The following is a 130,873-nucleotide window of genomic DNA, read 5'->3' as shown; positions in this document are numbered from 1 at the left end:
AGAAGAGAGAGACAGAGAGGAGAGAGACAGAGAGGAGAGAGACAGGGAGGAGAGAGACAGGGAGGAGGAAGACAGGGAGGACGGAGACAGAGAGGACAGAGAGGAGAGAGACAGGGAGGAGGGAGACAGGGGGAGGGGAGACAGGGAGGAGGAAGACAGGGAGGACGGAGAACAGAGAGGACAGAGAGGAGAGAGACAGGGAGGGGAGAGACAGGGAGCAGGGAGACAGGGAGGAGAGAGACAGGGAGGAGAGAGACAGGGAGGAGAGAGACAGGGAGGAGAGAGACAGAGAGGAGAGAGACAGGGAGGAGAGAGACAGGGAGGTTGGAGACAGGGAGGATGGAGACAGAGAGACAGAGAGGAGAGAGACAGGAGGAGAGAGACAGGGAGGTTGGAGACAGGGAGGACGGAGACAGAGAGACAGAGAGGAGAGAGACAGGGAGGAGAGAGACAGGGAGGAGAGAGACAGGGAGGAGAGAGACAGGGAGGAGGGAGACATGGAGGAGAGAGACAGGTAGGACGGGAGACAGAGAGACAGGGAGGAGGGAGACATGGAGGAGAGAGACAGGGAGGTTGGAGACAGGGAGGACGGAGACAGAGAGACAGAGAGGAGAGAGACAGGTAGGACGGAGACAGAGAGACAGGGAGGAGGGAGACATGGAGGAGGGAGACATGGAGGAGAGAGACAGGAGGACGGAGACAGAGAGACAGGGAGGAGGGAGACATGGAGGAGGGAGACATGGAGGAGAGAGACAGGGAGGAGGAAGACAGGGAGGAGGGAGACATGGAGGAGAGAGACAGGGAGGAGGAAGACAGGGAGGAGGGAGACATGGAGGAGGGAGACATGGAGGAGAGAGACAGGGAGGAGGAAGACAGGGAGAGGGAGACATGGAGGAGAGAGACAGGGAGGGAGGGAGACACGGAGGAGGGAGACATGGAGGAGAGAGACAGGGAGGAGGAAGACAGGGAGGAGGGAAGACATGGAGGAGAGAGACAGGTAGGACGGAGACAGAGAGACAGGGAGGAGGGAGACATGGAGGAGAGAGGACAGGGAGGGAGAGAGACAGGGAGGAGAGAGACAGAGAGGAGAGAGACAGAGAGGAGAGAGACAGAGAGGAGAGAGACAGGGAGGAGAGAGACAGGGAGGAGGAGGAAGACAGGGAGGACGGAGACAGAGAGACAGAGAGGAGAGAGACAGGGAGGAGGGAGACAGGGAGGAGGGAGACAGGGAGGAGGAAGACAGGGAGGACGGAGACAGAGAGACAGAGAGGAGAGAGACAGGGAGGAGAGAGACAGGGAGCAGGGAGACAGGGAGGAGAGAGACAGGGAGGAGAGAGACAGGGAGGAGAGAGACAGGGAGGAGAGAGACAGAGAGGAGAGAGGCAGGGAGGAGAGAGACAGGGAGGTTGGAGACAGGGAGGACGGAGACAGAGAGACAGAGAGGAGAGAGACAGGGAGGAGAGAGACAGGGAGGTTGGAGACAGGGAGGACGGAGACAGAGAGACAGAGAGGAGAGAGACAGGGAGGAGAGAGACAGGGAGGAGAGAGAGACAGGGAGAGAGAGACAGGGAGGAGGGAGACATGGAGGAGAGAGACAGGTAGGACGGAGACAGAGAGACAGGGAGGAGGGAGACATGGAGGAGAGAGACAGGGAGGTTGGAGACAGGGAGGACGGAGACAGAGAGACAGAGAGGAGAGAGACAGGTAGGACGGAGACAGAGAGACAGGGAGGAGGGAGACATGGAGGAGGGAGACATGGAGGAGAGAGACAGGGAGGACGGAGACAGAGAGACAGGGAGGAGGGAGACATGGAGGAGGGAGACATGGAGGAGAGAGACAGGGAGGAGGAAGACAGGGAGGAGGGAGACATGGAGGAGAGAGACAGGGAGGAGGAAGACAGGGAGGAGGGAGACATGGAGGAGGGAGACATGGAGGAGAGAGACAGGGAGGAGGAAGACAGGGAGGAGGGAGACATGGAGGAGAGAGACAGGGAGGAGGGAGACACGGAGGAGGGAGACATGGAGGAGAGAGACAGGGAGGAGGAAGACAGGGAGGAGGAAGACATGGAGGAGAGAGACAGGTAGGACGGAGACAGAGAGACAGGGAGGAGGGAGACATGGAGGAGAGAGACAGGGAGGTTGGAGACAGGGAGGACGGAGACAGAGAGACAGAGAGGAGAGAGACAGGTAGGACAGAGACAGAGAGACAGGGAGGAGGGAGACATGGAGGAGAGAGACAGGGAGGAGGAAGACAGGGAGGAGGAAGACATGGAGGAGAGAGACAGGGAGGAGGGAGACGGAGAGGACAGAGAGGAGAGAGACAGGGAGGAGAGAGACAGGGAGGAGAGAGACATGGAGGAGAGAGACAGGAGGAGAGAGACAGGGAGGAGAGAGACAGTGAAAGGTAAACAAAGACAGATAGAAAGAGAGGTAGAACTATAGACAGCGAGAGAGTGAAATGTATTGGCTGACAAGCTTGTGAACCATGTCAAAATCCATTACAGCAATTTCAGTTTAGGTATATGAGAGATGAGAAAAAGGTAGATTTTGGTTTTATTGCAAAAGAAAATTGAAATGGCAGCTATTGAACTCCATGAATTATAGATTCCATCACGGCTTGTCAAGGTTGAGTTATCACTGTATAGACACACAAATCCACACCACACACAACTCATCCTTGTTACAACCACCTTTCCCCTTTCCCTCAATCCATTTATTCCCTCTCTTTGGGAAAAAGGTATTTGATGCTTACTGAATGGGATGTTTATATTATCAGCTGATGCCAGTAGGGTTATCATATCATCATCCTATTGAGAAATGCATGGATGTTTATATTATCAGCTGATGCCAGTAGGGTTATCATATCATCATCCTATTGAGAAATGAATGGATGTTTATATTATCAGCTGATGCCAGTAGGGTTATCATATCATCATCCTATTGAGAAATGAATGGATGTTTATATTATCAGCTGATGCCAGTAGGGTTATCATATCATCATCCTATTGAGAAATGAATGGATGTTTATATTATCAGCTGATGCCAGTAGGGTTATCATATCATCATCCTATTGAGAAATGAATGGATGTTTATATTATCAGCAAATGCCAGTTGGGTTATCATATCATCATCCTATTGAGAAATGCATGGATGTTTATATTATCAGCTGATGCCAGTAGGGTTATCATATCATCATCCTATTGAGAAATGAATGGATGTTTATATTATCAGCTGATGCCAGTAGGGTTATCATATCATCATCCTATTGAGAAATGAATGGATGTTTATATTATCAGCTGATGCCAGTAGGGTTATCATATCATCATCCTATTGAGAAATGAATGGATGTTTATATTATCAGCTGATGCCAGTAGGGTTATCATATCATCATCCTATTGAGAAATGAATGGATGTTTATATTATCAGCTGATGCCAGTAGGGTTATCATATCATCATCCTATTGAGAAATGAATGGATGTTTATATTATCAGCTGATGCCAGTAGGGTTATCATATCATCATCCTATTGAGAAATGAATGGATGTTTATATTATCAGCTGATGCCAGTAGGGTTATCATATCATCATCCTATTGAGAAATGTTCAGCCTTTGTATTTCTTTTGACTGGTATCGCCAACCTGGTCAACCCACCACCCTGTCTCTGTGAACTGACTCCTGGGGGAGTGTGCGCTGGTAATTCATGACTTTAACACACACACGTGTTCAAGTCCTTTTAGGATGCCCCTTCTCCTCATTCAGGAAGTGCTGTTGTAAGGTAAGTTTATCATTTGTTCAAGTGAACTATTTTTGTCTTCATTTTTCATTATCTGTACATTTGGTAAATCACCTCTGGATCCTGACTTCTCATCAGCTGCATTGTTAAATAAATAAGACCTACTGCTGCAGCTGATCCTCCCTCAGTCTCATCAGCTGCATTGTTAAATAAATAAGACCTACTGCTGCAGCTGATCCTCCCTCAGTCTCATCAGCTGCATTGTTAAATAAATAAGACCTACTGCTGCAGCTGATCCTCCCTCAGTCTCATCAGCTGCATTGTTAAATAAATAAGACCTACTACTGCAGCTGATCCTCCCTCAGTCTCATCAGCTGCAATGTTAAATAAATAAGACCTACTGCTGCAGCTGATCCTCCCTCAGTCTCATCAGCTGCATTGTTAAATAAATAAGACCTACTGCTGCAGCTGATCCTCCCTCAGTCTCAGCAGTTGATGCTCTACTCCATCTAACTAGGCTGCTGGGTCATCTAGCTCCACACTCTCTCAGATACTGCCTCATAACTGTGGAGAACGTTCAGGCCTATGTAAGTGTGTCTATGTGCGTCCTTGCAGAGCTTTGGTTGCAGCTCTAGTCTGGGTGTGTTTGTTTAAACGCCACTGGTCATACAGAGGTTTAATAGGTTTTAATCGCAGCGCATTAGCAGAGCTTGTAGCAGGTAACACTGCAGTGGGTCCACCGTTAACCGTCGATGAGAGATAATACATCTAGTATGTGTTTATGTACTGTGACACACAGAGAGACAGACCAGCGTATAGCCAACAGTTGGGAGAGGGAGAGGGCGTCAAAAGTCCCCATCCCAGCTATGGCAACTATTTGATTCAATCTTCTAGAGAGCTGAGCCATCTGTCAAATGGAGTACTCAGTTGTCCCCTTCCTCGGGCATGCCCACAGCCTTATCACAGAGCCCCGCTTAACACTAACGCAGCACCATCACGTACACCCACACATGCAAGCTTGCACACACATCCCTACACACACACAGAACATGTTAATAATATGGATGTGATGTAAGGTTAGATGGATATTACATTATTAGGACCTAGAGTTGTTCACATCCTAAAGGCAGCAGCACCAGATGTGCAGTATTATCTGCTAGTCATGTTTAGACATGCATGTTCAACATCACCTCATGTGTAATCCCAATTCATCAGTGATATTGCTGTGCTGTGTATAACTATGTGAAGGGTGTTATATCTCATAATGCTCATTTGTTATGATGTGACAGTAAACTTTAAAAGGACAGATAGGGGTGGAAGGGATGTGGGTGAGACGAGGGGGCCTCCTTGGAGAAGACAGAGACAGATAGAGAGAGAGGAAGACAGAGACACAGAGAAAGAGAGAGAGAGAGAGAGAGAGAAAACTGAAGAAAATTAACAACAATGACAAATGGTTTGATGAAGAATGCAAAAATCTAAGAAAGAAATTGAGAAACCTGTCCAACCAAAAACATAGAGACCCGGAAAACCTGAGTCTACGCCTTCACTATGGTGAATCACTAAAACAATACAGAAATACACTACGGAAAAAGAAGGAACAGCATGTCAGAAATCAGCTCAATGTAATTGAAGAATCCATAGACTCTAACCACTTCTGGGAAAATTGGAAAACACTAAACAAACAACAACACGAAGAATTATCTATCCAAAATGGAGATGTATGGGTAAACCACTTCTCCAATCTTTGTGGCTCTATAACAAAGAATAAAGAGCAAAAATATATACATGATCAAACACAGATCTTAGAATGAACTATTAAAGACTACCAGAACCCACTGGATTCTCCAATTACATTGAATGAGTTACAGGACTAAATAAAAACCCTCCAACCCAAAAAGGCCTGTGGTGTTGATGGTATCCTCAATGAAATGATCAAATATACAGACAACAAATTCCAATTGGCTATACTAAAACTCTTTAACATCATCCTTAGCTCTGGCATCTTCCCCAATATTTGGAACCAAGGACTGACCAGCCCAATCCACAAAAGTGGAGACAAATTTGACCCCAATAACTACCGTGGAATATGCGTCAACAGTAACCTTGAGAAAATCCTCTGCATTATCATTAACAGCAGACTCGTACACTTCCTCAATGCAAACAATGTACTGAGCAAATGTCAAATTGGCTTTTTACCAAATTACCGTACAACAGACCATGTATTCACCCTGCACACCCTAATTGACCACCAAACAAACCAAAACAAAGGAAAAAGTCTTCTCATGCTTTGTTCATTTCAAAAAAGCCTTCGACTCAATTTGGCATGAGGGTCTGCTATACAAACTGATGGAAAGTGGTGTTGGGGGTAAAACATACGACATTATAAAATCCATGAACACAAACAACAAGTGTGCGGTTAAAATTGGCAAAAAACACACACATTTCTTCACACAGGGTCGTGGGGTGAGACAGGGATGCAGCTTAAGCCCCACCCTCTTCAACATATATATTTAACGAATTGGCGCGGGCACTAGAAAAGTCTGCAGCACCCGGCCTCACCCTACTAGAATCCGAAGTCAAATGTCTGCTGTTTGCTGATGATCTGGTGCTTCTGTCACCAACCAAGGAGGGCCTACAGCAGCACCTAGATCTTATGCACAGATTCTGTCAGACCTTGGCCCTGACAGTAAATCTCAGTAAGACCAAAATAATGGTGTTCCAAAAAAGGTCCAGTCACCAGGACCACAAATACAAATTCCATCTAGACACTGTTGCCCTAGAGCACACAAAAAAACTATACATACCTTGGCCTAAACATCAGCGCCACAGGTAACTTCCACAAAGCTGTGAACGATCTGAGAGAGAAGGAAAGAAGGGTATTCTATGCCATCAAAAGGAACATACATTTCAACATACCAATTAGGATTTGGCTAAAAATACTTGAATCAGTCATAGAGCCCATTGCCCTTTATGGTTGTGAGGTCTGGGGTCCGCTCACCAACCAAGACTTCACAAAATGGGACAAACACCAAATTGAGACTCTGCACGCAGAATTCTGCAAAAATATCCTCCGTGCACAACGTAGAACACCAAATAATGCATGCAGAGCAGAATTAAGCCGATACCCACTAATTATCAAAATCCTGAAAAGAGCCGTTAAATTCTATAACCACCTAAAAGGAAGCGATTCCCAAACCTTCCATAACAAAGTCATCACGTACAGAGAGATGAACCTGGAGAAGAGTCCCCTAAGCAAGCTGGTCCTGGGGCTCTGTCCACCAACACAAACACACCCCACAGAGCCCCAGGACAGCAGCACAATTAGACCCAAGCAAATCATGAGAAAACAAAAAGATAATTACTTGACACATTGGAAAGAATTAACAAAATAACAGAGCAAACTAGAATGCTATTTGGCCCTAAACAGAGAGTACACAGTGGCAGAATACCTGACCACTGTGACTGACCCAAACTCAAGCAAAGCTTTGACTATGTACAGACTCAGTGAACATAGCCTTGCTATTGAGAAAGGCCGCCGAAGGCAGACCTGGCTCTCAAGAGAAGACAAGCTATGTGCACACTGCCCACAAAATGAGGTGGATACTGAGCTGCACTTCCTAACCTCCTGCCCAATGTATGACCATTTTAGAGAGACATATTTCCCTCAGATTACACAGATCCACAAAGAATTAGAAAACAAATCCAATTTTGATAAACTCCCATATCTATTGGGTGAAATTCCAGTAATTCCAGCCATCACAGCAGCCAGATTTGTGACCTGTTGCCATGAGAAAAGGGCAACCAGTGAAGAACAAACACCATTGTAAATACATCCCATATTTATGCTTATTTATTTTCCCTTGTACATTGTTGCAACACTGTATATACGTAATATGACATTTGAAATGTCTTTATTGTTTTGAAGCTTCTGTGTGTGTAATGTTTACTGTTCATTTTTATTGTTTATTTCACTTTTGTTTATTATCTACCTCACTTGCTTTGGCAATGTTAACACATGTTTCCCATGCCAATAAAGCCCCTTGAATTGAATTGAATTGACAGAGACAGAGACAGAGAGACAGAGAGAGAGACAGAGACAGAGACAGAGACAGAGAGACAGTGTGTGTGTGTGCACAGCAGCGGATTACTCATTATCAGGAGACCTGGGTGGCCTCCTCCAGGAGATGATGACTTCATTAACACCTGAAAGATAGATGAAAACATTAAAACCTCCCTCCTCTCATCCCTCCATCCGTAAAACAATCCTAATGTCAAGCCCAAATTTCTCGAGAGGCGGAGAAGAAAAAATAAATGAGTCCATTCAATAATACCAATCACAATACAACATTATTTGGCCTTCTCCCTAGCCTCTATAGCCTTCACCCCGTACTTTGTTTTGCTGTACCATTGATTTACTTTCATTATTCTGCTTCCCCTTGGCAGCAAGAGAGCATGAGGGATAACACAGAGACATATTTATAATCATAATTTAAAACAGCGCTATTGATTTCTGTATTCCCTGCTGCCTGGCTGCTACCACAACAGAAACACAGCCACAGACGTTATTTACTGTTGAGACCGCCATGTCATGCTGTGCCACATCTCCCTCTCTCTCTCCTTCCTTACCTCTCTCTCTCCTTCCTTACATCTCTCTCTCCTTCCTTACCTCTCTCTCTCCTTCCTTACCTCTCGCTCTCCTTCCTTACCTCTCTCTCCTTCCTTGCCTCTCTCTCTACTTCCTTACCTCTCGCTCTCCTTCCTTACCCCTCTCTCTCCTTCCTTGCCTCTCTCTCTCCTTCCTTACCTCTCTTTCCTTCCTTCCTTATCTCTCTCTCCTTCCTTACCTCTCTCTCTCCTTCCTTACTGCTCTCTCCTTCCTTACCTCTCTCTCTCCTTCCTTACCTCTCGCTCTCCTTCCTTACCTCTCTCTCTCCTTCCTTACCTCTCTCCTTCCTTGCCTCTCGCTCTCCTTCCTTACCTCTCTCTCCTTCCTTGCCTCTCTCTCTCCTTCCTTACCTCTCTCTCTCCTTCCTTACATCTCTCTCTCCTTCCTTACCTCTCTCTCTCCTTCCTTACCTCTCTCTCTCCTTCCTTACCTCTCTCTATCCTTCCTTACCTCTCTCTCCTTCCTTACCTCTCTCTCCTTCCTTCCTTACCTCTTTCTCTCCTTCCTTACCTCTCGCTCTCCTTCCTTACCTCTCTCTCTCCTTCCTTACCTCTCTCTCTCCTTCCTTACCTCTCTCTCCTTCCTTACCTCTCTCTCTCCTTCCTTACCTCTCTCTATCCTTCCTTACCTCTCGCTCTCCTTCCTTACCAATCTCTCTCCGTCCTTACCTCTCTCTCCTTCCTTCCTTACCTTTCTCTCCTTCCTTACCTCTCTCTCTCCTTCCTTACCTCTCTCTCTCCTTCCTTACCTATCTCTCTCCTTCCTTACCTCCTCTCTCTCCTTCCTTACCTCTCTCTCTCCTTCCTTACCTCTCGCTCTCCTTCCTTACCTATCTCTCTCCTTCCTTACCTCTCTCTCCTGCCTTCCTTACCTCTCTCTCTCCTTCCTTACCTCTCTCTCCTTCCTTACCTCTCTCTCTCCTTCCTTACCTCTCTCTCTCCTTCCTTACCTCTCTCTCTCCTTCCTTACCTCTCTCTCCTTCCTTCCTTACCCCTCTCTCCTTCCTTCCTTACCTCTCTCTCTCCTTCCTTAACTCTCTCTATCCTTCCTTACCTCTCTCTCCTTCCTTACCTCTCTCTCCTTCCTTCCTTACCTCTCTCTCTCCTTCCTTAACTCTCTCTATCCTTCCTTACCTCTCTCTCCTTCCTTACCTCTCTCTCCTTCCTTACCTCTCTCTCCTTCCTTACCTCTCTCTCCTTCCTTACCTCTCTCTCCTTCCTTACCTCTCTCTCTCCTTCCTTACCTCTCTCTCTCTCCTTCCTTACCTCTCTCTCTCCTTCCTTACCTCTCTCTCTCCTTCCTTACCTCTCTCTCTCCTTCCTTACCTCTCTCTCTCCTTCCTTACCTCTCTCTATCCTTCCTTACCTCTCTCTATCCTTCCTTCTACATCTCTCCCTCTCTCTCCCTCTTGTTCTCCAGTCATTTCCTCACCTGGTCCTGCTGTCCCTGTGTCTCTGTACAATAATTCAATCAAGGAGTCTCCCAGCTGGCGCTCTGAGTTTCTCCTCTACATGATAAAGGTTAACCACAGTAGGAGCTGAGAGAGATTTGATTTACAATCTGTACCTCTGACAGGGGAGTGCCAGCCATGTGCGTTTGTATGTGTGTGCGTGCATGTGTCCTAGTAATCCAAACAGACACACATACACACACACAAACCTTAAATGGCGACACATGTCACCGTATACTGAGACCATATCATACTTGCAGGTTAACATAACCACACTAATACATTCCATCCATATAGAAACCTGCATAAACACACACACACACACACACACACACAACACACACACAACACACACACACACACACACACACACACACACACACACACACACACACACAACACACACACACCCAGGGCCCAGAGTGGTGCTGTGCTAGAACAGGTAGGTCACAGAGAGAGCCGTGTTCAGCCCATGTTCTGTTCCACCCCTGGGCCATCAGGGATTCTGTTCCCCAGCCAGGAACCTGCTGAGAAAGACAGGAAGTGGAACCCTTCCACCTGATACACCACCTTGCAGAGCCCCAGGGGAATCATTTTGGTGTGACCCACGTGATGGATTAGCTGCTATTCCAGAACTGCTGTTTACCTTCACTCAATCAGAGGCAAATCAGGCAGGCAGGCAGACAGATGGTGTGGTGGGGACTCCGGTCCACACAATGGAACAGAACACATGGCAAACATGGAAATGCAGCCAAATAAGGCCACTCTTCAGGAAGACTGCATTGCCTCTAGAGAAAGTTGTGTGTTCTGCAGGAGGAACGTGAGGACATGAGCTAGAAAGTCATCGTTCATGTTGTTACAGGTGACATGACAAGGTTAACCCTTTCTTCTCCTCAACCAAGACCAATACAGAAAAAAGCCTCTTAATCTCTTAATGACATGATCTGACATGTGGTCAGACGGATTCATTTCAATCATTAATGCTTGTGTCTTTCATTCCAATCCATTCCATTCTGTGGGAGACTCTCAATTGCATTCTCCCCTCTCCTCTCTCTTCACCTACTTTTCAAAATCCCTTTGGAGGAGAAGGTCAGAGGGGAGGGGAGGACTATGCAATTGAGATTCTCCCTCTGTCTACATGACATCTCTTCCACTGCTCTCTCACACCATGTCTACTTAATTCAATTCAAGGGGGTTTAATGGCATGGGAAACATGTATACATTGCCCAAGCAAGTGAAATGGATTAAAAACTAAGGGGAAATAAACAATAAAAAATTTCAGTAAACATTATACTCACACAAGTTCCAAAAGAATAAAGACATTTCAAATGTCATATTATGTATATATACAGTGTTGTAATGATGTACAAATAGTTAAGGTAAAAAAAAGGAAAATAAACAAACATAAATATGGGTTCTATTTACAGTGGTGTTTGTTCTTCACTGGTTCCCTTTTCTTGTGGCAACAGGTCACACATCTTGCTGCTGTGATGGCACACAGTGGTATTTCACCCAATAGATACAGGAGTTTATCAAAATTGTATTTGTTTTCTAATTCTTTGTGGGTCTATGTGATCTGGGGGAAATTGTGTCTCTAATATGATCATACATTTGGCAGGAGGTTAGGAAGTGCAGGAGTTTCCTCCTCATTTTGTTGACAGTGAGCACATAGCCTGTCTTCTCTTGAGAGCTCTCCCTCTCTGTCTCCCTCACCCTCCCTCCCTGTCTCTCTCTCCCTCTCTGTCTGTCTCTCTGTCTCTCCTTCTCTGTCTGTGTCACCTTCTCTGTCTGTCTCACCCTCTCTGTCTGTCTGTCCTTCTCTGTCTCTCTCTCCCTTTCTATCTGTCTCTCTCTCCCTCTCTGTCTGTCTCTCCTTCTCTGTCTGTGTCACCTTCTCTGTCTGTCTCACCCTCTCTGTATGTCTGTCCCTCTCTGTTTCTCTCTCCCTTTCTATCTGTCTCTCTCTCCCTCCCCCTCTCTCTGTCTGACCCTCCCTCCCTCCCTCCCTCCCTCCCTCCCTCCCTCCCTCCCTCCCTCCCTCCCTCCCTCCCTCCCTCCCTCCCTCCCTCCCTCCCTCCCTCCCTCCCTCCCTGCCTGCCTGCCTGCCTGCCTGCCTGCCTGCCTGCCTGTCTGTCTGTCTGTCTGTCTGTCTGTCTCCCCCTCTCTGTCTGTCTGACTCACCCTCCATCCCTGTCTGTCTGTCTGTCTGTCTGTCTGTGTCCCCCTCTCTGTCTCTCTCTCTCTGTGTCTCTCTCTCCTTCTCTGTCTCCCTCTCTCTCCCTCCCTCTCTGTCTCTCTCTCCCTCTCTGTCTGTCTGTCCCTCTCTGTCTCTCTCTCCTTCTCTGTCTGTCTCTCCCTCTCTGTCTCTCTCTCCTTCTCTGTCTCCCTCTCTCTCCCTCTCTGTCTCTCTCTCCTCTGTCTGTCTCTCCCTCTCTGTCTCTCTCTCCTTCTCTGTCTCCCTCTCTCTCCCTCTCTGTCCCTCTCTGTCTCTCTCTCCTTCTCTGTCTGTCTCTCCCTCTCTGTCTCTCTCTCCTTCTCTGTCTCCCTCTCTCTCCCTCTCTGTCTCTCTCTCCTTCTCTGTCTGTCTCTCCCTCTCTGTCTCTCTCTCCTTCTCTGTCTCCCTCTCTCTCCCTCTCTGTCTCTCTCTCCTTCTCTGTCTCCCTCTCTCTCCCTCTCTGTCTCTCTCTCCTTCTTTGTCTGTCCCTCTTGGTCTCCCTCTCTCTCCCTCTCTGTCTCTCTCTCCCTCTCTGTCTCTCTCTCCCTCTCTGTCTCTCTCTCCTTCTCTGTCTGTCTCTCCCTCTCTGTCTCTCTCTCCTTCTCTGTCTCTCTCTCTCTCTCTGTCTCTCTCTCCTTCTCTGTCTCCCTCTCTCTCCCTCTCTGTCTCTCTCTCCCTCTCTGTCTGTCTGTCCCTCTCTGTCTCTCTCTCCTTCTCTGTCTGTCTCTCCCTCTCTGTCTCTCTCTCCTTCTCTGTCTCCCTCTCTCTCCCTCTCTGTCTCTCTCTCCTTCTCTGTCTGTCTCTCCCTCTCTGTCTCTCTCTCCTTCTCTGTCTCCCTCTCTCTCCCTCTCTCCCTCTCTGTCTCTCTCTCCTTCTCTGTCTCTCTCTCCCTCTCTGTTTGTGTCACCCTCTCTGAGCAAGGTGGCAGTAATAATCAAACTCAATTAGCTCAGCTCTGTCTCTCCGGGCTAAGACTCTGTACCTTAGAGCAGAGTGACACTCATAAATTCAGATAATTTTAGCTAATGAGCACTAACACCAACCCCAATAAATCATACACACACACGCATGCATGCATAGTACACACACACATACACACACACACACTTGCACACACTTGCACACACACACACACACACACACACACACACACACACACACACACACACACACACACACACACACACACACACACACACACACACACACACACACACACACACACACACACACTCGCACACATATGCATGGGCCACGTATTCACACAGACACACACACACTTGTCTAGTAGCCAGCTCTCGCAGGCTCCCTCATCTCAGGGTGTTTGTTTAAGTAAAAGCGTAATAAAGACTCACATCTGAGAAAACACAGCAGGGTTTGTTCTAGCCACTGACAGACAGGACACACAGAGTCTTTGACCCTCAATTAGCTGACCCTTAGCCTAACACACACTTTCCCGCCCAATCCTTCCCTGATGCCACCTTGAGCTTTGTGTCTATGAATATCACATTTCTTGATTTGGCAGACAGGTTTGTGTTTTCTACATCATGGTACCACTACATATCGTATGCAGATAACTATCTGTCCCTAATGAAAAATCCCTCAAGTAATATTGTCACAAGAAGTGTATTTATTTATTGTATTCTATCGAGATAAAAAGCGATTTTTCAAGAGAGGCCTGGAAAAAGACAGTAGCAACAAAACATCAGTTTCAGACTAACAGGCATATGATGTCAACAAGACACAAATACATCAATATATCAGTTTCAGACAAACAGGCACATGACGTCAACAAGACACAAATACATCAATATATCAGTTTCAGACAAACAGGCACATGACGTCAACAAGTCACAGTCTCACAAGAAGTGCCAGTGCTTCAAATATCACTCGGCCACGTAACCCAGATCAGCTATTCTCTGTCAAGCCCTTCTAACTATAGAACATTATCTTCTAACTATAGAACAACACCTTCTAACCATTGAACAGCACCTTATAACCATAGAACAGTACCTTCTAACTATAGAACAGTACCTTCTAACTATAGAACAGCACTTTCTAACTGTGGAACAGCACCTTCTAACTATAGAACAGTATATTCAAACTATAGAACAACACCTTCTATCTATTGAACAGTACCTTCTAATTATAGAACAGCACCTTCTAACTATAGAACAGTGCCTTCTGTCTATAGAACAGTACCTTCTATCTATTGAACAGTACCTTATAACCATAGAACAGTACCTTCTAACTATGGAACAGCACCTTCTAACTATAGAACAGCACTTTCTAACTGTGGAACAGCACCTTCTAACTGTAGAACAACACATTCTATCTATAGAACACCACCTTCTAACTATAGAACACCACCTTCTAACTATAGAACAGTATCTTCTAACTATAGAACAACACCTATCTATAGAACAACACCTTCTATCTATAGAACAGCACCTTCTAACTATACAACAGCACCTTCTAACTATAGAACAGTACCATATATATATAGAACAGTACCTTCTAACTATAGAACAGCACCTTCTAACTATAGAACAGTACATTCTAAGTATAGAAAAGTACCTTCTATCTATAGAACAGTACCTTCTAACTATAGAACAGTATCTTCTAACTATAGAACAGTACCTTCTAACCATTGAACAGCACCTAATAACCATAGAACAGTACCTTCGAACTATGGAAAAGCACATTCTAACTATAGAATAGCACCTTCTAACTGTAGAACAACATATTCTATCTATAGAACAGAACCTTCTAACTATAGAACAGTACATTCTAACTATAGAACAGCACCTTCTAACTATAGAACAGCACCTTCTAACTATAGAGCAGTATGTTCTAACTATAGAACAACACCTTCTATCTATAGAACAGTACCATCTAACTATAGAACAGTATCTTCTAACTATAGAACACCTGTCTATAGAACAGCACCTTCTAACAATACAACAGCACCTTCTAACAATAGAACAGTACCTTATATCTATAGAACAGTACCTTCAAAATATAGAACAGCACCTTCTATCTATTAAAGAGTACCTTCTAACTATAGAACAGTACCTTCTATCTATAGAACACCACCTTATAGCCATAGAACAGCACCTTATAACTATAGAACAGCACCGTCTTACTATAGAACAGCAACTTCTTACTATAGAAGAACATCTTCTAACCCTAGAACAGCAACTTCTAAACATAGAACATAACATTCTGACTACAGAACAGCACATTCGAACTATAGAACAGCACCTTCTAACTATAGGAACAGCACCTTCTATCTATAGAACAGTACCTTCTAACTATAGGAACAGCACCTTCTAACTATGGAACAACACCTTCTAACTACAGAACAGCACCTTCTAACTGTAGAACAGCACCTTCTAACTATAGAACACCTTATATCTATAGAACAGCACCTTCTAACCATTGAACAGCACCTTATAACCATAGAACACTACCTTCTAACTATAGAACACTACCTTCTAGCTAGAGAACAGCACCTTCTAACTATGGAACAGCACCTTCTAACTATAGAACAGTACCTTCTAACCATTGAATAGCACCTTATAACCATAGAACAGTACATTCTAACTATGGAACAGCAGCTTCTAACTAAAGAACAGCACCTTCTAGCTATAGAACAGTACCTTCTATGTATAGAACAGCACCTTCTAACCATTGAACAGCACCTTATAACCATAGAACAGTACCTTCTAACTATGGAACAGCACCTTCTAACTACGGAACAGCACCTTCTAACTATAGAACAGTACATTCTAACCATTGAACAGCACCTTATAACCATAGAACAGTACCTTCTAACTATGGAACAGCACCTTCTAACCATTGAACAGCACCTTATAACCATAGAACAGTACCTTCTAACTATGGAACAGCACCTTCTAACTATGGAACAGCACCTTCTAACTATAGAACAGTACCTTCTAACCATTGAACAGCACCTTATGACCATAGAACAGTACATTCTAACTATGGAACAGCACCTTCTAACTATAGAACAGCACCTTCTAACTGTAGAACAACACATTCTATATATAGAACAGCACATTCTAACCATTGAACAGCACCTTCTAACCATTGAACAGCACCTTATAACCATAGAACAGTACCTTCTAACTATAAAACACTACCTTCTAACTATAGAACAGCACCTTATAACTATGGAATAGCACCTTCTAACTATGGAACAGTACCTTCTAACTATAGAACAACACATTCTATCTATAGAACAGCACTTTCTAACCATTGAACAGCACCGTATAACCATAGAACAGTACATTCTAACTATGGAACAGCACCTTCTAACTATAGAACAGCACCTTCTAACTATAGAACAACACCTTCTAAACATTGAACAGCACCTTCTAAACATTGAACAGCACCTTATAACCATAGAACAGTACTTTCTAACTATGGAACAGCACCTTCTAACTATAGAACACTACCTTCTAACTATAGAACACTACCTTCTAACTTTAGAACAGCATCTTCTAACTATGGAAAAACACCTTCTATTTATAGAACACCACCTTAAAACCATATAACAGCACCTTATAACTATAGAACCGAACCTTATAACTATGGAACAGCACCTTCTAACTATAGGACAGTAACTATAGAACAACACCTTCTATCTATAGATCAACACCTTCTAACTGTAGAACAGCACCTTCTAACTATAGAACAACACCTATGTATAGAACACCACCTTCTATCCATTAAACAGCACCTTATAACCATAGAACAGTACCTTCTAACTATGGAACAGCACCTTCTAACTATAGAACAGTATCTTCTAACTATAAAACAACACCTTCTATCTTTAGAGCAACACCTTCTAACCATAGAACAGTACCTTATAACTATGGAACAGAACCTTCTAACTAAAGAACAGCACCTTCTAGCTATAGAACAGTACCTTCTATGTATAGAACAGCACCTTCTAACCATTGAACAGAACATTCTGACTACAGAACAGCACCTTCAAACTATAGAACAGCACCTTCTAACTATAGAACAGAACATTTTAAATATAGAACAGCACCTTTAAACTATAGAACAGCACCTTCTAGCTTTTGAATTAATCAATCAATGAAATGTATTTATGAAGCCCTTTTTACATCAGCAGCTGTCACAAAGTGCTATAGAGAAACTCAGCGTAAAACCCCAAACAGCAAGCAATGGAGATGTAGAAGCACAGTGGCTAGGAAAAACTCCCTAGAAAGGCAGGAACCTAGAAAGGAGGCGGAACCAGGCTCTGAGGGGTGGCCAATCCTTCATGGTCAAGATGTTCAAACGTTCATAGATGACCAGCAGGGTCAAAACATAATCACAGCGGTTGTAGAGGGTGCAACAGGTAAGCACCTCAGGAGTAAATGTCAGTTGGCTTTTCATGGCCGATCATTCAGAGTTAGAGACAGCAGGTGTGGTAGAGAGAGAGAGAGAGAGTCGAAAACAGCAGGTCCTGGACAAGATAGCACGTCCGGTGAAAAGGTCAGGTTTACAGAACAGTTGAAACTGGAGCAGCAGCACGACCAGGTGGACTGGGAACAGCAAGGAGTCATCAGGCCAGGTAGTCCTGAGGCATGGTCCTAGGGATCAGGTCCTCTTAGAGAAGAGAGAAAAAGAGAGAAGAGAGAGACAGAGAGACAGAGAATTAGAGGGAGTATACTTAAATTCACACAGGACACCAGATAAGACAGAATAAATATTCCAGATATAACAGACTGACCATAGCCCCCGACAAATAAACTATTGAAGCATAATTCCTGGAGGCTGAGACAGGAAGGGTGGGGAGGCAGCACCGTCTAACCATAAATGTGATATGAACCACTAACCCTTACCATCATCCTTACCCTGACTCTCACATCGGTGCTGATAATGTTCCTACTTTACTCTGTTCTAGCAGTGACTACCTCCAGACATTAGTCTGTTCTAGCAGTGACTACCTCCACACATTAGTCTGTTCTAGTAGTGATGACCTCTACACTTTAATCTGTTCTAATAGTAACTACCTCCACATTTTAGTATATTCTAGTAGTGATGACCTCCACACTTTAATCTGTTCTAATAGTGACTACCTCCACATTTTAGTATATTCTAGTAGTGACTACCTCCACACTTTAATCTGTTCTAATAGTAACTACCTCCACATTTTAGTCTGTTCTAGTAGTGACTACCTCCACACTTTAGTCTGTTCTAATAGTAACTACCTCCACATTTTAGTATATTCTAGTAGTGACTACCTCCACACTTTAGTCTGTTCTAATAGTAACTACCTGCACATTTTAGTCTGTTCTAGATGTGACTACCTCCACACTTTAGTCTGTTCCAGCAGTGACTAACTCCACACTTTACTCTGATCTACTAGTGACTTCCTCCACACTTTAGTCTGTTCCAACTGTGACTACCTCCACACTTTACACTTTAGTCTGTTCTTACAGTGACTACCTCCACACTTGAATCTCTTCCAGCAGTGACTACCTCCACACTTTAGTCTGTTCCAGCAGTGACTAACTCCACACTTTACTCTGATCTACTAGTGACTACCTCCACACTTTAGTCTGTTCTTACAGTGACTACCTCCACACTTGAATCTCTTCCAGCAGTGACTACCTCCACACTTTAGTCTGTTCTTACAGTGACTACCTCCACACTTGAATCTCTTCCAGCAGTGACTACCTCCACACTTTAGTCTGTTCTAGCAGTGACTACCTCCACACTTTACTCTCTTCTAGCAGTGACTACCTCCACACTTTAATCTCTTCCAGCAGTGACTACCTCCACACTTAAGTCTGTTCTAGCATTGACTACCTCAAGACTGTCTGATCTAGCAGTGACTACCTCCACACTTTAGTCTGTTCTAGCAGTGACTACCTCCACACTTTAATCTCTTCCAGCAGTGACTACCTCCACACTTAAGTCTGTTCTAGCATTGACTACCTCAAGACTGTCTGATCTAGCAGTGACTTCCTCCACACTTTAGTCTGTTCTAGCAGTGACTACCTCCACACTTTACTCTCTTCTAGCAGTGACTACCTCCACACTTTAATCTCTTCCAGCAGTGACTACCTCCACACTTAAGTCTGTTCTAGCATTGACTACCTCAAGACTGTCTGATCTAGCAGTGACTTCCTCCACACTACTCTGTTCTAACAATGACTACCTAGACACTTTTGTCTGATCCTCCATTCCTTAGACTGTTCTAGTGGTGACTACCTCCACACTTTAGTCTGTTCCAACTGTTCCAACTGTGACCTTTAGTCTGTTCTAGCAGTGACTACCTCCACACTTTACTCAGTTCTAGCAGTTCCTACATCAACACTTTAATCTGTTCTAGCAGTGACTACCTCCACACTTTACTCAGTTCTAGCAGTTCCTACATCAACACTTTAATCTGATCTAGCAGTGACTACCTCCACACTTTACTCAGTTCTAGCAGTTCCTACATCAACACTTTAATCTGATCTAGCAGTGACTACCTAAAGACTGTCTGATCTAGCAGTGACTACCTAAAGACTGTCTGATCTAGCAGTGACTACCTCAAGACTGTCTGATCTAGCAGTGACTACCTCAAGACTGTCTGATCTAGCAGTGATTACCTCAAGACTGTCTGATCTAGCAGTGACTACCTCAAGACTGTCTGATCTAGCAGTGACTACCTCAAGACTGTCTGATCTACCAGTGACTACCTAAAGACTGTCTGATCTAGCAGTGACTACCTAAAGACTGTCTGATCTAGCATGGACTTCCTCTACACCTTACTCTGTTTTAGCAGTGACTACCTCCACACTTTAGTCTCTTCTAGATGTGACTACCTCCACACTTTTGTCTGTTCAAGTAGTTACTACCTCCACACTGTACTCTGTTCTAACAATGACTACCTAGACACATTCGTTTTTTCTAAAAGTGACTACCTCCACATTTTAGTCTGTTCCAGCAGTGACTAACTCCACCCTTTAGTCTGTTCTAGCAGTGACTTCTTCCACACCTTACTCTGTTTTAGCAGTGACTACCTCCACACTTTTGTCTCTTCTAGCAGTGACAACCGAAGTTACTACCTCCTCGAAGTGACATCCTCCCCACTTAAGTCTGTTCTAATAGTGACTACCGCCTGGTCTAGCAGTGACAACCGAAGTGACATCCTCCCCACTTAAGTCTGTTCTAATAGTGACATCCTCCCCACTTAAGTCTGTTCTAATAGTGACTACCGCCTGGTCTAGCAGTGACAACCGAAGTGACTACCTCCCCACTTAAGTCTGTTCTAATAGTGACTACCGCCTGGTCTAGCAGTGACAACCGAAGTTACTACCTCCCCGAAGTGACTACCTCCCCACTTAAGTCTGTTCTAATAGTGACTACCTCCCCACTTAAGTCTGTTCTAATAGTGACATCCTACCCACTTAAGTCTGTTCTAATAGTGACATCCTCCCCACTTAAGTCTGTTCTAATAGTGACTACCGCCACACTTTAGTCTCTTCTAGTAGTGACTGCTTCCACACTTTAGTCTCTTCTAGTAGTGACTACCTCCACACATTAGTCTGTTCAAGTTGTTTCTACCTCCACACTGTACTCTGTTCTAACAATGACTACCTCCACACTTTAATCTGTTCTAGTAGTGACTACCTCTACACATTAGTTTGTCCTAGTAGAGAATACCTCTGCACTTTAGTCTGTTCTAGTAGTGACTACCTCCACATTTTAGTCTGTTCCAGCAGTGACTACCTCAACCCTTTAGTCTGTGCTAGCAGTGACTACTTCCACACCGTACTCTGTTTAAGCAGTGACTACCGACACACTTTAGTGTCTTCTAGATGTGAATTCTTCCCCACTTTACTCTGTCCTAGTAGTGATTATCTCCACACTTTAGTCTGTTCTAGCAGTGACAACCGAAACAATTTGGTCTGTTTAGCAGTGACTACCTCCACACTTAAATCTCTTCCAGCAGTGACTACCTCTACACTTGAGTCTGTTCTAGTAGTATTGACTATCTCCACCCTTTAGCCAGGTCTAGCAGTTCCTACATCAACACTTTAATCTGATCTAGCAGTGACTTCCTCCACACTGTACTCTGTTCTAACAATGACTACCTAGACACTTTAGTCTGTTCTAGTGGTGACGACGTCAACATTTTAGTCTGTTCTAACAGATACTACCACCACATTTATTCTGTTGTAGCAGTGACTACTTCCAGACTTTAGTAGAATTGACTACCTCCACACTTTAGACTGTTCTAGGAGTGACTACCTCCACACTGTACTCTGTTCTAACAATGACTACCTCCACACTTTACTCTGTTCTGGTATTGACTACCTCCACACTTTCCACCTCAGCTGGGGCTTTCTCTCAGCTCCACCATGCCAATAGACGTCTTCCTCTTTAAAACCTTCTACTTCTCTACAATATGTAATCAATCTATCTCTGTCTCCCTCCTTTTCTCTTCTGTTCCCACACCTGTGGCTTCATCTGTGGTTGGGAGAGTGGGTGGAGACAGCCTCATGTTTGCCATAACCACATCCCTCCCTCCCTCCCTTTCATTCCTTCTTTATTTCTTCCTTTCTTTTACTCAACACTCTTCTTTCCCTCTGTCTGCGGTGTCAATCACTCCCTCCCACCCTACATTACTCTCCCTCTATCTGGTTCCCATGTCAACAGAGTAGCCTCTCTATGTGTCCGATTGACTCAGGGTCACAAGCTTTGTTTGGGCATCTACATTCATGAGGTGTTGGCGTGGCTTAAAGAGTAAAGTAGTTATGGTGTGGGCTCCGACAAACAAGCCAAGTAGCTAACATGCGTTCAGACATGCGCGCGCACACACACACACACACACACACACACACACACACACACACAGAGAGAGGAGACTAGTCGTGGCAGTACAACACATTAAAGACTGATACCTGCTTGAGCTCTCAGGTTGTGGGAGGAAATTGCTCATCCGCCCTGATATACAGTATGACATCAGAGAGAGTGTATGGTAGTGTATGGGTGTCAGACAGACGCTGGAGGGTAGGGAGAAACAGGCAGGGTGAAAGGAAAACAGCCTGGTCAAGAGAGGAGAGGAGGGGTTCTATCAATAACAGTGATGTCAGTGCAGGACCAAGAGAAGAGGTGAACAAGACAGTATAGAAATTATATACTAGAGAAGCTGTTTGAAAAAATATAGCCCAATAATGGACTAAAGGAGCCTAACGTTAGTCCTTAGTCTAATGACCTTACATGTTCTGTTTAAAGGTGAATTGGCTCTGGAAGCCAACGTGAATCGATTGTTAATTATGGTATGGTTCTAGAAACATAAATCCCTCTACTTTCATATCACATCAAAATAACTGTACACTTTTTTAACTGGTTTTAACACAGTTGCACCTTACAGTATTTTTCAGTGACAACATGTTTGTGGCGTCCTTCTACGGTTTACAAACAGGTGTTCGGAGAAGCAGATATCTAATCCACCACAGGCAGTCCACTTCGGTTTGTTTTCAGTAAACACGTGCTGTAACATGGAGATATGGTAGTGTGGGAACCCTAACCCTATATAAGTGTGTATCAATTGAACCTTTTTAATCTTTTATTTCTCGCTGATACTAAAGATAAGATCCTTATGCTTCCAAAACCTCAAGAGATGCCTGTTAATGTTCAGACCCCCTACAGATGACGCCTTTCTCCAATGACGTATGTGTGATGCAATGGAATGGCTGTAAAAAAGATAGATAGTGAGTGTATCATGTTACTGCCCCGGCACTAAGGATGACAATTAGCTTCTATATCCAACTCCTACACTTTTATATTAATGAGAAAACTAAAATGTTGTTAGTATCGGTGTCAATACATTTCATAAATAGAACAAACACATTCATGATTCATACTACATCAGACAATATCTGGCTGTTTTAGAAGGGTAGGGGCAAAACGCATTCATTACATTCCATATTCCCCGCTTTGTCAAGAAACAACCTATGTTGATGTTGATGGCAACCCTGCCATGTTACTGCATTTTGCAGTCAATATTGTTATTTTTCTGCAAGTTCTGGAAGTGGATAATGGGACAGGTTTACGAGGGTACTTTAGAAAATGAGCCTGTGGAATTGATGTTTTGCCATCGTCAGGATGTTATTCATCGAGATGACACATTACTGGTCAAGGCCAGGGAGTAAACGCTTTAGTTTGTATACATATAGAAAATATATTGATTGTGCGTTAAGCCCTGTGGTACTCATGACAAACTATTCCTGTGATTCTGGTGGATGGGACACAGTCCAGGCAGCCATTAGTGAAGGTATACTGCCATCTAGTGCTAGAGATGTACATGACCATGAAAATTAGTCTAGACCAAGGGTGTCCAACTCTTACCCTGCGAGGTTCCGGAGCCTGCTGGTTTTCTGTTCTACCTGATATTTATTTGCATACACCTGGTGTCCCAGGTCTAAACTAGTCCCTGATTAAAAGGGAACAATGACAAAATGCAGTAGAACTGGCTTCGAGGTCCAGTTGAGTTTGAAGGGTCTAGGGAGGCCATAGACTTAGATAGACAACACATCTTTGTATCATTCCAATTATGGCATCTCTGAAAGCACAGGAAGCACCATCAAAATGTATGTCCATTTTGAAGTAGTAATTGTTCTTCTTCTACTACTTCTATGAGTTGGTAAACAAACTGAAAGGCGTTCATACTGCCACCTGGAGTGTGTTGTTGGAACAGGTAGGAAGCCAAGCGTGGCGATTTACTGCCACCTGCAGTTATGGAATGTTTACTCATAACAGAGTATTCATTGGCTGATCCCTATTGATGACCTGGAGGGAATGATGTGATCCTTCCTTAACCCTTAGGAAGTCCCACCCTTCTTCAAATTGACGCTGACCATGCTAAAGCAGGCTTGTGGGCAGTAGAGTTGTCTATCTAAGCCTATGGTCTAAACCAGGGGTATTCAACTCTTACCCTACGAGGTCTGGAGCCTGCAGGTTTTGTTATACCTGAAAATGAATTGCAAAGACCTGTGCCCAAGGTCTAAATCAGTCCCTGATTAGAGAGGAACAACTTACAAAAGTGTAAGTGGCTTGGAGGTCCAAGCGTTGAAGGGTCTAGACTCTGTTTCACAGAGGAATGATACTCCATCTCCACCTAATAATGTTAAAATGCAATGATAGCCAAGTATGGTGTTCTCTGTGTGGAAATAGTTGTTTGATATTTCAGGAGGTACAGGCAACTCTGTTGCACTACAGAAGAGCTTCTCAACTCAAGTTGTCAAACACTACGATAACTAATGGTTTCATCATGGCATTGTAATCTGCTAAATGACCAAGACTTGTGGAGACTGGACATCAATGACTGAAATTGAGCTGAATACGACTAGACACTGTGTAGACACTGGCTCTCAGGATCTTGAGTCCCAGTGGCTGTAGCAGCATCTACCTGACATAACTACTCACCACCAGGGGGCATACATTCCTTCTTATATGACAGTTGAGAGTCCAGGGATATCAATATTCAAAATCTATGTTGATTTCTACGTAGTGGCTATATAAAGTCTACATCCTCTTGAAATAATTTCACATTGTACTGCCTTCAAATGTAATCTAAAAAGGGATTCAATTATATTTTTTTGTCATACAGATCTACACAACCTATACATTTTCAAAGTAAAACAAAATTGGATAATTGGATAAGTCTACACCCCCTGAGTTAATACTTGGTAGAAGCACCTTTGGCAGCCAATACAGCTGTGAATCATTTTCATTAAGATTCTACCAACTTTGCATAACTCTTACAGGCTGAATACACCAATTTATTGCAAAATAAATGTAGAAATCTGTTATTCAATTATTGTACCCACACTGCTCACACGTGCCAAAGAGCATCTGCGTTGCCAAGGGCTAAAATAGAAATCAGTTCTATTTCTGACGCAGATCGTGCTGCAAGTCCTACCTCTCCCATCTCCTCATTGGTTTATAGAAGCAGGTACCCACGTGCCATCTCCTCATTGGTTATACCCACGTGGGTGACTGAAAGACGAATGAGGTCAGTGGCGGTGATGCACCTAATTTATGAAGTTGCCAATCGCAATATAAAGTCAAGAGAAGAAAAAGCCTGTAAGGAAGATGACTAGAAACGATTCGGTTGACCGTTTTATGTGTGGATTAATTGGCGGAGTAGAGGACCTTGTGCATTTCAGGTAAAAAAACAACTCAATGTTTATATCCCAGGACAAATTATCTAGCAACAGCAAGCTAGCTAAATAGGACAAATTAGCTAGCAAGTGCAAGCTAACTAGCTAAATTGACATAAATGTTTAATGCTTTTCGACCTGTCCCCAAATTAATATAATTGGTTCAGAGTTAGTTTTGATATTTTAACCTGCGTGTCATGATCGCGTTTGGTGTGGGGGGACAAAATAAATGAATGCACAATGGCGCACGATGGTGCACGGGCGCAGCCGGTTTGGGTTCCGTGTTAGGGCAACATTGTTTTTGTAAAAATTGCTCAAGCTCATTAAATTTGGTTGGAAATCATTGATGGACAGCAATATTCAAACCTCATCTGTGATTTTCAAGCAAGTTTAAGTCAGGACTGAGACTAGACCACACAGGAACACTCAACACCTCTTGGAAAGCCATCCTGGTGTCTTTGGCATTACAATTTGTGTAATTGTCTCGCTGAAAAATACAACTCCATCCCAGGGTCAGGTTTTCAGAAGACTGAGGTGGGTTTTACTTTTTACCTGGGCTTTGCTCCTTTCATAATGATTTTGATCCTGACAAACTCCCCAGTCCCTGCCAATGATAAGCATACCCATAACATGATGCTGCCACCACAATACTTGAAAATGTTATGAATTCCAATATGTTTGCTAATGCTAACGCTAGGGGTTAAGGTTAGGAGAAGGGTTAGCTAACATCCTAAATAGTAAAGTAGCTAAATAGCAAAGTTGCCCGTGATGAGATTCAAACACATAACCTTTGGTTTGCTGGACATTTGCATTATACGCCCAACTATCCACCTCTCGTTGTTGCCTAAGTAACCTTCTATCTTATGTTACCATACCAAACATAACATATCATACTAATTTGAGTGTCCTGGATTTACGTTTACTATGTTACGTCTAGTCTATGAGACTTGGGTAATTCAGAACATACGTTAGCTCATATGTTTTCACACAATACAGAGACAGTTGTGAGAAAACACGTTTTATTACTTCGTGGCCCACTGTGTAATGTGCTTTATGGTAAAAATTATAATTATTCAAACTGATGAGCATCATTCAAAAAAATGTCCACAGAAATTACAATTACTGATGACATATTTATTAACTGTCATTGCCATCTTACAGCAGCAGTGGGATCTACGTACCATAACAACTAGCCTTCTAGCCTTCACCAAGGTGCATTGGGTGTAAATTGTTGGATTGACTTCATTCTTAACATTTAAATTTACTTCAGCTTAAAGTATGTGGTTGAGTAAACTAAAATAAAGTAATTGTACAGCAAAACAGACCCTAATTCTATTGGTCTCCAGCACCATTTTAATCAAAATGTCAGACAATATCAAGACAAACTATAAATGGCAGTTTAGTGTTTCAAGTTTCAACGTTCCCCTTTCTATGCAGGAATTTGGGAAAAGCAGAATCTCAACATTCCCAGTTGGAATGCAGGAATGTGTGAATAAAGTGCCTGAGTCCTTCCACCTCTTTTCCTTACAAACATTTCCAAAACGAAGAAATTGTAGAAAGGTCAATGTTGAAATCTGTATAATTGCAGGTTAAGTATCCTGGTATGATTGTCAACACCACAAGGCTGTCAGTTTAGAAGTCAAACTTTATCGACAAAGACATCTGATCAAGAAGGCATGAAGAGTATGTATAAAGTATGTGAGCACGTGTGTTTGTGTATAGGAATTTGCTGGTGAAAATATGTATTTTTGCAGTGATATGTATGATCAGCATTTATGCTTTCTAGGAATGTTTGTGACTTTAGAAAATGTCAAAAGGACACTACCATCAAAGTGGGAAAAGAGCTATTAACAAATTCCCAAATCAGCTAAATTATAACTCCCTCTTTCTCTGACTCATTCTCTTCTCCTCCTCCTTCTCTCTCTCTATCCTTCCATCTGTCAGTCAGCCTGTCTGACGGTAGCAGGCGTTGTGGTAGGACGTGGCGTTGAGGACATTGAACATGTCTTTCTTGACGAACGACAGGAAGTTACCCAGGGGGCATAACGGCTGTGCGGCGTTGCGGTCATGTGAGCGACAGAAGGTGGTATGGAAAGTCACATCCTCTCCGTTGTACAGAACCCTCACAAACATGTCTCCCCAATTACCACCCTTTGACCTCTCCCCTTTCAACCAAGCAGCCTTATTCTGGCCCTGGCCTTGCCCCTTATATTGTCCCTGCGTTGCGGGCGGACTCTTCCACAACTCAAACACAACCCTCGCCGCAAACCTCGGGAAGAGTGCATCCTCCAAGCCCAGGGCGCTTAGTAGTGGTGCGACAGTGACGTCGTGAGCCGAGGACAGGGTGAACGCCTCCTCTCCTCCAGCGCGGGGTTTTCGTCCCCGAGCGTAGGCCTTGGCGACGCGCTCCATCCGATTGGCTGTGCGGTTGAGGTAGGGGTGCGTGGCGAGCACAGCGTAGCGGCGATACAGTCCCACCCGCCTCCTGTCCACCTCGTCCTCTAACTGCTGCCTCCGGATCACAGCGAACTGGGCCAGAGTCAGACAGCCCCCACTGCCGAGGGCACTCCCTGCTGACACACAGGGGAAGGACAGGCCGTGGCACAGGTGGCACAGCAGAGAGTCTATAGGGTTGGCAGCTCTGAGCTGGCGCGGGGGCAGACCTAGCGTACGGGCCATGTCTGCGTAGGTCCTCTCCAGTTCAGTGTCTGCCGCTCTGAGGCGGTACTGTCTCCTCTGCTCCTCCTCCAGATAGGGGTTCCTGGCAGGACAGTCACAGGCTGAACCACAGAACAATGTGCTCCACTGGTGGTGGACTGTCAGAAGGCTCCAGTCAAAGTCTGGCAGGAACCCATACAGAAGAGCCATCCCGCTCTGGAGGGTGCGGCTCCTGCCCGTAGTCTCCACCCACACCTGCTTGGTCGACAAATTGGGCAGGAGGAGTTTGTGACGCTTGTAGGCTAGGCGAAGGAGCTGGCCATTGCGTAAGTGCTGCACCACACCTGAAGATGGGGAAGACAGAGATTGGTTGAACATTTCAGATCTAAACCCAGTCCATCTGGAATATCACTGGTTGGTTCATTAGGCATCTTTAATGTGATTGATTGGTTGGTTACCTGTCTGAGTGAGCTCACCCATCTCACAGGCGCTGTGGTTAGGGAGGCGGGGCAACGAGCTGAGAGTCCCCTCCCAGCGGCCACGCCCCCCCTGGGCCATGTGACCAATGAAAGAATTCAGCTGGGGGTGGGAGGGTTTCCTGGAAGGGGGAGAGAGATGAACAAAGATGCAGAAGGCAGGGTAAGGAGGGAGAATAGTTTCCAGCTGGAGAAAGACAGACAGAGACAGTGGGTCGACTCTGCATGCTAGTGCCAACTCACACACACATGGACGCGCACACACACACACACAGACACACGCGCACACAAAGACACACACAGACACACGCTACATCTGCCCCCTAGGATCCTGCCTACATCCCATATGCTAGTGCAGAATAGATCCCCATAATTACACACTGATCAAAATAAAAACAGACCCAGATTGTAGACCTTTAGAAATAGTCTCTCTCTCTCTCTCTGTTTCTCTCTCTAAACCTCTCTTCTCTCTCTCGCTCTCTCTCCTCTCTCTGTTCTCCCTCTCTAAACCTCTTCTCTCTCTGTTTCTCTCTCTCACTCTCTTCTCTCTCTCTCAAGCACACACACATAATCCACACATGCCCCAGAGACAACACAGCCTGCTCAAACACACACTTCTGGTGCATCTATTGCAGCACCAGCAAAACTGAACTCCTCTCTGAGGGCCACATCTCAACCTCCCCAAGTCTCCCTCCCTCCATCCCTCACTCTCTCTATTTCTCTCTCTCTCTGTCTCACACTCTCGCTTTCTCTCTTCCCACTCTCTACGCTCAACTGTCTTGCCCTGCATCTCTCTGTTTCTCTCTCTCCTCCCCCTCTTTCAGTTCTGACTTGGCGTGGAATGTCAGTGCGGAGAGCCAGATGGCATTGATTACTGGACCAGTCACATCAAACACCCAGAGAGAGAGAGAGAGAAAAGAGAGAGGTAGAGAGAGAGAGAAACAGAGAGAGGGAGAAGAGGTTTAGAGAGAGAACAGAGAGAGAGAAAGAGAGAGAGAGAGAGAGAGAGAGAGGAGCACTGGGGGAAAGAGGAAGAGAGACAGAAAGGCAGATTACAGACACAGACTCAGAATACCTGAGTGCTCATGTGGTTTGGGTTATGCCTTCTTATGACATGCCACACATTAGTGAAGATGTGTAATTATGTTGTAGGTTTGGCTTCATAGCAGACATATTCACCAGTCCTCTCAGCTCTGTGAAGGCCAGGCCCAGTGACCACGGATGACTCCGATTACGGACTCTTCCTCTGCAAGACCCATCAGCTCAGAATGAAATGCCCATGTTGAATTTTGCAAATGGCCAGAGACTAAGATATCCCAAAAAGAGGAATGGGGAGGAATTTATCGGCCATATGTTCAGAATGACATGCCAAGATCCAAGGTTATGCAAGTCACCAGGGATCACTCTATAGTGCCAATTAAAGTAGACAGAACCCAAGTGCCCTCACACACACTCACACTTTTGACTGGGTCAAGAGCCACAGCAATGACTTCCCTTTCTATAAATAATATATTTTCAGAAACTGCTATCTGCATGATGAGAGACAGAGCAGAGCAGAGCAGTGGGATGACAGGTGGATGAGAGGGGGAGGTGAACAGTGGGATGACAGGCAGGATGACAGGTGGATGAGAGGGGGAGGTGAACAGTGGGATGACAGACAGGATGACAGGTGGAGGAGAGGGGGAGGTGAACAGTGGGATGACAGACAGGATGACAGGTGGAGGAGAGGGTAGGTGAACAGTGGGATGACAGGCTGGATGACAGGTGAATCAGAGGGGGAGCAAAGCAGTGAGATGCAGTGGGATGACAGACAGGATGACAGGTGGATGAGAGGGGGAGGTGAAGAGTGGAATGACAGACAGGATGACAGGTGGATGAGAGGGGGAACAGAGCAGTGAGATGCAGTGGGATGACAGACAGGATGACAGGTAGATGAAAGGGGGAGGTGAAGAGTGGAATGACAGACAGGATGACAGGTGGATGAGAGGGAGAGGTGAGCAGTGGGATGACAGGCAGGATGACAGGTGGATGAGAGGGGGAGCAGAGCAGTGAGATGCAGTGGGATGACAGACAGGATGACAGGTAGATGAAAGGGGGAGGTGAAGAGTGGAATGACAGACAGGATGACAGGTGGATGAGAGGGAGAGGTAGACAGTGGGATGACAGACTGGATGACTAGTATAGAGGGGGAGGTGACAGTGGGATGACAGACAGGATGACAGGTGGATGAGAGGGAGAGGTGAGCAGTGGGATGACAGGCAGGATGACAGGTGGATGAGAGGGGGAGCAGAGCAGTGAGATGACAGACAGGATGACAGGTAGATGAAAGGGGGAGGTGAAGAGTGGAATGACAGACAGGATGACAGGTGGATGAGAGGGGGAGGTGACAGTGGGATGACAGACTGGATGACTGGTATAGAGGGGGAGGTGAATAGTGGGATGACAGACAGTATGACAGGTGGATGAGAAGGGGAGGTGACAGTGGGATGACAGGTGGATGAGAGGGGGAGGTGACAGTGGGATGACAGACTGGATGACTGGTGGATGAGGGGGGAGCTGAACAGACAATAAGACAGTAATACACAGAGAAAGAAAATAATATGGAAAGATGAGAGAATATGAAAGAGAGAGATGTCAAATATCAAAATGTGTGTGTGTGTGTGTGTGTGTGTGTGTGTGTGTGTGTGTGTGTGTGTGTGTGTGTGTGTGTGTGTGTGTGTGTGTGTGTGTGTGTGTGTGTGTGTGTGTGTGAGAGTGGGTGTGTGTGAGAGTGGGTGTGCACCAGAGAGTAGCAGGAATAGGAAGCAGTAAACACACCCATCGCAATAATGATGATAATGACAGACTACCAGAGAGAGCGAAAGAGATGGAGGGAAAACAAGATGGAGAAAATAACACGGATAAAAGTTCATAGGAGAGACAGAATGACTGTTAGACAGTCAACATAGTCACACTTTGAAATGAGGAGAGAGTGTCTCAGTGTAGTCTGATCACTCCGATGCTCCTAGGTCTGAGACTCTGGCCCCAAGCAGGACATGCACCTCCCTGACACTCCAGATAATTACATAGCAGACACGTCTCATATCCAGTCCCAGAAGGAGCAGTCAGACTGAACATCTTGTAGCTCCAAATCCCACACTGCATAACCACAGCTAATCACTTCAACTAACAACAGCTCATATTCTCTTCTCACATTCCCCTCTTCTTCATAGCAATTATTGCTTAAGTTTTTCACCGATGTGGTAACTAGAAAATACTAGGGGGTAAGAGAGGGGAGATGGTTAATTTCACAAGACAAAGTGGTATCATTTTCTGATGCAGTCAAAACCACATTTTTTGGGGGGGAATGAGCTGTTGACAAGAGAAATGTGATTATTATGGATGGTTCCTGCCAGCTAGATCTGTTGAGCGAGAGAGAAGGAGAGAGGTGTGTCTGATTCACATGTCTATGTGTCATGTTTTCCTGCCCTGGATTCACAATGATCTAATGGAAACCGTGGAGATGGAGGGAATACCTCATATTTACACTGGAGACTTAATTCAGGAGGCCATCTTTATTTAACAGAAGGCCTTATTAATGAATGAAAAATGAACAACAGGAGACTACAGACGATTTGTTGCATCATCATTCCCTGGGTTTGGTTGGATGTTCAGTCAGTGGGCGTTGCTCTCACCTCTTTGGGGACAGGGTGCAGTCGATGGCAGGCCGCTTGGTTTTGGGGATGGCGTAAAGGGGGTAACGGTCGCCATGGCGAATCATCACCTGGACAGACAGCAGCTTGTAGTCCACAGGGCTGTGTCCTGGGAGGGGAGAGAACCACGTATATTCATCAACACCACCATCATCATCATCATCATCATCATCACCACCACCATCATCAACATCACCACCATCAACACCATCATCATCATCACCATCATCAACACCACCATCATCATCAACATCACCAACATCATCATCACCACCATCATCCTCATCACCACCATCACCATCATCGTCACCGCCATCTCACCATCACCACCACCACCATCATCATCATCATCATCATCCTCACCATCATAGAAGAAGTAGTGCTTGTAGCTCTGGCTGTAAGCCTCGTTTTGGTAGTGATAGTTATGATTTATAAAAAAAAATACATTCTTGGCTTATTCTTGGTGTATTACACCAACACAATATCAGAGGACAGCTTTACAGATAACCTTGAAGTATGTGAAACAAGTGACTCCAATCCTTATTGATAAATCTGAAGTGTTGCCGTCATGAGTCTGTGAGAGAGTGCATGGTTTGAAGTTTGTAGTTGTCTATTGACTGACAGAGACAAACCGTTCCAGCAGTCAGATGTTCTTCCATACCAGTGGCCATGAATCATCTGACCTGTCATGACCCTTTATCCTTTCTATCCTCTAACCATGACACTTTATCCTCTCTATCCTCTAACCATGACCCTTTATCCTCTCTATCCTCTAAACATGACACTTTATCCACTCTATCCTCTCACCATGACCCTTTATCCTCTCTAATATTCTAACCATGACCCTTTATCCTCTCTATCCTCTCTATCCTCTAACCATGAACCTTTATCTTCTCTATCCTCTAACCATGACCCTTTATCTTCTCTATCCTCTAACCATGACCCTTTATCCTCTCTATCCTCTAACCATGACCCTTTATCTTCTCTATCCTCTAACCATGACCCTTTATCCTCTATCCTCTAACCATGACCCTTATCCTCTCTATCCTCTAACCATGACCCTTTATCCTCTCTATCCTCTAACCATGACCCTTTATCCTCTCTATCCTGTCTATCCTCTAACCATGACACTTTATACTCTATATCCTCTAACCATGACACTTGATCCTCTCTATCCTCTAACCATGACCCTTTATCCTCTCTATCCTGTAACCATGACCCTTTATCCTCTAACCATGAACCTTTATCCTCTCTTTCCTCTAACCATGACCCTTTATCCTCTCTATCCTGTAACCATGACCCTTTATCCTCTCTATCCTCTAACCATGACACTTTATCCTCTCTATCCTCTAACCATGACCCTTTATACTCTCTATCCTCTAACCATGACCCTTTATCCTCTCTATCCTCTAACCATGACCCTTTATCCTCTCTATCCTCTAACCATGACCCTTTATCCTCTCTATCCTCTAACCATGACCCTTTATCCTCTCTATCCTCTAACCATGACCCTTTATCCTCTCTATCCTCTAACCATGACACTTTATACTCTCTATCCTCTAACCATGACACTTGATCCTCTCTATCCTGTAACCATGACCCTTTATCCTCTCTATCCTCTAACCATGACACTTTATCCTCTCTAATCCTCTAACCATGACACTTTATCCTCTCTAATCCTCTAACCATGACCCTTTATACTCTCTAATCCTCTAACCATGACCCTTTATCCTCTCTATCCTCTAACCATGACACTTTATCCTCTCTATCCTCTAACCATGACCCTTTATCCTCTAACCATGACCCTTTATACTCTATATCCTCTAACCATGACCCTTTATCCTCTCTATCCTCTCTAATCCTCTAACCATGACCCTTTATCCTCTCTATCCTCTAACCATGACCCTTTATCCTTTCTATCCTCTCTATCCTCTAACCATGACCCTTTATCCTCTCTATCCTGTAACCATGACCCTTTATCCTCTCTATCCTCTAACCTTGACCCTTTATCCTCTCTATCCACTCTATCCTCTCACCATGACCCTTTATCCTCTCTAATATTCTAACCATGACCCTTTATCCTCTCTAATATTCTAACCATGACCCTTTATCCTCTCTATCCTCTAAACATGACACTTTATCCACTCTATCCTCTCACCATGACCCTTTATCCTCTCTATCCTCTCTATCCTCTAACCATGACCCTTTATCTTCTCTATCCTCTAACCATGACCCTTTATCTTCTCTATCCTCTAACCATGACTCTTTATCCTCTCTATCCTCTCTATCCTCTAACCATGACCCTTTATCTTCTCTATCCTCTAACCATGACCCTTTATCTTCTCTATCCTCTAACCATGACCCTTTATCCTCTATCCTCTAACCATGACCCTTTATCCTCTCTATCCTCTAACCATGACCCTTTATCCTCTCTATCCTCTAACCATGACCCTTTATCCTCTCTATCCTGTCTATCCTCTAACCATGACACTTTATACTCTATATCCTCTAACCATGACACTTGATCCTCTCTATCCTGTAACCATGACCCTTTATCCTCTAACCATGACCCTTTATCCTCTCTTTCCTCTAACCATGACCCTTTATCCTCTCTATCCTGTAACCATGACCCTTTATCCTCTCTATCCTGTAACCATGACCCTTTATCCTCTCTATCCTCTAACCATGACACTTTATCCTCTCTATCCTCTAACCATGACCCTTTATCCTCTAACCATGACCCTTTATACTCTCTATCCTCTAACCATGACCCTTTATCCTCTCTATCCTCTAACCATGACCCTTTATCCTCTCTATCCTCTAACCATGACCCTTTATCCTCTCTATCCTCTAACCATGACCCTTTATCCTCTCTATCCTCTAACCATGACCCTTTATCCTCTCTATCCTCTAACCATGACCCTTTATCCTCTCTATCCTCTAACCATGACACTTTATACTCTCTATCCTCTAACCATGACACTTGATCCTCTCTATCTTGTAACCATGACCCTTTATCCTCTCTATCCTCTAACCATGACACTTTATACTCTCTAATCCTCTAACCATGACCCTTTATCCTCTCTATCCTCTAACCATGACACTTTATCCTCTCTATCCTCTAACCATGACCCTTTATCCTCTAACCATGACCCTTTATACTCTATATCCTCTAACCATGACCCTTTATCCTCTCTATCCTCTCTAATCCTCTAACCATGACCCTTTATCCTCTCTATCCTCTAACCATGACCCTTTATCCTTTCTATCCTCTCTATCCTCTAACCATGACCCTTTATCCTCTCTATCCTGTAACCATGACCCTTTATCCTCTCTATCCTCTAACCTTGACCCTTTATCCTCTCTATCCTCTCTATCCTCTAACCATGACCCTTTATCCTCTCTATCCTCTAACCATGACCCTTTATCCTCTAACCATGACCCTTTATACTCTCTATCCTCTAACCATGACCCTTTATCCTCTCTATCCTCTCTAATCCTCTAACCATGACCCTTTATCCTCTCTATCCTCTAACCATGACCCTTTATCCTCTCTATCCTCTAACCATGACCCTTTATCCTCTCTATCCTCTCTATCCTCTAACCATGACCCTTTATCCTCTCTATCCTGTAACCATGACCCTTTATCCTCTCTATCCTCTAACCATGACCCTTTATCCTCTAACCATGACACTTGATCCTCTCTATCCTCTAACCATGACCCTTTATACTCTCTATCCTCTAACCATGACCCTTTATACTCTCTATCCTCTAACCATGACCCTTTATCCTCTCTATCCTCTAACCATGACCCTTTATACTCTCTATCCTCTAACCATGACACTTTATACTCTCTATCCTCTAACCATGACCCTTTATCCTCTCGATCCTCTAACCATGACCCTTTATCCTCTCTATCCTCTCTATCCTCTCTATCCTCTAACCATGACCCTTTATCCTCTCGATCCTCTAACCATGACCCTTTATCCTCTCTATCCTCTCTATCCTCTAACCATGACCCTTTATACTCTCTATCCTCTCTATCCTCTAACCATGACCCTTTATCCTCTCCATCCTCTCTATCCTCTAACCATGACCCTTTATCCTCTCTATCCTCTCTATCCTCTAACCATGACCCTTTATCCTCTCTATCCTCTCTATCCTCTAACCATGACCCTTCATACACTCTATCCTCTAACCATGACCCTTTTTCCTTTCTAATCCTCTAACCATGACACTTTATCCTTTCTAATCCTCTAACCATGACACTTTATCCTCTCTAATCCTCTAACCATGACACTTTATCCTCTCTAATCCTCTAACCATGACACTTCATCCTCTCTAATCCTCTAACCATGACCCTTTATACTCTCTAATCCTCTAACCATGACCCTTTATCCTCTCTTTCCTCTAACCATGACCCTTTATCCTCTCTATCCTCTAACCGTGAGCCTTTATCCTCTCTATCCTCTAACCATGACCCTTTATCCTCTCTAATCCTCTAACCATGACCCTTTATCCTCTCTAATCCTCTAACCATGACCCTTTATACTCTCTATCCTCTCTATCCTCGAACCATGACCCTTTATCCTCTAACCATGACCCTTTATCCTCTCTATTATATTACCATGACCATTTATCCTCTCTATCATATAACTAATCATGAACCTTCATCCTCTAACCATGAACCTTTATCCTCTAACCATGACTCTTTATCCTCTTTCCTCCAACCGTGACCCTTTATCCTCTCTATCCTCTAACCATGACCCTTTATCCTCTCTATCCTCTAACCATGACCCTTTATCCTCTATCCTCTAACCATGACCCTTTATCCTCTCTATCCTCTAACCATGACCCTTTATCCTCTCTATCCTCTAACCATGACTCTTTATCCTCTCTATCCTCTAACCATGACCCTTTATCCTCTCTATCCTCTAACCATGACCCTTTATCCTCTCTATCCTCTAACCATGACCCTTTATCCTCTCTAATCCTCTAACCATGACCCTTTATACTCTCTATCCTCTAACCATGACACTTTATCCTCTAACCATGACCCTTTATACTCTCTGTCCTCTAACCATGACACTTTATCCTCTCTATCCTCTAACCATGACCCTTTATACTCTCTATCCTCTAACCATGACACTTTATCCTCTCTATCCTCTAACCATGACACTTTATCCTCTCTATCCTGTAACCATGACCCTTTATACTCTCTATCCTCTAACCATGACCCTTTATACTCTCTATCCTCTAACCATGACCCTTTATACTCTCTATCCTCTAACCATGACCCTTTATCCTCTCTATCCTCTAACCATGACCCTTTATCCTCTCTATCCTCTAACCATGACCCTTTATACTCTCTATTCTCTAACCATGACACTTTATACTCTCTATCCTCTAACCATGACCCTTTATCCTCTCTATCCTCTAACCATGACCCTTTATCCTCTCTATCCTCTCTATCCTCTAACCATGACCCTTTATCCTCTCGATCCTCTAACCATGACCCTTTATCCTCTCTATCCTCTCTATCCTCTAACCATGACCCTTTATACTCTCTATCCTCTCTATCCTCTAACCATGACCCTTTATCCTCTCCATCCTCTCTATCCTCTAACCATGACCCTTTATCCTCTCTATCCTCTCTATCCTCTAACCATGACCCTTTATCCTCTCTATCCTCTCTATCCTCTAACCATGACCCTTCATACACTCTATCCTCTAACCATGACCCTTTTTCCTTTCTAATCCTCTAACCATGACACTTTATCCTCTCTAATCCTCTAACCATGACACTTTATCCTCTCTAATCCTCTAACCATGACCCTTTATACTCTCTAATCCTCTAACCATGACCCTTTATCCTCTCTATCCTCTAACCATGACCCTTTATACTCTCTTTCCTCTAACCATGACACTTTATCCTCTCTAATCCTCTAACCATGACACTTTATCCTCTCTAATCCTCTAACCATGACCCTTTATACTCTCTAATCCTCTAACCATGACCCTTTATCCTCTCTATCCTCTAACCATGACACTTTATCCTCTCTATCCTCTAACCATGACCCTTTATCCTCTAACCATGACCCTTTATACTCTATATCCTCTAACCATGACCCTTTATCCTCTCTATCCTCTAACCATGACCCTTTATCCTCTCTATCCTCTCTATCCTCTAACCATGACCCTTTATCCTCTCGATCCTCTAACCATGACCCTTTATCCTCTCTATCCTCTCTATCCTCTAACCATGACCCTTTATACTCTCTATCCTCTCTATCCTCTAACCATGACCCTTTATCCTCTCCATCCTCTCTATCCTCTAACCATGACCCTTATCCTCTCTATCCTCTAACCATGACACTTTATCCTCTCTATCCTCTAACCATGACACTTTATCCTCTCTATCCTGTAACCATGACCCTTTATACTCTCTATCCTCTAACCATGACCCTTTATACTCTCTATCCTCTAACCATGACCCTTTATACTCTCTATCCTCTAACCATGACCCTTTATCCTCTCTATCCTCTAACCATGACCCTTTATCCTCTCTATCCTCTAACCATGACACTTTATACTCTCTATCCTCTAACCATGACCCTTTATCCTCTCTATCCTCTAACCATGACCCTTTATCCTCTCTATCCTCTCTATCCTCTAACCATGACCCTTTATCCTCTCGATCCTCTAACCATGACCCTTTATCCTCTCTATCCTCTCTATCCTCTAACCATGACCCTTTATACTCTCTATCCTCTCTATCCTCTAACCATGACCCTTTATCCTCTCCATCCTCTCTATCCTCTAACCATGACCCTTTATCCTCTCTATCCTCTCTATCCTCTAACCATGACCCTTTATCCTCTCTATCCTCTCTATCCTCTAACCATGACCCTTCATACACTCTATCCTCTAACCATGACCCTTTTTCCTTTCTAATCCTCTAACCATGTCACTTTATCCTCTCTAATCCTCTAACCATGACACTTTATCCTCTCTAATCCTCTAACCATGACCCTTTATACTCTCTAATCCTCTAACCATGACCCTTTATCCTCTCTATCCTCTAACCATGACCCTTTATACTCTCTTTCCTCTAACCATGACCCTTTATCCTCTCTTTCCTCTAACCATGACCCTTTATCCTCTCTATCCTCTAACCATGACCCTTTATCCTCTCTATCCTCTCTATCCTCTAACCATGACCCTTTATACTCTCTATCCTCTAACCATGACCCTTTATCCTCTCCATCCTCTCTATCCTCTAACCATGACCCTTTATCCTCTCTATCCTCTCTATCCTCTAACCATGACCCTTTATCCTCTCTATCCTCTCTATCCTCTAACCATGACCCTTCATACACTCTATCCTCTAACCATGACCCTTTTTCCTTTCTAATCCTCTAACCATGACACTTTATCCTCTCTAATCCTCTAACCATGACACTTCATCCTCTCTAATCCTCTAACCATGACCCTTTATACTCTCTAATCCTCTAACCATGACCCTTTATCCTCTCTATCCTCTAACCATGACCCTTTATCCTCTCTTTCCTCTAACCATGACCCTTTATCCTCTCTATCCTCTAACCGTGAGCCTTTATCCTCTCTATCCTCTAACCATGACCCTTTATCCTCTCTAATCCTCTAACCATGACCCTTTATCCTCTCTAATCCTCTAACCATGACCCTTTATCCTCTCTAATCCTCTAACCATGACCCTTTATACTCTCTATCCTCTCTATCCTCGAACCATGACCCTTTATCCTCTAACCATGACCCTTTATCCTCTCTATTATATTACCATGACCATTTATCCTCTCTATCATATAACTAATCATGAACCTTCATCCTCTAACCATGAACCTTTATCCTCTAACCATGACTCTTTATCCTCTTTCCTCCAACCGTGACCCTTTATCCTCTCTATCCTCTAACCATGACCCTTTATCCTCTCTATCCTCTAACCATGACCCTTTATCCTCTATCCTCTAACCATGACCCTTTATCCTCTCTATCCTCTAACCATGACCCTTTATCCTCTCTATCCTCTAACCATGACTCTTTATCCTCTCTATCCTCTAACCATGACCCTTTATCCTCTCTATCCTCTAACCATGACCCTTTATCCTCTCTATCCTCTAACCATGACCCTTTATACTCTCTATCCTCTAACCATGACACTTTATCCTCTAACCATGACCCTTTATACTCTCTGTCCTCTAACCATGACACTTTATCCTCTCTATCCTCTAACCATGACCCTTTATACTCTCTATCCTCTAACCATGACACTTTATCCTCTCTATCCTCTAACCATGACACTTTATCCTCTCTATCCTGTAACCATGACCCTTTATACTCTCTATCCTCTAACCATGACCCTTTATACTCTCTATCCTCTAACCATGACCCTTTATACTCTCTATCCTCTAACCATGACCCTTTATCCTCTCTATCCTCTAACCATGACCCTTTATCCTCTCTATCCTCTAACCATGACCCTTTATCCTCTCTATCCTCTCTATCCTCTAACCATGACCATTTATCCTCTCGATCCTCTAACCATGACCCTTTATCCTCTCTATCCTCTCTATCCTCTAACCATGACCCTTTATACTCTCTATCCTCTCTATCCTCTAACCATGACCCTTTATCCTCTCCATCCTCTAACCATGACCCTTTATCCTCTCTATCCTCTCTATCCTCTAACCATGACCCTTTATCCTCTCTATCCTCTCTATCCTCTAACCATGACCCTTTATACTCTCTATCCTCTAACCATGACACTTTATCCTCTCTATCCTCTAACCATGACACTTTATACTCTCTATCCTCTAACCATGACCCTTTATACTCTCTATCCTCTAACCATGACCCTTTATACTCTCTATCCTCTAACCATGACCCTTTATACTCTCTATCCTCTAACCATGACCCTTTATCCTCTCTATCCTCTAACCATGACCCTTTATCCTCTCTATCCTCTAACCATGACCCTTTATACTCTCTATCCTCTAACCATGACACTTTATACTCTCTATCCTCTAACCATGACCCTTTATCCTCTCTATCCTCTAACCATGACCCTTTATCCTCTCTATCCTCTCTATCCTCTAACCATGACCCTTTATACTCTCTATCCTCTAACCATGACCCTTTATCCTGTCCATCCTCTCTATCCTCTAACCATGACCCTTTATCCTCTCTATCCTCTCTATCCTCTAACCATGACCCTTTATCCTCTCTATCCTCTCTATCCTCTAACCATGACCCTTTATCCTCTCGATCCTCTAACCATAACCCTTTATCCTCTCTATCCTCTCTATCCTCTAACCATGACCCTTTATACTCTCTATCCTCTCTATCCTCTAACCATGACCCTTTATCCTCTCCATCCTCTCTATCCTCTAACCATGACCCTTTATCCTCTCGATCCTCTAACCATGACCCTTTATCCTCTCTATCCTCTCTATCCTCTAACCATGACCCTTTATACTCTCTATCCTCTCTATCCTCTAACCATGACCCTTTATCCTCTCCATCCTCTCTATCCTCTAACCATGACCCTTTATCCTCTCTATCCTCTAACCATGACCCTTTATCCTCTCTATCCTCTCTATCCTCTAACCATGACCCTTCATACACTCTATCCTCTAACCATGACCCTTTTTCCTTTCTAATCCTCTAACCATGACACTTTATCCTCTCTAATCCTCTAACCATGACACTTTATCCTCTCTAATCCTCTAACCATGACCCTTTATCCTCTCTATCCTCTAACCATGACCCTTTATCCTCTCTATCCTCTAACCATGACCCTTTATACTCTCTATCCTCTAACCATGACACTTTATCCTCTCTATCCTCTAACCATGACACTTTATCCTCTCTATCCTGTAACCATGACCCTTTATACTCTCTATCCTCTAACCATGACCCTTTATACTCTCTATCCTCTAACCATGACCCTTTATACTCTCTATCCTCTAACCATGACCCTTTATCCTCTCTATCCTCTAACCATGACCCTTTATCCTCTCTATCCTCTAACCATGACCCTTTATCCTCTCTATCCTCTCTATCCTCTAACCATGACCATTTATCCTCTCGATCCTCTAACCATGACCCTTTATCCTCTCTATCCTCTCTATCCTCTAACCATGACCCTTTATACAATCTATCCTCTCTATCCTCTAACCATGACCCTTTATCCTCTCCATCCTCTAACCATGACCCTTTATCCTCTCTATCCTCTCTATCCTCTAACCATGACCCTTTATCCTCTCTATCCTCTCTATCCTCTAACCATGACCCTTTATACTCTCTATCCTCTAACCATGACACTTTATCCTCTCTATCCTCTAACCATGACACTTTATACTCTCTATCCTCTAACCATGACCCTTTATACTCTCTATCCTCTAACCATGACCCTTTATACTCTCTATCCTCTAACCATGACCCTTTATACTCTCTATCCTCTAACCATGACCCTTTATCCTCTCTATCCTCTAACCATGACCCTTTATCCTCTCTATCCTCTAACCATGACCCTTTATACTCTCTATCCTCTAACCATGACACTTTATACTCTCTATCCTCTAACCATGACCCTTTATCCTCTCTATCCTCTAACCATGACCCTTTATCCTCTCTATCCTCTCTATCCTCTAACCATGACCCTTTATACTCTCTATCCTCTAACCATGACCCTTTATCCTGTCCATCCTCTCTATCCTCTAACCATGACCCTTTATCCTCTCTATCCTCTCTATCCTCTAACCATGACCCTTTATCCTCTCTATCCTCTCTATCCTCTAACCATGACCCTTTATCCTCTCGATCCTCTAACCATAACCCTTTATCCTCTCTATCCTCTCTATCCTCTAACCATGACCCTTTATACTCTCTATCCTCTCTATCCTCTAACCATGACCCTTTATCCTCTCCATCCTCTCTATCCTCTAACCATGACCCTTTATCCTCTCGATCCTCTAACCATGACCCTTTATCCTCTCTATCCTCTCTATCCTCTAACCATGACCCTTTATACTCTCTATCCTCTCTATCCTCTAACCATGACCCTTTATCCTCTCCATCCTCTCTATCCTCTAACCATGACCCTTTATCCTCTCTATCCTCTAACCATGACCCTTTATCCTCTCTATCCTCTCTATCCTCTAACCATGACCCTTCATACACTCTATCCTCTAACCATGACCCTTTTTCCTTTCTAATCCTCTAACCATGACACTTTATCCTCTCTAATCCTCTAACCATGACACTTTATCCTCTCTAATCCTCTAACCATGACCCTTTATCCTCTCTATCCTCTAACCATGACCCTTTATACTCTCTTTCCTCTAACCATGACCCTTTATCCTCTCTTTCCTCTAACCATGACCCTTTATCCTCTCTTTCCTCTAACCATGACCCTTTATCCTCTCTATCCTCTAACCGTGAGCCTTTATCCTCTCTATCCTCTAACCATGACCCTTTATCCTCTCTAATCCTCTAACCATGACCCTTTATCATCTCTAATCCTCTAACCATGACCCTTTATCCTCTCTATCCTCGAACCATGACCCTTTATCCTCTAACCATGACCCTTTATCCTCTCTATTATATTACCATGACCATTTATCCTCTCTATCATATAACTAATCATGACCCTTCATCCTCTAACCATGAACCTTTATCCTCTAACCATGACTCTTTATCCTCTTTCCTCCAACCGTGACCCTTTATCCTCTCTATCCTCTAACCATGACCCTTTATCCTCTCTATCCTCTAACCATTACCCTTTATCCTCTCTATCCTCTAACCATGACCCTTTATCCTCTCTATCCTCTAACCATGACACTTTATCCTCTCTATCCTCTAATCATGACACTTTATCCTCTCTATCCTCTAACCATGACACTTTATCCTCTCTATCCTCTCTATCCTCTAACCATGACCCTTTATCCTCTCTTTCCTCTAACCATGACCCTTTATCCTCTCTAATCCTCTAACCATGACCCTTTATCCTCTCTAATCCTCTAACCATGACCCTTTATACTCTCTATCCTCTAACAATGACCCTACATCCTCTCTATTATATTACCATGACCATTTATCCTCTCTATCATATAACTAATCATGACCCTTCATCCTCTAACCATGAACCTTTATCCTCTCTATCCTCTAACCATGACCCTTTATCCTCTCTAACCTCTAACCATGACCCTATATACTTTCTTTCCTCTAACCATGACCCTTTATACTCTCTGTCCTCTAACCATGACACTTTATCCTCTAACCATGACCCTTTATACTCTCTATCCTCTAACCATGACACTTTATCCTCTCTATCCTCTAACCATGACACTTTATCCTCTCTATCCTCTAACCATGACCCTTTATCCTCTCTATCCTCTCTATCCTCTAACCATGACACTTTATCCTCTCTTTCCTCTAACCATGACCCTTTATCCTCTCTAATCCTCTAACCATGACCCTTTATCCTCTCTATCCTCTCTAATCCTCTAACCATGACCCTTTATCCTCTCTATCCTCTAACCATGACCCTTTATCCTCTCTATCCTCTAACCATGACCCTTTATCCTCTCTATCCTCTCTATCCTCTAACCATGACCCTTTATCCTCTCTATCCTGTAACCATGACCCTTTATCCTCTCTATCCTCTAACCATGACCCTTTATCCTCTAACCATGACACTTGATCCTCTCTATCCTGTAACCATGACCCTTTATACTCTCTATCCTCTAACCATGACCCTTTATACTCTCTATCCTCTAACCATGACCCTTTATACTCTCTATCCTCTAACCATGACCCTTTATCCTCTCTATCCTCTAACCATGACCCTTTATACTCTCTATCCTCTAACCATGACACTTTATACTCTCTATCCTCTAACCATGACCCTTTATCCTCTCGATCCTCTAACCATGACCCTTTATCCTCTCTATCCTCTCTATCCTCTAACCATGACCCTTTATCCTCTCTATCCTCTCTATCCTCTAACCATGACCCTTTATACTCTCTATCCTCTCTATCCTCTAACCATGACCCTTTATCCTCTCCATCCTCTCTATCCTCTAACCATGACCCTTTATCCTCTCTATCCTCTCTATCCTCTAACCATGACCCTTTATCCTCTCTATCCTCTCTATCCTCTAACCATGACCCTTCATACACTCTATCCTCTAACCATGACCCTTTTTCCTTTCTAATCCTCTAACCATGACACTTTATCCTCTCTAATCCTCTAACCATGACACTTCATCCTCTCTAATCCTCTAACCATGACCCTTTATACTCTCTAATCCTCTAACCATGACCCTTTATCCTCTCTATCCTCTAACCATGACCCTTTATCCTCTCTTTCCTCTAACCATGACCCTTTATCCTCTCTATCCTCTAACCGTGAGCCTTTATCCTCTCTATCCTCTAACCATGACCCTTTATCCTCTCTAATCCTCTAACCATGACCCTTTATCCTCTCTAATCCTCTAACCATGACCCTTTATCCTCTCTAATCCTCTAACCATGACCCTTTATACTCTCTATCCTCTCTATCCTCGAACCATGACCCTTTATCCTCTAACCATGACCCTTTATCCTCTCTATTATATTACCATGACCATTTATCCTCTCTATCATATAACTAATCATGAACCTTCATCCTCTAACCATGAACCTTTATCCTCTAACCATGACTCTTTATCCTCTTTCCTCCAACCGTGACCCTTTATCCTCTCTATCCTCTAACCATGACCCTTTATCCTCTCTATCCTCTAACCATGACCCTTTATCCTCTATCCTCTAACCATGACCCTTTATCCTCTCTATCCTCTAACCATGACCCTTTATCCTCTCTATCCTCTAACCATGACTCTTTATCCTCTCTATCCTCTAACCATGACCCTTTATCCTCTCTATCCTCTAACCATGACCCTTTATCCTCTCTATCCTCTAACCATGACCCTTTATACTCTCTATCCTCTAACCATGACACTTTATCCTCTAACCATGACCCTTTATACTCTCTGTCCTCTAACCATGACACTTTATCCTCTCTATCCTCTAACCATGACCCTTTATACTCTCTATCCTCTAACCATGACACTTTATCCTCTCTATCCTCTAACCATGACACTTTATCCTCTCTATCCTGTAACCATGACCCTTTATACTCTCTATCCTCTAACCATGACCCTTTATACTCTCTATCCTCTAACCATGACCCTTTATACTCTCTATCCTCTAACCATGACCCTTTATCCTCTCTATCCTCTAACCATGACCCTTTATCCTCTCTATCCTCTAACCATGACCCTTTATCCTCTCTATCCTCTCTATCCTCTAACCATGACCATTTATCCTCTCGATCCTCTAACCATGACCCTTTATCCTCTCTATCCTCTCTATCCTCTAACCATGACCCTTTATACTCTCTATCCTCTCTATCCTCTAACCATGACCCTTTATCCTCTCCATCCTCTAACCATGACCCTTTATCCTCTCTATCCTCTCTATCCTCTAACCATGACCCTTTATCCTCTCTATCCTCTCTATCCTCTAACCATGACCCTTTATACTCTCTATCCTCTAACCATGACACTTTATCCTCTCTATCCTCTAACCATGACACTTTATACTCTCTATCCTCTAACCATGACCCTTTATACTCTCTATCCTCTAACCATGACCCTTTATACTCTCTATCCTCTAACCATGACCCTTTATACTCTCTATCCTCTAACCATGACCCTTTATCCTCTCTATCCTCTAACCATGACCCTTTATCCTCTCTATCCTCTAACCATGACCCTTTATACTCTCTATCCTCTAACCATGACACTTTATACTCTCTATCCTCTAACCATGACCCTTTATCCTCTCTATCCTCTAACCATGACCCTTTATCCTCTCTATCCTCTCTATCCTCTAACCATGACCCTTTATACTCTCTATCCTCTAACCATGACCCTTTATCCTGTCCATCCTCTCTATCCTCTAACCATGACCCTTTATCCTCTCTATCCTCTCTATCCTCTAACCATGACCCTTTATCCTCTCTATCCTCTCTATCCTCTAACCATGACCCTTTATCCTCTCGATCCTCTAACCATAACCCTTTATCCTCTCTATCCTCTCTATCCTCTAACCATGACCCTTTATACTCTCTATCCTCTCTATCCTCTAACCATGACCCTTTATCCTCTCCATCCTCTCTATCCTCTAACCATGACCCTTTATCCTCTCGATCCTCTAACCATGACCCTTTATCCTCTCTATCCTCTCTATCCTCTAACCATGACCCTTTATACTCTCTATCCTCTCTATCCTCTAACCATGACCCTTTATCCTCTCCATCCTCTCTATCCTCTAACCATGACCCTTTATCCTCTCTATCCTCTAACCATGACCCTTTATCCTCTCTATCCTCTCTATCCTCTAACCATGACCCTTCATACACTCTATCCTCTAACCATGACCCTTTTTCCTTTCTAATCCTCTAACCATGACACTTTATCCTCTCTAATCCTCTAACCATGACACTTTATCCTCTCTAATCCTCTAACCATGACCCTTTATCCTCTCTATCCTCTAACCATGACCCTTTATACTCTCTTTCCTCTAACCATGACCCTTTATCCTCTCTTTCCTCTAACCATGACCCTTTATCCTCTCTTTCCTCTAACCATGACCCTTTATCCTCTCTATCCTCTAACCGTGAGCCTTTATCCTCTCTATCCTCTAACCATGACCCTTTATCCTCTCTAATCCTCTAACCATGACCCTTTATCATCTCTAATCCTCTAACCATGACCCTTTATCCTCTCTATCCTCGAACCATGACCCTTTATCCTCTAACCATGACCCTTTATCCTCTCTATTATATTACCATGACCATTTATCCTCTCTATCATATAACTAATCATGACCCTTCATCCTCTAACCATGAACCTTTATCCTCTAACCATGACTCTTTATCCTCTTTCCTCCAACCGTGACCCTTTATCCTCTCTATCCTCTAACCATGACCCTTTATCCTCTCTATCCTCTAACCATTACCCTTTATCCTCTCTATCCTCTAACCATGACCCTTTATCCTCTCTATCCTCTAACCATGACACTTTATCCTCTCTATCCTCTAATCATGACACTTTATCCTCTCTATCCTCTAACCATGACACTTTATCCTCTCTATCCTCTCTATCCTCTAACCATGACCCTTTATCCTCTCTTTCCTCTAACCATGACCCTTTATCCTCTCTAATCCTCTAACCATGACCCTTTATCCTCTCTAATCCTCTAACCATGACCCTTTATACTCTCTATCCTCTAACAATGACCCTACATCCTCTCTATTATATTACCATGACCATTTATCCTCTCTATCATATAACTAATCATGACCCTTCATCCTCTAACCATGAACCTTTATCCTCTCTATCCTCTAACCATGACCCTTTATCCTCTCTAACCTCTAACCATGACCCTATATACTTTCTTTCCTCTAACCATGACCCTTTATACTCTCTGTCCTCTAACCATGACACTTTATCCTCTAACCATGACCCTTATACTCTCTATCCTCTAACCATGACACTTTATCCTCTCTATCCTCTAACCATGACACTTTATCCTCTCTATCCTCTAACCATGACCCTTTATCCTCTCTATCCTCTCTATCCTCTAACCATGACACTTTATCCTCTCTTTCCTCTAACCATGACCCTTTATCCTCTCTAATCCTCTAACCATGACCCTTTATCCTCTCTATCCTCTAACCATGACCCTTTATCCTCTCTAATCCTCTAACCATGACCCTTTATCCTCTCTAATCCTCTAACCATGACCCTTTATCCTCTCTAATCCTCTAACCATGACCCTTTATACTCTCTATCCTCTCTATCCTCGAACCATGACCCTTTATCCTCTAACCATGACCCTTTATGCTCTCTATTATATTACCATGACCATTTATCCTCTCTATCATATAACTAATCATGACCCTTCATCCTCTAACCATGAACCTTTATCCTCTAACCATGACTCTTTATCCTCTTTCCTCCAACCGTGACCCTTTATCCTCTCTATCCTCTAACCATGACCCTTTATCCTCTCTATCCTCTCTATCCTCTAACCATGACCCTTTATCCTCTCTATCCTCTCTATCCTCTAACCATGACCCTTTATCCTCTCTATCCTCTCTATCCTCTAACCATGACCCTTCATACACTCTATCCTCTAACCATGACCCTTTATCCTCTCTATCCTCTAACCATGACCCTTTATCCTCTCTATCCTCTAACCATGACCCTTTATCCTCTCTATCCTCTAACCATGACCCTTTATACTCTCTATCCTCTAACCATGACACTTTATCCTCTAACCATGACCCTTTATACTCTCTGTCCTCTAACCATGACACTTTATCCTCTCTATCCTCTAACCATGACACTTTATCCTCTCTATCCTCTAACCATGACCCTTTATACTCTCTATCCTCTAACCATGACCCTTTATCCTCTCTATCCTCTAACCATGACACTTTATCCTCTCTATCCTCTAATCATGACACTTTATCCTCTCTATCCTCTAACCATGACACTTTATCCTCTCTATCCTCTCTATCCTCTAACCATGACCCTTTATCCTCTCTTTCCTCTAACCATGACCCTTTATCCTCTCTAATCCTCTAACCATGACCCTTTATCCTCTCTAATCCTCTAACCATGACCCTTTATACTCTCTATCCTCTCTATCCTCGAACCATGACCCTTTATCCTCTAACCATGACCCTTTATCCTCTCTATCCTCTAACAATGACCCTACATCCTCTCTATTATATTACCATGACCATTTATCCTCTCTATCATATAACTAATCATGACCCTTCATCCTCTAACCATGAACCTTTATCCTCTCTATCCTCTAACCATGACCCTTTATCCTCTCTAACCTCTAACCATGACCCTATATACTTTCTTTCCTCTAACCATGACCCTTTATACTCTCTAATCCTCTAACCATGACCCTTTATACTCTCTATCCTCTAACCATGACACTTTATCCTCTAACCATGACCCTTTATACTCTCTATCCTCTAACCATGACACTTTATCCTCTCTATCCTGTAACCATGACACTTTATCCTCTCTATCCTCTAACCATGACCCTTTATCCTCTCTATCCTCTCTATCCTCTAACCATGACACTTTATCCTCTCTTTCCTCTAACCATGACCCTTTATCCTCTCTAATCCTCTAACCATGACCCTTTATCCTCTCTATCCTCTAACCATGACCCTTTATCCTCTCTAAACCTCTAACCATGACCCTTTATCATCTCTAATCCTCTAACCATGACCCTTTATCCTCTCTAATCCTCTAACCATGACCCTTTATACTCTCTATCCTCTCTATCCTCGAACCATGACCCTTTATCCTCTAACCATGACCCTTTATCCTCTCTATTATATTACCATGACCATTTATCCTCTCTATCATATAACTAATCATGACCCTTCATCCTCTAACCATGAACCTTTATCCTCTAACCATGACTCTTTATCCTCTTTCCTCCAACCGTGACCCTTTATCCTCTCTATCCTCTAACCATGACCCTTTATCCTCTCTATCCTCTAACCATGACCCTTTATCCTCTATCCTCTAACCATGACCCTTTATCCTCTCTATCCTCTAACCATGACCCTTTATCCTCTCTATCCTCTAACCATGACCCTTTATCCTCTCTATCCTCTAACCATGACCCTTTATCCTCTCTATCCTCTAACCATGACCCTTTATCCTCTCTATCCTCTAACCATGACCCTTTATCCTCTCTAATCCTCTAACCATGACCCTTTATACTCTCTATCCTCTAACCATGACACTTTATCCTCTAACCATGACCCTTTATACTCTCTGTCCTCTAAACCATGACACTTTATCCTCTCTATCCTCTAACCATGACCCTTTATACTCTCTATCCTCTAACCATGACACTTTATCCTCTCTATCCTCTAACCATGACCCTTTATCCTCTAACCATGACACTTTATCCTCTCTATCCTCTAATCATGACACTTTATCCTCTCTATCCTCTAACCATGACACTTTATCCTCTCTATCCTCTAACCATGACACTTTATCCTCTCTATCCTCTAACCATGACACTTTATCCTCTCTATCCTCTCTATCCTCTAACCATGACCCTTTATCCTCTCTTTCCTCTAACCATGACCCTTTATCCTCTCTAATCCTCTAACCATGACCCTTTATATCCTCTCTAATCCTCTAACCATGACCCTTTATACTCTCTATCCTCTCTATCCTCGAACCATGACCCTTTATCCTCTAACCATGACCCTTTATCCTCTCTATCCTCTAACAATGACCCTACATCCTCTCTATTATATTACCATGACCATTTATCCTCTCTATCATATAACTAATCATGACCCTTCATCCTCTAACCATGAACCTTTATCCTCTCTATCCTCTAACCATGACCCTTTATCCTCTCTAACCTCTAACCATGACCCTATATACTTTCTTTCCTCTAACCATGACCCTTTATACTCTCTAATCCTCTAACCATGACCCTTTATACTCTCTATCCTCTAACCATGACACTTTATCCTCTAACCATGACCCTTTATACTCTCTATCCTCTAACCATGACACTTTATCCTCTCTATCCTGTAACCATGACACTTTATCCTCTCTATCCTCTAACCATGACCCTTTATCCTCTCTATCCTCTCTATCCTCTAACCATGACACTTTATCCTCTCTTTCCTCTAACCATGACCCTTTATCCTCTCTAATCCTCTAACCATGACCTTTATCCTCTCTATCCTCTAACCATGACCCTTTATCCTCTCTAAACCTCTAACCATGACCCTTTATCCTCTCTAATCCTCTAACCATGACCCTTTATCCTCTCTATCCTCTAACCATGACCCTTTATACTCTCTATCCTCTCTATCCTCGAACCATGACCCTTTATCCTCTAACCATGACCCTTTATCCTCTCTATTATATTACCATGACCATTTATCCTCTCTATCATATAACTAATCATGACCCTTCATCCTCTAACCATGAACCTTTATCCTCTAACCATGACTCTTTATCCTCTTTCCTCCAACCGTGACCCTTTATCCTCTCTATCCTCTAACCATGACCCTTTATCCTCTCTATCCTCTAACCATGACCCTTTATCCTCTATCCTCTAACCATGACCCTTTATCCTCTCTATCCTCTAACCATGACCCTTTATCCTCTCTATCCTCTAACCATGACCCTTTATCCTCTCTATCCTCTAACCATGACCCTTTATCCTCTCTATCCTCTAACCATGACCCTTTATCCTCTCTATCCTCTAACCATGACCCTTTATCCTCTCTATCCTCTAACCATGACCCTTTATCCTCTCTATCCTCTAACCATGACCCTTTATCCTCTCTATCCTCTAACCATGACCCTTTATCCTCTCTATCCTCTAACCATGACCCTTTATCCTCTCTATCCTCTAACCATGACCCTTTATACTCTCTATCCTCTCTATCCTCTAACCATGACCCTTTATCCTCTAACCATGACCCTTTATCCTCTCTATCCTCTAACCATGACCACTTTATCCTCTCTATCCTAACTAACCATGACCCTTATCCTCTAACCATGATCCTCTCTATCCTCTAACCATGACCTTTATCCTCTCTATCCTCTAACCATGACCCTTTATCCTCTCTATCCTCTAACCATGACCCTTTATCCTCTCTAATCCTCTAACCATGACCCTTTATCCTCTCTATCCTCTCTATCCTCTAACCATGACCCTTTATCCTCTCTATCCTCTCTATCCTCTAACCATGACCCTTCATCCTCTCTATCCTCTAACCATGACCCTTTATCCTCTCTATCCTCTAACCATGACCTTTATCCTCTCTATCCTCTAACCATGACACTTTATCCTCTCTATCCTCTAACCATGACCCTTTATCCTCTCTATCCTCTAACCATGACCCTTTATCCTCTCTATCCTCTAACCATGACCCTTTATCCTCTCTATCCTCTAACCATGACCCTTTATCCTCTCTATCCTCTAACCATGACCCTTTATCCTCTCTAATCCTCTAACCATGACCCTTTATCCTCTCTATCCTCTAACCATGACCCTTTATCCTCTCTATCCTCTAACCATGACCCTTTATCCTCTCTATCCTCTCTATCCTCTAACCATGACCCTCTATCCTCTAACCATGACCCTTTATCCTCTCTATTCCTCTAACCATGACCCTTTATCCTCTCTATCCTAACTAACCATGACCCTTCATCCTCTAACCATGAACCTTTATCCTCTAACCATGACCCTTTATCCTCTCTTCCTCTAACCATGACCCTTTATCCTCTCTATCCTCTAACCATGACCCTTTATCCTCTCTATCCTCTAACCATGACCCTTTATCCTCTCTATCCTCTAACCATGACCCTTTATCCTCTCTATCCTCTAACCATGACCCTTTATCCTCTCTATCCTCTAACCATGACCCTTTATCCTCTCTATCCTCTAACCATGACCCTTTATCCTCTCTATCCTCTAACCATGACCCTTTATCCTCTCTATCCTCTAACCATGACCCTTTATCCTCTAACCATGACCCTTTATCCTCTCTATCCTCTAACCATGACCCTTTATCCTCTCTATCCTCTAACCATGACCCTTTATCCTCTCTATCCTCTAACCATGACCCTTTATACTCTCTATCCTCTAACCATGACCCTTTATCCTCTCTATCCTCTAACCATGACCCTTTATCCTCTCTATCCTCTAACCATGACCCTTTATCCTCTCTATCCTCTAACCATGACACTTTATCCTCTCTATCCTCTCTATCCTCTAACCATGACCCCCTTTATCCTCTCTATCCTCTAACCATGACCCTTTATCCTCTCTAATCCTCTAACCATGACCCTTTATCCTCTCTATCCTCTAACCATGACCCTTTATACTCTCTATCCTCTCTATCCTCGAACCATGACCCTTATCCTCTAACCATGACCCTTTATCCTCTCTATCCTCTAACCATGACCCTTTATCCTCTCTATTATATAACCATGACCATTTATCCTCTCTATCATATAACTAATCATGACCCTTCATCCTCTAACCATGACCCTTTATCCTCTCTAACCTCTAACCATGACCCTATATACTTTCTTTCCTCTAACCATGACCCTTTATACTCTCTAGTGCCTCTAAAACCATGACCCTTTATACTCTCTATCCTCATACCATGACACTTTATCCTCTAACCATGACCCTTTATACTCTCTATCTCTAACCATGACACTTTATCCTCTCTATCCTGTAACCATGACACTTTATTCCTCTCTATCCTCTAACCATGACCCTTTATCCTCTCTATCCTCTCTATCCTCTAACCATGACACTTTATCCTCTCTTTCCTCTAACCATGACCCTTTATCCTCTCTAATCCTCTAACCATGACCCTTTATCCTCTCTATCCTCTAACCATGACCCTTTATCCTCTCTAACCTCTAACCATGACCCTTTATCATCTCTAATCCTCTAACCATGACCCTTTTATCCTCTCTAATCCTCTAACCATGACCCTTTATACTCTCTATCCTCTCTATCCTCGAACCATGACCCTTTATCCTCTAACCATGACCCTTTATCCTCTCTATTATATTACCATGACCATTTATCCTCTCTATCATATAACTAATCATGACCCTTCATCCTCTAACCATGAACCTTTATCCTCTAACCATGACTCTTTATCCTCTTTCCTCCAACCGTGACCCTTTATCCTCTCTATCCTCTAACCATGACCCTTTATCCTCTCTATCCTCTAACCATGACCCTTTATCCTCTATCCTCTAACCATGACCCTTTATCCTCTCTATCCTCTAACCATGACCCTTTATTCCTCTCTATCCTCTAACCATGACCCTTTATCCTCTCTATCCTCTAACCATGACCCTTTATCCTCCTCTATCCTCTAACCATGACCCTTTATCCTCTCTATCCTCTAACCATGACCCTTTATCCTCTCTAATCCTCTAACCATGACCCTTTATACTCTCTATCCTCTAACCATGACACTTTATCCTCTAACCATGACCCTTTATACTCTCTGTCCTCTAACCATGAACACTTTATCCTCTCTATCCTCTAACCATGACCCTTTATACTCTCTATCCTCTAACCATGACACTTTATCCTCTCTATCCTCTAACCATGACCCCTTTATCCTCTAACCAATGACACTTTATCCTCTCTATCCTCTAATCATGACACTTTATCCTCTCTATCCTCTAACCATGACACTTTATCCTCTCTATCCTCTAACCATGACACTTTATCCTCTCTTCCTCTAACCATGACACTTTATCCTCTCTATCCTCTCTATCCTCTAACCATGACCCTTTATCCTCTCTTTCCTCTAAACCATGACCCTTTATCCTCTCTAATCCTCTAACCATGACCCTTTATCCTCTCTAATTCCTCTAACCATGACCCTTTATACTCTCTATCCTCTCTATCCTCGAACCATGACCCTTTATCCTCTAACCATGACCCTTTATCCTCTCTATCCTCTAACAATGACCCTACATCCTCTCTATTATATTACCATGACCATTTATCCTCTCTATCATATAACTAATCATGACCCTTCATCCTCTAACCATGAACCTTTATCCTCTCTATCCTCTAACCATGACCCTTTATCCTCTCTAACCTCTAACCATGACCCTATATACTTTCTTTCCTCTAACCATGACCCTTTATACTCTCTAATCCTCTAACCATGACCCTTTATACTCTCTATCCTCTAACCATGACACTTATCCTCTAACCATGACCCTTTATACTCTCTATCCTCTAACCATGACACTTTATCCTCTCTATCCTGTAACCATGACACTTTATCCTCTCTATCCTCTAACCATGACCCTTTATCCTCTCTATCCTCTCTATCCTCTAACCATGACACTTTATCCTCTCTTTCCTCTAACCATGACCCTTTATCCTCTCTAATCCTCTAACCATGACCCTTTATCCTCTCTATCCTCTAACCATGACCCTTTATCCTCTCTAAACCTCTAACCATGACCCTTTATCATCTCTAATCCTCTAACCATGACCCTTTATCCTCTCTAATCCTCTAACCATGACCCTTTATACTCTCTATCCTCTCTATCCTCGAACCATGACCCTTTATCCTCTAACCATGACCCTTTATCCTCTCTATTATATTACCATGACCATTTATCCTCTCTATCATATAACTAATCATGACCCTTCATCCTCTAACCATGAACCTTTATCCTCTAACCATGACTCTTTATCCTCTTTCCTCCAACCGTGACCCTTTATCCTCTCTATCCTCTAACCATGACCCTTTATCCTCTCTATCCTCTAACCATGACCCTTTATCCTCTATCCTCTAACCATGACCCTTTATCCTCTCTATCCTCTAACCATGACCCTTTATCCTCTCTATCCTCTAACCATGACCCTTTATCCTCTCTATCCTCTAACCATGACCCTTTATCCTCTCTATCCTCTAACCATGACCCTTTATCCTCTCTATCCTCTAACCATGACCCTTTATCCTCTCTAATCCTCTAACCATGACCCTTTATACTCTCTATCCTCTAACCATGACACTTTATCCTCTAACCATGACCCTTTATCCTCTATCCTCTAACCATGACCCTTTATCCTCTCTGTCCTCTAACCATGACACTTTATCCTCTCTATCCTCTAACCATGACCCTTTATACTCTCTATCCTCTAACCATGACACTTTATCCTCTCTATCCTCTAACCATGACACTTTATCCTCTCTATCCTCTAACCATGACCCTTTATCCTCTAACCATGACACTTTATCCTCTCTATCCTCTAATCATGACACTTTATCCTCTCTATCCTCTAACCATGACACTTTATCCTCTCTATCCTCTCTATCCTCTAACCATGACCCTTTATCCTCTCTTTCCTCTAACCATGACCCTTTATCCTCTCTAATCCTCTAACCATGACCCTTTATCCTCTCTAATCCTCTAACCATGACCCTTTATCCTCTCTATCCTCTCTATCCTCGAACCATGACCCTTTATCCTCTAACCATGACCCTTTATCCTCTCTATCCTCTAACAATGACCCTACATCCTCTCTATTATATTACCATGACCATTTATCCTCTCTATCATATAACTAATCATGACCCTTCATCCTCTAACCATGAACCTTTATCCTCTCTATCCTCTAACCATGACCCTTTATCCTCTCTAACCTCTAACCATGACCCTATATACTTTCTTTCCTCTAACCATGACCCTTTATACTCTCTAATCCTCTAACCATGACCCTTTATACTCTCTATCCTCTAACCATGACACTTTATCCTCTAACCATGACCCTTTATACTCTCTATCCTCTAACCATGACACTTTATCCTCTCTATCCTCTAACCATGACACTTTATCCTCTCTATCCTCTAACCATGACCCTTTATCCTCTCTATCCTCTCTATCCTCTAACCATGACACTTTATCCTCTCTTTCCTCTAACCATGACCCTTTATCCTCTCTAATCCTCTAACCATGACCCTTTATCCTCTCTAATCCTCTAACCATGACCCTTTATCCTCTCTAATCCTCTAACCATGACCCTTTATCCTCTCTATCCTCTCTATCCTCTAACCATGACCCTTTATCCTCTCTATCCTGTAACCATGACCCTTTATCCTCTCTAATCCTCTAACCATGACCCTTTATCCTCTCTAATCCTCTAACCATGACCCTTTATCCTCTCTATCCTCTCTATCCTCTAACCATGACCCTTTATCCTCTCTATCCTGTAACCATGACCCTTTATCCTCTCTAATCCTCTAACCATGACCCTTTATCCTCTCTAATCCTCTAACCATGACCCTTTATCCTCTAACCATGACCCTTTATCCTCTCTATCCTCTAACAATGACCCTACATCCTCTCTATTATATTACCATGACCATTTATCCTCTCTATCATATAACTAATCATGACCCTTCATCCTCTAACCATGACCCTTTATACTCTCTATCCTCTAACCATGACCCTTTATCCTCTCTATCCTTTAACCATGACCCTTTATACTCTCTATCCTCTAACCATGACCCTTTATCCTCTCTATCCTCTAACAATGACCCTACATCCTCTCTATTATATTACCATGACCATTTATCCTCTCTATCATATAACTAATCATGACCCTTCATCCTCTAACCATGAACCTTTATCCTCTCTATCCTCTAACCATGGCTCTTTATCCTCTTTCCTCCAACCGTGACCCTTTATCCTCTCTATCCTCTAACCATGACCCTATATACTTTCTTTCCTCTAACCACGACCCTTTATCCTCTCTATCCTCTAACCATGACACTTTATCCTCTCTAACCTCTAACCATGACCCTTTATCCTCTATTTCCTCTAACCATGACCCTTTATCCTCTCTTTCCTCTAACCATGACCCTTTATCCTCTCTATCCTCTAACCATGACCCTTTATCCTCTCTATCCTCTAACCATGACACTTTATCCTCTAGCAAACTATGACCTAACCCCAGCCTATCAATTATCTTTACATAACCCAACACATCTGGCATACACACTAGAGGTCCGTTTTCAGCCGATTACATTGCACTCCACGAGGAGACTGCGTGGCAGATTGACTTCCTGTTATACGAGTGCAGCAAGGAGCCAAGGTAAGGTGCTAGCTAGCATTAAACTTATCTTATAAAAAACAATCAATCTTAACATAACCACTAGTTAACTACAGATGGCTGATGACATTACTAGTTTATCTCGTTTGTCCTGCGTTCCATATAATTAATGCGGTGCCTGTTAATTTATCATTGAATCACAGCCTACTTCGCCAAACGGGTGATGTAACAAGCACATTCGCGAAAAAAGAACTGTCATTGCACCAATGTGCACCTAACCATAAACATCAATGCCATTCTTAAAATCAATACACAAGTATATATTTTTAAACCTGCATATTTAGTTAATATTGCCTGCTAACGTGAATTTATTTTAACTAGGGAAATTGTTTCACTTCTCTTAGGTACTGTGGAACAGATTCAGGGTATATGCAGCAGTTTGGGCCGCCTGGCTCGTTGAGAACTGCGAAGACTGTTTCTTCCTAACAAAGACAGCCAACTTTGCCAAACGGGGGATGATTTAACAAAAGCGCATTTGCGAAAAAAGCACAATCGTTGCATGAATGTACCTAACCATAAACATCAATGCCTTTCTTAAAATCAATACACAGATTTTTAAATCTGCATATTTATTTAGTTAAAATAAATTAATGTTAGCAGGCCATATATGTATCTGTATATGCAACAGTTTGGGCCGCCTGGCTCGTTGCGAACTAATTTGCCAGAATTTTACATAATTATGACATAACATTGAAGGTTGTGCAATGTAACAGCGATATTTAGACTTATGGATGCCACCCGTTAGACAAAATACGGAACGGTTCACTTTTATTTTAGACTAAATAGAAGGTATTTACGTATTATATTAAGTTGTAATAAAAGTGTTCATTGTTTATTCAGTATTGTTGTAATTGTCATTATTACAAATATATAAAATCGTCCGATTAATCAGTATCGGCTTTTTTTGGTGTCCAAATAAATCGGTATCGGTATCAGCGTTGAAAAATCATAATCGGTCGACCTCTAGTACACACATCTAAGTGTTCCGTATTTCTAAACCTTCCTTGTTACCTACTGACTGACTTCCTAAAGTTCTGTTATAAAACCTGAACTATCTTCACTGATTGGTTGAGGCAATGGCTAACACGTTAGCAGACTGTGTGTGTGTGTGTGTGTTTGTGTCTCACCCTCCCAGGACTGTTCAGAGCGGTTGGGGGTGTTGCAGTAGCCATACGCCTCAGTGATGGGGTCTGGATCAGGATCCTCTGTGTGGGGGACAGGGATCACTCTCTTCCTGCTTTTCCCTTGGCCCTGGCCTTGACCCTGGTGGGGCCGCTCCTCACCCATGGGCGTAGTGGGGATTAGGTGGACTGGAGAGAGATGGGGGGGGGGGGGGTATAAACATTTTCATATTACTTTAACTTCTTATGGGCCAACATCCAATGAAATTGCAGAGAGCAAAATTCAAACTACAGAATTATAAATATTTAACTTTCATAACATCACAAGTGTAATACATCAAAATAAAGCTTAACTTCTTGTTAGAGGAAGCCCTCGGAACTGCATTCTGGGAGGATTTCGCCTTATAATAAAAATGACAACTATTGAAAACAGTGTTAGGCTGAATTCTTTTTCTTGGGATGGTTTGTCCTCTGGGTTTCGCCTGCCGTATCAGTTCTGTTATACTCACAGACATAATTTCAACAGTTGTAGAAACTTTATATCCTAGTTGAGTAACAGGCAGTTTACATTGGGTACGCTTTTCATCCAGACGTGAAAATAATGCCCCCTATGCAAGAGAGGTTAATGGGTCAACTCCTCAATGTTTGACAGATTGTGAGGGAGAAAGAGACTGAATGAAATAGCAGAGAATGAAGGATTGAGTGAGAGAGAAGTATAGCGAGAGAGAAGTATAGCGAGAGAGAAGTATAGCGAGAGAGAAGGATAGCGAGAGAGAAGTATAGCGAGAGAGAAGGATAGCGAGAGAGAAGGATAGCGAGAGAGAGAAGTATCGAGAGAGAAGTGTAGCGAGAGAGAAGTATAGAGAGAGAGAAGTATAGAGAGAGAGAAGTATAGCGAGAGAGAAGTATAGAGAGAGAGAAGTATAGCGAGAGAGACACCACTGACATCCATTGCTCAAAGGACCCTCCTTTATTAAGGTATATAGTCAATTAACCTCCCCTCAGCCCAGCCTCCCTCTCAGCCCCGTCAGCCCATCATGTTCCCAGCCTCCTCCTCAGCCCCCTGTCAGCCCATCATGTTCCCAGCCTCCTCCTCAGCCCCCTGTCAGACCATCATGTTCCCAGCCTCCTCCTCAGCCCCCTGTCAGCCCATCATGTTCCCAGCCTCCTCCTCAGCCCCCTGTCAGCCCATCATGTTCCCAGCCTCCTCCTCAGCCCCCTGTCAGCCCATCATGTTCCCAGCCTCCTCCTCAGCCCCCTGTCAGCCCATCATGTTCCCAGCCTCCTCCTCAGCCCCTTGTCAGCCCATCATGTTCCCAGCTTCAGCCCAGCCTCCTCCTCAGTCCAGCCTCCCCTCAGCCCCCTCCTCAATCCCCTGTCAGCCCAGCCTCCTCCTCAGCCCCCTGTCAGCCCATCATGTTCCCAGCCTCCTCCTCAGTCCAGCCTCAGCCCATCCTGTCTCCAGCTTCAGCCCAGTCTCCTCTTCAGTCCAGCCTCCCCTCAGCCCAGCCTCAGCCCCTCATGTCCCCAGCCTCACCTTCAGCCCAACCTCAGCGCCGGCCCAGCCTCCCCGAGCTTTAGCCAAACCTCAGCCCAGCTCATCTACATGTGAACAGCAGTAGAACCCTGTACAGAACCCCTCACCAATAACCCAGGGTTGCCTTGACAACCATTGACCTGTGACCCCAAGGCCAGGCGGCCCGAGAGCGGTGTGGGAACCACTGCAGTCCCATTCAGAAACACAGGATCCTGGGAAGAAGTTGAAACGCAATGCCCTCCTGACAATACTCACTACCCCGCACACACATAGACACACACACACACTTATCTCAGAAACCCTGGTTGTCCTGAAGCACGGCGGTGGAGTAGGTAAATATTACATATCTTTGCAAAGAGAGACAAAGCAAGACACTTTCTAACTATAAAAGGAGAGAGGCCCTTTCATTCCTATGACAACCTTTAAATTAACTAGCCTAAATAGAAGCCACACTATCTTAAAGTGAGGGCATCCATATTAACCCCAAACAGTACATCTCCCGAGTACAGCAACCCTCCAGAGTAGAGTGGAAACAGGAAAGACATTTGAAGCTATAAAAACAGTGTAACCATCACAATGAAAAATAGACTTGTCGAATTGCACTAACGTTCAAAAGTTTGGGATCACTTAGAAATGTCCTTGTTTTTGAAAGAAAAGCACATTTTCTGTCCATTAAAATAACATCAAATTAATCAGAAATACAGTGTAGACATTGTTAATGTTGTAAATGACTATTGTAGCTGGAAACAGCTGATTTTTTTTATGGAAGCAACCATCACTCCTGTGTTCCAATGGCACATTGTGTTAGCTAATCCAGGTTTATCATTTTAAAAGGCTAATTGATCATTAGAAAACCCTTTTGCAATTATGTTAGTACAGCTGAAAACTTGTTCTGATTAAAGAATTCCAGGAGAAAGGTCTTTGTTTCTGGCCATTTTGAGCCTGTAATCAAACACACAAATGCTGATGCTCCAGATACTCAGCTAGTCTAAAGAAGGCCAGTTGTATTGCTTCTTTAATCAGAACAAGTTTTCAGCTGTGCTAACATAATTGCAAAAGGGTTTTCTAATGATCAATTAGCTTTTTAAAATGATAAACTTGATTTAGCTAACACAACATGCAATTGGTACCCAGGAGTGATGGTTGCTGATAATGGGCCTCTGTACGCCTATGTAGATATTCCATAAAATAAATCTGCAGTTCCCAGCTACAACACTCATTTACAACATTAACAATGTCTACACTGTATTTCTGATCAATTTTATTTTAATGGACAAAAAATGTGCTTTTCTTTCAAAAACAAGGAAATGTATACGTGACCCCAAACTTTTGAATGGTAGTGTATAGAGTATAGACTCACTGGTCAGTTAACATCAGTAAAGATGGTTAGTTAACATCAGTATACTCAGTGGTCAGTTAGCATCAGTATAGACGGTCAGTTAGCATCAGTTTAGACTCACTGTTCACTTAGCATCAGCGTAGACGGTCGGGAAACATCAGTATAGACTCACTGGTCAGTTAGCATCAGTATAGATTGTCAGTTAGCATCAGTATAGACTCACCGGTCAGTCAGCATCAGTATCGACTCACTGTTCAGTTAGCATCAGCATAGACAAACAGTTAACATCAGTATCGACTCACTGTTCAGTTAGCATCAGCATAGGCGGTCAGTTAACATTAGTATAGACTCACTGGTCAGTTAGCACCAGTATAGACGGTCAGTTAGCATCAGTATAGACTCACTGGTCAGTCAACATCAGTTTAGACTCACCGGTCAGTTAGCATCAGTATAGACTCACTGTTCAGTTAGCATCAGCATAGACGGTCAGTTAACATCACTATAGACTGACTGATCAATTAGCATCAGTATAGACTGCCAGTTAACATCAGTATAGACTCACTGGTAAGTCAGCATCAGTATAGACTCACTGGTCAGTTAGCAAAAGTATTGACGGTCAGTTAGCATCAGTATCATTGTTCAGTTAGCATCAACATAGACAGTCAGTTAACATCAGTACCGACTCACTGGTCAGTTAGCATCAGCATAGATGGTCAGTTAACATCAGTATAGACTCAGTGGTCAGTTAGCATCAGTATAGACAGTCAGTTAGCATCAGTATAGATTCACTGGTCAGTCAGCATCAGTATAGACTCACTGATCAGTTAGCATCAGCATAGACGGTCAGTTAACATCAGTATAGACTCACTGGTCAGTTAGCATCAGTATAGATGGTCATTGGCATCAGTAACATTCTTTGTTTCACGGAAACATGGTTCACTCAAGACACGCTATCGGAGTCGGTACAGTCACCTGGATTCTTCACGCATCGTCCCGACAGGAACAAGCATCTCTCTGGTAAGAAGAAGGGCGGGGATGGATGCCTTATGATTAACGAGACGTGGTGTGATCATAACAACATAGAGGAACTCAAATCCTTTTGGTCACCTGACTTAGAATTCCTCACAATCAAATGCCGACCGCATTATCTACCAAGAGAATTCTCTTCGATCATAATCAAAGTGGTGTTATATTCCCCCACAAGCAGACACATCGACGGCCCCATTTGACTCTATGTAAACTACATATCCTGAGGCTGCATTTATTGTAGCTGGGGATTTTAACAAGGCTAATCTGAAAACAAGGCTCCCTAAATTTTATCAGCAATATCGATTGTGCGACCCGGGCTGGCAAAACCCTGGATCATTGTTATTCTAACTTCCGCGACGCGTATAAGGCCCTCTCCCGCCCTCCTTTCGGAACAGCTGACCACGACTCCCAGCCTATAGACAGAAACTAAAACAGGAAGCACCCGTGCTCAGGTCTGTTCAATGCTGATCCGACCAATCGGATTCCACGCTTCAAGATTGCTTCGATCACGTGGACTGGGATATGTTCCGCATAGCGTCAAACAACAATGAGTAAAACATGAGTAAAACATTTAAAAGATGAATACGCTGATTCGGTGAGTGAGTTTATTAGCAAGCGCATCGGTGATGTTGTACCCACAGCGTCTATTAAAACATTCCCAAACCAGAAACCGTGGATTGATGGCAGCATTTACGCAAAACTGAAAGCGCGAACCACTGCTTTTAACCAGGGCAAGGTGACCGGAAACATGACCGAATACAAACAGTGTAGCTATTCCCTCCGCAAGGCAATCAAACAAGCTAAGCATCAGTATAGAGACAAAGTAGAGTCGCAGTTCAACGGCTCAGACACGAGAGTTATGTGGCAGGGTCTACAGTCAATCACAGACTACAAAAGAAAAACCAGCCCTGTCGCGGACCACGATGTCTTGCTCCCAGACAGACTAAACAACTTCTTTGCTCGCGTTGAGGACAATACATCGTCACTGACACGGCCCGCTACCAAAACCTGCGGGCTCTCCTTCACTGCAGCCAACATGAGTAAAACACTGCACCCTCGCAAGGCTGCAGGCCCAGACGGCATCCCCAGCCTCGTCCTCAGAGCATGAGCAGACCAGCTGGCTGGTGTGTTTACGGACATATTCAATCAATCCTTATCCCAGTCTGCTGTCCCCACATGCTTAAAGAGGGCCACCATTGTTCATGTTCCCAAGAAAGCTAAGGTAACTGAGCTAAATGACTAACGCCCCGTAGCACTCACCTTCGTCATCATGAAGTGCTTTGAGAGACTAGTCAAGGACCATATCACCTGCACCCTACCTGACACCCTAGACCCACTCCAATTTGCTTACCGCCCCAATAGGTCCACAGACGACGCAATCGCAATCACACTGCACACTGCCCTAACCCATCTGGACAAGAGGAATACCTGTGTAAGAATGCTGTTCATCGACTACAGTTCAGCATTTAACACCCTGGGTCTCGACCCCGCTCTGTGCAACTGGGTCCTGGACTTCCTGACAGGCCGCCCCCAGGTGGTGAGGGTAGGTAACAACATCTCCACCCTGCTGATCCTCAACACTGGTGCCCCACAGAAGTGCATTCTCAGCCCTCTCCTGTACTCCCTGTTCACCCATGACTGCGTGGCCATGCACGCCTCCAACTCAATCATCAAGTTTGCAGACGACACTACAGTGGTAGGCTTGATTACCAACAACGACGAGACGGCCTACAGGGAGGAGGTGAGGGTCCTTGGAATGTGGTGCCAGGAAAATAACCTCACGGGACCGAGACTGAAAAACAGCTTCTATCTCAAGGCCATCAGACTGTTAAACAGCCATCACTAGCATTGAGTGGCTGCTGCCAACATACTGACTCAACTCTAGCCACTTTTATAATGGAAAAATGTATGTAATAAATGTATCACTAGCCACTTTAAACAATGCCACTTTATATAATGTTTACCCTACATTATTCATCTCATATGTATATACTGTACTCAATACCATCTACTGCAGCTTGCCTTTGTCGTTCGGCCATCACTCATTCATATATTTTTATGTACATATTCATTCCTTTACACTTGTGTGTATTAGGTAGCTGATGTGAAATTATTAGGTTAGATTACTTGTTAGATATTACTGCATGGTCAGAACTAGAAGCACAAGCATTTCGCTACACTCGCATTAACATCTGCTAACCATGTGTATGTGACAGATAACATTTTATTTTATTTGTATAGACTCACCGGTCAGTTAGCATCCGTATAGACTAACCGGTCAGTTAGCATCCGTATAGACTCACTGATCAGTTAGCATCAGTATAGACTCACCGGTCAGTTAGCATTAGTATAAACTCACTGATCGGTCAGTTAGTATCAGTATAGACTCACCAGTCAGTTAGTATCAGTACAGACTCACCAGTCAGTTAGTATCAGTAGACTCACCGGTGATGAAGGAAAGGAGGAGGAAGTGTATTCTGAGATCTGCTCACTGGGTAGAGGGGAAGACACACACTGGAACCCATTCACTGAACTGGTCCCCTCTCCCTGCACACACACACTCACCGACAAACACACACGCCTGCGCACTCGGCAGACCCATGGCCCCATTACAGGCCTGCTCACTGCCCTGGTCTGCCACAGTCGCTCATACAAAGGGCCTTTTGTAACGGACTACCCACACTATGTAAGAGCACACATACTGAAGAAACACGCAAGCCACACAAGCCCAGGGCATCAACGCCAACTCACACACCCGCAAACACACAGAGTTGTGTACAAGCTTGGAGCACGAACACACACACAAACACATACACACACAGGGTACCAAAGCAACACACATGCAAGCCTACAGTACGTACACAACATCAGGGGGCCAGGTCTAAGTAACAACTAGCTAGCCTTAAGAAATGTACAGCAGGGCCAGTAATTAGGGGAAGAGCAGGTAGTTCTGACTGTATGCATTGGCTGAGAGTTGAAAAAGCTGCTACAGTAAACCTAAACACACAGGATGGACCGTGAATGACCTTCCTCCTTCTCTTCCTCCATCTCTCCCACCAGAGAAAGAAAAAAGGGACATTTCCAAATGGTGATGGATAGAGAAAGAGGGAGGGAGAGGAATAGGGAGAGGAATAGGGAGAGGAATAGGGAGAAAGGTATCTAGAATAAACATAATGTGTGGCCTTGGCAGTCAAAACCATCCATCCTGGAAAAGAGTAGCATCCTAATGCTCAACCCACACATTTAATTAAGCCCCAGTGTTAGTGATACCGTGCTAAAACAACACCAGATATACTGTAATTCGGGGGGTGGGTATCATTTTACCACCACATCTCAGTCATAGTCAGTATCAGCAAAGTCAGTGCTAGTGTAGGTGTTAGTTCACAAACTGCAATTCCTCTCAGCCTACTGGACTTGGACTGTCTGCATTTCAAATTAACCTTACAAAACATACTTTTATAATACCACTGCCACGACGAACACCACACACCACTGCCACGACGAACACCACACACCACTGCCACGACGAACACCACACACCACTGCCACGACGAACACCACACGCCACTGCCACGACGAACACCACACGCCACTGCCACGACGAACACCACACGCCACTGCCACAACGAACACCACACACTACTGCCACGACGAACACCACACACTACTGCCACGACCAACACCACACACCACTGCCACGACCAACCCAACACACCACTGACACGACCAATATCACACACCACTGCCACGACCAATACCACACAACCACGACTAATAACATACACTACTGCCACGACAAATACCACACACTACTTACACGACCAATACCACACTACTGCCACAACCAATACCACACACTACTTACACAACCAATACCACACACTACTGCCACAACCAATACCACACACTACTGCCACAACCAATACCACACACTACTGCCACAACCAATACCACACACACTACTGCCACAACCAATACCACACACTACTGCCACAACCAATACCACACACTACTGCCACGACCAATACCACACACTACTGCTATGACAAATATCACACACCACTGCCACGACCAATACCACACACTTTCCTATATTCCTGTATCTATACTTTCCTATATTCCTGTATATATATACTTTCCTATATCACTGCTGATGTTATCGTGTCCCCCTCTCTTCATGACTTTATCTCCTCTTCCATTCCCTCTCCTGTCATCTCTCTCTTTCCTCTCTTCTATCTCTCTCTCCAGCTGTTTTTAATCCCCTCCTTCTCCATCCTCTGTTCCACTATGCATCACACCTCTCTTCCTGTGGGACTCCCGGCCGCTTGTCAAACAGTTGTCATGGTGACCCCGGTCCAGGCAGTGTCAGAGTCACGGCAAACCATCTGTCATTGCCTGTCTGGATCACACACCATAATCAAACAGGTTTCAGAAAACAAAATTGAAAGCCATGCTTCAATACACTGGCTTGTTTCCCCAATGTTCAAATAAAGAAATATGGAGGGAGTGAGTGAGTCAGGTAAGGCAGGAGGAAAAGGAAAAGTGAGAGAAGAAGCATAAGAAAGAACAGACCAAAACAGAAAGATAAGAGTCAGAGACTAAAATAGAAAAAGAGAGAGATGAGGGAGGGAAAGTGGAGGAGAAAGAGGGATGACAATCAATGAAACATGAAGTGCTGTTGTCCCACTGGACCTTTCCCTGGCTCCTTGGCTGTACTAGAGGATAATGACCTGCAGGCTGATGAATAAGTTATGACAGCCTCTCTCCAACACACAGACAACCTACAGATCACATGACAGGGAAGGAAAGGACGCGAACACAGACCATACTTTGATTTTGTAAATATCATGTTCTCCTCAAGTGATTGACAACTACATCAAGAGTCAAGACACAAGCTCAATGACAAAGTAAGGGACCCGTACGAGCCTAGCATATGCATGTGTGACATGCACACACACACACACACACACACACACACACACACACACACACACACACACACTATGGTAACAATTACAGTGGGATTTAATGTTTTATTGCCTTTTGTTTTTGCTAAAGGAGAAGATTGGAGGGCAGGAGCAGAGAATGGTTTTAAGTAGTGGCATTAAAGTTACTTCATCCTATAATCCCCCTCAGACAGACACATCTGCCTTTGAGGGAGAGAGAGATGGCAGCAGGGTCCCAGAGTTCACACATTCACACATTCTCAATGCAGTTAAGACACACACTCACAGTCATTTTTTTTCTCATTTTGTCTGTCATAGTTGTAGTGTACCTATGATGAAAATTACAGGCCTCTCATCTTTTTAAGTGGGAGAACTTGCACAATTGGTGGCTGACTAAATACTGTGTTGCCCCACTATATGTTATAATATGAGTTTACATATTGAACCTGTGTAGCTGTACTGTACTAGATGGTCACTGTTCAAAAAGTAATACAGGGGAAGGAGCCTAAAAGAGGCGTTGAGACGGAGCCGGGGGGATTTTCTGGCAAATGCACAGCCCAAAACGCTATATCTGCAGCACTGGGTTGCACAGTAATCCGGTGTGTGTGTGTGTGTGTGTGGTGTGTGAGTGTGGTGTGTGTGAGGGAGGGAGAGCAAGATGGATATTGAGTCCGTATTTGATCTGATAATACATGTTTGTCCAGACAAGAACTAATCCTAGTGAAAAACACTTCATTACAGTCTGACATGGGTTTCAGGAACCCAGAATAATCAACATAATCTGGGACAAAGATTTTTCCGCCAAATATGGATGTTACTTTTGCAGCTCAATAATATCCTCCAGTCTAGCCTACATTTGAATGATAGTCTTTTCACATAACAGCTAAAGAACTATTCTTCCCATCCACCGACAGTAAGAGTCTTCCGTATCTAATCGACAGGGCCGGTTTCCTTGTATTTACTGGCATCGAGGACACTGTGTCTGGACTATGCACAGGGGAGATGGTGTACAATGACCTAACGGTGGCGGAGGCCATTTTCTACCGGCCATTCCACAGCAGACACGTCATAGGAAGAACACTTAAGAGTATCTCGGGGTATCATAGTGGATAGGTCTCGTCTACATAGAGAATGTCTCTAGAGGACCTGTCTTTTTCCATGTCACTGGGTCCCTTGGAGAACAAAAAACAAGTGGCCAGATGTAATACACACACACCACGTGATCATACACAAACACACCTGGATATACACACCAAGCGCTCGTACACAAATTACAACCACAAATAATGGCAGAGGTAGAGACAGTACACAAACTTACAGAATTGGAGGCTGAGACTCACGATGGCCAGCACTGCCCCCACCACCACCAGGAGGATGAAGAGGTTTCTAGCCAGCATCCTGACATGTGATTGGTCAGTCTCCCTGTCAGTCAGCCACCCACACCTTGCCCCATTCCTGCTGTCTGAATAGACACAACAAAGACAAGCAACATTATGAAACAAACATGTCTTTAACAGGCCTCTAAACCAAAAACGTTTCTGCACACAATGGAAAACAAGTTTGTACCATTTTCCACTATACATCCTGCCTTCTATAAATAGACCCATGAGAGAGCATGGATCTAGGATCTAGGAACCATCAGGGAGGGAAAGGAAGAAAGAAAATGTGTTTTTTTAAACTACCATTTACGTCAGTTATACACAACGCAACCCTGCTATTAGACAGACTAAAAATAAGAGCATGGCTAGATGAGGTAAAAGGGTGCCTCAATCAGAATCCTCAATCACCTCCCTCAGAAATTGCCTACATGACTGAGATGTTCTCTCAAGTCATGTTCATTATAAGGTTTATATTTGGACGTAGAGAGTTCAAAACGTGGTAAACCAAACTGTCTCCAAAATATTTTTGCTTTTCAATGTATAAATGTTTATATGTAACCAGCCTGTATGTACAGTATCTTAACGTGGTGAAACTCTTCTGTAGAAGTCCTGTCGTGCTTACTGCTACATTGTAGTAGGCTACTATCGAGGAGATACTATTTCATGATGATTGTAGTAGGCTACTAGCGAGGAGATACTATTTCATGATGATTGCACTAATTAAAACAATGTTGACGCATTGTGACAGTTTGTCTGTTCGCCTCGACTACAATGCTATGCTGACCAGCTGCAAGGGAAGGAATTGTTTGGTAGCTAGCGAACTGGCTAACTGTAGCTAGATCATCTTGTTATAGCTAACACATCAGTACTACCGGTATAATAGTTAAAGTTACCGCTTGTAAAGATAAATATGCGGTAATAAACTTGTATTTTGTTCGCGGAATCTACCGTAATAACGTTGTTATTACAAAACGCTAAGCCTTTGTTTACAATGTACCTACTCAACACAGAGTCGTGGGAACAAGCTAAGTAGCTAAACTGACTAACTAACATATTGCTTGCTGGTCGTTTATCTTGGAGCATCTTACCCGGTAGTCTCAATCAGAAATGGAATCCACCCGGCGCCGTGCTGGCTTGTACTCTTCTAGACTCCCTAGCGATGTGCTGGCTGTCCTGTGTCCTGCCGGGGGACTCCACCGTGCTGCGCTAGCCTCCTACTGTAGGTTCAGATGCAACTGAAATGTAATGGCTCGCTGCGCCGTCTCCCGGAAAACCTTCGCTATGCATTCGATTGCATCCCTCTTCTTTTGTCTTGCATCTCCACAATTCCGGTGTGAGACGTGGAGGACATCCGGGTTAACCTGCCATCAACATGATTCTATGGCGATCAACCGATATGATGTTGTGATAAAAAAAAAAAAGTTATACAATTGCATCAAAATAGGAATCATTTTGGAGAGAAACAGCTTGATCGTTCATGTTCCCGCCACATGCATCTACTTATACTAGTCCTAAAAATAAGTCAATGATTTTGATGATGATGATGTAGAAGAGGTGATCCCCCTGGCTGATGAAGAAAGGAGGGAAGTGAAGACAGATGAGAGGGGGAGAAGAAAAGCAGCAAGAACCTCAAGGGAAGAAGAGAATGCTGGGAAGTTGTTAGAAATGAACACACACAAACTAACAGAGAGAAAGACAACAACCCATATTTATGTAGATTTATTTTCCATTTTGTACTTTAACTGTTGGCACATCGTTATAACACAATACATGGCCATAATATGACATTTGAAATGTCTCTATTCCTCTGAAAGTTTGTGAGTGTGTAATGTTTATTTTACTTGTGTTTATTATCTATTTCACTTACTTTGGCATTGTTAACATATGTCTCCCAAGCCAATAAATGCCTTTGAATTGAGAGAGAGGCTTATTCACCTAGCCATCAAACTATCTGCACTGACTCTATGCACACTCACAAGACTACATATACGCACACACACACTACACTGACACTCTCACACAACATCCACACCCATTCACATACACTAAATATGCACACACATACACACACGTGCATACCACCACACGCACACACATATACTTTTACACTCATCATATTCTGCTGTTTTTTACTGCTATTATCTATCCTGATGCCTAGTCACTTAACCCTGCTTTCATGTACATATCTACCTCAAATATCTCATACCCAAGCACATTGATCTGGTAATGGTCTTCCCTGTATATAGTTCCATTCTTTTGTAATTTATTCCACACACATTTACATACACTACATCGTTTTTTTTATACCCTGCATCATTGGGAAGGGCTCGTAAGCAAGCGTTTCATGGTTAAGTACCCGATGTATTTGGGGCACGTGACAAATACGATTTGATTTGGAATATCCTCCTGACAATACTGACACCGTGTGGACAAAGTTGACAACATGTTATTGAGATAAAAGCACATTTTTGCCTGGGCAGCACCATTGAGGACTTTCACCATTTCCACAACTGGTAGGGACTTACTAATAGTTAAGGAAGGACCACATAATTCCATCCAGCTCATAAGGAGCGATCAGCCAATGAATTAAACTCATGAGTAAACATTCCATAACTGCAGGTGGCAGTAAATCGCCAAGCTTGGCTTCCTACCTGTTCCAACAACACACTCCAGGTGGCAGTATGAACGCCTTTCAGTTTGTTTACCAACTCATAGAAGTAGTAGAAGAAGAAAATGGACTACTTCAAAATGGAGATGACCTCAGTGGTGCTGCCTATGCGCTCTCAGTCTCCATAATGGGACAGCTATGTGTGCGACACCTGCTAAAACTGTTAATGCAATGTTACTCCCAATAGTAGTGGACAGTGACTGGACCTTGCCTTGGTGAATGCAGGGACATTTTACTATCCTGCAACCTTGAACCTACAGATGATTAATCACATACCAGTAGACATAACATATCACCGTCAGACAAAAATATGTAGAAGCATTTTTTTTGTATCTTTATAACAGAGGAGGCTGGGGGGAGGAGCTATTGGAGGATGGGCTCATTGTAATGGCTGGAATAGAACAAATGGAATGGTATCAAACACATCAAACATATGGAAACCACGTATTTGACTCCATCCTCCCCTCAGAAGCCTCCACTGCTGCAGCCCCTTATACGTCTTTTGGTGTGTTTTCACAGACTGTTTGTGGATATTGTTTATTTATTTATCCAGGTTAGTCTCATTGAGATAACATTTATTTTCAAGAGACCTGGTCCAACCAAGACAGCAGCGGGTTTGATATATAATTATACTGTTTTCTAGTACATTCTACTATATGGTCAGCTGTTATAGTTATTGTAACAGCTGACCATTAGAATTAAACGGTTGGTTAGAAGCACATCATTGTCAAATCAACTTTTTAAAAGATAAGGAGTGGATAGATGATGTAGGCCAACTTTTAGTGCGTATCAATATACTAAAGTAGTATGTTGTCCGTGACTAGCCTTGTATGAACCATCCTGATCTTGCGAGCTTACATTCTGTTCATGAGATCAGGATGGTTCGTTTGAGGCTGGTCCGTGACGGCACTGATATGACAAAAAAAGGACAGGTGAAAAAATGTTAGTTCACTTGTTCTGTTCTTTCTCGTCAGGGTAGGTGAAGGATGGGAGACAATGAAACAAAGGGATTTAAGATAAGATTCCTTCTGAAGTCATTTGGATGAGAACTGCTTTGACAGAATGCACACTTGTGGACACGTGAACTTTGACAGCACTGATTAACTTGTGCTTGCCAGGACAACTTTCCAAAAACTATTCCAATGGCTAGTTCCCAGAGTTTTCAATCATTTGCTATTCTCATACAATGTGGATCAAACAGGGGCGATTACAATGATCTTCTGAGTTCTGGTTTTCAAAGTATCTGTGTCCTTCACAAAGGAAGAAGGCCCACTCTGGAGTAAGGAATTTCCTATGAGGATGAATGGAGCATAGAAATAGAATAATTAGAATACAATTCAAGTAATGAGGGAGGCAGGGAGAGAGAGAGAGAGAATGTGCCTAATCTTGAAAATCTAGCAAAGTGGGGTTGAGGGTATAATTTGAGGACACTGAGAAAGATCAACAGTGCCAGACTTCTGTATCACTATCTGTACCATGCATACCACCAAATTCCAACAGTCTACTCATGTCATGTGGTTGAATTGTTACTATGGCCACAGACTACACTCTCTCTCACACACACATGTACAGTAGTTCTTAACGGCACCTTTATCCATCACAGTAACATTTACTTCATACTTAAAAACCGTATCTCTTGTACTGAGGCCACTGAGTGTCTACTGGTCATACCATTTCACAATGATGTAGCTTCACATGGACGCTTCTTGAAAATGACAACAACAATGTTTGATAACACTAGGCCTGTTTCACTGAACCACTTTTGATAACACTAGGCCTGTTTCACTGAAAACACTTCTGATAACACTAGGCCTGTTTCACTGAAAACACTTCTGATAACACTAGGCCTGTTTCACTGAACCACTTCTGATAACACTAGGCCTGTTTCACTGAACCACTTCTGATAACACTAGGCCTGTTTCACTGAACCACTTCTGATAACACTAGGCCTGTTTCACTGAACCACTTCTGATAACACTAGGCCTGTTTCACTGAACCACTTCTGATAACACTAGGCCTGTTTCACTGAACCACTTCTGATAACACTAGGCCTGTTTCACTAAACCACTTCTGATAACACTAGGCCTGTTTCACTGAACCACTTCTGATAACACTAGGCCTGTTTCACTGAACCACTTCTGATAACACTAGGCCTGTTTCACTGAACCACTTCCTGCATATCATGTTGATCATTTCATTGCTGGTTATAGTGTGCATATTGTTTATTTATTTCCTGCTGTTGTTTTAAATTGTTTTTATTGTGTGATCTTGAGTGAACAGCCCATCCATTTAACCTGTTGGATCCTAACTAAGAAGCATCCCTGCAGTCCCGTGGCTCTCAGATGGCCCCGAGTGGGCCCCTTCCTGTGTCCTGGGGCCAGGGTACAGAGTGCAGCAAGCAGGTCTCTGATTATTGATGATTAAATCAGGCATTGGTTCAGTGGAGGCTCCAAGGCTGTCCTGGGCTGCCTGGCTGCCCGGTCTGTCTGTCTGTCTCACATTCCTGGGTCTATTCCCGCAGTAATATCTGAAGGTATGGCAGTAATATGAGCCAGGCTGCCTACTAAACGTGCCTCCACTTAGAGAGGCCTCTTCCACAGGACCATACGGCAATGAGAGTCATGGGATGGGGAGGGTGTGTGTGATTGGAAGTAGTGTGTGTGTTTCTTATATAGGCCTAGTCAGTATCTGAGAATGTTTTAAATTGACAATATGTCTGCATCATGACACAGATGTTTAGTTTTATGACTGGTGTCACATTGTTTGTATTACGCACCGCAAAAAAATGTTGACCTCAACTACATATCTCTTACCATTAGAATGCATTGACTTGATGTCTTACCAAGGTCATTTTGCTTACTTTAACTTAACCTAAAAAAAGTATTGAAACAAGTCAGAATATCTGAAAACAAGACATATTACCTTGATGCATTTTCTGGGTGAGGGAGATCAATTCAAAACAAATCATTTTAACTTTATTATCTCAATACAAATGTTTTAAATATTTTTTGTGCAGTTTGCCTGCATGTTGCATCACTGTTCCAAAGACCAGTCACTGGTCGTCTCAAATCCATACAATGACATAATGCAGTATCTCATCTAACTACAGCTTGTTCAAGTTTCTTAAAAATGCGTGAAAGCCAAAGTTTAGCCAGAAGTTGTTTATTCAAGCCATAGTTTACTTTGTGATGGGCAATTCCACAATAAAGTTACGCTAAGACTGCGATTCTTCACTTTTAAATGCATACCAAACAAAAAACATTCATTTCAATTTTAACAAACCATACAATTGTATGCATAATGACTATTCTGAAAAATGTACACAGTAAAAAAAAAAACTATTACTGGAAAAACTGCAGATGCAATGTTTGGAAACAGAATTACGGTAAAAGCTCCAGCAGTTTTATTTTGTGAACAAACTTTATCTGCACAGTTCTTCCGGTAAATGTGTTTCAGTAACATTTTCTGTGGGAAATAGGCCTTGTTCATAAAGTTGTATGGTTTATTAAACTTAGATGTTTTAAAATGCATACCAAACAAACAAAAAATATTGATTTCAGAGTCTCAGTGTAGTTCCTTTACCATGGAATTGCCATGACCCATTTTTATTTCTACATTTAGAGGCCTCCACAAGTTGTTCAAACTACAGTGTGAACTTTGAACCCTCATGTCACTGTGGTTCAGTCTGTATTTGGGTACCCAGACACACATGAGCGGGAGGGAGCGCTGGGAAATGCACCCTCGCTTCCAGGTCAACCAATACCATACGTGTCAAGGGGAAAAACAGAGCACCTGGCGAAGGTTCAAGTTCAACATTGCCACTGGCGCACCCACCCACCGATCCACACCAACCCACCCACACACACAATAGAATACACAGAGATGTATAAATAGCAGCTGCTCGGTATAAAGGTCAGGTAATTTTATCAACAGAGAGGTTCAGGAGCTAACTAGCTAGAGACATTAGTTGATCATTGATTCTCTGCAGATACATCTCTGGTTCAAGAAAAACACATTTTCAAAAGAGTAGCTAAGTGATCAGGAAAGTTTTCCAAATCAGCATGTACTTGAAGGTACAGGCTAGTACGCAAGCTGAGGTGGTAATATAGGGAATTGGGTGAAAGGTTAAGGTGCAAAGTTTGGGAAATGGTAAGGAGTTCAATATATAATTTACAGTGTAAAGATGATTCAGATCAGAAGTAGGCCTCGTGGAAATGTTCAAAATAACTGCAGGTCTAAACATACCCACATATTTACAGTGCCTTTGGAAAGTATTCAGTACCCCTTGACTTTCTTTGCTAATTTATCAAAAAATAAATAAATAAACTGAAATATTACATTTACATAAGTATTCAGACCCTTGACTCAGTACTTTGTTGAAGCAACTTTGGCAGTGATTGCAGCATCGAGTCTTCTTGGGTATGACGCTACAAGTTTGGCACACCTGTATTTGGGGAGTTTCTCCCATACCTTTTGTGCAGATCCTCTCAAGCTCTGTCAGGTTGGATGGGGAGCATTGCTGCACAGCTACTTTCAGGTCTCTCCAGAGATGTTCGATCGGGTTCAAGTCCGGGCTCTGGCTGGGCCACTCAAGGACATTCAGTGACCTATCCCGAAGCCACTCCCCGGTTGTCTTGGCTGTGTGCTTAGGGTCTTTGTCATGTTGGAAGGTGAACCTTCACCCCAGTCTGATGTAATAAGCACTCTGGAGCACGTTTTCATCAAGTATCTCTCTGTACTTTGCTCCGTTCATCTTTGCCTCAATCCTGACTAGTCTCCCAGTCCCTGCCGCTGAAAAGCATCGCCACAGCGTGATGCTACCACCACCATGATTCACCGTAGGGATGGTGCCAGGTTTCCTCCAGACGTGACACTTGGCATTCAGGCCAAACAGTTCAATCTTGGTTTCATCAGACCAGAGAATCTTGTTTCTCATGGTCTGAGAGTCGTTAAGTGCCTTTTGGCAAACTCCAAGTGGAGTGTGCCTTTTACTGAGGAGTGGCTTCCGTCTGGTAACTCTACGATAAAGGCCTGATTGGTCGAGTGCTGCAGAGATGGTTGTCCTTCTGGAATATTCTCCCATCTCCACAGAGGAACTCTAGAGCTCTGTCAGAGTGACCATAAGGTTCTTGGTCACCTCTCTGACCAAGGCCCTTCTCCCCCGATTGCTCAGTTTGGCCGGGTGGCCAGCTCCTAGAAGAGTCTTGGTGGCTCCAAACATCTTCAATTTAAGAATTTTTTGGTACCCTTCCCCAGATCTCGACACAATCCTGTCTTGGAGCTCTACAGACAATTCCTTTGACCTCATGGCTTGGTTGCTGCTCTGATATGCACTGTCAACTGTGGGACCTTATATAGACAGGTGTGCCTTTCCAAATCATGTCCAATCAATTGAATTTACCACAGGCGGACTCCAAACAAGTTGCTGAAACATCTCTAGGATGATCAATGGAAACAGGATGCACCTGAGCTCAATTTCGAGTCTCATAGCAAAGGGTCTAAATACTTGTGTAAGTAAGGTATTTCTGTTTTTTATTTTTAATAAATGTGCACACACAAAAAAAAACATTTTTTGCTTTGTCGTTATGGGGTATTGTGTGTAGATTGTGGAGGAAAAAATATGATTTAATCCATTTTAGAATAAGGGGTCTGAAAACTTCCCGAAGGCACTGAACATGAACAAAGTCACACTCATAAGATATGAGGATCCCGCCATTGGCTGTAAGGATATCCCTCCATGCCGTGACAGTCTCCTTATATGGTGGATGTGACACAAACACATCTCAGCTACTTTATACACATGGGCTTTCCCAGGTATTCCCCAAATCAATTATCTTTGTAAGAAAGTACCCTAATATGGTAGAGCACCCTAATATGGTCGACACACAACTCACCTCTCCCAAATATAGCGAGGAAAAGGAACCAACATGTTCTCTTCTCTTCTGTCAGCTGGAGAAACGTCATCCATAGTGAACTGAAACTAACTTCTGACAAACTTGTGTTTGTTGTTATCCAATTTTAGAGCATTTTATAAGTCGTTTGTTTATCATTCAGTTGTTGTTTTATTTCAGTTGAAGACACTGTATTATATGTCTGATGGTGATTTGTGTTACTGTTCACTAGACTCAAAATTACATTACCATCTCAAGTCCCAGGCTACTGCCAGTCCAGATTGACAAACTATAATCATCTATATTGACACTCATATAATCCTCTGATGGAAATGATTATACCTTGTAATTCTGTTATTATTACCTATATGAAAAGGGAGCGAGAGAGAGACAAAGAGAGAGGCAGAGAGAGAGACAGAGGACAGAGAGGCATAGACAGAGGACAGAGACAGAGGACAGACACAGAGACAAATGACAGAGAACAGAAACAGAGGACAGACACAGAGACAGGAGAGAGGACAGAGAGACAGAGACAGTGAGGCATAGGGATGGGGAAGAGGGAGGACAATCCAATTTAAACAGATATGAATGAATAACATATGTTCTAGAATAGACCATTGACCCTGGTTCAGAGAAGAGCTCTGGTTTCTCATGATACGTCTGTTTTGATCATTTTCACTTCTGAAACAAACCGCTCATCCTTGCCAAGTTGTGTCTGACACTAGATCAATACAAACACATGACATGACTTTATGTCACAAAGGCTATTAGACTGACTGTTGGTGACAATACTGTAGATTTCTATTTTACATCCAGATACATCTATTTTATCATTGAGTGAGGAGTTAAGCATATAATTACTCCATCTAGAATTGTAATGGTATTTAACAGTGAATGGCCTCCTTTTAACAAGCTCTCCCTCAACGTCAGTAAGACCAATGAGCTGATCGTGGACTACACATCAACGAGGATGTTGTGGAGCAGGTCGAGAGCTTAGAGTTACTTGGAGTCCACATCACTAAGGACTTAACATGATTCACACACAACCACACAGTTGTGAAGAGGGCACTACAGCGTCTCTTCCCCTTCAGGAGGCTGAAAAGATTTAGCATGGCCCTTCAGGTCCTCAAAACGTTATACAGCTGCACCATTGAGAGCATCTTAACTGGCTGCATAACCACTTTGTATGGCAACTGCACCGCCCTCGACCACAAAATGCTATGGAGGGTGGTGTGGACAGTCCAGTACATCACTGTGATCCAGGACCTCTATATATATTTTACTCCTTGTGTTATCACTATACCTTTTCTTATTTTTTTAAAACAGCATCGTTCGGAAAGGGCTCGTAAGCACGCATTTCACGGTTATGTCTACACCTGTTGTATTCGGCGCATGTGACAAATACAATTGGATTTGTTCTGCATATGCTATTCTAAAATAACTAGATAACTGGTGCAGCCTAATGAACTCATATTGTACATTGGCTCAAAGTAATAGTCACTGACACATGAACCTGTGTTTTTACATGGGTCAGTTTCAAAGTCATTTCAATTGAGACTCTTAGATTCCTTTTTAGTCCAAGAGCCCTAGGAGAACTACTACACTGTACCCACATCCACACACTGGCTACTGTGTGTTCCCTAAATACTGGGGAAGATCATGAGATATCGCAGTGACTCTTGGCAGAAAGATTACAAAGCTTTAATCGTATTCTGATGAGGGGAACAAGTTCTCAAGCTCTCCCCCTGGCTCTCTGACAGTTGTGTAACTGTATTACAAGTCCAGGGGATGTGTGCTGCTCACACACACAGAATCAGGAAGTCAGGATACACCTCCCTATCTTGCTAAGCCTACAGGGAAAGGATTATTACATAAAAAGCAGTAATGGACATCCACACGGTCAAAATCACTGCAGAGTAATTCCATAAGGACTCAGTGTTATTAGAGCATCTACAGATGTAGGATCTTAATTTGAGCCAGTTTGCTACAGCAGGAGAATAATCGTGCAGCAACAGGAAATGTGAATTATTATGTGGATTATAATTAATGGACTTTTTTTTTAGAGGTTGATGCATTTTTTTGTGAGGGCAAATCCAGTCAAACATTTCAAAGTGGAAATTACAAACTTGTAATGCCTTTTTAAACCTTGAATACACTACAAGTTTACATTTCCAGCTGTGCAGGAACATTCTCACCAATAAAAGAGTGATCAAACTACATCTACAGTAAGAAACATCCGGCGGATTTTGCTCATAACTCCTCTACCAGGCCAGCCGGGTACAACCAGTCATTCAGGGTCTTCTGGAGACCACCATAGACATACAACTTCTGGAGGACCAGCAACTTCAAGAGGACAAGGAATTGTTGCACTTATGTTGCATTTATGCCATCCACTAGCTGATCTAATGGCTGATGCTTGAATTCATTGTAGAATTAAGGGCGGAACAATACTTACAACTACAGCTATGCTAATTGAACCTGGCTATAGGTTGTAAATGGACAATGCTTCAGATTGTCTTCTGCAGACTTGTACGAGAAAGGGTAATACAGTTGGGGTCAGTGACCACTCATGGCTCATTCTCGCTCTCTGTCGTCTGTACAGGAAGCAGTCAGTCAGTAACGTGATTAGTGTAGAGCACCATGCGGCACATGATCTGGCCTTGTTAAACTGCAGCTGTAATTATAAAACCAAGTGGCGTACGCATTTTATTCTCAAGCTCAAATGAGTAAACTGCATTTTGTCCTTAACGCCAGGATGGTGCAAGTCACCTCTCAGATGCAGTTCACTTGCACACACAATCTCTGTATACCTCTCTCATCCAAAGTATTCAGGTCATGTACCCCCACCATTATGAAAAGAAATGTATATAGGCAAAATCCACTTTAGCTTTCTATACCAACATTGTGGTCACCAATGTCCCCAAATCCTCCTACACACATCATCCATAAGATGCATACTACCAGCATAGCTTTATTTTAAAGCCCACTTTGGGATTGGTTTGTGTTATGTGCAAAAGATCTTAGTTGGTTACATAATAACTTTACATGAGGGATGTCAATGTGTCTTCCTGTGTGGGCACAATCCCCTATGGCAGTGGTATTTTAACTTTTTCAGCGGGGACCCCATGTTTTCCGCCAGAATATCTAGGGACACCATTTTTTCCCGCATGAACCACACCACACACCAAATCTACTGACACAACCTAAAGTTACATTTATTTTTACATCAACAAATAACCTTCAATTCATGACATTTTCAAAATGAAAAGAAACCAATTTAGTTAGAAAATATGTATTTTTTCAAATGAGCTTTCTCAACCCCACTGCAGCCAGTGACTTTGAATACCACTGCCCAGGACGACAAAATATTCAGATCTCTAGGTTAGGGCAATAGATAACTCACAATCTACACCTTCTGTGACCTTTTGGGGAATTAGGCCAACATAAAATGATGGCGTAGTAAGTTTGTCCTTTGAGAGTACAGTAGCCTATGTGTTCAATGAAAGTTATTTCCCAACTTTAATTAGTTAATTATTTCAGATACAGATTTCAAAAAGGTAAGCATGTTATTCTCCAGCTCAAATGAGTAAACTGCATTTTGTCCATAACGCCAGGATGGCTCAAGTCACCTCCCAGATGCAGTTCACTTACATTCACACGCACGTAATGTATACGCTGGAGTCGGGGGAAAAAGTGCAGGTGGTGAGTTTAATCATAAACGGACCAATAACAAACACAATTAGCGTATAGACATGAAACACATAAGCAATACTGTCTGGGGAAAAAACAAAGGGAGTGACAGATATAGGGAAGGTAATCAGGGAAGTGATGGAGTCCAGGTGAGTCTCATGAGGTGCAGGTGCGCGTAACGATGGTGGCAGGTGTGTGTAATAATAAGTAAACTGGTGACAATGAGAGCCAGAGAGGAGGAGCAGGAGTAGACGTAACATGCAAGTGGATGTACAAACACAATCTCTGTATAACTCTTTCATCCAAACTATTCAGGTAATTTGGCGTTTCCCAAATGGTGCACGTTTTGGTTTTTGCTCTAGCACTACACAGTTGATTCAAATAATTATCAAGCTTTGATTATTTGAATCAGCTGTGTAGGTTTAGGGCAAAAACCAAAATGTGCACCCCTTGAGGTGCCGATGACTGAGTTTGGGAATTGCTGGGCTAAATCAATTATAAGTAGCATGTTATACCAATGTTGTGGTTACCAATGTTCCAAATCCTACACACATCATCTATAAGATGCATACTACCAGCATAGCCTTATTTTCAAAGCCCACTTTGTGTTTGGTTTATGTGTAAAATATCCTAGCTGGTTACAAAACAGCTTTCCATGAGGGAGGTCAATATTAGTGTGTGTGTGTGTGATTGACACACCCTCTGACCTGAACAAATCTCCAACTCTTGATATAGGATGCCACGGGTGTGCATTTTCTCACTGGCCACTATAACAAGGACCTATTCAAGGTGGCCATATTGTTTTGGTTGGTAGTAATCAAGCTGAAATATTTACATAGAACCACACAGTCAGACTTACTTTCCAACCATTCAGTTCAAGAATGATATTGCATTGTAAAACAGTGACATGCATAACATTTTACTTTAGTGATCTTTGTCCTTTCTCAATAAGTTCTAACGTTCACTAACCTCAAAATCATAGGCTTCACAAGCATGTTACTTAAGCATTCTAAATAATTACTAAGCAATTACAGCCTTGCAGACCTTTGGCATTCCAGTTGTAAGTTTGTTGAAGTAATCTGAAGAGATTTCACCCCATTCTTCCCCATTCTTCCTGAAGCACCTCACACAAGTTGGATTTTCATGATGGGCACTTCCTACGTACCATACGGTCAAGCTGCTCCCACAACAGCTCTAGGCCTATTAGTAGTTATATAAAACGTGTTATGCTACTAATGTTCATGTATTTTATTATTACAGTTATTATTATTATTCAACAGTAGTTGCCATATTATTATTATTCAACAGTAGTTGCCATATTATTATTATTCAACAGTAGTTGCCATATTATTATTATTCAACAGTAGTTGCCATATTATTATTATTCAACAGTAGTTGCCATATTATTATTGTTACTAAGTATTGCAGGTTCATTTTTTTTCATTCGGACACTTGAAAACGAGGTATATCTCAACAGATTTCATAAAAATTACACATAAATAAACTGTAAAGAACTACTGCTGTACACACCTATTTATAGCCTACTGTCGATAAACACCCTCGTATACATACATTTAGTTATATTCCAGACTCTGAGATTGCTCGTTCGGATATTTCTTCATTTACATTTTGTGTATATTGTTTTGTATTGTTGGGTACGCTGCACTGTTAGAGCTAAAAACACAAGCATTTCGCTGCACCTGCGATAACATATGCAAAATACAAGCACTTTTGGGAAGCTCTTGCAGGGCCTAAAACTGACCTGTGGAACGGTGCCAAGCTCAAAGTCAATGAGCTCTTCAGAAACGCCCTTCTACTGCCAATGTTTGTCTATGGAAATTGCATGGCTTGTGTGCTCGATTTTATACATGTGTGGCAGAAATAGCCGAATACACTATGTTGAAGGGGTGTCCACATACTTTTGTTTATATAGTGTATGCACCAATACAATTTGTATTTGATTGATTTGAAACTTGCTGTAGCAAAGCACGCTTCCATTCAAAGCCTGATCACGTGAAAAAGTAGTGATGGGGCGGGATTAAATAATGTACTGCTACACATCCGCCAATCACAGCCTTTGTTTTGCGGCTTCCCATTCGAGGATAAACATTCTGACTTGTCGCTGTAGCATTCTGTGAGGCAAGGGGTGAAGGCGAGCAATGTAAGAGTCAGGCTGAAGGTGTGTCGGGGTATAAGTATATCACACCGAATTGGATTCATTCACTAGAAAAATACATCCACCATGGCAAAATAATATCCCTGTTAACACAGAAGAGACGCAAAGTCACTGTTGTGACCACGAAGTTTTCAGTCAGGAAGGCAACGGTTAGCCTGGGAAGCTAGCTACTGTAGCTAACGCGTTACATATACTCGCTTTTGCTAGCAACTGACCACAACACGGCGCATTGGTCTAGTGATCAATAAGTTACCCATTCCTTGTCGTCAGCCCCCCTTGTCTCCTAACCCAAAGTGGTGCCCTGCGTCCGGGTCCTGGGAATATGAGACAGAATGAGTCGGAGAGATACCCTAGTTCATCTGTTTGCTGGAGGGTGAGTATCATGGCTAATCGCTAGCTAGTAATACAGTCCAGTGTAACGTTAGTTACCATCATGCTAGCAAGCTATATAAAATGCAAAGATGTCTAGTTGGCTAGCACGTTAGATGCTGCTAGTCTAGACGTATCCACGATGATGTGCCTGCAGCAGCTGTTTTGCTAGCTAACATTAGCTAGCTGAATTCAATGACATAGCTGTCTGGTTTTGGTAGGGAAATCTATTTTCCCTGTGCCATGTAGAAGTTTTTCACCCACAACATTGCCAGCTCTTCAATTGTATACGAGTGTTGTTATTACCATTGTCCGACTATTAGCCATAACCCACGCGGATGCACTTGTTTCAGCACGTGCGCTCGGATGCCATTGTTTTGACCTTATTTCACATTCTGACGTTATCTAATGTTAACGTTACCTGGCATCCTTTACTATCAAACTACTGAGCTCATCGTGCAACTAAAGAAATAAGGGGGTCTAACATTATGGTAAGCCGTAAACTATCCGGTTTCTCTCACGGAGGTTTAAGGGGTTTCTCTCATAGGCATCTGATCAAGTTGCGGCGTCAGAACCAAAACAAATGCACTCCAAGGTCATACCATGGTCAGCTATAAATGACCTGAACTGCCACAGCCGATGGGGAAACTCTTCTCGGATTAAACCATTCTAGCTACGCAGCCCGAAGTTGTAATGGTAAACAAATAGCAATGATGCTCACACTGTGTCAGTGTGACATTGTAGCGAGCTAGCCCAAGATGTGCTCGTAAAGAGCCTAATGTTACCGTTACTCCTTAAGGTCCACGGTATGCTATTTTCCGAGGTAGCCTGGCTCTGGCAGCCAAATATTCCACCAAAACGTGAATCGATTCGAAATTACCACAAGGTTCTAGAAACATAAAGCCCTTTTCTTTCATATAATATAAAAATAATTTACTAAATGCAAAAAAACACTTACTGTACCCTGTTTTAACCAGCCTTTCATTACACCCATGTGTCTGGATCATGCCTGATAGCTAATTAGCACAGGTGGTCCCTATGTTTTCAGCAAACATGGCTGTAACATTTGAGATGGCAGTGTGGGAACACTAACCCTATATTAGGTGTGTATCAATTTAACCTTTTGTTTTTAGAAGGAAAAAAGTCTTGCTGGATGCTGATATGAAATATAAGGTCCTTATGCTTCCAAAACTGTACTTCAATGATGCTTGTTAATTTTCAGACTGAGAGTCAGGGCTTTTAACAAAACTTCCCCATACAGGAGACTCCTTTGTCCAATGACTCTTATGTGTATTGTAATGGAACTAAGAGTCAAGACCAAGGGCTAGATGAGGACTTGATTTGTTATATAGACTCTTACTATGTACATTCATATGGACAATTGCATGACCAACAGATGGGGTGTTTTAAAGATTATGTTGAAGATTTCAGGACTCACGTTTCAGCTGGTTCGCTGTAGTTTGTGAAGGCGCATGCTGAGCTTGAGGCTTCAGGGCAAGAAGCATTCCTGCATGTGTTGCTCACAGACTCATGGCAAAAGACAGAGATGGATGAATAGAGAGCAAGAGAGCTCTTGAATGCTTGTAAACGAAGGCACATGGCCAATTTCAGCTAAGATAACCAGTTGTGTAATATCTCAGGGAGGGTTGGAAGACCCCTACTGTATGTGGTATGAGAGTAACTTGACATGAATACATTAGTGTACCTTCATATTCCTTCCAGAATTGTTATCGTTAGTTCAGGGTGGGCAGTAGCCTAATCAACAGGGCTGGAGTTCCCCAACATCACATAAAATTACGTTTTTATAAAAGAAAACGTATTTTAGCACCCAAAGAATAGCCTGCATTTACACAGTACTATTTTTGGGGTGCTGTATTTGTCTTGTGTAAATGCGGGTTGTTCTTTGGGTGCTGAAATCGGTAGTTTTTAAATAAAAACATAATTTTATGTGATGTTGGAAATCCAGGCAGCCCACAGTAGTCGCTGCTCAACTCCATCGTAAATCGTAGCGTTGAGTTTAATCGGAGAGCCCCTTCCCTGTAACTGTGTCATTGCGGGTTTCCAGAACATTTGGCTGCATCTCAAGTCTTTTACTGTCTCCTATTTTTTATTGAACTCATAATAAATAAACACGAGTTGACAGACATATTGAGTAATAGGCCTAGACATGTTCTCCTTTCCTTCAAAATAACATCAGTAGCTTGTCATGGGACTATTGGTCCCAGGTAAGGAAGAAATAGTTTAGCCCTGCACCCTCCCATTGTTTACCTTTTCTAATGTTCTCCACAGTGCTCATGCTCTGTCGCAGTCCACGTGTGCCAGGCGTGTATGTCAGATTCCCTCAGTTCCGCCTCTATTTACTGTGGCCATCTCCCTCTGTATCTGCCGCAATAGAAGTATGGATTAATGATCAACCATCATAGCAACAGAGTTAGGCCTGTATCTGTAATCTACTCAGGTTTGGCTGAAAATATTCTCTCACTGTCTTGTCATTCACACTCTTATCTGTGTCTTTTCATAGTTTACGATACAACACAGGGCAATTGCTCAGGGCTAGGTTATAAACACATACTTTCTACTCACCATATTTCCCCCAAAGGACTCGTAGAACTTAGTCTACTTCTTTCAAATCATCCCACTCCCATTGCGTTCAAAACCGTGTTGTATTCATGAGTTCCTATAAAGAATCTCAGACTCACAGTCAAAGGTAGCCTAGTCATTTGTGTGCTTTTGGAAAGTGTTAGGTCAAATTAGGTGTGTGAAAGGTACGGGCACAAAGTATTTGTTATTGCACTTATTCATTCCAGCTGAGAACTGTTGTCCTCAGATGGAGGGCATTACTGTGCTGACACGCTCGCTCTCTACCCTTTCCCATCCCTCTGTTCTCTCTCTGCTCTCTTCTAGGTGTGGGGGAACGGTAGGAGCCATCCTGACCTGTCCCCTGGAGGTGGTGAAGACCAGACTACAGTCATCCCACATCACACTCTACGTGTCTGGGGTGCAGCTCAGTACCGTCAATGGGCCCAGCGTAGCACGCATGTCCCCTCCAGGACCCCTGCACTGCCTCAAGTGGGTATTATGTTCTGCCTGCACAACTTGATTTACTAGCATTGTCATACTAACATACAGTCTATCAGCTCACAAGATCAAACAGGAGTAGGCTTTTATTTTAATGTCTAGGGATGTTTATTGTTAACCATCAAACATTACAAATACTATACTTTATGCTTGTGTTATTGGTTTAGATTGTTTTGGATTTATTACTGTCATTGCCCTCTAGCTTTGCACATTAAACTTCACAGTAAACAGTTCTAAGTAGTCTAACGCATAGAAGTCTCAAGAAACCAGAGAGTAAATATTAGCTGGTCTATTTTGGGTGTTTACACGTCCTCCGGTTTACCCTCTATCCCCTCTAGGGGTTTGGCTGCTGGATCCCTCCCTCCACACAAAACCCCATGTTGTTGTTTGCTCTGGCCCATGTCTCCTTGGTAGGCAGAGCCATGTGGACTAAAATCCAACTCCTGAAGCGCCCCTCTCTCTCCTACCTTCAGGAAAAGGCCTGTCTGGGGATCTGTAGCCTACCCCAGCAGCAGGATATATCCCATCACTCCTATCATACATCATGTTTTTCTCTGTACAAGTTGTTGTTGCAAGTCTTTCTGCAGAGCCTATTCCTTGTTAATTGTTATGAATTACACTGAAGTTTCAGTGAAAAGAATGTGAATATTTGTGAGTGGTGGGTAAGGGAATTCTGTTTTTATCTTCAGGTTGATTCTTGAGAAAGAAGGAGCCCGCTCTCTTTTCAGGGGCCTGGGGCCTAATCTAGTGGGTGTGGCCCCCTCCAGGTAAGCGCCTAACACTACAACAACAAAAAGTAGATTAATGAAATTGTAGTACTGTATGATAATTTCATATTTCAGGATATACAATATCACCAACCACATTTCCATCTAACTAACTATATAGTCCATTTCATGCAGATGAATTACCTGACACATGGAAAAAAGGTCACAACTGGGCTGATGGAAACATTAAATACCGGTACAAGTTTATATATGCAGACAGACTATTTGTTAATTCGACATGATGGGATCTTTTTGTGTCGGTAAAATGGCTTATGCGAGAAATGGTGGTGGAAACGCCATTATACGCAAATATTGATATAATAACCATCATTTTGAAGTAAACTTGGAGTCGTGATGATATGTTGTGTTGGTCCTGCCACTATGACTCGGGAAGCATGCAGTTTATTAGGCTACAGATGAATTAAGATGTTCTTCACGGGGTGGTGAAAGTGGACGGTGATGAGCTTGATGTTCCTTCCCAATAAATATTCAGGATCTTATTCTGGTGACATGATTATCGATGCTTGGCTGCTGTTTGACAAATACAAAGAATACAAAGCTCTTATCCATAATAATCTCATAATGTAGGTAGCCTACCCGCACTGTATCTGCGAGCTGTTGGCTAGATCGCATGTGACAAGACTAGAGTGGACACATTTGCTATATAGCGCAACAGTTTTTGTGACAAAACCATCAGTAAAGTTGGATGGAAACCCATTTAACTTGTATTTGTCATACATGGGAATTTAAGGGTAAAAGTAATTTATGTGCACTGTCATCACGCACAGCTTTTTATCTGCAAAAAGTCCGTTTGTTGGAAACATCTCTGGTGGGAAAGTTGTTTTATACAGATTTTAGAATATTCACATGTAATTCAAATTGAATGTATATGGAGCTGAGCCAAATCATATCTCATTCCAATTGCCCCAAAAGTGATTAAAGTAACTGTCCAGTGAACATCTCACTTTTAAAAGTTCATATATTCTGTTAATTCATACCCAAATATTGTTGTTTACTTGTCCTATTGTATTTGTGGCCAAACATAAATTGGGGGAAAAAACACTTCAAAAACCCCATCTCAAACAGACCTTATATAACATGTCATGTTGGCTCATTGGCTGAGTTGGCCAATCAGCACTCTACTCGCATCGATATTTTTATAAGACCGGTATACGCCCACACCATTCTGTTATTTTTTTATATTTTTTATTTCACCTTTATTTAACCAGGTAGGCAAGTTGAGAACACCTTTATTTAACCAGGTAGGCAAGTTGAGAACACCTTTATTTAACCAGGTAGGCAAGTTGAGAACAAGTTCTCATTTACAATTGCGACCTGGCCAAGATAAAGCAAAGCAGTTCGAAAGATACAACGACACAGAGTTGCACATGGAGTAAAACAAACATACAGTATAAACAAGTCTATATACAATGTGAGCAAATGAGGTGAGAAGGGAGGTAAAGGCAAAAAAGGCCATGGTGGCAAAGTAAATACAATATAGCAAGTAAAACACTGGAATGGTAGTTTTGCAATGGAAGAAGGTGCAAGTAGAAATGAAAATAATGGGGTGCAAAGGAGCAAAATGAATAAATGAAATACAGTTGGGAAAGAGGTAGTTGTTTGGGCTAAATTATAGGTGGGCTATGTACAGGTGCAGTAATTTTTGAGCTGCTCTGACAGTTGGTGCTTAAAGCTAGTGAGGGAGATAAGTGTTTCCAGTTTCAGAGATTTTTATAGTTTGTTCCAGTCATTGGCAGCAGAGAACTGGAAGGAGAGGCGGCCAAGGAAAGAATTGGTTTTGGGGGTGACTAGAGAGATATACCTGCTGGAGCGTGTGCTACAGGTGGGAGATGCTATGGTGACCAGCGAGCTGAGATAAGGGGGGACTTTACCTAGCAGGGTCTCGTAGATGACATGGAGCCAGTGGGTTTGGCGACGAGTATGAAGCGAGGGCCAGCCAACGAGAGCGTACAGGTCGCAATGGTGGGTAGTATATGGGGCTTTGGTGACAAAACGGATTGCACTGTGATAGACTGCATCCAATTTGTTGAGTAGGGTATTGGAGGCTATTTTGTAAATGACATCGCCAAAGTCGAGGATTGGTAGGATGGTCAGTTTTACAAGGGTATTTTTGGCAGCATGAGTGAAGGATGCTTTGTTGCGAAATAGGAAGCCAATTCTAGATTTAACTTTGGATTGGAGATGTTTGATATGGGTCTGGAAGGAGAGTTTACAGTCTAACCAGACACCTAAGTATTTGTAGTTGTCTACGTATTCTAAGTCAGAGCCGTCCAGAGTAGTGATGTAGGGCAGGCGGGTAGGTGCAGGTAGCGATCGGTTGAAGAGCATGCATATTAATACCAGCATATTAAAATAACTATGAATTATGTATTTTTATTAAAATGTTATTTTGATAAGTCAATTCATCCAAATGAATTCTTCCTCCAGAAGATATAGTCCAGACAAATCTTGTTAGTTATTTTGGTCATGTTGCTACAGATGAGACCCAATAGTTAATTCCTTTTGCATAGTTGCTATGCAGGCTGGATAATGTACTTGTCACTTGCTAGCTAGCCAACTTCAGCTAACTCAGTGACATTAAATATTGAACCTGGAAGGACAGTACACCGGCTGCATTTTTGTTTGTTTGAGCTTCTTTTCTATTGGCGTTTACTTGTGATGATGACGTTGATGTGTGATTTCGACTGGCTCAGGAAAAAGTTGTCTCCTTTCGTCTGTTCAATCTATGTATGCTACTACAGAGATCAAAATACAACAGTTAAACATTGTTTCTGAGGTCAGACAGGCAAGGCTTATATTTACCCCCGCTATACCAAACTATATGCTAGGCTGGAAGCAAGGGGAAATGATGTGCGAGTTGAAGTAAATGCATGAATTCAGACAGCAACAATAATTTTTATGGAGGTGCAGGGCAAATTCTCAGATGGAATTGTTAGCGGGCATAGGTGTTTTTGTGGCCGCCAATACAGCACGGTTTGGAACGCTGCTCGTCTAATTATCATCCAGGATCCAAACAACCAGTTTTATAATTCATTATAGGTCATATTTCACAGAAACCTAGAAACACTGGACAGTTATTTTAATGATTTAAAAAGGGTTCCATCATATTCTGTTCCTTTTCATAGTTCAACGTCTGAGTCTCAAGCTCATGTTGTGATGCAGCAGAGGTAAAAAACAGCAGCATTCTTTTCATGTCTACAGTGCATTTGGAAAGTATTCAGACCCGTTGACATTTTCCACATTTTATTACAGCCTTATTCTAAAATTGATTAGATTGTTTATAAAAACAATATATACAGTGCCTTGAAAGTAGTCGGCCCACTTGAACTTTGCGACCTTTTGCCACATTTCAGGCTTCAAACATAAAGATATAAAACTGTATTTTTTTGTGAAGAATCAACAACAAGTGGGACACAATCATGAAGTGGAACGACATTTATTGGATATTTCGAACTTTTTTAACAAATCAAAAACTGAAAAATTGGGCGTGCAAAATGATTCAGCCCCCTTAAGTTAATACTTTGTAGCGCCACCTTTTGCTGCGATTACAGCTGTAAGTCGCTTGGGGTATGTCTCTATCAGTTTTGCACGTCGAGAGACTGAAATTTTTTCCCATTCCTCCTTGCAAAACAGCTCGAGCTCAGTGAGGTTGGATGGAGAGCATTTGTGAACAGAAGTTTTCAGTTCTTTCCACAGATTCTCGTTTGGATTCAGGTCAACTTTGACTTGGCCATTCTAACACCTGGATATGTTTATTTTTGAACCATTCCATTGTAGATTTTGCTTTATGTTTTGGATCTTTGTCTTGTTGGAAGACAAATCTCCATCCCAGTCTCAGGTCTTTTGCAGACTCCATCAGGTTTTCTTCCAGAATGGTCCTGTATTGGGCTCCATCCATCTTCCCATCAATTTTAACCATCTTCCCTGTCCAAAAAGTTCAATTCTGGTTTCATCTGACCAGAGCACCTTCTTCCACATGTTTGGTGTGTCTCCCAGGTGGCTTGTGGCAAACTTTAAACAACACTTTTTATGGATATCTTTAAGAAATGGCTTTCTTCTTGCCACTCTTCCATAAAGGCCAGATTTGTGCAAAATACGACTGATTGTTGTCCTATGGACAGAGTCTCCCACCTCGGCTGTAGATCTCTGCAGTTCATCCAGAGTGATCGTGGGCCTCTTGGCTGCATCTCTGATCAGTCTTCTCCTTGTATGAGCTGAAAGTTTAGAGGGACGGCCAGGTCTTGGTAGATTTGCAGTGGTCTGATACTCCTTCCATTTCAATATTATCGCTTGCACAGTGCTCCTTGGGATGTTTAAAGCTTGGGAAATCTTTTTGTATCCAAATCCGGCTTTAAACTTCTTCACAACAGTATCTCGGACCTGCCTGGTGTGTTCCTTGTTCTTCATGATGCTCTCTGCGCTTTTAACGGACCTCTGAGACTATCACAGTGCAGGTGCATTTATACGGAGACTTGATTACACACAGGTGGATTGTATTTATCATCATTAGTCATTTAGGTCAACATTGGATCATTCAGAGATCCTCACTGAACTTCTGGAGAGAGTTTGCTGCATTGAAAGTAAAGGGGCTGAATAATTTTGCACGCCCAATTTTCAGTTTTTGATTTGTTAAAAAAGTTTGAAATATCCAATAAATGTCGTTCCACTTCATGATTGTGTCCCACTTGTTGTTGATTCTTCACAAAAAAATACCGTTTTATATCTTTATGTTTGAAGCCTGAAATGTGGCAAAAGGTCGTAAAGTTCAAGGGGGCCGAATACTTTCGCAAGGCACTGTATGTATGTATGTATGTATGTATGTATGTATGTATGTATGTATGTATGTATGTATGTATGTATGTATGTATGTATGTATGTATGTATGTATGTATGTATGTATGTATGTATGTATGTATGTATGTATGTATGTATGTATGTATGTATGTATGTATGTATGTATGTATGTATGTATGTATGTATGTATGTATGTATGTATGTATGTATGTATGTATGTATGTATGTATGTATGTATGTATGTATGTATGTATGTATGTATGTATGTATGTATGTATGTATGTATGTATGTATGTATGTATGTATGTAGTATGTATGTATGTATGTATGTATGTATGTAGTATGTATGTATGTATGTATGTATGTATGTATGTATGTATGTATGTATGTATGTATGTATGTATGTATGTATGTATGTAGTATGTATGTATGTATGTATGTATGTATGTATGTATGTATGTATGTATGTATGTATGTATGTATGTATGTATGTATGTATGTATGTATGTATGTATGTATGTATGTATGTATGTATGTATGTATGTATGTATGTATGTATGTATGTATGTATGTATGTATGTATGTATGTATGTATGTATGTATGTATGTATGTATGTATGTATGTATGTATGTATGTATGTATGTATGTATGTATGTATGTATGTATGTATGTATGTATGTATGTATTGTATGTATGTATGTATGTATGTATGTATGTATGTATGTATGTATGTATGTATGTATGTATGTATGTATGTATGTATGTATGTATGTATGTATGTAGTATGTATGTATGTATGTATGTATGTATGTATGTATGTATGTATGTATGTATGTATGTATGTATGTATGTATGTATGTATGTATGTATGTATGTATGTATGTATGTATGTATGTATGTATGTATGTATGTATGTATGTATGTATGTATGTATGTATGTATGTATGTATGTATGTATGTATGTATGTATGTATGTATGTATGTATGTATGTATGTATGTATGTATGTATGTATGTATGTATGTATGTATGTATGTATGTATGTATGTATGTATGTATGTAATGTATGTATGTATGTATGTATGTATGTATGTATGTATGTATGTATGTATGTATGTATGTATGTATGTATGTATGTATGTATGTATGTATGTATGTATGTATGTATGTATGTATGTATGTATGTATGTGTATTCAGACCCTTTACTCAGTACTTTGCTGAAGCACCTTTGGCAGTGATTACAGCCTCAAGTCTTGTTGGGTATGACTACAAGCTTGGCACACCTGTATTTGGTGAGTTTCTCCCATTCTTCTCTGCAGATCCTCTCAAGAGCTGTCAGTTTGGATGGGGAGCGTCGCTGCACAGCTACAGTGCCTTACAAAAGTATTCATCCTCCTTGGCATTTTTCCTATTTTGTTGCATTACAACCTGTAATTTAAATGGATTTTTATTTGGATTTCATGTAATGGACATACACAAAATAGTCCAAACTGGTGAGATTAAATGAAAATAATTACTTGTTTCAAAAAATAAATGGAAAAGTGGTACGTACATACAGTGGGGCAAAAAAGTATTTAGTCAGCCACCAATTGTGCAAGTTCTCCCACTTAAAAAGATGAGGCCTGTAATTTATCATAGGTACACTTCAACTAAAAAAAATCCTTGCGCAATTGGTGGCTGACTAAATACTTTTTTGCCCCACTGTATTAAGTTCAAATAAGTGTTAATTCAGTATTGTTGTAATTGTCATTATTACAAATACATTATTTAAATTTGTCTTTTAATATATAAATCTGTATCGGCGTTGAAAAATCATATTCGGTCGACCTCTAATTTAAATGTCTTGAAATGACTTGGAGTTGGAGCAGTTTTGGGCAAAAATCACAGTGGCTAGATGTGCCTAGCTTATAGAGACATACCCCAAGAGACTTGCAGCTGTAATTGCTGCAAAAGGTGGCTCTACAATGTATTGACTTTGGGGGGGGTGAATAGTTATACACACAAGTTTTCGTTTTTTTTGTCTTATTTCTTGTTTGTTTCACAATAACAAATATTTTGCGTCTTCAAAGTGGTAGGCATGTTGTTTAAACCCCCCAAAAATCTATTTCATTTCCAGTTTGTAAGGCAACAAAATAGGAAAAATGCCAAGGGGGGTGAATACTTTCACAAGCCACTGTATTTTCTCTTCAGAGATGTTAGATTGGGTTCAAGTCCGGGCTCTGGCTGGGTCACACATTCAGAGACTTGTCCCGAAGCCACTCCTGCGTTATCTTGCCTGTGTGCTTAGGGTTGTTGTCCTGTTAGAAGTTGAACCTTTGCCCCAGTCTGAGGTCCTGATCACTCTGGAGCAGGTTTTCATCCAGGATCTCTCTGTACTTTGTTCTGTTAATCTTTCCCTCGATCCTGACTAGTCTCTCAGTCCATGACGCTGAAAAACATCCCCACAGCATGATGCTGCCACCACCATGCTTCACCGTTGGGATGGTGCCAGGTTTCCTCCAGACGTGATGCTTGGCATTCAGGCCAAAGAGTTGTTCAATCTTGGTTTTATCAGACTAGAGAATCTTGTTTCTCATGGTCTGAGAGGCTTTAGCTGCCTTTTGGCAAACTCCAAGCGGACTGTCATGTGCCTTTTTACTGAGGAGTGGCTTCTGTCTGGCCACTCCCAAAAGGCCTGATTTGGTGGAGTGCTGCAGTGATGGTTGTCCATCTGGAAGGTTCTCCCATCTCCACAGAGGAACTCTGGAGTTCTATCAGAGTGACCATTGGGTTCTTGGTCACCTCCCTTACCAAAGCCCTTCTCCCTCGATTTCTCAGTTCCATTTAAGAATGTTTGACGCCACTGTGTTCTTGGAAACCTTTTAATGCTCTTTTCCTTTTGGTACCCATACCCAGATCTGTGCCTTGACACAATCCTGTCTCGGCACTCTATGGACAATTCCTTCGACCTCATGGCTTGGTTTTTGCTCTGACATGCACTGTCAACTGTGGGACCTTTTATATAGACAGGTGTGTGCCTTTCCAAATCATGTCCAATCAGCTGAATTTACCACAGGTGGATTCCAGTAAAGTTTTTGAAACATGTCAAGGATGCTCAATGGAAACCGGATGCTCCTGAGCTCAATTTCTAGTCTCATAGCAAAGGGCCTGATTACTTATCTAAGTAAAGTATATTTTTTATAAATGTCAAATTTCTAACCCTTTTATTCAATTTGTCATTATGGGTTATTTTGTGTAGATTGAGAACATAAATGTATTTAATCCATTTTAGGATAAGGCTGTAACGTAACAAAATGTGGAAAAAGAGAAGGGTTCTGAATACTTTCCTAATGCACTGTATACACACACACACGTGTTGAAACCCTCATATTAAACCCTCATGTAGACTCAGTAAAATGACGTTGCCACAAGCAGCACCGGAGATATTGAGATGAGCACGATACAATACTTCGCTGTCACACACAGTATCTGTGCATGTGCACGGATTCGCTTCACGCTGTTCACAGCATGGTAGCCAGGGCACCAAAACAGCAGAGAAGTTGACCCTCACGCTTTAATGCTCTTAGCTGTTGCTTAAATTGACCCACTATCCTGTTTACGTTCTGCATCTACATCATATTGCGGAGTCTACCTTTAAACACCAATGGTATTCACAAAGTTTATATGTAGAATAATATTTGACAACTTTTTAAATCCATTTAGTTTATTTTAAAATCTGATTTATATTTGTTCATCTATTTTATGTGTTAAGGCCACACAGAAGACCAGAGACTATTAGAACCCTGTGATAATCTAAGTTACCCAAAAGAGCAGCTAGGTATCTTGATATATTACTTAAAATCCTTGCTAGATACCAACATTCTGGTAGTTGACTGGTAAATGTCAAAGGTTTCCTGTAATATACCCTCCCTTTACAACCCTAATCTAGCCTAGACTATGTGGAAGGAGCTACTATTAACATTATCTGACATTGACCCGCTGGTGGTCAACTGCAAAGTCTTTGAGTTCTTAGTTGTGGGAATGTCTAAGAGGTCATGTTGTTTAAGTCAAAGGGTTCTGGGAAGTTACTGTGTCACTAGTGTTTGTGGTCATCAAGTTGACGGGGATCCATTTTACAATGGTGCTTTTACAGAGAGGAGTTGTGAATCAATCACTAACACAATAATTATCTTACTCCTGGTAAAAAAAAATAGACTGGACAAACAGCACTAATGCTCAGCACCAGGCTGTCCATCCCACAGTTTAATGCTATTACATAACACTGTCAGTTGCTGTGGAGGATAAATGAGGGTTTCTGGATGAGAGAGAGAAGCTGATGACAGCTGCAATGATCAGGGCTCTGAGTAGCACTGTACTCTAGCCAGCCAGTTAGCTAACAATCTGTAGGACTGGGAGCGAAAAGATTATATACTAAATTGCTACTAATGCTAATTAGCCCCTGGCCCGCAGATGATGATGATGAGTCTCTAAGTGGTAGCTAATGGTAGACTCTAGCTAATAGTTAATGGTAGACGCTAGCTAATGCTACGTCTAACAAGAGCTTGTGCTAAGCGTGTTCAGAGTGCTTTGTTGACACTGTCAGGGTAGATGCTGATGCAGATCAAACCACCTGGACCTCTGACACAACACAAAATATATAGCCACGGCTAAACACACCACACACAGTGACTGATAAGCTTTTAGTGGTCAGTACTGAAGTGTTTTTAGTGTTTTTTGCTCAGGGCAAGTTTGACATAACATGTACGATGCCTGACTGACTGTCTCTGCGGTCAACAATGCTACATCTCTGCATACCCAAACACGGTGAGACAATGACAAATTGACTGAAGAAGCAGAAACGGCAGCGTTACCCATGCAGAGCAAGGGGAACAACTCAGAGCGAGTGACGTTTGAAACGCTATTAGCGCGCACCCCACTAACTAGCTAGCCAGTTCACATCGGTTACACCAGCCTAATCTCGGGAGTTGATAGGCTTGAAGTCATTAACAGCGCAATACTTGAAGCATTGCGAAGAGCTGCTGGCAAACCGCACTAAAGTGCTGTTTGAATGAATGCTTACTAGCCTGCTGCTGCCTACCATCGCTCAGTCAGACTGCTCTATCAAATCATAGACTTAATTATAACATAACACACAAAAATACGAGCTTTAGGTCATTAATATGGTTGAAACGATCATCTCGAAAACAAAATGTTTATTCTTTCAGTGAAATACGGAATCGTTCCGTATTTTATCTAACGGGTGGCATCCATAAGTCTAAATATTCCTATTTTTATTCCTAAATATTACAATTTTGGCAAATCAGTTCGCAACGAGCCATGCAATGAACGCAAGAGAAGTGACACAATTCCACATGGTTAAGATTGCCTGCTAACCTGGATTTATTTTAGCTAAATATGCAGGTTAAAAATATATACTTCTGTGTATTGATTTTAAGAAAGGCATTGATGTTTATGGTTAGGTACACGTTGGAGCAACGACAGCCCTTTTTCGCGAATACGCACCGCATCGATTATATGCATCGCAGGACACTCTAGATAAACTAGTAATATCATGAACCATGTGTAGTTAACTAGTGATTTATGATTGATTGTTTTTTATAAGATAAGTTTAACCTGTAGTGACGCCCAGCCCGTGAACGGGACCGTTATCCTCATCTGACACTAATTAGCATAACACAACGGACATAAATCTTCCTAGAAAATATTCCTATTCATGAAAATCACAAGTGAAATATATTGGAACACAGCTTAGCCTTTTGTTAATCACCCTGTCATCTCAGATTTTCAAAATATGCTTTACAGCCAATGCTAGACAAGCATTTGTGTAAGTTTATCATAGCCTAGCATAGCATTATGCCTTGCTAGCAGCAGGCAAACTTGTCACGGAAATCAGAAAAGCAATCAAATTAAATCGTTTACCTTTGATGAACTTCGGATGTTTTCACTCACGAGACTCCCAGGTAGACAGCCAAAGTTCATTTTTTCCCAATATATTATTTTTGTAGGTGAAATAGCTCCGTTTGTACCTCCATGTTTGGCTGAGAAATCGCCCGGAAATTGCAGTCACCTCAACGCCGAAAAATATTCCAAATTAGCTCCATAATATCGACAGAAACATGGCAAACGTTGTTTAGAATCCATCCTCAAGGTGTTTTTCTGATATCTATTCGATAATATATCCGTCGGGACAATTCCTTTTTCTCTAGGACCGATTGGAGTAATGGCTACCTCTGCACTTTACGCGAGAATCTCTCTCGGAGCCACCATGTGACCACTTACGCAATGTGCCCCATACGGCTATTCTTCAACAGAAATGCGTAAAACTATGTCACAATGCTGTAGACACCTTGGGGAATACGTAGAAAGCGTAAGCTCGTTGATGGTACATTCACAGCCATATAGGGAGTCATTGGAACGCAGGGCTTTCAAAACCTGGGGCACTTCCGGATTGGAAGTGCCCCAGGAAGTGCCCCTTTCGCCTGCAACATCAGTTCTGTTATACTCACAGAGAATATCTTTACAGTTTTGGAAACGTTAGTGTTTTCTATCCAAAGCTGTCAATTATATGCATATTCTAGCATCTTTTCCTGACAAAATATCCCGTTTTAAAACAAACATTTTTTTTTTCAAACATGAAAATACTGCCCCCTAACACCAAGAGATTAATGCTAGCTAGCAACTTACCTTGGCTTCTTACTGCATTCGTGTAACAGGCAGGCTCCTCGTGAGGCAGGTGGTTAGAGCGTTGGACTAGTTAACTGTGAGGTTGCAAGATTGAATCCCCGAGCTGACAAGGTAAAAATCTGTCATTCTGCCCCTGAACAAGGCAATTAACCCACCATTTCTAGGCCGTAATTGAAAATAAGAATGTGACTTGCCTAGTTAAATAAAGGTGTAAAAAAATATATTTTAAAACGGCCAAATCCGCTTCCAAAAATACCGATTTCCGATTTGTTATGAAAACTTGAAATCGGCTATTCTGGTTAATTGGTCGACCTCTAGTGTGTACTGAATGTATTTATTTTATGGTTGCAAGATTCCAGTAACTTCCCCAAAATTCCTAGGTTTTTCATGAATCCTGGTTGGAAGTTTCCTAGTACCAGGAGGGAATAAGCAGGAAATCTGGAATCCTCCAACGAGGACCTCTGGTTGGAGGATGATTTAAAATAAAAATATATATACCAGAATTGTGCAACCCCTACTCCTTTTAGCACTGTGTGTTTCGTCCAATAATGCCTATTTTAAACTGAAACACTCAGCCCAGTCGTTATTGCTGTTGGCTTTATTCTTAATTAGTATGGGTGTAATGGTTCATCAAATCAATGGTTTGTTACATATTGCAGTTTTGCTGTCAGTTTTGTTCCAGGGGGAAAATGAAATGCCAACAGGAACTATATTTAAAGATTCACTATGCAGAAATTGCTCAGCCATTTCCTGGTTGATAAAATTCTAATAGTTTGCCTAATTTCAGTTTGACAAAACAAGCAAGTATATTGTAGAGAATCATTGTACCATCTAAGCTGCTGTGAAATATATTTTCTATAACCAAAAATATAGTATTTTTCAGCTCTTGGAAGCTAGTGTACAAAACCGGAAGTAAAAGATTCAAAAACAAAACTTACAAACGGGAAGCCTAAAAATAGCGCCCAATGCTCTACCGCTTCTTAGACTGTGTTTCAAACTCATAAAAGACACACCCTTGTCCACTTATTCTCACCTTATGCCCTTAGGAGAATCCCCGTCACCATCTTGTACGTCGGTCGAAACGATTAGCCAAACAAGGGAAGTTCGCAACGTAAGTCCCTAAGCTCTTGTTTTTGATCAAGTTTGCGAGTGTACAATTATGTTCACTTTGGGGCCTGAAACGCCCCATAATTCAATTCGCGATGATTGTACATCCGCTAAGAAAAGTTAGCCGAAACTTAAAACCTCAACATCAATATGGGTAAGTTAACATACAAGTGTAAGTACAAACTAATGTAAAAAGGTTAGAAATTGTGCTACTAATGCACATGACGGCACAAACACGTCTCGTGAAAGTAATAATGTTTTTGTTTGGATAGCTTTTGGAAATTGTAGAAACAAAACATTTTCCTTCAGAAGTTCCAGCTAGGCAGGCTAATGTTAGTTAGCTAATTAATTTGCTAGCTATCATACAGTATGCGTATATTAATAATTATAGATCTAATATAAGTAGAAAGCATAAAGTATAAAGCATCCACAAGCTGCCGGTGGCAGTCATCGTGGGATGAACGAGTGATGAATTTCCGGGCAAGGGCGGTCCATTTAAAAATCATTCCTTCCTCCCTCACCCCTTGCCCTACAAGTGTATACTCGTCAGATGTCATCAGATGTGTCCACTTAATTTGAGGGCTGAGGGGATAAGGGTGTGTCTTTAAAGTGTTTAGAATGCAGCCTTGCTTTCAATGACTTCACATTGCGTTGGTATTCCTGACTCCATAGTGTTGGTATTCCTGACTCCTTATATGATCATGAGTCGTAAAATGCCTGCTGACGGCATAATCAAGAATAACAACATTTTCTTAAATGAAAACACAATTACTCAACAACACTGAAATAAATTGCAATATGTGTGAAATCAATATGTTAACATAGGCCTATACAATGTCAGCTATGTTTTGTTTTGTTTTCTTACAGAGAGAGAAATATGGGCACGTGTCTGTAGCACGTACTTTTCATTTCTTACTCTGGGGTATTTTACATTTTTATTTGACCTTTTTCTTGTAAATTCTTATTTACAATGACGGCCTAGGAACAGTGGGTTAACTGCCTTGTTCAGGGGCAGAATGATAGATTTTTACGTTGTCAGCTCGGGAATTTGATCTAGCAACCTTTCGGTTACTGGCCTAATGCTCTAACCACTAGGCTACCTGATAATGTGATGGGCTGCCACTGTTAAGTAGCTCTTTGTAGCCCTGGAGGTCCAGCCATCGGTAGTAAGTGCAACACGGGTGCATTTGCCAATTCTATGACAACTTTGGCTCTACCTTGCTTTATATATAGAGCGGGTACTACCCTTCGAAAGGGCAAAGTTCGTAACGTGTCTCGAGCACTTTCACGAGGTGCTGAAACCTACTATTCTTATCAACCACTGAGAATGGGCACATATCCGTGGCTATAAACATACAGTGCCTTCGGGAAAGTATTCAGACCCCTTGTCTTTTTCCACATTTTGTTACGTTAGACTTATTCTAAAATTGATTAAATAATCCTCAGCAATCAACACACAATACCCAATAATTACTTTTTTTTTGTTGCATTTGTATAAAATAAGAAAAAAACGATACCTGTATTTACATAAGGATTCAGACCCTTTGCTATGAGAGACACAATTGAGCTCGAGTGCATCCTGTTTCCATTGAGCATCCTTGAGATGTTTCTACAACTTGAAGTCCACCTGTGGTAAATTCAATTGATTGTACATGATTTGGAAAGGCACACACCTGTCTAATATAAGGTCCTACAGTTGACAGTGCATGTCATCAAAAATCAAGCCATGCGGTCTAAGGAATTGTCCGTAGAGCTCCAAGACAGGATTGTGTCGAGACACAGATCTGGGGAAGGGAACCAAAAAATGTCTGCAGCATTGAAGGTCCCCAAGAACCCAGTGGCCGTTTGGAACCACGTTTGGAACCACCAATACTCTTCCTAGAGCTGGCCGCCCAGCCAGACTGGGCAGTTGGGGGAGAAGGGCCTTGGTCAGAGAGGTGACAAAGATCCCAATGGTCACTCTGACAGAGCTCCAGAGTTCCTCTGTGGAGATGGGAGAACCTTCCAAAAGGACAAGCAGCACTCTACCAATCAGGCCTTTATAGTAGAATGCACTCTTCAGTAAAAGGCACATGACAGCCTGCTTGGAGTTAGCCAAAAGGCACCTAAAGACTCTCAGACCATGAGAAACAAGACTCTATCGTCTGAAATCAAGATTGAACTGTCTGGCCTGAATAGCAAGAGTCACGTCTGGAGGACCATCCCTATAGTGAAGTGTGGTGGCAGCATCATGCTTTGGGGATGTTTTTCAGTGGCAAGGACTGGGAGACTAGTCAGGACTGGGGAAAAGTACAGAGATCTTTAATGAAATCCTGCTCAGGACTTCAGACTGGGGTCCTGGTTCACCTTCCAACAGGACAACAATCCAAGGCACACAGCCAAGAAAACGCAGGAGTGGCTTTGGGACAAGTCTCTGAATGTCCTCAAATCAAAGTTTATTTGTCACGTGTGCCGAATACAACAGGTGTAGACCTTACAGTGAAATGCTTACATACAGGCTCTAACCAATGGTGCGAGGGGAAAGAAAGGTGTGTAAGTAAGTAAAGAAATAAATAAAGAGTAGCAAGGCTATATACAGACACCTGTTAGTCAGGCTTATTGAGGTAGTATGTACATGTAAGTATCGTTAAAGTGACTATGCATATATGATGAACGGAGAGTAGCAGAAGTGTAAAAAGAGGGGTTGGCGGGTGGTGGGACACAATGCAGATAGCCCGGTTAGCCAATGTGCGGGAGCACTGGTTGGTCGGGCCAATTGATTGAATGTTGCCTGTAATCCATGGCTTTTGGTTGGGGTATGTACGTACAGTCACTGTTGGGACAACGTCCTCAATGCACTTATTAATAAAGGCAGTGACTGGTGTGGTGTATTCCTCAATGTCATCGGAAGAATCCCGGAACATGTTCCAGTCTGTGATAGCAAAGCAGTCCTGTAGTTTAGCATCTGCTTCATCTGACCACTTTTTTTTATAGACCGAGTCACCGGTGCTTCCTGCTTTAATTTTTGCTTGAAAGCAGGAATCAGGAGGATAACGTTGTGGTCGAATTTACCAAATGGAGGGAGAGCTTTGTACGCATCTCTGTGTGTGGAGTACAGGTGATCTAGAATTTCTTTTCTCCCTCTGGTTGCACATTTAACCATTTCTAGGGCAGGGGTTCTGCTTGCGGACAACATTCCGCTGAAAAGGCACCGTGCGAAATTCAAAAATATTTTTGGGCAATATGTAACTTTCACACATTAACAAATCCAATACAGCAAATGAAAGAAACATCTTGTTAATCTACCCATCGTGTCCGATTTCAAAAATGCTTTATAGCTAAAGCACAACATATGATTATGTTAGGTCAGAGTCAAGTCACAAAAACACACAGCCATTTTCCAGCCAAAGATAGGAGTCACAAAAAGCAGAAATATAGATCAAATTGATCACTAACCTTTGATCTTCATCAGATTACACTCATAGGACATCATGTTACACAATACATGTATGTTTTATTCGATAATGTGCATATTTATATCCAAAAATCTCAGTTTACATTGGCATGTTACGTGCAGTAATGTTTTGATTCCAAAACATCCGGTGATTTTGCAGAAATACTCATAATAAACATTGATAAAAGATGCAAGTGTTATTCACAGAATTAAAGAGACTTATCCTCTATTCAACCGCTGTGTCAGATTTTTTTTTTTACTTTACGGAAAAAGCATAATCTGACAACTGCGCTCAGAACCCAAAACAGCCAGAGGATTCTGGAAAAAAACACTAAATATTCACTTACCTTTGATCTTCATCAGAAGGCACTCCCAGGAATCCCAGTTCGACAATAAATGACTGATTTGTTCGATAAAGCCCATCATTTAGCCACTTGTTGTTAGCGTGTTCAGCCCAGTAATCCATCTTCATGAGGCGTGAGCATATCTTCCAGACAAACTCGAAAAGTTCCGTAGAAACAAGTCAAATGATGTATGCAATTAATCTTTTAGGATGTTTTTAACATAAATCATCAATAAGGTTCCAACCGGAGAATTTCATTGTCTGAAGAAAAGCATTGGAACGAGAGCATACTCTGTCGGGAGCGCGCGTTATGAGACCGAGTCTCTCTGCCAGACCACTGACTCAAAGAGCTATTATGAGCCCCTCCTTTATAGTAGAATCCTTAAACCAGTTTCTAAAGACTGTGACATCTAGTGGAAGCCCTAGGAAGTGCATCCTCATTCATATCTCACTGGGATTTCAATAGGCACTGTGTTGAAAATCGATTTCTCACTTCCTGTTTGGATTTCTTCAGGTTTTTGCCTGCCATATCTGTTATATGGTTCTGTTATACTCACAGACATTATTCAAACAGTTTTAGAAACTTCAGAGTGTTTTCTATCCAATACTAATAATAATATGCATATATTAGCATCTGGGACAGAGTAAAAGTGAAAATGCTGCCCCCTATCCCAAAAAGGTGAACATGTTGATAGAGATTTGGTAGAACTGATTTAACTTTTCCTGCATTAAAGTCTCGAGCCACTAGGAGCGCAGCCTCTGGGTGAGTGGTTTCCTGTTTGCTTATTTCTGAGTTTGGTCTTAGTGCTAGAATATGTTTGTGGTGGTAAATAAACAGCCACAAAAAGTATAGCTTAGAACTCTCTCTAGGCAAGAAGTGTGGTCTGCAGTTTATCACAATATACTCTACTTCAGGCGAGGAAAAATCTAGAAACTTCCTTAGATTTCATTCACCAGCTGTTTACAAATATGCACAGACCCCCCCCCCCCCCCTCGTCTTACCGGAGTGTGCTGTTCTATCCTGCCGGTGCAGCGTGTATCCCGCTAGCTGAATATCCATGTCGTCATTCAGCCACGATTCCGTGAAGCGTAGGATATTAGTTTCTGATGTCCCATTGGTAGGATATTCGTAATCGTACCTCGTCTAGTTTATTGTCCAATGATTGCACGTTGGTGAGTAGCATTGACGGTAACGTCAGCTTTCCTAGTTGTCTTCTCCGGGTCCGGACGAGGCATCCTCCTCTGCGGGTCCGGACGAGGCATCCTCCTCTGCGGGTCCGGACGAGGCATCCTCCTCTGCGGGTCCGGACGAGGCATCCTCCTCTGCGGGTCCGGACGAGGCATCCTCCTCTGCGGGTCCGGACGAGGCATCCTCCTCTGCGGGTCCGGACGAGGCATCCTCCTCTGCGGGTCCGGACGAGGCATCCTCCTCTGCGGGTCCGGACGAGGCATCCTCCTCTGCGGGTCCGGACGAGGCATCCTCCTCTGCGGGTCCGGACGAGGCATCCTCCTCTGCGGGCCCGGACGAGGCATCTGCCTCTTCGTCCTCTGCGGGTCCGGACGAGGCATCCGGCTCTTCGTCCTCTGCGGGTCCGGACGAGGCATCCGGCTCTTCGTCCTCTGCGTCGCTTCCTTTTGCGAATAATTGGGATGAATAATTGGGATGTCTGGCCTGTGGGGTGTTTGGAGAATATCGTGTGAGTCCTGCTTGTTGTTGAAGAAATGTTAGTCTAATCCGAGGTGAGTGATCGCTGTCCTGATATCCAGAAGCTCTTTTCTTCCGTAATGTTTCTGCAACCGTATCTTATGTACAAAATAATTTACAAATATCGTGAAAAAAACGCATAATGGCACAATTGGTTAGGAGACCGTAAAACGGCGGCCATGTCCTCCGGCGCCATTCGAGAGAGAGATCCTGGACTTGAACCCGATCGAACATCTCTGGAGAGACCTGAAAGTAGCTGTGCAGCGACACTCCCCATCTAACCTGACAGAGCTTGAGAGGATCTGCAAAGAAGAATGGGAGAAACTCTCCAAATACAGGTGTGCCAAGCTTGTAGAGTCATACCCAAGAAGACTTGAGTCTGTAGTGTCTAGCCAAGGTTTTTCAACAAAGTACTGAGTAAAGGGTCGGAATACGTATGTAAATGTGTCAACATGTTTGAGGTTTTAGCAGCTGCTTAGGTTATTCTCATTGAGCAGTAGCGACTGACTTACTGTTAACGTTTTATCCACAACTCTGCCAATTGCCATTGTAATCTACTGGGAAACCAACATTTTCCCAAACTGGAGATTTAAACAATGATGGAGAATCCTCCTGGTTTATCCACCCCACCACTCACCATCTCAAAAAAGACTGTTTGAAATGCGGAAATTAAGATTCAAATTTTGATTCCAACGTGTGCACAAGGCTCTAGTTGTTTTAACAGAATAGCCTGATTTTATTTGTATTTTTCCCCAGATTTACTTGAGGCATACAACGCAGCGTAGGCAATGCCTATAGGCCTAGTGTTTTAAGTGTTTATAAAACAATGTATGTGTTCATTCGGGTTCAAGTGTTGACCGAACCAAGGTCCCCAACGGTTCAGTAGGAATACATGTACCTTTACACCCCTTTTAATCAGCCCAGTCGTTGTGGCTTTATTCATAATGAGCCCAGTCAGATTAGTAGCTAGCTGGACAATACAGTTTAGTGTGTTAAGTAATGTTGTGTCATTAACTCGCTACACTGCTGCTGGAAGAAGACCAGTGGCTTACATGTATAAGAGGCTGTTGTTCTTTACATAACGTGGGTGATGAGAGAGACTAATTCGTTTTGCAGTAAAGATGTTGCCCAACCATAACATTCAATACTTTATTTTCTTATTTGTGGCCTTCTACTGTTTGTCATAAGTTCCTTGGCAGGACAAGGGATTCCCCACCAGGGATGGTTCCTGTGCTGTATCATTTCCTCTGTTTAATCCCTGGACCCTGTCTCCTCCTCCAGAGCCATCTATTTTGCTGCGTACTCCAGTGCCAAAGAGAGACTGAATGGAGTGTTTCAGCCGGACTCCACACAGGTCCACATGGTATCTGCTGGCTTGGCAGGTAACCACACCCACTTTCTAACACTATACATGTACTCTTTTTTTCCCCCAGTTTTATTTCTAGATTTTTCATTGGTAGTTATACCTTTCAGTCATACAATTTTCTGTGAGTATTCAGTCAGCTCTAGGTGGTAAATTTGGATGATAGCCTAACCTGGAGTGTCATGTGATGTGACCACTTCTGTGTTGGTCAGACATGCCAGAGGACTGGATCTGACCGGGTCAGTCCAACGCAGACTGACTAGTTCTGTAGAGGTCCCCTACCTCACCTTCCTATTCTAGGGTTAGGTTTCTATATTCTAGTCTCGCGCTACAGTATATCTGCCCAGCAGCTCTCAGCCTGTTGTTTCATGTGACAGCTCCCCATATGACCTAATCCTCTAGCCTAGTGGCTAAACTAGTTTCTGACATAAGGTGTCCCTCTTTGTCTTTCATTGTGCATGTTATTAGGATGATGTGTTTCTTTCCAAAGACAAGGGAGTAGAATAAAGTCTATTGTTGACGTTCCGTCTGCAGAATCTGTTAGGCCTATGTAATGCAGAGTGTTTCCCATGGCCGTTCCCCAAGTAAGCATGCCTATTATCAGAAAATTATATTGAAAAACTCCCAACTTGTACAGTATCACACACACACCTTTTCTAGATGAGGAAATAGTCTCTCTAGAAGATTAATTCTGTCCAGTGACAGTGATCCTAAGAGGAATGCAATATGTCATGTAGCCTAGACTCCTGGCTTCTACCCTTTAGAATTGAGGTCAGTCAGGCAAGCTGGGCTTTGAAAGAGCACTGCATGTTTCTGTAATGGAGAACCAGCGCCAACGTGAGACTGTGTTTTTGACAGGTTTCTGTTAACACCCTGTCCCTCTGAGCAGCATGGCTTGGTCCTTCCACCAGTCTAGTCAAGGTCGGCTCTGCTTTATTTAGTAAACCCATGTACGCCTCAAATACCCCCTCTAGTGGCTATGCCATGAGGTGCTGCTACCTGTAGAACTAGTTTTGCCACATAACCGGCTTCTCTCTGTGATACAGGAGAGGGGAATAGTCTGGCCCTGGTAAGAGGCTGATGTGTTGACAGGTAGGTGAGAAAAGACGCCTGTTTGCCATTGGTAGAGAGATATGTAGAGCTCATTGGTACATGGTAGTTATGTGATCCAGAGAGCTGTGTAGCCAAGTGGCTTCTGCAGAGCTAGGAATAACCCTGAGATCAGTGTCAACATGACTGCTGGGCAAAAGCAGCCTAACACTGATTATTATGGGAGTGTAACCTTTACACACACTAACATGCACACTCGTTACATCACACATGCGGTCACGACACAGATATCCTTGGCCTTGTCATATTGTGGTATGTTAATGAGCTCCTTTCTCTCTTGGAAGTAGGGTTGACAGTTAATTTAACCCGCCATTTTTTTCTGATCGTTTTGAACAGTGTTTTGTTCTGCAGCTTGGTAGACAAACACTCCAAGTGTTAGTGGTGTTTAGTCTATTAAGTAAAGTGTGTCTAAATGTGAGCTCTTGTCCTTCCTCTCAGGGTTCACAGCCATCACAGCTACCAACCCTATCTGGCTCATCAAGACTCGCATGCAGCTGGACTCCAGGTAAACACAAACGTCTGAGTAGGTAGTGGCTAGAGGTGGATTTAGGATGTTGTGTCTGTTGTACCATTGGTAAATCCCAATTCCACCCGTCTTTTCATAGGAACCGTGGGGAGAAGCCCATGAATGCGTTTGAGTGTTTGCGGCGGGTGTACCAGACAGAAGGCCTGCGAGGGTTCTACCGGGGAATGTCAGCGTCCTACGCTGGAATCTCAGAGACTGTGATCCACTTTGTCATCTATGAGAGCATCAAGCGGCGCATCCTGGAGGCCAAGGCCACGCAGCACATGGACGAGGAGGAGGAGGCGTCCAAGGACGCCTCTGACTTTGTGGGGATGATGCTCGCCGCCGCCACCTCCAAGACCTGTGCTACGTCCATCGCTTACCCCCATGGTGAGAGCAGTGTGTTCTGGGAGCAGGAGGGTGGGGGTGGTCTGAGTGGAGGATAGGTGGTTTCTAGTCAGTCGTGTGTTTGTTGTCCTTATACTAGTTAGCACCTGTAGTTAATATTGGTTGTCCTTAACCTTTATATAATTAGGCAAGTCAGTTAAGAACAAATTCTCATTTACAATGATGGCCTACCCGGCCAAACCCGTATGACGCTGGGCCAATTGTGCGCTGCCCTATGGGACTCCAAATCACTGTCGGATATGATGCAGCCTGGATTCAAACCAGGTACTGCAGTGATGCCTCATAGACCACTGCGCCACTCGGGAGCCCACATGTGCACCTTAGACCATGTTACTGTGAGAGTAAATTATATTTAAGTCCAGCATGGAATCTAGTATTGGGAAAGTATTTATTTTGAATCACCAGGAAATGAGCGTGCTCCTCTCCCCTCTTTACAGAAGTGATCCGGACCCGGCTACGGGAAGAAGGCACCAAGTACCGTTCCTTCTTCCAGACTCTGACCACGGTTCCCAAGGAAGAGGGCTACCGGGCGCTGTACCGCGGCCTCACCACCCACCTTGTGCGCCAGATCCCTAACACCGCCATCATGATGTGTACCTACGAGCTAGTGGTCTACATGCTGAATGGTTAACCTCTGACCCTTGACCCAAGATGAAATCCCAGAGAGAGATGGGCCGACGTGGACGGATGGCATAAAGAGACCCCAGAGAAATTAAACAGGAGAGGGACCAGGGACTGTCATCTCTCCCACCTCCAGTCCCTCCATCCTGTCTTTCTAAAACTAAAGCAAATTGTCCCAAAAGCACCCGTTTTTTTGGGATGGGGAGTTGGGTTGTTTTCAGGGGTGCACGACACAGGAAGAGGGGTTGGTAGACAGGAAATCAATGTTTGTTTTGGGAATATGGTTTAAAGTTGTTTAAAAAGAAGCTGTCTCATTGAAAATGAGTCTTTAGGAGCCCTTTCTCTCGCTCTCTCTCGTTTTCTTGCTCTCTCTTCTTGTCTCTCCTAAATAAGCGCATAGCTTACTGGAGCAGGTACATTGGGGAGAGCACTCAAGCTAGTTTAGAGTCTAACAATGCTAATAATTTCTCTGGTTTGTGTGTCAAGGGGGCAATTGGTAGTAGAGGCTTGTTGAGTGCAGGGAGGTCTTGAGGTGAGGATAGTGTTGGAGTGAGGTGGATAGGGGATGTGCCTTGCATGCCGACTTCAACTGACCTGTACAGATGCATAATAATGATATGTGGGGAAGCAGAGTTCAGACCAGCCCTGGTTTCTGGATCTCAGTAGACCACAGTTGGACCGCAGGCATTCAGAACCACACACACAGTGCTGGTCGGGTCCACTTTGTACTCAGGACGAAGCCTGGTCCTCTCCACCCCAGTTGGACCGTAGGCATTCAGAACCACACACAGTGCTGGTTGGGTCCACTTTGTACTCAGGACGAAGCCTGGTCCCCTCCACCCCAGTTGGACCGTAGGCATTCAGAACCACACACAGTGCTGGTTGGGTCCACTTTGTACTCAGGACGAAGCCTGGTCCCCTCCACCCCAGTTGGACCGTAGGCATTCAGAACCACACACAGTGCTGGTTGGGTCCACTTTGTACTCGGGACGAAGCCTGGTCCTCTCCACCCCATTTGGTCAACATGCACAGGGGCTAGTCCACTCTGACAGGCCTAACCTAACATAGGAGACTGGTTTGCCCTGACTGACATCCTGACTAACACTAGACATTGATACTGGAAGAAACATGCAGAAGTCTTTACTGTACGGCCTGGTCAGTGTGGACAGCACTTTGGGCTCTTTCTCTGTGTGCATTCTGTAAAGTGAGTTGGGTGACCGTAAGAACCTCTGACCCACTCCCTCAGCACCCAGACTGACCAGAATCATCCGCCCTTTTTAACTACTTGAAAGTTAACCAACTCAAGGAATAACAAACTAAAGACAATGTGAGCATTGTCTCGCGTCAGAAGCCATCGCGCTATCTGAAGTGAGACTCTGCTATGATAGTGAAACAACCACCAACCTTGTGAATATACTAAGAACGAAAAAATATTAACAGTAAATCAATAACTTAACAAGACAATTTTATACACTGAACAAAAATATAAACTCTGCAATTTCACTGAGTTTTCAGTTCGTATAAGGAAATCATTCAATTGAAATAAATAAATTAGGCCCTAAATCTATGGATTCCACATGACTGGGCAGAGGGCGCAGCCAATCCGAATGAGTTATTCTCCACAAAAGGGCATTATTACAGACAGAAATACCCCTCTGTTTTATCAGCTGTCCAGGTGGCTGGTCTCAGGCGATCCCGCAGGTGAAGAGGCCGGATGTGGAGGTCCTGGGCTGGTGTGGTTACACATGGTCTACTGCTGTGAGGCCGGTTGGATGTACTGCCAAATTCTCTAAAACGACGGAGGCGGCTTATGGTAGAGACATTAACATTAGATTCTCTGAACACCTCTAGTGGACATTCTTGCAGTCAGTGTGCTAATTGCACACTCCCTTAACTTGAGACATCTGTGGCATTGTGTTGTGGTATTATCTTGGCAAATTAGAAATGCTCACTAACAGGGATGTGAACAAATTTGAGAGAAAGAAGCTTTTTGTGCATATGGAACATTTCTGGGATCTTTTATTTCAGTTCATGAAACCAACACTTTACATGTTGTGTTTATATCTTTGTTCAGTATAATAATGATTAAATGGTATATATTAATGTCTTCATAAGATGTAACATTGTTGAATTTTTCTGCCCAGTCATGGGAGCGTAAACTATATGTTTTGGGGGAAATTCAGGATGAACCTCTGAACCCCCAAGGTTTCCTCCCCCAAGGTTGCCTCCCCCAAGGTTTCCTCTCCCTCTTAGACAAATGTGTGATTCTTTATGCAGTTTTCTGTAGACCTGCTCTGACCTACAATTGCATCTCTTGTGTTACAGATGAGACAATCCTCTGTCCAGTGTTCACGTTGGAGGTGTGTTGTACAGTTTAGTCTGCGTGTGAGAATAGATGGGATACTCGAGTGGCTACACGATAAGGAGACCCTATGTTTCTATCTCTATACTTTATGCAGTATATGTGTAGTTAGAAGAAAAAAGACTGTTTCAAACCCGATTTTCTAAAATGTTTCATTTTGAAACGTCTTTTTCTGGTTTGTTTGATTTCTAATCGGACTGTTTTTCGATGGAAAACAAAAAGATGCTCTCTACCTACTTCGCCTCCATTTTATTTAGCTGTTTTTCCTGTTATTTTGTTTGAGTTCTGTTTCAAAATGACAATGTTCATCTCCTTGTCTACCTGTTTACATTCAGCTGTGTGAAACCATAGCCTTTCCAGCACATGTAAGCTTCACTGCAGCCATTCACTCAAATATCCACAGGTCACACTAATGCTAGAAATAAGAATTAGGTTTAACATGACAGTTCCTTAACAGAAAATGCCTGTATTGCTACTCAATATTCACTCTGGAACCCAGAAAATTAAGACGGTAATGACTGGAGTTGTATTAATATCTAGATAAAAGGAAACCAGCTACAGTTTGAGATGTGTGCATTTTTCAAATGCACCTCTTCACTCTCCATGCCATCAGATCTGGGTGACATGGCTGAGACAATCATGAAGGCTGTAGAAGCAACTAACAACCTCACTAAAACAACTAAGGCTGTATGTAGTAAGCACATTCTAAAGATGGTTAACGGTGAAGTCCGCTTGTGTTCCGCAAACAAAACAACCTGTACCTCCTGAGTGACTACACCAAGGGTTTCAGAGCTCCCTCCTCAGGGACCACTGGACGTTTCACATATTTGTTGTAGCCCTAAACTGGCACACCTGATTCAATTAGTCAACTATCACCAATTGAGTTGTGCCAATTCGGGGCGCCAACAAATATGTGAACCATCTGGTGGTCCCTGAGGAGAGGTTTGGGAAGTATTACTCTACACCAGGGATGGGCAACTTTGATGGGGGTGGGGGCCACTAAATCTGAACTCACCATGAGGGGCCACATTTGCTCACAGGTCTGTGTACCTACATCCATAAAAAATCATATTAAAACACTTATTGCACACAGTGAGTCCATGCAACTTATGTGACTTGTTAAGCATAATTTGATTTGATTACCCTGCATTTGATTAATGCAGGGTAGTAACATAATGAGTTGGGATTATGGTTCTTTGTTTACCTAGCTAGCTACATGTCTTAACAAAAGACTCCACTATGCAAGTAACCATTTTGGGTGCGTTGGTAAATTCAGTCTGGCCATCTACTCTGATTTCAGAGCACTAATCTGAGTGTGCCAGACCGCAAAATAACTGATGAATTAAAGAACGCTCAACACCCGTCAGTAAACGTCAGTAAACGTCTGCAAAAAAGCATAATGAAATTGTTGCCAGCAGCACAGTTAGTCACCAACGCTCTGGATAACATGAAAACAGTCTAACCAGCTCTGCTAGGGCGAGTAAAATGGTCAGAGGGGGGTGTTTTCATTTTTGTCTAGAAGTAGCTAGCCAACTTTAGCTTGGGTGCTTGACTGCCGTTGAATGTTCGATCAACCCTACTCCTCGGGCCGGGGCGTCCAGTGTACGCTCCGAGTGCGAAACGCTCTGAATTTATGAATGGACAGCACAGTTGCACAGTATCTGGCAGCACAGTTGCAGTCACTAACGCTCTGGATAACATAACAGCCCAACCAGCTCTGCTAGGGCGAGTAATGTTCAGTGAGCTGTTCTCTCATTTGTGTCTGGAAGTAGCTAGCAAGTTAGCTTGGGTGTTTGACTGCTGTTAGTACAGAATGCTCGGATCAACCCTTAAAGATGGGTGGGGCTAAAGCTTAAGAGGGTGTGAACTATGCTGAATGGGTGTAGACAGACAGGGCTCTTCACTAGATACGAAAACATTCAAAGGCCATTTTCTCAAAAGTGAGTTAACAAGTTTATCAACTTCCAAAGCAAAATTACTTCCCCATTGTTCCTCGACTGTAGTGTATGATATATAATTTTGTAGCTCGGAGTCTCTACTTTTATCCAATGTAAAAATAAAAAAAACACGATTTCAAATTTTGCTACAAAAGACCGATTTGAGCCAGTCGGTCACAAATGTTCACTCCTAGACTTGCCATAACAAAGGGGTTGAATAGTATTGACTTAAGACATTTCAGATTTTAATTTTGTATTAATTTGTAAGCATTTCTAAAAACATAATTCCACTTTCACATTATGGGGTATTGTGTTTTAGGCCAGTGACACATCTCAATTGAATCCTTTTTAAATGGGGCTGTGAAACAAGTCGAGGGGAGGGAATACTTTCTGAAGACGCTTCAACTTCCTGCAATTCTACACATTTTGACGGAGTTGTGAGAAATGTTTGGAGTTTATAATACATCTGAGGAAGACTGACCAACAAATTCACTGGGGGCCACCCGGCCAGTAATTCTACCATAATTACTAAGTATAGCTGGCCGCTAGACTAATTTACCAATCTAATAATTTTTTGGCTGAAATCAGTGGTGGAAAAAGTACCATAGTGAGTAAAGATACCTTAATAGAAAATGACTCAAGTAAAATACTACTAGAGTAAAAGTCAAAAGTATTTGGTTTTAAATATACTTTAGTATCAAAAGTAAAATAAATATTTTCACATTCCTTATATTAAGCAACCTAGACAGCACACTTTTTTATTCATGGATTTTATTTAATTATTATTTAACTAGGAAAGTCAGTTAAAAACAAATTCTTATTTAGAATGACAGCCTACCCCGGACAACGCTGGGCCAATTGTGCGCCGCCCTATGGGACTCCCAATCAGGGCCGGTTGTGATACAGCCTGGATAGCCAGGGGTACACTCCAACACTGACATTTAGTGAGTCTCAGATCAGAGGCAGTTGTTTGAATTAGACCATTTCTGTACTATGTATTGAAAATGTAACAAGTACTTTTAGGTGTCAGGGAAAATGGAGTAAAAAGTGAATTATCTTCTTTAGGAATGTAGTGGGGTAAAAGTTGAATAAAGAAATAGTACAGATACTCAAAGTACTTTACCCCACCGTCTGACATGGCCTAATTGAGTGACTGTCAGTGACTGACATGAGAAAAACTGCTGATGCACAACATTTAGAAATTGTACAAATTCAAACTGTCAACAGTAAGTTGAGACCCAGAGTGAGTTTCCACAATAATATATTCAGGGAGCTCAAAGTATTGGGACAGTGAGTTTCCACAATAATATATTCAGGGAGCTCAAAGTATTGGGACAGTGAGTTTCCACAATAATATATTCAGGGAGCTCAAAGTATTGGGACAGTGAGTTTCCACAATAATATATTCAGGGAGCTCAAAGTATTGGGACAGTGACAATTTGTTGTTTTGGAGCTGTACTTCTGCAATGGTTGTGAGGTTAAAGTGCAGACTGTCAGCTTTAATTTGAGGATATTTTCATCCATAATCGGGTGAACAGTTTAGAAATTACAGCACTTTGTACATAGTCCCTCCATTTTAGGGGACCAAAAGTATTGGGACCAATTCACTTGTGTATTAAAGTAGTAAACATTTGAGTATTTGGTAATATATTCATAGCATGCAATGACATCAAGCTTGTGACTATAAGTGGTTGAATGCATGCTGTTTGTTTTTGGTTGTTTCAGATTATATATATATCATTCATTTCTATTGGGCACAAATTAATGTATTGCTATTTGAGTCACTTTTATCACAAATAATATAATATATTTTTAAACACTTCAGGATAATCCTGAATAAATCGTGAATAATGAGAGAGAAAGTTATACGCACAAATATCCCCCCCCCCCCCCAAAAAAATGCTAACCTCCCCTTTTATTGTAATGGTGAGAGGTTAGCGTTTCTTGTGGGTATGATATTTGTGCATCCAACTCTGTCATCATTTTTCACGACTCATTTAGGATACACATGAATTTGTCCCAATACTTTGTTCCCCATTTTTATGGGACCATGTACAAAAAGTGGTGTTTAGAATTTAACTGTTCATCCGATATGCATGAAAATACTCAAATTAAAGCTGACAGTCTGCACTTTAACCTCAGTAACTGCATCATGTCAAATCCAAAGGGCTGGAATACAGAGCCAAAACATGTCACTGTCCCAATACTTTGGGCGTTCTCTGTATAATACATTTTTATTGATCCCTGCTCTACACGTACATACTTCTACTCTGGGTGTATCGCTGTGTGTTTATATCTAGAGACATTTGGTACACAGTTCCTTCACATGGGTCTATTCTCACTTTGTCCTTGATTTTCTGAATGATTTCCGTTCCATATGATTATCATCATGCCCTTCTGTTTTGTAGGTGTGAGAGAGACCCTGTAGGGGTGGGTGGGTGTGTCCTTTAGAAGTATGTACCTAGTCTATTAATTACTAACTGTTCCTTTTCCATTTATTTACTCTAATTTGTATTTTTTCATGTTTCTGACGAGCCTGCTAGAAGTGTGGCTGACTATGCATTCTCTTCACCCCTAGTTTGTAAAACAAATCTATTAAAAAATAAGTGGTTTTGGCATTTGTGGTTTAATTGTGACCAGAACATTACCATACGATTCCTTTATCAAATGTCTGTCCCACTTTAGTGAACTGTGTTTCCTCTGCCGGTAAACTTTTTTATAACCAGCAGATGGCAGTATTGACTACAGGTACCAGCAGCTCTACCAAGTTACATTAGACTTATGTACGGGATACACCAACTAAATGCTTACTTGCATGTTCCTTCTATAATGCAACAATGAGAAATAAAAGATAATACTAAGTAAATAGCCCAGAATAGAAAACATTTTAGCATAATGCAGGAAGGCACAATTTATAGTCCAATATTTACATGTGTTTTGAGGACGGGGGGGGATTGGGGGCCAAGTGTTTAGACATAAGAGTCTGCTAGACACAGATGTGTGTGTGGATGAGTCGGTGCAGGCGGTCAGTCCAGTTCAAGTGTTCAGCAGGGGCGAGATGGAGGATATTCACGTCAACCAGACACTGGACAGGAAAACAACCATCCTACAGCTCCAGACATGCCCTGTCCTTTCAGTAGAATTACCATCACACAATGCCAACTACCACAACATGGACGTCAAACCATAGTGAGGTGCTCTTTTCACGGAAATGTCCTTTCCATTCTTCATACAGTTCATTGACGTCACAGCAACAATGTCCTGTAAATTTTCTTTTCAATGTGGTAACATTTGTTGAAAAGGAAAATGCTCCTTCGTCTCATGGTCTTCCTTCCCTAGTCCATACCCACAAAGTACCTCAGGAAGCCATTGGACTTTGATTTTCCCACGTCGCTGCGGTTGTTTCCTTGAGTTGACAATAGCCCCCAGGTCCACAACACAGAAGAGACATGATGATGGCCATTATTTGGATGCTAGTGGTTCTGCCAGTTCCGGTCCATGCCTGCACTGACCACATTCACAGCCCCCTTCACTGGTTGCAATGACTCATGGTTCTTAATTAAAACGGTTTTGATTGACAGTTACCTAAAGTGAGTAAAGGGCTATTTTCTGTTGAGTGTGTGCGCCTCGTCTAGAAGACTGACTATGTACCCTTTTTAAAAGATCATTCAAATAGGTTAAAGATAAAAGTAGCTTTGAGAAGTCAAGCACTCATTCATTTAATCTGAGCGAGAGAAACAGACCACAGAATCAAACAATACATTTTACATAACGCTCTGAATGAGATAAGAACAAACCTAGAGGTGATTTTCTTTTAGGAATTATACATTTCTTCATCTTCCCTCCATGCAGCCTCTGTGGGAGACAACAGCACTTCAACTGCTACAGTTCTCCGCCCTCCATGTCACTCAATACAGGATGAGAGGGAGGGAAAGGAGTGAGGTAAAGACGATGGAGCAGAGAAGAGTGAAAGGAGGAATGTTGATGGGCATCATGGAGAGTGAAGGCAGTAGAATAGACAGGTGAGGGGAGAGATTACACCTTTTGTGATGATGGAAAGTACAGGCATAAGAGGTAAGGGACAGGAGAGTGCAGACAGTAATAATATGGACGATGATGGAAGCTGGTTGGAGGGTGAGAAGTGGGGAGAAATTAGTTGAGTATGGGGAGAGGGAAGAGAAAGGAGGGAGCCAATAGCCACTGTTGTCAGATTATACCCCAGTCAACAGGATATAGAGCTCAATTGTAAATCAGCATAGTAGCGCAGCTCAAATCAAGCTGTCACAACAAACTGTCAAGACACAGGGGGTGTATCAAGGATAAGCCCCTTTTAGACAGATCAAACTTCTGAGCACCAGCTTTTATCCTGATTTGATCCTACCTTTCCGCAAGGGAGTAAATTAATGACTAAATTCCAAGGGCAGGGATGATCTCATTTAACTGATATTTGATTTCCAATGCCTTGTCTTAGCCTCTAACTGTGATGCTGTGTCCAGAATCATGCCCTGAAGCACTTCATCCTTCAAATCCTTGCTTCTTAACCTACATTTCAGCACTAAAGCCTTCGCCTGAGATACATTTTTTTGTAACCCTTATTTTACCAGGTAAGTCGACAAGAACACATTCTCATTTACAGCAATGACCTGGTGAATAGTTACAGGGGGGGGGGGGGGGGGGTGAATGAGCCAATTGCTATAACAAAAGCTTATGTACACTTCTGGTAATGGGCAGGTAACGATGGCCCTGCAAAATCATCCCTACCTATTGAGTAGGATTATTGTAACCATTTAGGGAAATGTTTCCTTCCCTACAACCGAACTCTCTCACCACTTACGTTAAATCATCTCATCAGTACCACTTTGCTGTCCTGGTGTGATCTTGATATGATTGACAGACACATTTATGCTGTAAAACATGAATGGTCAGGGAAAGCTGCTTTGTCTGTACTGTGATCACATAACAGGCTTTGTTCTCTGTTCAAAGCCTGCCTGCTTCAGAAAACGTCACGGACTAAATATCAAATACAGGCATCCAACTACAGCAACATACTTTAAATCACAGTTAAATAACTCACTTCTTTTTTGGTTCAAAGGCATACTGTTGTGAAGGTGCTGGGCAGCATTGAGACTTCCCTTCATTTGGATGACTGGCATACTGGAGGTGACAGTAGGTCCAACTGGACAGAAAACACCAGCGTGTTTGGTTCAGTTTGTTTGTGTTTTATTCACATTTAAAAGATTCTCATGGCAGCACATTCCTCGATCAGTCTCTCTCAGCGAGACTTCCTGTCTCACCCGGGTCACTTCCTGTCCAGCAAATAGATCTCAAAACCATAGAAAAAAAAAAAAAAAAAACAGAAACAAACTAAATCCCCAGTCATAAAAACAGAACATATACTTAAAGGAATAGTCACCATCAGGATAAGAACAGAAAGAGGGAAAAAAGCAGCAGATCTTTGTCTCCTGTGATAGATGTACTTTCTCTGAGCAGGCACATAAACAGTAACAGATTGGCCCTCAGACCAACCTCAGCTTTAACACATCACACTGACTGACAATATTCCAGGTATGTCCACAATGGCACCATATTCCCTACATAGTGCACTACACTTGATCAGATGGCGTGCACTATGTAGGGAATAGGGTGCCACTGTGGATGCACCCCCAGTCACTCACCCAGACAGAGGCATGGATCCAATGAAACCCACTGATAAATAAAGGGAGACTGCCAGTTGAGGTGAGGAAGGTGCAGTGCAGCAGGGGACTAGAGATAAAGGCTGCAGTGTTGCCAAACTCAGTGGTTCAGACTGATGTCTTAGGGTGCCTGTTGCGGAGCAAGACCGACACGCACCAACCCACACATACATAAAACCTCACACAGTGAAAACAGCCCCTATGAGCATGAGCTAGTGTTTGCATATGCATGCGTTGAACGATGTTCGCGTCCCTGTGGCTAGGGGCTGGTGAGCCTCAGTAGAGCCTGCTATAGAGTCGAAATATCTACATGTTCAGAGAGGCTTCCAGAGTCTGTATAGATGTACAGTAACTATGCGTGCATCATCCCCAAAACACCCTGTTCCTCCAGGAATATATTCTAGAAGCTTACACGCTATAAACCCATAGACCCAATGAGAAGCCAGCATCATAGCCCAACACTTCTGCTAGAGTCCAGTCTCATGCCCATCTACCTCCGTCTGTCCATCAATCACTCATCTGTCCATCTGGGGGACAGCAGTGAGCAAACTGAAACAATAGAGTTCAAAATGGACACATCCTAAAAGGAAACTCGCAACTCCTTTATAGGCTTCCTCCCGACCATCATCATCATCCTCAGTAGATGTCCAGTGTTTCAGGGTTCAATTGTTTTGGGTTGACTGTAGTGAAATGTAGCTGTCGTCAAGCAGTCATTCGTTGTCCTGGTGTGTAGGTTCACTGGTACTGGAGGTAGTTCTTGATGGTCTCTGGCAGAGGGAGGGTGTCTATCTGGTTGACTCGGTCCCGCCCCAGAGCCAGCCTGGCCACTCGCCTGCACAGGTCCATCAGGGGGAGGGGCTCCGCTGTGACAGACAGGAGAGGAGAGGACTTTAAAACGGGGTAAAATAAATGTTTACATACATTTACAGATGTAATATATGCTATTACATTTAATAAAAGTGTAGACTGAGCAATATGATATCATCCTCAGAAGAGCTTTTAAGTGCATGTGTTTGTCAGAGAGATCTTCCCACACACGTTGATAATGAGAGTGCACTTCAGACGTAAGCTTGACCGTTCCACCTGCCATGACCATGTGTTTGTACTGGACTCACAGAGCAGACACTCTCCTGAGCAGTCTGTGTGAAGGTGATACCCAGGGGCTCGCCAAACAGTCTCCCTCACTACACACTCACTGTTGAGTCCCTGGCCACATGGCTTTGAATAGACAGGGTGGACGGTGTCAAGGGGGACCCTAGGGAATCCTCTAAATGGAATGGTGCCCTTGTAGCTACGTGACCACTAGACAATACAGTAAGATATAGACATACTAACCATTGGCCTCTCCTGTATTACACATAAATATGTTTCCATAGGAAGGATGTGGTACCAAAGCAGGCTGGCTGGCACACTACGTGACATGATCTATTTCATCATCATAATTAAATGTTCTTAAATGAACAAAGAAAAATAAACTTGCGAGGTGTTGGATTGAGTAAACCACTTCAAGGAACAGTAACAAAGCATGTTCTTCAGCAGAGCCAAGGGAATTGCATAGGAGGGATGATAATTATGATGCTGCTGCTTCCTGGAAACTGTCCAATCACCCAGCTGGCGCCGTCAAACAGCGGGAATCTGAGCAAGAAACTGAGCAGGAACCTGCTATTGTCTTCGGTGCATCAACGGTCTGGCTCAGCTATCAGACACCACACTGCTCCAGTGAGTGTGTCTGCATGGAGAAACGTGTATGGTGCTCATCTCTTGAGAATCATGCTTAGTTTGAAATAGTCCTCAGAAAAAAAAGAACAAAGGGGACAGGAAGGGGGAGAAGGCACACATACAGAGCCCAACAGAGTCCATAACAGCTACATGTTGAACCAGCACACATACAGAGCCCAACGGAGTCCATAACAGCTACATGTTGAACCAGCACACATACAGAGCCCAACGGAGTCCATAACAGCTACATGTTGAACCAGCACACATACAGAGCCCAACGGAGTCCATAACAGCTACATGTTGAACCAGCACACATACAGAGCCCAACGGAGTCCATAACAGCTACATGTTGAACCAGCACATCTGCCTTGGCGTGCTGAACTATATGCCATGTGGGCTCATGAAACCCAAATCATACTTCAAACATGGGGGAAAGCAAACAGGACAGGGGGATATTAAGTATTAATGGAAGCAAATTAACTGGAAGTGGTTCAGTTAAATGGACTAAAGTAATTCTCCATCCCCCCCCCTGTGTGTGACATCTATGCATAAAATTTGCACCTCATCCTGACAAGGAACATCTGCGTGACTGATTTTTCCAATAAGTTCGCATGGGAAAGTACGTACAACAGTGACTACACAGAAGTGGAGCATCTCCGAGTCTAATTAATTGACCAATCCCCAAGAGAACATCACAGGTGGTAGAGTGAGTGAGTGAGTGAGAGAAAGGGCAAGCCTCAGCCTCTCTCAAAATGGAAATCATTGACTTGAGCCGAATCCAACTGCTCACTGAACTAAGACGGTAGAAATGTTGTTCCTCTTCTTTCTTTTGGGCTGGAATGTTATATCCAAAATAACCCAAAGGATCTAGCCCCTGATCTCCAGACAGAACCAAACGCTCCAGTCCATTCAACCATTTCCCTGCAGTGCCTCTATACTCTGGTCCTCAGCATAATAAAGCCTGTTATAGCCCTGATTAGTCACAGACCCTACGGGCACACACACACACTTTTGAAAAGTCTGTACCTGGCCTTGAGTATTACGAGAATATGAGAGCTATTATCTGAGTATCTATTCAGAGACATTGAGTCTGGGATGCTCTAAAGCACTAACAGAAAGGGTTTATACCTTTGTGCAAGACATTGAGTACACTTACACACAATACGATTGTGGATAGTCAGACTAATATAGTTTAAAACATTTACATGATTTGCAAGAATAACGATTTCCCTAATAATCCTGATGGGACTTAAATAAATGCAGAAAAATCACCAATTAAAAATATTATTTCTACAACATTGACAATGTTATTTTTACGAAGCCGATTTGATTCCGAGTTGTGACAAAGTTTGTAAGTGAAAATAAGTTCTAAGATTCATACTTTCAGTTTTTCCCGAGCTCACTTCACTCGTGCATAAGAGGGAGGCGTGCGCTACCCAGTGCTGGCACATGAGCAGATCAAATACACCTTACCTTGAAATAATTACAAGACCTTAACAATGCAGTTCAAGAAAGAGTTGATCAAATCTAAAAATCAAACAAAAAGTAACAAATGTACATAACAAGGCTAGATATAGGGAGTACTGGTACCGAGTCAATGTAGATAGTCCGGGTGGCCATTTGATTAGTTGTTTTACAGCTTGGGGGTAGAAGCTGTTAAGGAGCCTTTTGGTCCTAGACTTGGAGCTCTGGTACCACTCGCCGTGCAGTAGCAGAGAGAAGTCTGACTTTGGTGACTGGAGTCAGACAATTTTTTGGGCCTTCCTCTGAAACCGCCTAGTAGGTCCTGGATGTCAGGAAGCTTGGCCCCAGTGATGTACCGGGGCATACGCACTACCCTCTGTCGTGCCTTACGGTCAGATCCCGAGCAGTTGCCATACCAGACAGTGATGCAACCGGTCAGGATGCTCTCGATGGTGCAGCAGTAGAACTTTGAGGATCTGGGGACCCATGCCAAATCTTTCCAGTCTCCCGAGGGGGAAAAGGTGTTGTGCCCTCTTCACAACTGTCTTGGTGTGTTTGGACTATGATAGTTTGTTGGGGATGTGGACACCAAGGAACTTGAAAACACTCCACCCGCTCCACTTCAGTCCCATTGATGTTAATGGGGGCCTGTTCGGCCCTCCTTTTCCTATAGTTCACGATCATCTCCTTGGTCTTGCTCACATTGTGGCTTCAGAGTGGCTCAGCAGTCTAAGACACTGCATCTCAGTGCTAGAGGCGTCACTGCAGACCCTGGTTTGATTCCATGATGTATTACAACCAGCCGTGATTGGGAGTCCAATAGGGCGGCACACAATTGGCCCAGCATCGTCCAGGTTAGGGTTTGGCCGAGGTAGGCAGTCATTGTAAATAATAATTTATTTAACTAGGTAAGTCAAAAGAAAACTTTTTTTTTTTTAAATGGTTGTCCTGGCACCACACTGACAGGGCTCTGACCTCCCTATAGGCTGTCTCATCATTTTCGGTGATAAGGCCTATCACTGTTGTGTCATCAGCAAACTTATTGTGTTGGAGTCGTGCTAAGCCACAGTCGTGGGTGAACAGGGACTACAGGAGGGGACTAAGCACTCACCCCTGAGGTGGCCCAGTGTTGACGGTCAGTGTGGCAGATGTGTAGTTGCCTACCCTTACCACCTGGATGCGGCCCATCAGGAAGTTCAGGATCCAGTCGCAGAGGGAGGTGTTTAGTCCCAGGGTCATTAGCTTAGTGATTAGCTTTGTGGGCACTATGGTGTTGAATGTAGAGCTATAGTCAATGAATAGCATTCTCACATAGGTGTTCCTTTTGTCCAGGTGGGAAAGGGCAGTGGGGAGATCGATTGAGATTGCACCTGTGGATCTGTTGGGGCGGTACGCAAATTGGTGTGAGTCTAGGGTTTCTGGCATGATAGTGTTGTGAGCCATGACTAGCCTTTCAAAGCACTTGGCTACAGATGTGAGTGCTACGGGGCGGTAATGGGTTAGGCAGGCTCCCTTCGCTTTCATAGGCACAGGGACTACGGTGGACTGTTTGAAACATGTACACAACCGTTCAAAACTTTAGGGCCACTTGAGTTATTTTTATTGAAAGTCATTTTTTTTGTCCATTAAATTAACATCAAATTGATCAGAAATACATTGTAGATATTGTTAATGTTGTATATGACTATTGTAGCTGTAAACGGCTGACTTTTAATGGAATATCTACATAGGTGCACTACCAGCAACCATCACTCCTGTGTTCCAATGGCATGTTGTGATAGCTTTTTATTTTATTTCACCTTTATTTAACCAGGTAGGCTAGTTGAGAACACCTTTATTTAACCAGGTAGGCTAGTTGAGAACACCTTTATTTAACCAGGTAGGCTAGTTGAGAACACCTTTATTTAACCAGGTAGGCTAGTTGAGAACAAGTTCTCATTTACAACTGCGACCTGGCCAAGATAAAGCGTAACAATTCGGCACATACAACAACACAGAGTTACACATGGAATAAACAAAAGATAGTCAATAATACAGTAGAACAAAGAAAACAAAAAGTCTATATACAGTGAGTGCAAATGAGGTAAGTTAAGGAAATAAATAGCTAATCCAAGTTTATTATTTAAAAAAATGCTAATTGATCATTAGAAAACCCTTTTGCAATTATGTTAGCACAGCTGAAAACTGTTGCTCTGATTAAAGAAGCAAGAAACCTGGCCTTCTTTAGACTAGTTGAGTATCTGGAGCATCAGCAATTGTGGGTTTGATTTGTGTATATTTCAATTAAAAATCATTATTTATAACCTTGTCAACCTCTTGACAATATTTCCTATTCATTTTGCAACTCATTTCATGTATGTTTTCATGGAAAACAAGGACATTTCCAAACTTTTGAACGATAGTGTAGGTATTAGACTCGGAGAGGTTGAAAATGCCAGTCATGACACTTTCCAGTTGGTCCACGCATGCTCGCAGTTCACATCCTGGTAATCCATATGTCTCGCAGCTTTGTGAATGTTGACCTGTTTAAAAAAGGTCTTGCTCACATCGGCTACGGAGAGCATGATCACACAGTTGTCCGGAACAGTTGCTAGTCTCATGCATGCTTCAGTGTTGCTTAACTCGAAGGGAGCATAATAAGGCATTTAGCTCATCTGGTAGGCTCGCGTCACTGGGCAGCCCATGGCAGGGTTTCGCTTTGTAGTCTAATAATTTTCAAGCCCTGCCATATCTGACAAGTGTCAGAGCCGGTTTAGTAGAATTCAAACTTTAGCCTGAATTGACACTGCCTGTTTGATGGTTCGTCTGAGGGCATAGTGGGATTGCTTATACGTGTCCCGCTCCTTGAAAGCGGCAGCTCTGGACTTTAGCCCAGTGCAGATGTTGCCTGTAATCCATTGGTTCTGGTTGGGAAATGTACGTACAGTCACGACGTCGATGCATTTATTGATGAAGCCGGTGACTGAGGTGATATACTCCTCAATGCCATTGAATGAATCCCGGAACATATTCCAGTCTGTGCTAGCGAAACAGTCCTGTAGCGTAGCATCCACATCATCTGACCACTTCTGTATTGAGCGAGTCACTGGTGCTTCCTGCTTTAGTTTTTGCTTGTAAGCAGAGGCCTTATACAGCTCGTTGAGTGCGGTCTTAGTACCAGTATCGTTTTGTGGTGGTAAATAGACAGCTACGAATAATACAGATGAGAACTCTTGGTAGATAGTGTTGTCTACAGCTATTGAGGTATTCTACCTCAGAAGAGCAATACCGCGAGACTTCTTTAATATTAGACATTGCACACCAGCAGTTAGACAAAGAGACACACACCCGCCCCTCGTCTTACCAGACGTAGCTGCCCTGCCGAAACACAGAGAAGCCAGCTCTATATTATCCGTGTTGTTAACTGCTTTAATGTCCTGTTGGTAGGATAGTCTTAAATCATAGATCGTCCAGTTTGTTTTCCAATGATTGCACGTTGGCCAATTAGGAGGGAAGTGGTGGTTTACCTACTCATCTGTAATGAGTAGATCCCGCCCTTCTCCCCTTTGTTTTTCACACTGAAGACAGGATTTGGGCCTTGTCTCGACCATGCAGTATATAAAGAAAAAAAATCTTTGTCCAGTTCTTAGGTGCGTAATCGCTGTTCTGGTGTCCAGAAGCTCTTTTCGGTCATAAGAGACAGTAGCAGCAACATTATGTACAAAATGAGATAAATGTGAGGAAAAAATGCCACCCCCTCCGGCACCAGTCCTAATAATTTGAAAGGATGCTCAGAAAACCAGGTGTTTGAAATTGCTGTATGCTTTGTTTGATTTGACCTTTACACCGATTAAAATAAGCAGAACAAAGTGCTTAAAAATCGATGTAGTCAAAATTGAACTAAGCATACGCCGATTTAAAACCTGGTTTTCTGAGCAATCGTTCCAATTATTAGGACATGACTACTGCCATAACCAGTTTAATATTGAATTATTAGTGTGCATATAAATGTACTCACTGTCTGTGAATCTATTCTCCACACTATCAGGGGACAGAGTTCCATGGCACCGAAGAAGAGGAGCCATCCATTCCCAGGCTAGATCTCCCTCCCCAAGCCAGCACTTACTGTACTGTCTCCTTTCCCCATTCAAATAAACAGTTTCTACAGCAACTCCCTGCCATGATTAGAAGTGTAAATATTGAAGCAGGGATTTCAGCATAAATGAAAGAGTGGGAGTGAGTGACAGAGCGAGAGAAAGAAAGAGCCAGCGTGAAATGGTGTTCATTTCCAACAGAGGTTTTGCAAAGTGATTGCCTCGTAATTCTCTTGTTTAGCAGTGAATGAGTTCGGCTGCTGGCAGCTTGCCTGTATTGTTGCGTTTTGTGTAGTACCATCTTATGGGAAGAACAACAGTGCCATAAGAAAAGAGCAGTACAGCCTCATCCCCACTCTCCTATTGTTGTCTATTTACAGGCTTTGGGGAACAGAAACACTAAAGAAATCGATAAAGCTTCTATCAGTGTGAAAGTCGTGCAGAGAAGAAACTAAGTGTTCTTGACAAATAGAGGACCAGAGAAGTGCATTAACTGGTGTGTTAAAGGGACTATTTATTTTATTGAAAGAGAAGACTCCTATACCACGGTGAGTCTAAAACAATCATGGAAAAGATCCCTTTGGGAACACGAGCCAATGCATACTAATAAATGGTCTGCATTTTCCTGTGAGTTACATGGGGATGTTTCCCCATTTCCACAGCATAATTAAGCAACAAGGCCGGGGGGTGTGGTAAGGGTTGTTCTCAGGCACGACATGCATCACACACCCCAGGTGTATCTATTATAAACTGGTTACTAAGATAAATAGAACAGTAAATAAGTATTTTTGTGTCAGACCAGTGGTATATTGTCTGATATACCCCCGGCTAAAATGCTGTTTCAGCCAATCAGCATCCAGTCCCAAGAGAACTCCAGCAGAAGGAATACATACTCGTAACATCACTGCAGAGAACAGAGAGCACTCACAGGACCTGCATAATGTCTATAGAAGAATAACACCGAGCTGTGACATGGGGTGGATAAAGTCCTGCCTTATAAGCTGCTTCCATTAGCTTCTCTGACATGTTTTTATTTGACCTTTATTTAACTAGGCAAGTCAGTTAAGAACACATTCTTATTTTCAATGACAGCCTAGGAACAGTGGGTTCAGGGGCAGAACGAAAGATTTGTACCTTGTCAGCACGGGGGATTGAACTTGCAACCTTCCGGTTACTAGTCCAACACTAACCACTAAGCTACCCTGCCGCCCCATTATCACAGTATAGTGAACATAAAATGAAAACATGCAACAATGTAAAAGATTTTACAGAGTTACACAACATGAGGAAATCAGTCAATTGAAATTAATAGGCCTCACAACGGGCCTCAGGATCTCGTCATAGTATTTGCGCATTCACATTGTCATCGATAAAATGCATTTGTGTTCGTTGTCCATAGCTTATGCCTGCCCATACCATAACCTCACCACCATGGGGCACTGTTCACTATATCAACAAACTGCTTGCCCACACAACGCCATACACGTGGGTCTGCGGTTGTGAGGCCAGTTGGACGTACTGCCAAATTCTCTCAAACGATGTTTGAGGCAGCTTATAATAGATAAATTAACATTAAATTCACTGTCAACAGCTCTGGTGGACATTCCTGCAGTCAGCATGCCAATTGCACACTCCCTCAACTTGAGACATCTGTGGCATTGTGTTGTGTGACAAAACTGTACATTTTAGAGTGGTCTTTTATTGTTCCCGGCACAAGGTGCACCTGTGTAATGATCGTGCCGTTTAATCATCTTCTTGATATGCCACACTTGTCAGGTGGATGGATTATCTTGGTAAAGGAGAAATGATCACTAACAGGGATGTAAACAAATGTGTTCATTTATTGAAAATGTACGTATGGAAAATATCCTCTTGAAAGTAAACCAGTTGATAAATAATAGGCCTTGTGTTCCAATGGGCTCTAGATAAATGCATTAAAGTCACACGTTCTACACAAACAGCCCAGTGTGTTTGTCTGTGAGATAGAGAAAACCAATCAACAGAGGGTGACTGTATGGGGCACAATAAACACACACCTCCCTTCGCAAGGCCAGACGTTGAGCTCCGAGGCACACTGGGACTGCCTCCAGAATTCCAACACTCCTGGCTCCCTTCCGTGAACTCACACACAAAAACACCTGGCTTGCAGCCATGGACATGTAGTTCTTGTCTGACCATCTAAGAGCCCTTGTCGACCGTCTAAGAGCCCCTGTCCTGCTTTGGGTCTTTCTGTAACATATACAGTGGGGGAGGGTGATAGTGTTACACAATCCAGTGAATCAACGGTCCTAAATGACTCCCACAGTAGGTGACATTCATGTCTGCTATACTTAGACACCCACACACAGAGACACACCTACCCATTACGACCCAGACAGCTTCCTATGGGTAAACACACACTTCTATAGATCAGAGCAGGGCCAGACAGAGACACGCCTACCCATAAAGACCCAGACAGCTTCCTATGGGTAAACACACACTTCTATAGATCAGAGCAGGGCCAGACAGAGGAACACCAACAGGCCCTCCCACTCTCTCCACTGTAGCAGAGCCAGTTACTACACACAGTACTGTATACAGTCAACCAGGCCAGTCTGCAGTATAAAACA

At 42.8% G+C, this 130,873-nt stretch overlaps 3 protein-coding genes across 4 annotated transcripts in view; 1 reads left to right on the top strand and 2 right to left on the bottom strand.

Annotated features, from left to right (window-relative positions):
* Positions 1-26,380: 26,380 nt before the first annotated feature.
* Positions 26,381-71,656, bottom strand: LOC109909259 (2-phosphoxylose phosphatase 1). Its single transcript, XM_020508322.2, has 6 exons — positions 71,371-71,656; positions 70,222-70,365; positions 60,059-60,241; positions 32,070-32,196; positions 28,378-28,517; positions 26,381-28,263 (listed from the first exon to the last, which is right to left on the bottom strand). The coding sequence occupies exons 2-6, from the start codon at positions 70,298-70,300 to the stop codon at positions 27,206-27,208; spliced, it is 1,587 nt and encodes a 528-aa protein (XP_020363911.1). The 5' UTR covers positions 70,301-70,365; positions 71,371-71,656; the 3' UTR covers positions 26,381-27,205.
* A 12,975-nt stretch (positions 71,657-84,631) lies between these two features.
* LOC109909258 (solute carrier family 25 member 36-A-like) lies at positions 84,632-117,933 on the top strand. Its single transcript, XM_020508321.2, has 7 exons — positions 84,632-85,080; positions 87,981-88,145; positions 88,844-88,921; positions 108,291-108,391; positions 109,921-109,987; positions 110,088-110,377; positions 110,833-117,933. The coding sequence occupies exons 1-7, from the start codon at positions 85,040-85,042 to the stop codon at positions 111,024-111,026; spliced, it is 936 nt and encodes a 311-aa protein (XP_020363910.1). The 5' UTR covers positions 84,632-85,039; the 3' UTR covers positions 111,027-117,933.
* A 1,057-nt stretch (positions 117,934-118,990) lies between these two features.
* The window catches only part of LOC109909257 (SPRY domain-containing SOCS box protein 4), a 44,800-nt gene continuing 32,917 nt past the window's right edge, over positions 118,991-130,873 (bottom strand). For both annotated transcript variants that reach the window (XM_031795484.1, XM_020508320.2), the window contains one exon: positions 118,991-121,871. In XM_031795484.1, the coding sequence (XP_031651344.1) occupies positions 121,744-121,871 (128 nt within the window). In that variant the 3' untranslated portion in view covers positions 118,991-121,743. The remainder of the gene's footprint in view (positions 121,872-130,873) is intronic.

Source organism: Oncorhynchus kisutch, linkage group LG18 (genome assembly GCF_002021735.2).
Source record: "Oncorhynchus kisutch isolate 150728-3 linkage group LG18, Okis_V2, whole genome shotgun sequence".
NCBI lineage: Eukaryota > Metazoa > Chordata > Actinopteri > Salmoniformes > Salmonidae > Oncorhynchus > Oncorhynchus kisutch.
The sequence above is the reverse complement of the archived record's forward strand: the minus strand, read 5'-3'. Positions and strand labels throughout refer to the sequence as shown.

Excerpts from the sequence above, each read along its gene's own strand:
- LOC109909259 (XM_020508322.2), bottom strand. The coding sequence starts at position 70,300 with ATGCTGGCTAGAAACCTCTTCATCCTCCTGGTGGTGGTGGGGGCAGTG. Across the intron at positions 60,242-70,221 it reads GAGTCTCAGCCTCCAATTCT|TCCACCTAATCCCCACTACG; the intron begins GTAAGTTTGTGT and ends ATCTCTCTCCAG. Across the intron at positions 28,518-32,069 it reads TGCACCCTGTCCCCAAAGAG|GAAACCCTCCCACCCCCAGC; the intron begins GTGAGAGCAACG and ends TCCCCCTTCCAG.
- LOC109909258 (XM_020508321.2), top strand. The coding sequence starts at position 85,040 with ATGAGTCGGAGAGATACCCTAGTTCATCTGTTTGCTGGAGG. Across the intron at positions 85,081-87,980 it reads GTTCATCTGTTTGCTGGAGG|GTGTGGGGGAACGGTAGGAG; the intron begins GTGAGTATCATG and ends GCTCTCTTCTAG. Across the intron at positions 109,988-110,087 it reads CGCATGCAGCTGGACTCCAG|GAACCGTGGGGAGAAGCCCA; the intron begins GTAAACACAAAC and ends GTCTTTTCATAG.